Source organism: Mustela erminea, chromosome 19 (genome assembly GCF_009829155.1).
Source record: "Mustela erminea isolate mMusErm1 chromosome 19, mMusErm1.Pri, whole genome shotgun sequence".
In the NCBI taxonomy this organism is placed as follows: Eukaryota; Metazoa; Chordata; class Mammalia; order Carnivora; family Mustelidae; genus Mustela; species Mustela erminea.
The window spans coordinates 29,179,999-29,324,177 of record NC_045632.1 but is presented as its reverse complement, the minus strand read 5'-3'; the positions used below and the strand labels follow the sequence as shown (position 1 = coordinate 29,324,177).

Below are 144,179 nucleotides of genomic sequence, written 5' to 3'. Positions count from 1 at the left end.
GTGAAATGTGCCTGGTGTAGTACGTGGGGCTTAAGCAATATTTCTATAAACTGAACTCAATCCCTTGTCCCACAACACAGAGCCAGTGTCCGAGCCAAATGGGGATTCATAGAGTAAGCTCAAAATCATGCACTGAAACACCCTGTGACATGGAACATCCCCTAAGAGTATATTTTTTACAGGAGAATTATTAGATTATTCTTCTATTAACTACTGGACATTTGGTACTTTCTAACTTTTCCATTTGGTTCCCCACTCCCATTTTCTTCATAATAGTTACACAATTTTTTAATGCGATTCAAGCAAAACTCTACTTGCTATTTGTGTGACAAAGTTCAAAAACTTCGTATTGTGTCATCACTTTTAAAAAATGTATGAGCAAGAACACTTAGCAAATTCCAGAAACCTTTGAACCCCAGTTTGTTGAATATTGTAGTTTATGTTTTCTCTGATTTGTCCCGAACCATTTGTACCTTGGATTATTAATCTATAACCAAACACAACTCTGGCTGGGCAACTCCCCACCCCCCTTGCCCCCTAGTGATGATGCCAGGAACATGACCAAATATATTATCTTTTCTCTGAGTTCTGTCAATATATTTATTTCAAACCTTTATTCTGGCTTCTTTCTCCCTTTGTATTTCATGGAAAAATTCTCCAGATAAGATCAGAACTGCTTTGTCATTCATCAACAGTAATCAAGTGTGAGCAGAGTTCAAAAATATTTTTTTCCCACACTCAGATGCAAAAAAGCCAAAAAACTAAAATTATTGGGCACAGCTTCCTGACTTTATTTTTGAATACATAAAGATATTATGATGTCTAGCTGCCCCTTTAGTGGATTCACATTATAAAATAATGAATATTTATGGCCACTGTAATAGAGATAAGCTATGGACATACAACTTGGGGGAATCTGGAAGATTAGTTCCTAGAGGACAAAAGCTGAGTGTCTACAAACAGGACAGGACAGTGGGTAAGTACTCTCATGTCAGAAAACAGTGTGTCACCTCTTGGGAGCTCCGTGCACCTGCCTCTCCATTTCATCCTCTGTCCAACTTAGACAACAATGATATGGCCCTCATGAGCTTTCATTCTGTAATCAGTCAGTGAATATTTATTGAGTACCTACTGTATGCCAGGACCTTTCATAGACACTAGGATACTAGATCCATACCACCATGGAGCTAATGTTCTGTGGGAGACAGAGACAATAATCGAATGAATCAGTAAGATAATCCTGGATGGTAACTCTGTGGTAAAAATTAAACAAACCATGGGAAGATAAGTAAAGGGAGGATTCAGATAAATTTTATTTTATTTTATTTTAAGATTATATTTATTTGACAGAGAGAGGGATCACAAGTAGGCAGAGAGGCAGGCAGAGAGAGAGGGAAGCAGGCTTCCTGCTAAGCAGAGAGCCTGATGCGGGGCTTGATCCCAGGACCCTGAGATCATGACCTGAGCTGAAGGCAGAGGCTTTACCCACTGAGCCACCCCAGTGCCCCTCAGATAAATTTTAGATAGCTCTTCAGATAGGTTTGCTATCTGCAAAGTTGACATGCAAATTCAGCCATTGACGAGAAGAAAGAACTAGCCACGAAAAGATCTACGGAACAGAAGACCACATAGAAGAAACTGCCAGGTCCCATTTGTGAAATGAAAACGGCTGAAGCATTGAAGCAGAGACAGTGGGTAGGAGGGAGATGGTGGGAGGTGATGGAGAAAGGTACACAGGGCCAAAACCGTGGGACCTTGAAGATCATGTAAGGAATTTGGACTTTAGACGAAGTGCAATGAGAAATCACTAGCAGGCTTCAACCAGGGGGAAAAGCGATCTGATTAATGACAAGGGAAAGGCTGCCTCTCAATTCTCTGGGTCAGTGGAAATTTTCAACCTGTAGCTCATATGGCAGAGGAACCTCAAAGTAAGCAGACTGTGATCCAATATGGCTTCCAAGTTACTGGAGGTGTGTGTGGGGGGGTGTGTGTAGAGATGCCCATGATACCATGATGCCAAGACGACGCCCATGATACCCTTAGCTATAGTAACTGGCACATGTGAGGCTTCTGCCCAGAAAAGCTCCCTGAATGCACTGACTTAAACAAGACAGAGGTTTATGTCTCTGGATGGTCCAGAACTAATATGGCACCTCGGTGGTGCTGGGAGCTCAGACGCTTTTGTCTCTTTGCTGTCCTGTCGGCCCCCACACGCAGCTTCCTTCTCGATGACGGTGGTGCACCTGCCTTATGGCTTCTGCCACCAGGTCTGTAATTCAGCCTAAGAAAGAGTGGAAGGGGAAAGGAAAGAGAACACTCTTTCCTTTGAAGGTCACGATCTGGAAGTCACAAACATCATTTCCTTTCACTTCCCATTGACCAGAACCCATTTGTATAATCACACCTACCTTTAAGAGAAGCTGGGAAATGTCCTTTTTTGGTGGTGCAAACCTGTGCCAAGATAAAACTTTTCATATGGTGGGCGCCTGGGTGGCTCAGTGGGTTAAGCCGCTGCCTTCGGCTCAGGTCATGATCCCAGGGTCCTGGGATCGAGTCCCGCATCGGGCTCTCTGCTCAGCAAAGAGCCTGCTTCCTCCTCTCTCTCTCTGCCTGCCTCTATGCCTACTTGTGATTTCTGTTTGTCAAATGAATAAATAAAATCTTTAAAAAAAAAAAAAAACTTTTCATATGGTAAAAGGACGCAGTGGGGATAATTCTGGTTTCTGCCATAGCTTCCACCCGGCATGAAAGCAGCAGGAATCTCCGTCCACTTTTGGTAAACTAGCCCTTGTGAGAAGAAGTTCTATTCCCAGAGGACTCACAAGTAAAACGAAATAATAATCTTAAATAATTAAATAATAATTAACAGAAAATAGGGGCACCTGGCTGGTTCAGTCAGTAACACAGGCAACTCCTGATCTCAGAGTCATGAGTTTGAGCCTCTCCCTGGGGGTAGAGGCAACTTAAAAAAAAAAAAAAAATTAATGGGGTGCCTGGGCGGCTCGGTCAGTTAAGCAACTGACGCTTGATTTCAGCTCAGGTCATGATCTCAGGGTCATGAAACAGAGACCCACATCGGGCTCACGTGCTGGGCATGGAGCCTGCTTAAGATTCTCTCCCACTCCATCTGTCCCTCCCCATCCCTCTAACTTAAAAAAAAAAAAAAAAAAAAGACTAAGTAATTAAGACATCACCATATCTGCACAGTCCTGGCTCTGTGTCAAGGCAAGTAGCATGATTGTGGTTTTTTTAATTAATTAAAAAATTTAATTTTTGAAACAAGCAGATTATTTACCCTCCTTTCTCAAGGCCTGCTCTTTGAGCTGTTTTCCTAGAAATGAAGATAGATTTGAACTGTTTTATTTCTACTTCTTCATCTGCCATGTGATTCCAAGTCAGTTGTTTGGGATGCCGAGTGTCCTTATGCATATTAAACATAATAATTGGAAATCACTATTAATTTATAACTTTAAAAAATTAGCATTCATATAACTAGGTTAATGGAAATTTAACCTGTAACACTGTTTTTTAGTGTATGATATCAATATGTGTACCAATATCGTTTTCCTAATTTATTCAAAAATTTGGAACACTTACGGATGTGTACTTAGTGGATTGACTGACAGTTGTAAGTTATTCCCTGTCTATATTTGAATGAGTAAAACAAGGGTTTGACTCTAAGGTACCAAGAGAGTCAGGGTTTTAACAATCTGTAAGTTCAATTAATGGCAACAGATCCTAGAGGAATTCAGTTGTAGAACAGTGAAAGAACTTGGGTGGAGTCAAGATATCAGGATACTGGCTGTGCCAGTGCCTTTCTGTCCGATCTTAAATCACTCACATTCTCTAGGTTCTTCATCTGTGAAATGCGGGCTGGGTCCTCCTCTGTACTGGGCAACAACTGGTATCCACTAGTGACCCAGGCCGACATAACTAATCAATCACAGAGTTTCATTCTCTTCTACAGAGACACAGCCTCAAATCTCTTGTAACATAGTCCCCGAACTACGAGGTTGGACCAAAAGATGAAACCTTTATGTCATCCATGAGTTTGATAGCTTCTAAGACCACTTCCAACATGGTAGACTCTGATAAAGTAAAAAGCAAAGTGAAACAAAACAACACCTTCAGTTGAATTAATACATTAATCCAGTATTTGACAACTTGCGGTTTATAGCACTTGGCCTTAAACACTCAACAGTAAAGCTTTTTGGCCCTTGCTAATTAAAAAAGATGAATCATTTATTTTGGAAAAGATGATGTGCTAGTTCCTTACCTTAAAGCCAGAGGAAGTAGAGACCATAAATGCAAATTACATGCAAATATACTTTGGGGAACTTCCTATTCCTAAGAACTGAATTCGGCTTCTGGGGAAAGACAAAAGGTGACTCCAAATCTCTATTTCCTAGGAGTTAACTTTGAAAGTGTTCAAGAGACTCATGGGAATCACCACCTTCCCTAACAAGATATAACTTGGGTTTTCAAGTTAGTAGTGAAGGAAGAATCTCCCTACGGGGATGCTGGCTGACACCTGGCCACTGCGACTCAGCCCTGAGAACCTCCTCTCGCGTGTGACTGTCCCTGAGTGCTACTGTTACATCCACGCTGGCACAGAGCGAGGTGAGTGCAGCTGCTACCATTGGGCAGGGGAGCAGCAACAGTATATCTACCATTGCCGTCTTCCGGCTGCGGGCACGGACCCTTCTCTTAACCTAGAATGGCGTCAAGACAAGGAGTAAACACAAACCGTAAATAGAAGGTTGCATAGTCTGTTCAGTTTGGCAAGTTGTCTCCTCAGGCCACTCCTCTGACCAGCTTCCAGGTGTCAGGGACTGTCCCGCCTCCTTAGCCCTAGAAGCCCTAGAAGCCCCATCAAGTACCTTGTCAGAGCTCTCCAAAGAAGTCCACACCTAGCAGATAAAGGCATAGGTGGGCTTGTGCTCCAGCTCCTGTCTATCCCCCCGTTGTTGTCTGGGATTCCTCTTTCCTGTCCTGGGATCTCCAGGGGATGAGTGACACTGAGAAGGTCCACTTCTTGAAGAAGCCTACATTTGTCCACAGGGTCAGATACCACACTGACACGCATGTATTTAAGACAGATGGAGACTCTTAAACAATAGGATTTATTCTGGTTAGGATCTGCTGTTAGGTCAGTCTGGGAATTGCCTGAAGATCTCGCTAAAAGCCAGATTAGGACTGACGGGATCTGGGGTAGGTCCTGGGATGCCTAACGGAGAGGATTGTGATGTGCCACCCCAAATTATGCCACTTTGGGATCAAAATTATTCTGAGCGGAAGGCATTGGAGTTCCTGAAATTCCTTATCTGCCTGGAAGCTGAGCCTCTCCAAGGAACCCATTGTTATAAATCTTCTCCCCTGGGGAAATTCTAATCTCTGAGATAAAAAATCAGCAGCGCACCCAAACAGATACAGGGGAAAACTATCAGATCTCCCATCTGTTCCCTTAAGGGCACATTTATCTTTCCAAAATGGTATTTGCTTTTCCCTAAGAGCCCTCCCCACTGACTTTCCCCTTTCTAGTATAAAGTTAGGTACAAACACCACATGTTCTAACTATTCCTTTGAGTTACTCATCACTGACTTCTCCCATGTGCACACACCATACAGGTTAATAAGACTTACATGCTTTCTTTCTTTTTTTCTTTCTTTTTTCCTGAATCTGTGCTGTTAGGTTGATTTGCAGGTCTTCTTACACTAAACCTAGGAGCGTAGAGAAAAAAAGTTTTTTTGCTACGCTAAGCTAAGCTCCCAAGTGATGCTAACTATTTTCTCCCTCCCCCTTTTTTTTTTATGCCAATACTTCTTACCCAAGAACCACACTTGGGAGTAGCCATGTGCTAGGACCCGTGCCCTGATGTGGATCAGAGGAATTACAGTACAGGGTTATCCAGAGGAATTACAGTACAGGGTTATCCACAAAACAAGGAGTCAGATGTGCTTAGCCCCATCTGAGGCTGTCCAAACTACCCTTATTCCCCCCCATTTGGAACTCAGAAGGACCAGGAGCTGGGACCATGGAAAGAAAAGCACAGAGGAAAAAGTCTGAAGACCAGTTTCCAAGTACAAAGGACTAGGACAGGAGTCCAGAATTAAGGGACAAGTCACTAAAGCCACTTTCAAGAAGGAATTTGATACCACAGTGCATTACTGGAGAGAGTGACAGGCTCCTAAAGGATTTTGGAAACATATCAAATGCCAAAGTAAGGATGTTTGGCCTCAAAAGGAAAAGGACTACGTGTAGGGTTGCCAGAATTAGCAAATAAAAATATGGGGCATTCAACTGAATTTGAATTTCAGATCAACAACAACAATTAAAAAAAAAATTTTTTTTTTTTTTGGTATAAGTATATCCCACACAATGTTTGGGAAATACTTATACTAAAAAAAAAATCGTTCATTTTTTTCATCAGAATTCAAATTTAACTGGGTGCCCTGTATTTTGTTAAGAAACCCAACTTATGTGAGGTGGGGGATATCTTCAAGTCTTAAAAGGATTGGCATGCAGAAGTCCTCAACTGCATACGGGAATCAGCTGGGAAGCTTTAAAAACAATGCTGATCCCTGGGTTCTACTTCAGAAGATTCTTTTTTTTTTTTTTTTTTTTTAAAGATTTTATTTATTCATTTGACACAGAGAGATCACAAGTAGGCAGAGAGGCAGGCAGAGAGAGAGAGAGGAGGAAGCAGGCTCCCCGCGGAGCAGAGAACCCGATGCGGGACTCGATCCCAGGACCCTGAGATCATGACCTGAGCCGAAGGCAGCGGCTTAACTCACTGAGCCACCCAGGCACCCTACTTCAGAAGATTCTTATGTAATTGGTCTGGTGTTCAGCCTGCACTGAAATATCTAGAAACCCTACAGATGACTTGAAGATGCAACCGAGGTTGACAGCCACTGGGTTGGACCAAGGCAATCTAGAAACAGGTGGTGGAACTTGGGCCATCAAGGAGTCACGAGAGGCAGAAAAGTTTTGACTCGTGATGTGACCATTCAAACCAGAACGGTCAAGTTGTCTCCATGGGTACTGAGCGTCCTATCATGTGAAGTGTGCAGGGGATGTGGCTTGATGATCTCCTAAAGGTGATTTATTTTCAGAGGGAATTCAAGGATTGAAGGGAGTCAAGAGCTAATCCCTGGGAGGGTGGGGCAAATTTGGGGAGGGAGTAAGTGAAGGAAGGCATGTCTTGGCGTTTCTGGATCCGAAGTCTGGGGTTGGTTTCTTTATTAGATTAAAAAATAAAGGAGTCAAAGAATGATGCCCAGAGGCAAGCAAAAAAAAAAAAAAAATGAGTGATGTAAAAAAAAAAAGTGAAATCCGAATATGAGTTATGGGACAATCACACTGTGACCGTGAACTTCCTGGCTTTGATAACACACAGTAGATGTCACCATTAGGAGAACCTGGGTAATAGGCACGCAGGACCTCGAGGTAGCATTTTTGCAACTTCTTTCGAGTCTATAAGGATTTCCAAATAAAAAGCTTAAAGTAAGTGACCCAGTTGCATCCAACAATTGTTTCTCCGCAAGGCCCAAGCTACGGAAGGGAGCAGGGATGGTCTGACAGCTTGGGAAGGCTCCTGGCCAACCAGAGAGGTGTGGCGTCTCTCCGCGCCCCTTCGTCCGTCCCTCAGCCCTGAGTGGGGACATCCTCCCCGCGCGTGGGTTCTCCTGGCTTGAAGGCGGGGCGGAACCCCGGCCCTTCTCAAGTCTGTTTGCAAACAGAAACGGAGCCAGTTGGTCAGGCTGAAAATGAAGCTGGGGGACTGGAGCTTTCTTGAGGGCGCCCTGTCTGGGGGAGGGGGGGGACGGGGGGGGGGGGGAGCAGGACATCATTTTGCCGCTTTAATTAATGATGCAGTGAACTAATAATAAAAATGGAAGCCAACAGGAGTCCAGATGAGGTAACACAGCAGCGGCTTGCAGTGACTCGGATCGTGGGTGTTGAGTGTGTGTGTGTATTTTTAGGTAGCTACTGATTCTGCACGTGGTAATTAGGGCCCCAAGGGGGTTGCAATTTTTTTTTTTTTTTTTTCCAGGGTTGGCAAGTGGAAGGAGGAGGCAGCTGAAATTCCCACACATCTGGGGCAAACAGATACCGCACTCCAATTTCCTGTCGGCGGCACTGGTTTCTGGCGGAATTACTTGCTAAGTAAATGATTGTTCTAAGACTAGGAAGATTCGGTCAATCATATTAACCCCTTTTGTCCCTCGCCTCCCTCCCCCCCCCCCCAATGGTTCCCTTCATTTGCCTAAACTCGGTGGCTTTTGAAAATGTGTTCAAGCTTGAAGGTTCCAGCCTTCCTCACACTGGCCAAGTGTAACCTGAGCAGGAACCCGGAGGCCCCCAATTGTTTTGCTAATCAAGATTATTGCCCCATTGAGATGTGGAGGCACAGCCTGGCTGACAAAATTTGTCAGTTTCCCATGAAATAGTTCTGTCAGTTTAGCCCGGGTGCCGGCGACTATTAACATATAAATGAAGTTTCTCCCTCCTCCGCTCCCCCTTTCCCCCTACTCTTCAGCCACCCGTCCTAATGGATGCAGAGAAAATATAAACACACACACACACACCCCAACCCCCAGCTCCCAACCCCTCTGTGTGCTTAAAGCAAACGAGCTTCTTTTCTTCGGTCCCTGGAAATCCTGTGGGCCACGGGGGCTCAAAAGGAAAGGGGGAGGGGGCTGGGAGGAGCGGATTTGCACAAAACTACTTTTAAGGCCTGAAACTGCCAGGCCCTGTCCCCCGCTGACAGCAACAGGCGGCTGGCTGGGCCTGGGATGGTACAAATGGCCCGTCTGAATGCCCGGCAGACCTCCAAGGCAGCCTTCGGGGACAAAGTGGCAAAGTGGAACACAGGGTTTGAAAGAGTCATCTTTGCTCGGGGGTCAAACACCCGAGATCTCTTGCTAGCTTGGCTGCCTGACAGCGGGACAGGGGCTGGGCGGGGGGCATCACCGTCGGAGGCTCCCTGGCCGGCTCTTCTTACCACGCGTTCTGGGGCAAGTGCGGGCCTGGCCTGAGGCCTGGCTGAAGCCGGCCTCTTACTTCTTCACCTTCCTCTAGTCCTTTCTGCCTCACCCCACCCCCACCCCTCTGCGGGGCGTGGGTTCTTAGCTGAGCGGGAAGAAGGAAGGAAGTAGAGTCCCCGTGTTCCTGCTTCTCCAGGAACGAAGTTCAGGCTTCTCCGCAGAAGACCACCAAAACCAGAGTTTATTTGTAGGATCATACAACATTGTATCCTCTCAGATACTCTGGCAAAAATGAATACCAAATGTTTTCCAGTGCCGAAATGAACGGATTGTTTTCAAATGTGGGTGTCTGTAGGTCTATGCATGTGTACATTATCTCCACACTCCGGGAAGGATAAATTTACGACTTACATAGCTAAGACAACACCATATATATATATATATATATATATATATATATATATATATATATATATATATATATGTAGTATTTATCTATTTGTACCTGTTATCTATATGAATCTGCTAATCCACACTATTAGTTGCCTGGTACTAAATTCGTTCTGGAAGCCAAGTTCTGCCAGGAGACTTGTGTAGTTAGGGGGACAGCCCGGGGTGATCCTGATATGAGCTCCCTGGGCTTTACCAGGTGGACATGGACCCAGAGGCCCCCTTCAACCACGATCTGTGCCTGCTTTCTGGAAAACCAGCAGATTCGGCTGTGTGGCCAGAGGGGACAATGCCGGAAGGAGCCTCCCCACCCCCAACCTCAAGCTGTCCCTGGTTCCCCATCTCCTGCCTCCCACAGCCTGAGGGGAAGAGACACCTGAGGGGAGAAGGTCCCCCGGGAGGCCCACCAGGAAGAGCCCAGAGGCCTGGTGAAGGAGTCTGGCCTCCTCTCTCTGTCAGGCCTGGTAGATGCTTTTCTCACAAGCTGGCTGCCGCCCTCTGGGCAGTCTGTGGGGCTTCCCACTCAGAAAGGCCTGGGTGGAGACGTGTTCTTGAAGCCTGGGGAAGCTATGTCGCTCTTAGCCAAAGTTGAGACTAGTTTTTGGAATCAGAAGTCATTTTCGTTTATTTGCTGTGACTTTGAGACTCTCATCTTGAGATCAGGGAGTTTTCACCATTAAATCTGTGAAACTTAGCCTTTCAGCAAATGCAGTTTAATCATTAAAGGTTGTAGGATCAGACTGCCAACATTCCTAGCGGTGTGACCTTTGGCAATTTATTTAGCCTCTCTGGGCCTATATTTCTTCCTCTTCAAAATAAGAAAGATAAAGTTACCTATTCACTCCTAGGTCGTGAAGAATACACGAGATTATGTCCATTAAGTGCTGGTAGCAGCTGGCATACGGTGAACGCTGGGTGTCTGTCAAACCAATCAGGGTCCAGAAAACATTCAGTAACATCCCTTTGAATTTATTCATTGACTTACCTTATGATTTATTTCTAAACAGGCACTTGAAATTTCTTGGTAGTGATTGAAGATTTTCTTTCAAAACGTATTTATTGAAGTAATATATGGAGTCAGCCTCAAGAAAGGTACTTTAATTGAATTTAAATCAAATAAGATAGAATAAAATAAAATTTTTAAAAAGATACTAAATACAGTACAGGAAGAAGGCAGATGTGGTAAAAACATAAAGACGGTAAAGAAATTACTGAAGTTTGAAAAACACTATTATAAGTGATTTAATTTGGGGCACATTTTAATTTTATTTTGTTATTTTTTTGTAAGATTTTATTTATTTATTTGACAGACAAAGATCACAAATAGGCAGAGAGGCAGGCAGAGAGAGAGAAGGGGAAGTAGCTCCCCACTGAGCAGAAAGCCTGATGCAGGGCTTGATCCCAGGACCCTGGAATCATGTCCTGAGCTGAAGGCAGAGGCATTAACCCACTGAGTCACCCGGGCAGCCCTGGGGCACATTTTTAGGTGTCTATTCCAAAGACAATTAAAATGGACAATAGGGTGCTTGAGTCCTCCATTAGCACTGCACCCTCCCCAGATGTTGAAACCACAACCCCCAGCATGACTGCATTTGGAGACAGGGTCTTTAAGAAGGTAATTAAGGTTAATTAAGGTCAGTACAACTGGTGTCATTATAAGAAGAGGTAGAGACACCAGTGAAATGCACAAGGAAAGGCCAGGTGAGGACGCAGCGAGAAGGCGGTCCTCTACAGTTCCAAGGAAGAGGCCGCAGAAGAAACCAAGCCTGTGGCCCCTTGATCTTGGACTTCCAGCCTCCAGAGCTGTAAGCTAATAAATTTCTGTGGTCTTTTGTTATGGCAGCCTGAGCTGACTCATACAGGCTCCTGTGGGGGAAGGGAAGAGAAAGGGCCTCCTTTTTGTATTTAGGTAATAATAGGGGACTTTAAAAAGAAGTGGAGAAGAGCACCTGGGTGGCTAAGTTGGTTGGACGACTGCCTTCAGCTCAGGTCATGATCCTGGAGTCCCAGGATCGAGTCCCACATCGGGCTCCCAGCTCCATGGGGAGTCTGCTTCTCCCTCTGACCTTCTCCTCGCTCATGCTCTCTCTCACTGTCTCTCTCTCAAATAAATAAATAAAATCTTAAAAAAAAAAAAAAGTGGAGAGAAAGAAGTGTGCATCAAAGATAATGGCACAACCAAGAATAGCTAAAACGTACTGAGATCTAAGGGGGTTAGACACTGTCAAGGTCACCCACACCTTGTGAATGACATCACTCAATCCGCAGGACCAAATCCAGGAAGAAAATTCTAGAGCTATGAAAACTGCAGCTTAGGAAGGCTGAGGATCTGCCAAGGTCCCACAGGAAGCAGGTGCAGAAAATGTATTGAGTTCGGGTCTTTCTGCCGCTGGAATCTGTGTTCTCAACCTCCAGGGCATTCTGCTGGTAAAAGTTTCTGAACTCAAGAGGCTTTATGACGGCTGCTTAGAAGGATCGGGGGTGGGAAATGAGGGTGGTGAGGGAACCGTGGACCCTCGCCGCTGGGAGGACATTAGAAGCTGGTGGAGGGCTGATGGGTTCCAGGAGAGCCCCCTTAGCCCTCCTTCCGGGCCACACTTTCACAACCTGGATCATTTTCTAGAATAGTTTCATTTTACAAATGAACACAGGCTCCCCTGGAAGCAGCCCGACAGTTGGCAGAGATTAAATAATTAGCATTTCAAAGTGTTCATTTTCCTTTCCCTGTTTGCCAGGGTGAGAACGACTGCAGGACAAAAATGAGCTCCTCTTGCTGCGCGTTTCAGCCCGGGAGAGGTCTTCCCCGAGAAACCGCCGGCAGCCCATCCCTGCAGCTGGCTCCGCTCTTCCAAAGGCTGGTCCCATCCTGGCCAGGCCAGCCCACTGCCCAGTTGGTGAGGGATGGTTTATCAGCACCATGACTCAGCCCTTCCCAACATGCCCAGGTCAGTGCTGGGACGGTCCTTACAGGAATGAATGAGAGCACTGCGCTGGCAATTTCGGCATTTGCAGATTACATGTAAGTTTTTAAAAATCGCTTTTCTGGGGTTCAAGAATAGAATCAACACATGCATACAATAAAAGAAGGAGAAGCCTAGAGAGCTGTGCTCTTGGGTCCGGCAGCCACGGACCACCTGTGGCTGACGGACACTTGCAACGTGGCAGGCGCCTACTGTGATAAGCTCCAAGCGCAACAGACACACTGGATGTCAAAGACTGTGTATGAAAAAACAAGTTCAAATGTCTCATTGCTATTTTCTGTATTGATCACATGTTGAAATGATAGTCTTTGGATGGATTCGCTTAAATGCAGCCTATTATTGTTTTTATTATTATTTAAAGATTTTATTTATTTGAGAGAGAGCGCACACGTGGCAGAGCAGGGCAGAGGGAGAGGGAGGAGCAGACTCCCCAGTGAACAGGGAGCCCGATGCGGGACTCGATCCCGGGACGCTGGGATCACGACCTGAGCAGAAGGCAGACGTTTAACCAACTGAGCCCCCCAGGAGTCTCTGAAGCCTGTTATTATTACTCATCCCACCCCTGTATATCTTTTTGCTTACATGAATGTGGTTTCCCTCAAGGCTTTCCTGTTTGTCTCAATCTTGCTCTCTAATTCATCATCGTATGTTCCTCTCTCCTTGGCACTTGCCACCATCTGAAACTCTCTTATTTATGTATTTGTTGGCACCTAGGTTTCTGCTTTTCTACTGAAATGTAAGCTTCCTGAGGACAGGGGCTCTGCCTATCTAATCTGCTGCTTTATTTCTGGTCCCCAGGGCTGGGTACAAGATATTTCTAGATTGGGTGAAGGAGAGAACGGAGCCCAGGGAGGCATCCGCCGTTCTAAACCCCCAGGTGGAACTAACCGCTTTCTTGCTGGCACCCGAGGCCTCCCTCTACAGACTCTTCACAGACCCTATAACATTTTAAGGCACTTATATGCTTACCTGTCCATCTCCTTCTGCCGGGAGATGCCAGACTCCTCGATTACAGGCAACTTGTTGTAGTTACCTTTTTATTCCCAAGCCACACACATCGGAGGGGAGTGAACAAACTGACCATTGAGACTTTTATTTTCCATAGCATAGAAATCTATGCTGAGCTAACTTTTTCGAGCAAGGGGCATCCTGGCCTTGGGTAAATCATGGCCTCTCCCCTCTGTCGGATTGTTTTAACGGCACTCCTTTTCATGCCAAGGACACATCTGCATTTCACCAGCGTGATGGTTTTGGCGGACCAGCTGGATGGCAAAGTAACAAGACAGTACAAATTATGGTTCGGGTAGTACCTGATACTTTGCTAAGTCCTTTTATGCACACTGTTATTTCACGTGACCTTCAAGAGATATGAGGATCCCATTTGACAAAAGATGACACGAGTTCAGATAGGTTGCCTGCAGTGGCTCGTCCATAAGTGGCAGAGCTAGAATTGAAGTCCAGAGCGTTAGATTCCTGCCTTTAGGGCTTTTTCTGGGCTCTTCTGACTGGAATCCAACAAACCACTCTTCAATGTAAGAAAGCAAAGTGTCTTCCATGGATTACAAGTCTGTCCACAATCCTTCAAGGACGCCCTTGGTTATAGGAAAAAATCCAGACAGCTTATCCCAACATGGAAAGCTTTCTGCAATCATACCTTTCCCATTTTCTGTTTCAATAGTGACCCCTTCTTAAACATACACCCACACACGCCCGTATTTATGAAGCCCCAGGTCTCAGCTTTCCTTGGGCGTGCCTTGCCCTTTCCCACCAACTGTCATTCCCACCCCATTCACACTCAGGGTAATTCACACTCTTTCCGTTTAACTCATTTCCTGCCTTAGTCCTTCCCTAGCGCGTCCTTGCCATCCTGTCATCTTCTTTTTGCCAATGTCTGGAGATTTTCCCCCCATGGTTACTCAGCTTAACCCCAGTGTCCTCCATTAGTCCTTGCACTGTCCATTTCTAGATCACCTGTGTCTCGTTCATAGAACTTTCACTCATCCATAGCGAGCATCCGTGGTGTTATATCCCAGTGGCCGTGTATTTAGTCACATCCCTAAGGGGTGCTACAGTTTCCTGCAAGACTCCAGTCCCTGCCATGGCTGTAAAATTCAGGGACCAGTATTTCTCTTAAGTGTGTCCAGTCAAGATGTTTGAGTAGGAGAAGAGTCTCTGTCATGGCTTCTCTCAGGAAACATGATCGTGATAGCCTGAAGACAGTGAATGAGAAAGAAATCACATAAACGTAGACATACGTATGAAGGATGGAGATTCTGGGTTGGCTTGTTTCAAACCTCTGCCGAGCTGCCCTTCCCTAGACATGGGCTCTGCTAGTGTAACATACAAGTCTCAGAGCTTTGACCGGCTGCTGGCTTGCTTCCCCCATTAAATACTTGTTTTCCCTGGTCTGATCAGCGATGGTGGATCACGTGGTATGTATCTTAGTACATGTCTGTTTTCTAGGAATGGTATGTGTCATGGGTCTTAGCCTTCAAGGCTGAGGACTCTCTGTACTGTCGAGTAGACGGAAGGGCATTTCTTCTTAGAGAATGTACTTTGAAAATAACATCTCATAGCTCTGCGGAGGCAAGGTGAGCTGATGGTCTCTACCACAAGCCAGGCGGAGAGCTGTAAGAATTCAAAAGCAAAGGCAAAAGCATTTAGGAGCCCCCTGGCTCACAGAATAGGGTCTGTGCCCCCACAGCAGTGAGCAAGGCAGATCTTCCAGTTGAAATGTGGCACAAAGGACTCCAAGCATCAACTGGGGAGCCAGGCTGGATGAGACATCTTCTCGAAGATTGACTTATCAGTGGGTCCTCATTCTGGCACATCTCCTGCAGGGTGACTCTGCTGAAAAGGCACCGTACGTGGTCTTCCTACGTGCTTTGTGCATTCAACAGTCTTACTTCCGGATGGTGTCAATAGTCTTACTTCTGGCCAGGGAAGAGGTTATGTTTCTGCCGGGTCTATCCTCTGAACTAGCCATCTTTGTGGGTAGTAAGAAATAGATAACAGGGTAATTGGAGCAAACACAGGACGCAAGTCTGTGTCTGTGGCACTCGGAATAGAGCAGCTACAAAGAAAACCAAAGAAACTAACTCTTGGATGAAATACATAAGGAAGTGGGAAACATCAGAGCCTCATCTCCTAGCTTCTTAGCCATTTGTTGGGAATTTTTAAAGACCACCCTGCAGGCACGTTGTTTCACGGTGCATAGTACATGGACAGGACACAGAGATGTGGGCCCTGACCTCGAGGATTTTGGGATGGTGTCAAACTGCTTGTTTGTGGTCCTCAACACAACCCATCCAAATGCGAACTCATCACCTCCCCACTTCTTCAAACGGCTTCTCTGCCACCTCTCCCCTGAAGGCTCACCATCCTCTCACTCCCGCAGGCCAAGACTCTTGAGGCCATTTTTAATTTCTTCCGTTGATTCTACCTACCTTCTACAGGTCTCTCACATCTATTTCTTTCTGTTCAGGTCTAAGCTTCCATTAGCTCTTGCATCCTGTACTGTCCTCTTGACTTGTTTCTTTTCAGATATTTTGAGTCTTGCCCATCCAGGTTCTAAGCTACTACCAGAATGATCCTCAGCTACATTAAGGTATAAATGACATATGATCAATTACACATGTTCAGAGTACACAACCAGGTAAGTTACGATATGAGTTTACACTCCTGAAACCATGAATCAATATAATCAACAAAATGTCTTTTGATCCAGATGCCTGGGTGGCTCAATCGAGTTAGCATCTGACTCTTGGGTTTTAGCTCAGGTCATGATCTCAGAGTTGTGGGATCAAGCCCCTTGTTGGGCACCATATGAAGTCTGCATGAGTTTCTTTCTCTCCCTCTCCTTCTGTCCCTCCCCTACTTGTGTTCTCTCTCTAAATAAATAAAGTCTTAAAAAAAAATCTCTTCTGGGTTGCCTGGGTGGCTCAGTGAGTCAAGCATCCAACTCTTGGTTTCATCTCAGGTCATGATTGGGATTGAGCCCTACGTCAGGCTCTGCACCCAGCACAGAGTCTGCTTGTCTCTCTCCCTCTGCTCCTCCCCCAACCTCTCTAAAATAAATAAAGTCTTCAAAAAAGGGTTTCTTCTGATCCCTTGTAATCACATCCTCTTAGCCCTTGCCACTGCCCTGGGTCCCAAGCAGCCACATTTCTGCATTCTGCCACCATAAATAAATTTGCATTTCTTAGAACTTTATACAAATGGAATATGTACCCTTCTGAGTCTGGCTTCTATCACCCAGCATAGGTATTTCAAAATGCACCCATGTTCTCATGTATAGCAATGGTTTTCCTGTTGTTGTTTTTTAATGACCAAGCAATGCTCCTTTGTATAGATCTCCAACAAATGATTCATTAGTTCACCTATTGATAACATTTGAGTTGTTTCCAGATTTTTGCCTATCATAAATAAAGCCACTATGCAGATTTATGAGAAAGAGTTTGTATGACAGATATATCCAATATCCTGAAGCTTCCTGGATCATATGATGGGGGTACATTTCATTTTTTAAGAATACAAATGGTTTTCCAAAGTAGTTGTACTATTTCACATACCCAGTCACATCACAGGAAAGTTTTAGTTGTTCAATATTTTTTTTTAAAGATTTTATTTTTAAGTCATCTCTCTACCTAACACAATGCTTGAACTCAAAACCCTGAGATCAAGAGTTGCATGGTCCACTGACTGAGCCTGCCAGATGCCCCTTGTTCAACATTCTTACCAACACTTGGAGTCATTAATTTTTAAAGTTTTCGCCATTCTAGTGGTATAATATCACACCTATTGTGTGTGTCTATCTATCTATCTAAAGCTCAAATATCTGCTCAAATCTTTTACCCCTTTTTTTCCCTTTGGTTGTTTATTTTTCTATTCTAGAGTTTTGAGAGTTATTTATAAATTCTAGATGCAGGCATTCTATCTTTTCAACTGTCCAGAAGAGTTTATGTAGAGCTAGCATTATGTTTTCCTTGAATGTTTGGTAGAATTCACCAGTGAGAAAATTATTTAACTTGTTTTCTCTGTGGGAAGAATTTTAACTAAAGACTTACATTTTTAAACAAATATGGGACTTTCAGCTTATTTATTCCTCACTGACTGAGCATTATAGTTCGTATGTTTCAAGAACTTTGTCCATTTCAGCTAAGTTGTCAAATATATTGACATCAAGGTTTCCGTGGTATTTTCTTGTTATTGTTTTATCATCTGTTGAATCAGTAGTGATGCCACTGCTCTTATTCTTGATATTGGTAATTTGTGCCTTGGCTCTCTTTTTCCTGGGTAGTTAGGCTAAATATTTATCAATTTTATTGATCTTTCCAAAGAACTAGATTTAATTTGATTTTCTTTTCCTGGTGTCTTAGGGTAAAAACCAAAGTCATTGATCTGAGACCATTTCTCTTTTTTAATATAGACATTGATTCCCATACATTTCCTTCCACAGTTAAAGACAAAAGAAAGGATAAGGCTGATGCAAAGAAAAATAGACCTGAGAATAAGAGAGAGGAGAAGAGAAAGAAAGCCAGCCCCTGGATTCAACCATACCTGAAGCCACATAATGCTAGATTTTTCAACTGCATGAATTATGTTTTTTAAAGCTCTTTAACACTGGATGTCTCTCATTTAAAATATGAAGAGTTGTACCTCAAACAGAAAACCTGAGGTCAAGCCACAAGGAAACAAGTTTCATTTGATGGCTGCATGAACCAAGCATTATGAGAGGCACTGATATTTGCATTTTCATATAATCTTCACAATTAGCCTGTACAATTGGTGTTATTGATTATATTTTATAGACGAGGAGACCCAGAACCAGAGAGTGAACCAAATTACCAATGCTTCATGCTGAGTGAGGGAGCTTGAACCCAGATCTGCTCAACTATAAACTTCATTCCTCTGTCCTCATTATCTTGCATTTACTCCCATCCCACCAGTCTTGAAAGAGTCAACAAAGTCAACACAGTGTCATGAATGTAAGTATAAACTTGGGAAATCAAGAATGCTTTTTGTATTCCAAGTTTTTATTGATGAGAGAATAGCTGTCCATCAGCTCCTAGTTCTCTAAACCCACCCTGCCCCAACCACCCTTGTTCTTGTCCATCGACAGGAGACAGTGCCTAGCTTGTCAGTCCCTTTTCTGTAGAGATGAGCAGATACTCAACACAGCCCATTCCCAATCTGTTGAATGGTGACAGAACGCTGACATCCCCTTGGCTCTGTGTTGTCGGGAAAGTGCAGGAGACAGACTCCATCCTCTGGTACATCTCAGTTCTGAGGGACAGGGAGACATATATACAGAAGTAATTAATCCTGCCCACATGCATGACAGAGTGAAGCTACTACAAACAGAAGGAGGTTGGGAAGACAACCCTTTGGGGGGATGGTGTAGGATGGGTATGATTCCTGGAAATTACCTTCCTTTGCCTTTCAAGATGTCTCGTTTATCTAAAGAAATGTCCTCCATCTTTTCCTCTATGTTCCATGTCCTATTTTCAAGACCCATCCCGGACTCATCTTTTGTAGAATGGAATGGAATGGAATGGGACAAAATAATTAAAAACACACTTTCTGGCATCTGAGATTTGGGTCCAAAGCTCAATTCCATTGGGACTAGTTGTGTGACTCTGGGCAAGCTGCCTAACCCCTCTGTGTCTCAGATGTCTTCTCTCTTAAATGGGAATAATAATATGTACCACACAGGGTTACTGACAAGATAAGGACAATAAGGTACGGAACACGTTTTGAACAGCGCCTAAGTGCAATCAACTCTCAATAGACATCAGGGAGTAATTACTGCTCCCCCTCCCTCACCCATGGCTCCTTTATGCTGAGGTTGCTCAGGACAGGTAGTCCATCTTGTTTACTGTTGTCTTTTGAGCAGTGTCCTTAGTGAGAGTCATTCTCAGGATCCTTCTCTCTCTTTTTAAAACCCTTTTGCCTTCTGCAGGACTCTATGTACATATGGATCCTCACATGCATCCTTAATGAATCATTCCCATTGTCAAGAATATTTTGATGGCCAATGTCATAATACATAATTCAAATTTTCTCAGTCAATAAAGGTTATTTACTGGCTTTGTAACAGGAAAGTCAATATCTGAGGCCGGTTTCACATGCCATTTGATCCACCAGCTCCATCTTAAGTCCCAAAACAGTTTTTTGTCTTTAGGTTTTCTGCTCTCCCTTCTGTGATGTCAATTTGACCTTAAGGGTTGTGTTAAGAAAAAAACAACAAAAACAATTATTCTGACCCTTGTTAGAACACTAAGGAAGACTATTGCAATTGGGATATTACAATATGGGATAGAGATTGAGCTCAACTCCAAACACAGCAAATAGTGGGGATATAACCAAGAAGTGGGGTGAGGAGGCTGTGGATAGAAATTACTAAGAAGAGGCACCAAAATGATAGTGTGGGCAGAGGGTCTTCCATAAACTCATCTAACGGGATCCTTCTAAGGGTAAGTCAAAGGGAATAAGGAACTTGGTCAGATATCAAGGATGATCACATATCACACAGGGTGGGAGGGATGACTCAGCAGGATTCTTGCCAAAACTGAGCTGGGCAGACCAAAGACCAGATGGGGGGACCTAGATGAAAAGAGGGCTCAGAGGAGCCTTTTAAACTTTGGTCAAAGAGACAATATTTGTTAGTAGCTCTTCAGCTGGTCTAAGTTGATTGCTTAGTAGCTCCTTGGTCCATGGGCTTCTTGTCTGAATCCAACAGAAAAATCAAAAGTGCCTTTGCTCTGAAGTCCAAGAAGAAATCTAAAGAACCACTCTGATTAGACCAGCCTGGTCCTGTGCTGACCTCTTGGACCAAGAAGTTGGCAAGTTGGTGGTTGGTTAAGCGTAAGTCACATAGTCCAGTTCTGGATATCATTCGAACCCCAGAGATCCCAAACAAACTGGGGTTGGGCTCAGCCCTAAATTTGCAGGCCCCCAGGGCAAGAGTGTAAACGGAGCCCCACAAACCATATACATAAATATTAAAGTATTATAAATCGAGCTAACTGAATATAGTAATATAACACAATACAATATAATATAATATAATCAATTTATAAATTTAGCTAACTGCTAAATAAAACGTTTGCTCCTCCCAGGAGTCTCCAGCTTAAATAAAGAAGTCCTGAATTTTTATTTGCTAGATCGGGCAACCCCACATCTACCTTGACAAATGTCAAACAGCCCAGCCTTTTGGAGGGAACAAGGCTGGAGAGGTGGGAAAGCGTTTCTCTGGGGCCTGAATGGGTTAGTCACCAAAGCAGATGTTAGGGTTGCAAGTCAGGATCTGCCAGGGGTAAGCACCCAATCCCCATGACAGAGGCAACCATGTGTTCCTTAGTAAGGGTATCCTGCGCCTCTGTTTGTGATATGCGGAACTCTAAGGCCCAGGGCTCTGGGGAGGAGCCCTTTGTGCCTGGGTCTTAGGACATCCCCGGTCCTTTTCTTTCTGGACATACATACGGCTAGACCCCATTTCCCAGTTCTTTGGGCCCTATTACTGAATTATGGTCCATGAATGTAAGCTATTTAGAGACCTGGCCCATAAAAGCTTCCCGTGCGATCTTTTGTACTCCCTTCTCCCACTCACTGGTCCAACAGAGGGCATTCTAAAGCCCAAGAGAAAGAGGGGATCACGAAAGGACCAAGCTCAGTCCCTGAACGACTCCAGAGCAGAGCCTCTCTCCAACTTCCACCTCTAATCGGATTTTACCTGCGCGAGGAATGTACTGTATTCTGTTAAGCCTCCTGGATGTTGCTTTTTCGCTGACACAGCAAACAGGACAGACTGGACTTGCTCAAGGGCTGATGGGAAGGAGGACAGAGAACTTTGCCGGTGTAGCAGCCGACCAACACCTACCACACTCACCTCCACACATCTCCAAGGCAAACAGCTCCAGCAGCCGTGTGGCACTGCGACCCCACTTCCGGGCTGTGTCATCACAGATTCTGATGCCTTACAAAATACAGATCAATTCCACTTAGAACCTGTGTGGCTGCTGTAATGTGCCTAACACAGCACTTTGGCCACATGACTTGGGGCAGTGTCATGCAGAGACTTCGGGACCTGGGATTGATTTTCTTATGCCTGAATGTCATATTCTTATCGATATGATTTTAAGCTCTAAACTGAAAAACCAATAGTGTAATAAGTAGTTATAAAAATGTCAGTATTGGCGCACAGTTAAGAGCTGACGGGTAACACAGCCTGTTGCTCAAGACTCTATCGGGTCAGCAGCTCTTTTCTGGGCAAACATAGAGAAGCCTTCATCCATTTCCCCAGTCCCGACCACTGGGTGTGAAATATTTGTGGGAAGAGGAGCGTAAGGAAGTGAGGGTTTCCTCAAAAGTTGCTTAAGACGGTGTTTATAAATGGATAAAGTAAACTCCTAGTGGGTGGGGATGTGGGCTTGAGGGGGCTGTCTTTGGTCAGAGGACACTGTCAACAGACAACAAGATGCTGAACAGTGAAAAAAATAATCTTGGGAAATGTGTAATAATTTGGAGAGAAATGTGTAGGGTCAAGTGTTTCAAGTAAAAGTATCAAAAGTGTTGTGTATCGAAGTATCAGAAGTGTAGAATACATTTATAAATCCATTCTGTGTTCATTGGCCCTACATGTAGGCATTTTAATTTTCTATCTTCTTTAGATGCAATGAAATCCTTTTCGTGTGGATGTGCTCACTACTGTCCACTGACACATCATGGAGATTGAACTTTGTACAGCATCAGGTCCTAAAGTCAGGTCCTACCAGGTGAGCCTAAAGTCAACAGGAGGCAGGGTTGCCGTTTCTGTTTTACATCATGTCTGATCTTGATGTGTCTCTAGAACATTCTGGCAGCAAAGAGTTAAACAAGAAACTGTAAAAAATGATAGAAACAATATGAGATCTAACATATCGACAGTTGCCAAAACTAGCAAATAATCAAAATCTGACCACAAAACCTCTCCAGATACACCATGGCACCAATGACAGCTTAAGAACAAAGCTGCCCAATATATTTTTTAAATCTCTCTTGTCTCCTACTCATCTCCTGACCAAATGTTGGCAGTGAGCTGGCTCGCAGAATTTTGAGTTGTAAAAGCATTCGGAGATTAACCAGAGCAGTAATTCTCAAGTCGGGGGTGGGGTGGGGTGGGGGAGAGCTACAAATCAGAACCTAGAGAAGTGGGTTCTTAAAAGAATATTCATCATTGCACTGTCTACTGTGGGCAGGAGAGCAGTTTTGCTCTCCTAACACGAAACACACGGATGCTCGGAAAGCCCTCTTGGGGGAGGTTTCATCCTGGTGGAGAAGAGGAGACTCCTTTCTGCTGACCAGGACAGTTCTGGCGAAGGGTCACACCAGGATCATAAAAGGTGAAAGAGGCGATGTGCAGGAGATGAATGTCATCCAAAGAGAACACCGTTCAAAAGCTGATCAAGGGGTCGCCAGGGTGGCTCAGTCGGTTAAGTGACCAACTCTTGGTTTCAGCCTAGGTCGTGAGCTCGTGGGTCACGAGACCAAGTTCTGAACAAGAAGATCAAGCCCAGAATTGAGGTCCCTGCTCCTTGGGGAGCCAGCTTGAAGATTTTCTCCCACTGCCCCTCCCCCAACATGTGGACTCACATGTGTGTACACACACGTGCTCTCTCTCTCTTTCTCAAATAAATAAATCCTTTAAAAAGCTGATAAGGCTGGTACAGTCACTCTTCTTTTTACATATTTAATAATTAATTCCCCTGACAGTCAATTCAGCAAATTATGGTTGAATGCTATGTGCCCAGGAGAGTGGGAGGTATTGGAAAAACAGGGTATGTAAGGCACCATACAGCCTTCCACAGTCTGGTGTGAAAAATTTACAAGGAAACAAAAAATGGACACTGCCGTGTTACTTCTGTAAAGGTATGCAACTTATCCAAGAAGACATAAAACCCTGGAAAAGTGATCTTTCTCTATCACCATCATCACCATCACCAATGTCATTACTGTGCTTCTGACAAAACAAGGAATGTAAAAAAAAAAAAAAAAGAATTTAAATCCTCCCAGGTAGAACCAATTAATATATACGGCTTTATACATTGATTTTTCATTCAACAATTTTTGGTACTTCTCGAAGTATCTGACATTGCACATTTCTTTGCAAATTATTGCAACTTCCTCAATGTTTCTACCATTCAGCAACCAGTTGCCGGCTGATATTGTCCTCTGGACAAAGACCACCCTTCCATCCCCATGCTCTCCACCAGTCAGGAGTTTAGTCCGTACATTTTTTTTTTTAAAGATTTTCATTTATTTATTTGAGAGAGAGAGAACACACACGAAGAGGGGAGAGGCAGAGAGAGAGGGAGCATCAGACTTCCTGCTGAGCAGGGAGCCCAATGTGGGATTCGATCCCAAGACCCCAAGATCATGACCTGAGCCGAAGGCAGATCCATAACCGACGGAGCCCGCAGGTGCCCCTAATCTGTGCATTTCTAAACACCCTCTTTAGGAAAATTTTTGAGGTCTCCATCCTCAACATATTTCAAACCAGTTTTCTGGACTGTGGAAATGGATGAAGGCTTCGCTGTGTTTGCCCTAAAAAAAGGGGCTGCTGAAACTGACAGTCTTAAGCAATAGGAAGTTACCCGTCAGTTCTTAACTAGTTTCCAGTGATCCCTGATAGTGTGTACATCTTCCCATCGAATCTGGCTGCCACTGTCTCACTTTCTCTCTCCCTTCTTGTATAAATTTATGTGTGTGCATGAGTGTGCTTGTGTGTGTTCATCTGTAAATACAGATATATCTCCCTCACCCTGAAGAAAACAGCCACCATGTTCCAAAGTAGCTCAATGGAGAGACCCAAGCCCAGCGTCCAATCAACAGCCAGCGAGGACCCATGGCCTGCTCACATGGGACCTCCCCCAGGCCACCTTTGGGATGACAGCAGCCCCAGCTGATTACGTTAACAGCCTTGTGAGAGACCCTGAATCAGAGACGTCTGGCTAAGCTGCACCCAGAGTCTCGACCCTCTACAACTCCAGCAAAATTATGAGATTATAAATGTGCATCATTTGAAGCCACTAAATTGGGGGACATTTTGTTATGTGCCAGTAGATAACAAATATAGACTCTTAATCTGTGTTGCAACGAGGAAACTCACCAATAAGAATGTGCATGAATTTATCCTTTGGAATAAATTAGACAATCGGGATCCTAATAACATTCTACAAATGTCCATCTTCAAGAGGGAAGAGTTAGGGTCCATGTGCTCTCACTGCCCTGGGTCTCCATCCAGATACCCAGAGCAGCCTCTGTGCAGTGGCTGTAGCCTACCTTCTATTTGTGTATGTGTCTTTCTGTGTGTCTATGTTTGAGTGCATTGTGTACATGTGTGTTTGTGCATATACATATGTTTGTGTGTACATGCACATAGGTTTTCCTGTGTGTTTGTGTGTATGTGTTTATGTGTGTACACATATGTGTTCAGGTGTGTATGCATGTATGTGCCTCTATGTGTTTGCATGTAGGTGTGCTCATGTGTGTACATACATGTCTCTGTACATATGTGTGGGCATGTGTTTATGTGTATAGGTGTGGTTGCCTCTCGGTGTGTATGTGTGCTTATGTGTGTACACATGTGTTTGTACATACATGTGTATGTGTGTCGGTGTGTGCACATATGTGTCAGTGTCAGTGTATATGTATGTGCCATGTGCGTGCATATGTGTGTACATATGCGTCTGTGTACATGTGAGCTCATGTGTATATGCATGTAGGTGTCTGTGTGTGTGTGTGTACAAATGTGTGTTTGTATATGTATGTTGGTGTCACTCTGTGTTTGTGTGTGCATGTATGTGTACATATGTGTGTCTTATGTATTTGCATGTGTTTATGTTTGTGTGTGAACTTGTGTGTTTGTGCATGCATCTGTGTGTCTATGTATGTGTACATATGTGTATGCATGTATATTTGTGTGTGCCTGTGTCTATCTGTGTTTGTGTGCATGTGTGCTTATGTATCTGCATATATGTACCTTGTGCGTTTGTGTGTGTGACTGTATGTGAACATATGTGTATGTGTGTATGTGTGTGTTTGTGTGAGGTGTGGTCACGTGACAGAAATGAACAACGAAATAAACAAGGAAACAATCTCTAATATTGATCAGCACTAGGAAAGAAACAAGCAGGGTAATGACAGACAGTAGGAAGAATCTGAGTGCTAGGAGCTGGGTGCTGTTCCCGGTACTTGTGTGAGAGTCACTTCTCCGGTAATCATGACAAAATTTCAGAATCATGTGATTTTACTAAAGCTGTAGATAATAAAAAATCTACTCATTTACACTACTTACATTACAAACTCTTTTCTGAGACCAGATTTAAAATTAACATTCAGCCAGTCCAGTGACTGCCAATTATTTTTAGTGAAGCTTTTTACCATTTGACTCCAGCTCCGGGCAAGCCAGAGCCCCCAGTGGGAAATCGTGGACAAGGAGAGCCCTCGAGAATCCCAAGGAGCCCTGGCATCACTTTGTCTCTGGAGTGGGCCTCTCAGGAGAGTAAAACATTCTCTAAAGTAAATGGGATGGGGGGGTCCTGGGTGGCTCAATGGGTTCTAGCCTCTGCCTTCGGCTCAGGTCATGATCCCAGGGTCCTGGGCTTTCTGCTCTGCAGGGAGCCTGCTTCCCCCACTCTCTCTCTGCCTGCCTCTCTGCCTACTTGTGGGCTCTCTCTGTCAAACAAATAAATAAAATCTTTAAAAAATAAGTAAATAAAGGAAACGGGATGATAAAGGATGATAAACTCTGGGGGAGAAAGCTTAGGGGTGAGGGTGACTTTAAACACATGGTTGGGGACACTTCTAAATCCTTTCGTGCAATCAAGAAAATGCTTCCAGCAACGAAAGGAGAAATGTAACAGAAAAGCTCAGAGGGAGCACAGGCCCACCGCATTGCGAGTATACAAACAAATATGTTTATTGAATGATTGAATTGCTGTCTCACAGACAGCCAACTGAGTCAAGCGTGTTTTTACTTAATGCAAAGAATTTAAAGGCCAGGTCCTCAAACAAAAACTTAAAAATGCTCCCCACCCCCACCCCCTCCCTCAACCCTTTTCTTCTTTAAGAACACAATACCTATGATCCTCTCTGGGTTCATCTTCTTGTGGAACCTCCATGTCCCCTACCATGGGAGGATGCCCAGGCCGTCTGGAGCTCCAAACTCAGCCTAGGGCTGGAGGAGGGTTTAATGGGGCGGGGGGAAGGGGATGGGAGGGAAGCCTGGTCCGTTCTCTGTGCCTCTGAATGGGCCCTAGAGCATGGGCTTTCTCAGAGACCTCCTAGCTCCTGACATGAGACCCCATGCCAGCTAAATAAATGAGATCTGACAAGACTTTAATCTGAAGTGGCATTTCCCCTCCACGGCTCCCCTCAATCTTATGCACAGCCACAGATAACAGGAGGAAAATAGAAGGGAATATTGTGAAACCAGGGCGGCTGCCCTTGTTAACCGCTCAGAGGGAAAAAAAAAATAATTTGGGGGCACTCATCTGAAATTACCTAAGACTGCCGACTTCAGCTCAATTGGCTGTAAGAATTGTATTCAAATCTGGGATAACTCCATTCCTTTTCTTCTGGTTCAGTTTTTCTCCTTCTGGTTTTTATTTTTAGCAGCGCTTCAATTATTTTAAGATGATAATCATCATCAGACTTTTTTGATTCCGAATTTATGGAGAACGAGGCCAACAGTTCTCTTTTTTCAAAGTCTCCGAGAACCCAAACTTTCACAGTCCCACATTCTGCTCCCAAGACATTAACTCTAATTAAGCTAATCAAACCCATGCCTGGCCATAAGAATAAAAAAGTCCCGAAGAGCAAGCCAACTCTATACAAAACAGATATTATACAATGAAAATAAAATGAATTCTCCAGACTTCTTTAACTACTGTTCCATTAAATACACTGATTTTTGAATGAGCTTTGATCTTGCCTTCATTTCATAGACCAAGATGTTGTCATTAGAGGAATGAATTACTTCCTTTAGGGTCACCTCATTCATATTCCACAGCAAGAGCCAATCCTATTACGGCTGCAATTGAGCATAATCCAATTACAATTTTTATTTCAAAATATAACCTGATCCCCTGCCCTTGAGATCCAAAAGCACTCCACAGTTGGCACAAAGAGGCAGAGGTTCCCACTGGTGTGCATTCCCATTGGCTGGCTTCAAGGAACCGAGTTTGGAGAGTTAGAAAAATGGAAACACCAAACCCGTAGCATTCTTTCACCAACAGCTTCCACCTCAAGGTCAGATGCCCCCTGGGCTGAGCAAGAGGAGTCCTGGTCTTGGACCGCCCTCAAATGTCCTTCATGGATACACTTGCCCTTCATAAACCACTTCCTGTCCTTTATAAACCCACCTCTCTTACCTGCACTTTTATGTTTTCACATTCCTAGAAGCTCTGTGGCTTTTTCACTGACGTCTTCTTTTTGCTCCCCCAGCCCTGGTGGTGTCTCTTCAGCTTCCTTCCAGACGGAAAGCCCTCCACGTCCATGGCTACCTTCCTCCCCATTGGGAAGTAGTCTGGGAAGAGATTGGCTTTCAGCTTGGCTCACTGGCTCGTGAGAGAACAAGTCGTTTTGTTTTCTTGGTCTACCATCCCCGAGGGCTTTGGGGGGAAAATAAAATGTTTGGTACAATGAAATCTGCAAAGGACCTTATGCAAGACTGACAGCTACTGCAGCCTGTTATTTCAGAGGGACTCCGAGGAGAGGCAGTCACAAGGGATCTGAGTGTGCAAGACCCCTAGGAGAATTGTGCGTATGATGTCACGCAGTAGTAGACCTGGTATGAGAAAAAAGTGTTGTCTTCATGGGCATACTCGAAAGAATTGAGGCATAAGGGCTGAAGGAAGAATCAGGACAGAACAGGAGAAAAGTAAAGAAAGAAAGACCAGGAAATGACAAAAAAAGGGGCTGGTGATGTGGAGTGATGTTCGTGAATATGCACGTGTATGTCCCAAGCAAAAGATTTAGAAGGCTATCCACCAACTCTTAATACAGGCCACATCTGCACTGTGCAATGGGTAGCATTTTAATCCTTTAACCACAGTTTTGGTTGTTTTCAATAATCACCAATAAAAGCAGCAAGGAGGAAGAAAGGAGCGTGCTATGTCCTGGCTGGGGCTTGGGGGACTGATGGAGAGAAGGCACACGGAACGCAGGCACGCCACGCCCCGAAGCCCATCGCAGGGTCTCATCCACATACATTCAAGAGGCAAGGGTTAGTGATGGGGGCAGAGACCAAGGGAAATAGATAAAGTCAAGCTTGCAGAAGACTTCCCACAAATCCTGCCGAGTTAACCACTTCTTGCCTTTCCTGGTTTTGAAGTTGCGAGATGAGGCACTGGCAGAAGCCAGGTGTGAGTAGCCTCTCTTTAGGGAGGCTAGGGGAAGAGGGGAGTCACGTGAAAATTGTCCATGAGGGATGAAAGGTATCGTTAGAACCCAGTGGTGGCCATCAACAGAACTGAGAAAGACTTGCTATCATCACAGAGGACTATTTGAGTTACCAGTGGGAGAAATGAACCTCAAATTGATTTAAAAAAGAAAACAAAAAACAAAAAACAAACCCAAATCTATTTGCTCCAATAGTCAAAACATCTAAAAGTCTCCTACTTCACTTTTGCCAGCATATCCTGCCAGCACGACATCTGGACACCATTTATTCCTCTGCCTATACCCACACCCCCCAAACTTTTTAAATATATCTATACATTTGATGTAACGGGCTTTTTTACTATTACAGTTTCATGCTTCTCACTGAGATCCTAGGAGCAGGAAAGCTGGAGTCCAATTTGATGGCTCTACCAAATCTTGGAATTTCTCACTTTTCAGAAGCCATAGGTTTCTGCTGATGATCCTAGGAAACATGGGTGTAATTCGTTCCAGAACTTTTATTAACACCAATGCCTTTGAATATGCAGAAGTTGGGACTTTTTCAAAGGGCTTTCTCCCCAGTCATGTTGCTCTGCCCTTGGGAAACCCCTGAAAAACAAGACGGGTGATATGATTCCCATTTGAGAGATTTCAGGATTGAGATCCTCCCCAGGCTTGTTGCTAGTGAGAAGCATGATTGAAAGAAGAACCCAGGATTTTTATCTAGGCAGCACATTAATGACTAGGAGCACAGGCATATACTTACACAGATACATACCTACACAGAAATGTACCTATGTGAATTTTTTTCCAGGCTAAACATCCAGTCTCATGCACATGGTGCCCCCATTCTTGTCTTGTTTGCCGCTATACCCCCATTGCCTGGCGTAATGCCTGGCCCATAGAGGTGCTCAGTAAATCCTTATTAAGTAAGAGCAGCAGCCCCTCTTCTTATATGACTTCTGCATTTGCCACCCTAGTGCCCCCCATTCCTCTAATAAAGTATCAACAAATCCCAGGACCAGGAAAGATCCTGAAGACTCCATTTTCCTGCCTGTAGACCACACTCTGCCTAAGCCATTTCTGATGGAGAGGAGCCTCCCCCCGCCCCTTTAAATGCTCATTGATACATACACTGAGTGATAGGAGACCCACCAGACACTAGGCAGAAATTTTCATTCTGGACTTACACAGTATAAACCAGGATAAAGTCTTATTCTCTGGCCAGTATAACACGGTATAAACCAGGATAAAGTCTTATTCTCTGGCCAGTATAACACATGGGTTTCAAGTTCAGATTACTGGTGTCTTCCAGAAGTGCCACACTGTGGGACACCTGGGTGGCTCAGTCAGTTAAGCGTCTGCCTTCAGTTCAGGTCATGATCCCGGGGTCTTGGGATCGAGCCCCTCATCAGGCTCTCTGCTCAGTGGGGAGCCTGCTTGTTCCTCTGCCTGCTGCTCCCCATGCTTCTATTCTCTCTTTGTCTCTGGCAAATGAATAAATATAATCTTGTTTAAAAGTGTCATGTTGAAGAATTTCAGGTTGTTATGAGCTCTTTTAAAAAATTTTTTTAATTTCAGTATAGTTGCTACAGTGTTACCTTAGTTTCAGGTGCACGATCCGTGATTCAACAATTCTATACATTACTCAGTGCTCATCATGACAAGTGCCCTCCTTAACCTCATCACGTATTTTGCCCATCCTCCCACCGGCCTCCCCCTCTGCTAACTATCAGTTTGCTCTCTTTACTTAAAAGACTCTTTCTTGGGGCGCCTGGGTGGCTCAGTGGGTTGAGGCCTCTGCCTTCGGCTCGGGTCGTGATCCCAGGGTCGGGGGGTCGAGCCCTGCATCGGGCTTTCTGCTCGGCAGGGAGCCTGCTTCCTCCTCTCTCTCTGCCTATTTGTGATCTCTATCTGTCAAATAAATAAATAAAATCTTTTGGAAAAAAAAAAAAGACTCTTTCTTGGTATGGCTCTCTCTCCTTTTTTCCCCTTTGTTCATCAGTTTTGTTTCTTAAATTCCACATATGAGTGAAAGCATATGGTATTTGTCTTTTTCTGACGGACTTATTTTGCTTTGCATAGTACACTCTAGTTCCACCAACATCATTGCAAATGGCAAGATTTCATTATTTTTGATGGCTGAGTAATACTCCTGTGTGTGTGTGTGTGTCTGTGTATACCACATTTTCTTTATCATTCATCTATCAATGAACACTTGGGCTGCTTCCATAATTTATTGTTGTAATGAGCAAATAAAAAAATAAAATAAAATAAGCAAACCTGAGGTTGATTAGTGAGGTCTGCATAGGCAGAGGACACAGAAAAGGTAGTGTTACAGAGTTTCAGTTCCTAAAAGCACAAAGTTCCCTTTGGACCCCCATTGACACCATCCTGCCTGCTTTGGTGATGTCACTAAATGATCATGAATGAAAGAGCTGGGTCACTGCTCTCTCTAGACCTCACAGTGAAATGCTCTAATTACCTTTTATTTTTTTCTAATAATAAATAAAAGCACCAGAACCTATAACCTCTCAAACTGGGAAGTTTCAAGCACAATCTATCATTAAATATCATCATATAGGCGAGGGAAGAAAAACTGCATAAGACAAGAGACAGTCAAATCCCCAGACATGAGCTGGATACTCTCACTTGAAAGAACAGACTGTGGGTCTCCGAAGATATTTCTAAAGACTCAAGGCTTCCTCTGTAGGTTTGTATGTCACTTCTGGGACTCCTATTTCCAAACCCCTCCTATACATGTCAACCAGGAAGCTGCTGAACACTTCAAACTCAACATGTCCCCAACAAAACTCCGTCTTGAGATCTGATCTCACAATCCTCAAAAGCTGCTTTGCTTCCTGTCTCCCCTATGCATTCAATAGGTTTTAGTGCCTTTCTCTCTGTCACCTAGGCATTGAGTCGCAGAAGTGGACAAGGCAGAGGAGTCCCTGCTCTTGTGAATGATGACTAGATGATACAGCTGCAAAGGGCACCAGTTCTGTTGTCTTCTTTGTGAGCGGTGCCGTTAGAGTTATGCAACATCCTGGAACCTGGAATTGTGCCCTTTCTTGTGGGGCTTCACTTCTGGAGGGTAAGATAGGCAATGAGTGTATGTATGCACCCTACAGAGAAAAACCTTTTTTTCAGACAGGGAACAGTCATATGTAGAAAATACAGTGATCTGAATAAATGAATATATACAGAAAATAGGATGAGGTCGTGGAGTGTGGGTGCACTGGGATACACTGGGCGGGGCACGAGGAAGACATCTTTGCGGAAGTGATATGCATGGAGATCCGGATTGCGACAAGTGGGAAGCCATGCAACCTGGGCCGGGGGTGGGGGTGGGGGGGTAGTGGGCAGGGGTTCTTACACGCAGAGACCAACAAGTGCAATCTCTAGAAGGTGACAAGCCCGGGCATTCGAGAAATCGAATGGAGAGGCCTGTGGTTGGAAATAATGAATAAGGAGCCAGTGGCAGGAGACGAGATCTGAAAGCAGGGCCACATCAGGCTGGAACTTGCAGGCCACAGCGAGGGATGTGGCTTTGGTTGCAGGCCTGTGGGAAGCCACTGGAGGTTTCAGGCAGGATCACTGTCTTAGCTGGCATTTCCCCAGTCCCCCAGCCTAGAAATCTAGGTTTTTCTCTCTTCATCTGGGTGGTCATGGAGCCTTGTTTACTTTCTCCCTTAAATATCTCTCAAAATGTCTCCTTTCATTTTATCCCCAAAGTGCTAGTCCTTTTGGATCTAAACTTTCCCAGGAGGCCCCCTGAGGGGCCTCCCTGCCCCAGCATCTCTCAGACGTCTCCGCCTTTGACTTCTGCCTGGAAATCTTGGCTTGGTTTCCACTGCCCAAATCTGAGGATCACCCCTCACTTCCAGACACCTTCCCATCTCAAACACACTTCGCACTTTTAGGCTTACGGAACCCCTCACTTTATATGAGCACCTGTCTGTGCCCGTATTGATGTGTACACTCCCACCTCCCTGGAATACCACTCTCCATTTGACCAATGTGTACCCATCCTTTAAGACCCTCAGAGTTCTATGTTGATTCCACATTGTAGGTACACATCTCCTGGCACACTTGCCAAGTTGGGCTCTGAGTTTTCGGGGCACAGGGCCAATGCCTTCATTCTCACAAGCTCCAGAGGGCAGAGACCATAACTTCTGTCACCAAGAAAGCCAGTGCCGAGCAGTAGCCCAAGAAATACTGAACCTAAGAAAGGCATTCTGTGACACACACCCCTCAACAAATACACATACAGGGAGTGGGGGGAGAAAAAGGACGTGTACCATTTTCTATGGCATCGTGAACCATCCTGGGTACAGCAGCCAGCCGCCGTCGCTCTGGGGAGGCTGGCATCAGAGCTGTTCAATGTCTGTTTGGGATCTAGGCAAGGAGGAGATGCCATCCCTCTTTCCTGGCATCTCCGGAACCCATCAAGTTAAATCAGCCTGCAACAATAACACGAGAAGGACTAGATAATTTGCAACTAGTCATCAGGCCATTTGTCAAGTCAAGCTAATGATGAGGTTACTTGAATGGCACACACCAGGTGGACAGACCCAGGCATCCACAGACGGACTTGGTTGTCTGCTCGCATGGTTGGGAAAACAAAGGGTAAGCAAGTCTATGGCCACGCATATGAGCAAACGGAGGAAAGTCTCCAAATATTTGAGGAGAGTCTAAACAAGGTAGGTGGTGGGACTAAGAATATTAATCTACACTTTCAAACTTCTGCCTTTTTTTAATAGTCTGCATAAAAGGCCATGTAGAACAGAGTGTGTGCTTATAGGCAAATGCTGATTACTTAGATTATGACAATAGTCAATCAGTACCTACTCGGTAAGAGATTTACTCCACCCAGAGTCAGGAAGAGTCTGCTGGGGGCAGAAAGCTCGTGAACAGGGCTTTGTGGGGTGGATAGGATGCTGAAAATTTGGAGGAAGGCTACTCTGGGGCAGGCCGGGTGAATCAGAGGGAGATGATTGGCCCAGCTCAGCTTTGGACAGCTGTAGGTTCCTCCCACTCTACAGACTAGAAGACCGAGTCTCAGAATGGCTACATGCCTAATGCAGCACAACAGAGCACCTATCCAAGGGTCAACAACACAGATGGGAGGTGAAGACAGACAGGGAAGTGCAGGTGCGGGGGAACCAGAGCTCCAGCCCCAGGAAGGGCATAGATCAGCCTCAGGAAAGGGTCCCTGGAACATGAACCACAGCCACACTGACCAAGGCTGTCAGGATGCCCTGGCGACTGCAGCCTCCTATGGGGGTGCTGTCCCCAAGTGGTTCAAACTTCATTTCTACCTGTTCTCCAGACATAAGACAGAATTGCTTGGCCTGCCGGTGAGCCTGGGAGTGTACCACCCACCCGGAGTGGGGTGTCAGCATTGCTCACTGAGGACTCAGCAAATGAGCTTGATTATGTCATGAGTCCCCTGCTCCCCTTCCTGCCGCCCCAGAATACCACCCCCCCGCCCCACCCTGGCCCCCGTGGTAACTGTTGCATGTGCGGGCGCTGTGACACAGCCTTGGCTTCCTCGCCCTCTCTCTCCTGGGGTTTATTGTTCTTACAAAGGCCCACCCCAATGACTTGAAGCATCCCATTGGCAGTCACAAAGGCAAAGGAACTCCAGGTTACGGCCACAATTCAGGCTCCCCTCTCCCGCATTGTGCCCAGCCACAGCAGTGGTCTCAGAGCCGTCGGGGGTCTTATATATCTCATATGTGCAGCAAAGTGGGGGAACAATGTGACAAATTATGAACAAGCTCAGAGCGGAGCCTGCGGAATTCTTCCCTTTTGTGAGCCTCCATCACGTGTCAGCTGGGCTGCGGGGCCGGGCGGGGGGGATGCAGGGGTAGGGGACAGGCCAGCAGCAGGAGGCTAGCCCAGCTCTGGGACACTGTGCACACTTGGGAACTCTGCCTCTGCTTGCTTGCATAATGGCATTCCACCTTCTCTTCTCTCCCCTCTCTCTCTCTCTCTCTCTCTCTCATTGCAAGGGAAAAGAAAATTGTTCTGACCTTACCTTTTTCTTTTAGATTTGAATATTCGATGGCTATTATCCTAGCTAAAGGAAACAAAAGAACCGAGCAAATTTCCACAGTCCGTTCTGCCAAGAGCCAAAGGCGAGAAAGCTCCAGGGATGCGGGTCATCGTTCTAGCTCCTAATCCTTTAGAGTCTCAGTTTGCCTGCTCTTAACTTCCTGCTGCCTCTGTTTCCTCATCTGTAAGGACGGATGACAGTAAGCTGACTCCACCATAGTAAATGTCTCTAAAGGTCTCAGAGCAGTGTCTGCTACATAAGAAATCCTCAAGGTGTATGTGGTTATTTTAAGGATTATTTACGGTAGCAGGAGCAGAAATAGACACCCTCTGACCATTTCGATCATTCTCTTCCAGTCCCCTGTCCTCTTTACTTCTCTGTAGGTTCGCTCTAAGAAGACCCAGCCCTGGGGCTTCCTTTGGGTCTCAGAGTCCCTAGCAAGAGGCAGGGCACAGAGATTCTCAGGGACAGTTTGATTTTGAACTTCCGCTAGATGACCTGCAAAAGAAGACTCTTCTATCACTGATGTGGGACTCGACTTCCTCGACAGGAAGCTGTATTAATGGAAAGGCTTCTCTCACGTTAGTTTTCCAAGTTGTGTTAGGAGACTCAGACCCTGTTTTCTTGGGATAACAAGAAAAAAATGTCCTTCATGCAACCAATTTGGGAAACACACCATTAATAATTTTAGGGTTCTAGGTGGAAACTCCTAAGGGTGGCCGCTTTTCTGGACACTGAGCCCTGAGCTTTTTTCTCTCTCTCTTTTTGGTCAATGGCTGTTTTTGTAAGATTTTTTAAATCAGATTCCTGACTCTAGAGATTTCTATTCTTCTCTCCTTTGGTTAAGAGGCATGAAGTGGGGGCACCTGGATGGCTGGGTAGGTTAAGCGTCTGACTTCAGCTCAGGTCATGATCCTGACCTGGGTCAGGGTCTTGGGATGGAGCCCCAGGTCAGGTACCCTGCTCAGCAGGAAGCCTGATTATCCCTCTCCCTCTTCCTGACCCTCCTCCTTCTTGTGCCCTCTCTCTGTCAATTCAATAAAAATAAAATTTTTAAAAAGATTCTTTAAAAAAAGAGAGAGACATGAAGTACTGTCATACCTTTTGCTGATTTTTACTTGATAATGAACAATTCAGAGACCACAACTATGACCAACATAGAACTCGCCACCAATTTGCCAAACCTTCACAAACCTTAGGGAAATGAAAGAGGGAAAAAGAGTCAAGGCTTGGCAATACCTCTTGTATTAGAAGTTAGAAAGTTAGAGAGCTGGAGAAGACTCCCTTTTTACATCCTTTTTACTTTTTACTAGTAGAATAAATAGAGGAAAGCTTATTCTTCAAATTAGCTCTAGACACAGTAACGCAATAGCATACTGTCTTCTCCAAGTATTGGGATACGTACTGGTGGGTTTGGGCAATTAATACACCTCCTTTCTGGGTGAGATCTTGAGCATTTACCTCGAATGTTGTGTCTTGGGCATTTTAAACATAGCCAGGAGAGGATATCCCAGAAAGCTGTGCACCTTGAAAGACAGAACTGAGAATGCACTGCAGGGACTGATAGAGGAAATACAGCCCATTTAAAAAAAAAAAAAGAAAGAAAGAAAGAAAAAGATTTATTTATTTATTTGAGAGAGAGAATGAGTGAGCATGTGTGTGAGTGGGGAGAGGGGCAGAGGGAGAGAGAGAATCACAAGCAGACGTCCCCCTGAGTGCAGACCCCAACACAGGGTTTGATCTCACAACCCTGAGCTGAAATCCAGAGTCTGATGCTTAAACCCCCTGAGCCACCCAGGTGCCCTACCCACAGGTCATTTTACATGGAGCGACGGAATTATGTGAACTCTGTAACTCACATCCTTTTTACCGAGTGGCATCAACGTGTCCTGTGTCAGGATCTTTCATGAGGGAAAATAGTGTAGGTCCGGTTCTAGAGAGAGGCTCATCTCACTGGGAAACCAAGCCAGGCACCTGGAGAAAAGGTCAATAGTCATTTGAGACAATGATCTGATTCCCAGTAAAGATTGGGACCGCATAGGTGCTCAGCGATGAAAGAGGAGGGTGGTCACTGGTATTGAAGACTCCAGGGAAGAAGAGGAACTCTGCTTGGACCCAGGAGGACAGTAGCATTTGGAGAATGGAAGGGAAAAGATGGGAGCCCCAGGAAGCTCAGATATTGTGACAACTCTGCACAGTTTTGCTTTTCCTATCCCTGACAATGGCAGCCATCGTTAATCAACTAAGCCAATCTTCCCTCCACCCTCCAGTCTAGGCTACAGAATCCTTCTAGGTCGTCAGACCTATTCCTATATTGGGCTCTGTGCTCAGACAGGAGTCGGCTTAAGATTCTCTCTCCCCCTCTCCCTCTGCCCCTCCCCCTGCTCCCTCTTTCTCTCTCTTAAATCAATCAATCAACCAATCAATCAATGAAATCTAAATTCCTCAGTGTAATGGCATCCTTTTCAGAGTTTTACTGAGATGAGGTCACACCTTTTGGTGTAAGAATGTTCCATCACAACCCAATCGCCTTGTAGTATCCTCCAAGACAGGCCATCAAGAGGCATGCACAGGCAAGAAAGGACGTGTGTTAATTGCTCAGACCCATAAGCATTTATTCTGATACTTAGGGGAGAGGACAGTGTGGTGCCATCTAACTGTCTTACTGTGTCCATAGACCTTCCTTTGGAATATATTTTGGCAACTTTGTGTCAGCCCCTCATTCATCTATCCCACTTCCCGATCTACAAAAACAGGAGGAGGAGTGTTCCATGACAGAGTCCGGTTCTGTCTGGATTCTGTAGCTGCTCTGTGCTCTGGGGGTTCTCCACCACCCAGTACCGCCCTGGGCACAGGGTGAGGCTTGGAATCCAATGCAGAATCTCAACTGGCTTGACCACATTAAAGAAGAAAACTTCCGCTTCTCTTTCTTCCTTTCCTCTCTCCATCAGCACCTCCTGGTCCCCAGGCTTAATAAAACAGGACATTGTCAAGGTCCCTGAGATGCCCCCCACCCATGGATGCTGACCGAAGGCACCGACCTAGCTTGCAGCAAATAGAATTCTGTCAAGTCTAAAATGATCGTACGTGAGTGCAGATGGCTATTTCCCCATCCAAAGCTTCCCTCGCTAATGTATGATTTTCCTTGATTTCTTGCAGTCTACCTACCCACAGATTCACCTAAGACACAAAACCCAGAGAGAAAGAATCTATACACCCAGGGGCATATATATCCTGGAGACCCCAAACTAGTCATGCGACTTCCCTCCCGCCCTCCACATTCCAAAGGAGATTATTAATTGTCCCCGGAAGAGGAGGGCAGCTGAAAAGGAAGATCCCAGTTGATATGCAAATCTCACAAAAGAAGCAATTGCTCCTTCTCTGGTTTGCCAGACCCAGGGGAGCAGAACCTCTGAGCTGCAACTCAGAAGTCAGCACTTACAGAAAATAGCCAGCCACTGCCTCACAACCTCTGGATAAAGATTTTGTTTTATTTTAGGAAGGCAAAGATGGCTTTTTTGTTTAGGTTGAAATTACGAGGTGCGTAACCTTTTCCTTCCCCTTGGCTCCCAGATGGAGGCTTTCACACTAAATTTTGTTTCCCAAGGAGAGATGGAGCAATCGCTGGTCCCCTCATGGCACTGCACCCCCCGCCCCCACCGCCCCAGCTTTTGTGTTTGCTGGAGATCTTGGACAGTCCCCTGGCAAACACGGCTCAGCAAGGTTATCGGGCTGGTCACAGCCTTCAAGAAATAAATATCTAACACCTTGTTCCCCTTCGCAGTTCAAAAGCCACTGTCACAGGGGCACACTGGTGATTTAAAAAAAGGCTATAATTCATATGTAAACTAGAGGAGGATTTTCGTGATTTCATAATAAAATGTTGAAACGCTTTGATCGCAAGTTGTAAGGAGGTGTGAAACAGTGCCTCTGAAACAGACAGATATTTGTGTAAGCACCCTTTATGTATTGCCTGTGAGGAATAATAACATATGAAAGCCCCAACTTACCTCATCTGCCTGGTACAGCCAAGGCATAAATAAAGGGGAACAATGGAATTACTATTACTCACTCTCCGAGAGCCAGCGACATCACTGTATCCTTTATAATTGCTGGCAAGAAGATTAATGTTTTGTTAAATATCAGAGCAAGGTCACAAGGGGGCTTGCGGGCCTGTCTAAACATCTAGTCTTTAAACTCCTTCTCTCTCACTTGCTCTTTTTTGAGGAAATGAACTTGTAGCGTTTCCTCTAATTATGGTGATTTTTGCTTTTGAAAGCTGGCCGACATCATCACCTCGCTCCAAACACACACACACACACACACACACACACACATACATCTTCCCCAAATGATATTTGGGGACAGGCTTGATTTAGCTGCAGCATATGGGCAATGTTGTTATGAGGCGACCTTGCCCTTTTAACCGACGCGGATAATTCATTGCCTGCCACTGTGGCCTGAAGCAAGGGGCTTGTGCTTAAGAGATCGACTTTATTGGGGTCCTCAGGGGGCTCCCTACCAAAGACAGCTATCATCGTCTGCTGCGCTTCTGTTATGCTTAGCCCGTACGCCCGTCCGTACAGATGTTTCTAACAGCAAACAGTTCGTGACCCAGAAAGAACAAAATATTTTGGCTTTCCCCAGCTTTCAACACCTGTTCAAACCAAAAGAGCCTTCAGAGCTCTGGGCGTGCATCAGAAGGCCCAGCCGGGAACTGAAGAGAGGCCACTTCATGGCCAGAGCCAACCTGTGACTCAGTGGCAAACCCAAGCATCTTCCCATGAAGACCCCTAACTCTCAGATCCTGATGACCTTCCATTTTCAGGCAGAATGATCTATCGTATGTATCCATCAGTTAGCCTCTCCTATATCAAAAATGAACCTGGAAAGCCCACGTGCATCCCCCTGTCCTTTTATTCCACATTTTTCATGGCAAGGCCATGGTCTTGGTACAACACTGGGCTTCTATTATTTGTCGTTTGTACAATTTCTGCAGGCTTGTGGTTGACTGTGGAAGTACTTCCGAATTGAATGACCAAGGACAGCCTCCTGGGAGTGGTGGAGGTTCTTTATAGTTTCCCAAAGAGGACCAGTGACAACACCTAGATGGCTTGCGATACCAGAAGGTCTTACAAATATGGCCAAGAACACAGTAAGCAGAAAGCATGAAGGGGAAAGTTTCGGAAAGCAAGAGATGCTATGGAGGTTGCAAAGGCAGTGCAAGGCCATAGCTCCAGGGTGTCTAGACCTCACCTGTCCATACCCTGTTCCCCGGGCAAAGGGTCTTTAAGTTGCATCCTCAATTTTAAGATTTGCTCATGTGTTTGTTTTTCTTCCTTGCAGCTGAAGGAGGAATCAAGAAGTAGAAGAGACAGCTTGGAATAAAGGTGGGCGTAGGAGGCAATTAGATGTGAGAGAGAGGATGTCCTGACTTTGGGGACTTGCGTCAGCTTCACTGATCTCAATGACAGTCAGAGCTGTAGGAACAGACACAATTATTTCTTGCCTCAGCATAAAACAAAAGCGATGATGCCCACCTCTGTGGATATCTGTGCTTCGTTTACACTGTAGACCCTCAATGAGCATGCATTGAATCAGTATGTGGCTAGCTAGCTGGCTAAGTGGATGAATGGAAGGAAGGAAGGAAGGAAGGAAGGAAGGAAGGTTAGGTGGATGGATGGATGGACAGACAGATGGACGGATGGATGGAAGGTTGGATGGGTGGATGGATGGACGGACAGATGGCAGTGAGCATGCATTGAATCAGTATGTGGTTAGCTAGCTGGCTAAGTGGATGAATGGAAGGAAGGAAGGTTAGGTGGATGGATGGATGGATGGACGGACAGATGGATGGATGGATGGAAGGTTGTATGGGTGGATGGGGTGGGTGGATGGATGGACGGATGGATAGACGGACAGTGAGCATGCATTGAATCAGTATGTGGCTAGCTAGCTGGCTAAGTGGATGGATAGAAGGAAGGAAGGAAGGAAGGAAGGAAAGAAGGAAGGAAGGTCAGAGAAATGGATAAATGGATGGATGGATGGATGGATAAATGGATGGATGGAAGCATAGATGGGAGGGTAGATGGATGGGTGGACAGACAGATGGGTGGATGGATGGATGGATGGAAGGATGGATGCACAGTTGGATGATTGTAGAGATTCAATGCAAGGTAGACTAGGCAAGCGATAGCTCAGCTACAGCAGGGGTTAGCAAATCATGACCTGCAGTTCCAGTTCAACCGGATACCTGTTTTTGTAACTAAAGTTTTTTTGAGATGTTGCTGTGACCCCTTCATTTGTGCCCTGTCTGCTCTCATGATACAAGGCAGAACTGAAGAAGCAATATAACCTCCAGTCTAAGTGATTTACTATCTGGGCCTTTATAGAATAAGTTCACCAACTACTGAGCTACACTGTTACTAGACTGTCAGAGTTTTCATAGGGTTTGTCTTCTTTCTTTTCTTTGTTGTTTTTATCTTATTTATTTAAAAAAATGAAAACAAAAATGTAAATTGTAAAACCATATCGTATACCCATTTTACTTAGATAAGGTCTAGTAAACATGCTAGGCATAAACTAAGATTGTTTGCTTGGTAGAACAAGCCCAGTCAACAAAGCCAGCCTCTTCATCTGGGGTTTGATCAGAAGAAACAATGATCTTTTCCAATGCAGAATATAGAAAACTCAATGTGATAGAATTTTTGAGAGCCTGTGCACAAAACAATGTGTCCTGTGCTTTCTATGAGATATAAAGGGATTTACTCAGGGGCTAATTTTGACTATATGACTAATTCTTCACCTTATTACATTCAGTTTAAAATATAAGAAGCTATCCTCGTGATACCTAAGAATCCTACATGCACAGCTCATATACACCTCATTGTGCGCATTGAGTCTTTTCTTCCTATTGGGAGGAACGATATAGCACCTGCCTAGATAAGAGGAATTGAAGTTTAGGCTCCTTACACACATCAGTAACAAACATGGCACAGGTTGCTATGTTCCCATGATCTGTTCAAGTCCATCAATACCAGCAGCCAGCAGAAGGGACACAAGAAGAATACATAAGGTTGACCAAGAAAAAAGAGCTAACAGAAACTTGCATATGCAAAGTCTAGCTTGAGATGTCGTTGCCTTAGAAAATAATGTTACATGGACTTGGCAAAAATGATCCTACAAACAGAAAGGTAATAGAGGCAAGCGGTGGGAAGGCAGAAATGCAGATGCATTAGGAAGACAGATATCATGGTTATTTTGCATTTGTGATGGTCGCACCCTATTTAATAACAATGTTGTCACTGCTTCCTGCATGTCCAGTATAAAGCACTGCTAGCCATGATTCCATTGGGAAGTCAATGGGGTGGGCAGCTTCAAATGGTCTCCCATAATCCCCACCTCCTGTTCGTTCATCCCCTTGTATAATCCCCTCCCCGTGAGTGTGGCCTGGACCTAGTGACTTGCTTACAATCCATAGAATATGGTAAAAATGACAAAGTGTCCCTTCTGAGGCCTGGTTACAAAGGATTATGATTTCCATTTGGTCACCTTCTCTTGGTGTCTCATTTGCTTGCTCTGTTAAAGCCAGCTGTCATGCTGTGAACTGCCCTGTAGAGAGGTCCACATGGCTAGGAGCCTAGAGGAATCTCCGACCAATAGCCAGTGAGGAACTGAATCCTGCCAACAGCCACATGAGTGTGCTGGGAAATAGATCCTTCCCCAATTGAGGCTTGAGATGACTGTAGCCCCCAGCTGACACCTTAATGACAGTTTCTCAGAGACCCTGAACCTGAGGGCCAGCTAAGTGCACCCACGTTCCCGACCTCCAGAAACTGTAAGATAATAAAAATTTGTTTCATTTTGACCAGTAAATTATAAGGTAATTTGTTATGCCATGGTAGACAACTAGTACAGTTAGAATTTGCCTCCTGGGTTGGCTTTCCCCTTAATACCTTAGTCCAACTCCCTCTGTAACAATCATTATTCGTCATACTTTATTTGGTTTGGTTTTTGAAGTTTTGAAGACTGAAAAGCAACTCTGAGCTAGGGATAGGTGACTGCTTTGTTAACTCTGTTACTTCCCTGCTGGAGAAATTAACTACCTGATACTTAACCCTTCGAGACTTAACACAACACCAGCTTGTTATATCTTATGGATTCTTTAAGTCAGATGTTTAGGCAGTGTGTGGCTAAGGCATTTGTTTGGGCATCAACTGATGTCACACAGAGGTACTCAGGAGATGACCAATCTGGTCTGCGGGGATTAAGGCAACCCCAGCACATGTCTGGTACTTTGGCAGGAGTGACCATCAGCTTCTCAGTCATGGGGTGGGGGGTGTTGTTTGGAGCACAGGTGGCCTGTCCAGCATGTGGGTCTCAGGGTAATCGACTTCTTACATGGCAGCAAACTTTTCCAAGAACAAGAGCCCCAAGAAGTTTCATTTCACAGTTACCATCTAAAGAAGCATTCTTCTGATTGGTCTTCTGATTGGATGGAATGCCAGACTTGAGAAATGTATTTAAAGATTTTATTTATTTTTTTGACAGAGAGAGATCACAAGTAGGTAGAGAGGCAGGCAGAAAGAGAGAGGAGAAAGCAGGCTCCATGTTGAGCAGAGAGCCTGATGCAGGACTCGATCCCAGGACCCTGAGATCATGACCTGAGCCGAAGGCAGAGGCTTAACCCACTGAGCCACCCAGGCACCCCGAGAAATGTATTTTTAAAAAAATTTTTTTAAAGGATGATATGGCCAAAATAAGTCAGAAAAACCTTACCTTCTCCAACTCCTTCTTTGTCAGTCAAAATACATATTAGCATATTTATACCTTAAAAATTAAGAACCTAATTTAACTCGTTTTATCAAGAGTTTCCCAAATATATTGACTACAGAGCCCTAACCATACTTTGGTATGTTAGAAAAAATCTCTGGCATTTGGAAATAAGGCAAAAAGTTTGAGAGTATGTCCTTCAACATTAGCAATATTATCAAAGGTCACTCAAAGATTAGCCAGGGAAGTGTTGTCCAATGGAAGTTTCTGCAGTGATGGAAATGTTCTGTACTGTCCATTATGGTAGCTGCCAGAAACATGAGGCTGTTGAGCACTTGAAATGTAACTGGTTGTCACTGGAAGCTGAAATTTTCATTTATTTAATTTTAATCAATTCAAATTTAAATAGCCATACGTGTCTAGTGGCCGCCATATTGGACACAGCAGATCTAGGAAAATTCACTTAGTTCAGCTCAGTGTTTACCATCAACTAAAGGTCCCATACTTGGTGATATCACTAGGCCCAGGTGCCTTCTCATCTAATCAGCTACTGACCCATTTCCCTTTGACCTGTAGGTCAACCTACACTTCTAGGACTCTACCTCAAAGCTAAGGTTGGTTTGACGAGTGGTAACAGCTATTTTTATCTGTCATCTTGACTGGAGCACAGGATGCCAAATGGTTGGTTGTGCTTTATTTCTGGGTGTATCTGCGTGGCTGTTTCTAGAAGAGATTAGCCCCTGAATTGGTGAACTAGGTAAGGAAAATGGGCCTCCCCAGGGTGGGCAGGCATTATCCAGTCCATTGAGAGTCTGAATGGAGCAAAAAGGTAGAGGAATGTTGAATTAGTTCTGCTTGACTGCTAGCCTATGATATTGATTTTCTCTGCCCTTGGTACTCCTGGTTCTCTGGCCTTCAGTGAACCTCACTAGAACTTCACCATTGGCTTTCCTGCTAGTACCTTTGAACGATACCATTGGTTTTCCTGGGTCTCTCAGATGGTAGATCATGGGACTTCTCAGCCTCTATAATTGTATGGGCCAATATCTTATAATGAAATTTTCATATATAAACACACACATTGTTATTTACATATACACATGTAAAAATGTATACATATCCATATACGTGTGCAGCCTGGTCCTTGGAATCCCCTGGAAGCCCCTGATGCTGCTTCTGGGATAGTTGTCATAGTTATAGCTCCCTGCTAGACTGTAATCCTGCAGTGCTGGGTGTTGATATCTCAAGAGTGGGTCATAGATCTTCAGGACATGGGAATAGCGGATACAGTTGGGGACACCGAAGCCAAATGTCCACGTTAAAATCTGGGCCCCACCAAATTCACTCAACGTGTACATTTGGAAAAGTGATTTGACTTTTTCTGGATCTCAGCTCCTTTTACGATACAAGAGAGATAATCCTAAGGAAGTGTCAAGAGGTTGCAGTGAGTGAACCCACCCCTAACATTTGTGGGCTAAAGAAATAGCACACAAAGGGCCCTCAGGTAGGCAGTCTACCTGTCTCTGCTCCATGTGACCCTTCATCTCAAGGTCACCTCCATACCAAGTTGGCTCCCATTAACAGTCACCTGTTGACCTGGGGGACACTCACTGATTGCACCATCTTCCTTTGAGAGGTCAGACCCAGGACAGAGGCATGTGCAATCCATAGGCAGAAAACTAGGAGGTTCTGGGCATGCTGAGTGTGGTCTAGAAGAAGAGACAATAGTTCCAGGTGGGCATATCCCCTTAGCCCCAGTCTCCTCACCATGGGGAGAGGCACGGTCAACAAAGGGCCAGCGCAAAGCTCACAGAACAGGCACGTACTCACACACCCACACAGGGCACAAGGCAGGGGCTTGTCTTCCTGGATCCAAGGTAGGTTCTTGGGTGAGGAGTCAGTGACAGCTTAGGATAGGGGCTGACACCTGGTTATAGTCCAGTAAGTCACTGGCATATTTCAATTCAGTTTCACTGTGGTATCTAGCTGTGATCCAACTGTCCTCTGAGCCTGAGCCCTACTAGTTGATGACTAGGAATAAACTTTGAGTTGGAGTGAAAATAAAGCCAGTTTATCTCTTCAAAGAGTGCAGGGCATGACGGGATAAGAAGAGGCAGGCTCAGAGATGCAAAGGACCTGAAGTTCCCAGCGGCCATCGTATTCTGGATTCATAAGGTCAAACTTTATAGCCTTCTTACTGCCACTCTTGAGGATCCCTATCAAAGATATGCTGTTTCATCTCTACATTAAATGGGGTGGGGTGGGGGGAGGAAGGCTTCCATTTTTTTCTTATAATGACACCACAAAAGAGCATTATGGGACAAAGGAATTAAAAAGGAGAAAGTATTTTTAAACAGATAGCACATAGTGTTGTCTACGGAAATGTGAGTTAGAGAAGTGCAAGGTACTCAGATGGTCAGGAAAAGAGCACCAAGAAAGGCAGGTGAAGGTACTTTCCCCAGAGAGACATCTTGGGGCTGAGACCCTGAGTGAGGCTCGAACAGATGGCCAGAGTGCACACTTAAGGACACACTTGCTCTCAGGGTTGTGTGAGTGCAGGGTGGGCCCCAGGTGAGCTCTGGGCTCCTTGTCTCACCCCTGATTCTGGCTCTGAGGCATCCCGGGAGTGAACAGAGGCTTTCCAAAAGCGTTTTTGTAGGCTTTGAAATCACAGTCAATTCTTGGACCAGTTAATGCAGATACAATCTTCCGACCACTCGCACACGCCAGAGCTCGCTGGCAGCTTTCCTTTCTCTGTGGGAAAAAAGGAGGCTGGGAATAGCTAGGGCTTTTCCACATTAGGAGCCACCCTCCCCAGATGTGCAGAAAGCACTCACATCTGGATGCTCCTCCTGCTTTCAACTCAGCTGGGAGGCTCACTGAGACTACATGCCAGGCTAAGCCAGTGTCTGAGATGGACGTAGGGAAGGGGCAGACCAGCTCCAGGGTGAGTCCCAGACCTGGTCCCCACCCAGCAGGCTCCATGGGAAGGAAAGCCAGAAGCAGGCATTCTCTCCTTCCACGGGGGATATTTGTCTTTGTTTCCATAGGTATTTATTTGTGTTTTCCTCTGACTGTTTTGCAAGTCATTGAGAGTTAAAGAAGACATATTGTATGTCTTAAAGAGAAGCAGTAAAAATAATTTAGCTTATTTCTTTCATGTCGGAGTGTATTAATTCTTGCTTACATAAGGAAACACAAAAAAAACCCCAAACAAACAAACTGTAAATAAGGAATCATTTGGAATCAGATTATGCATGAATAATGACATATATTCTCATCTAAGATGTGTGTGTGTTGGGGGGGGTGAAGCTAGTTTTACTGCTTGTAGAGTTAAAAAAAAGGTTTTTCTTTTTCAAAGGAAATTACTCAGAATGTAATAAAAACATGTTTTCTGCTCTAAAAGGATTAATTTACCCTTTGTGTCATGAGAAAATAAATGCAATCAATACCTCCACTCTCCTCCTCTATGGAGAAAGATAATTTCCAAGTACGAATCTTAAGGAATGGTCATTTAGCTTTGATTTCCTAAGACTACTCAGATTCCATTTCTCTTGTGATGTCTCTGTTACTCAGGCTCTTCCCAGGGCCTCAGGTGACTTCAGGGAGGGTCTCTGCTTCCCTTTCCAGTTCAGGCCCCTCTTTCTTTTCATTCATTTCCCTTTTTTCCTGTGACCCTCTTCTCCCTCATTAGCATCCAGACACGAAGAAGTTCAAGATGGTCTGCAACGTGGGGAAAGAGGCAGGTTAATCATGGAGACTGCCCCACCTGGGACTCCAGTGTGTGTGTGATCTGGGACTTGTTACCTAAACTTACCATCTCTGCCTCTCCTCATCTGTAAAAGAGAAATGAAAAACATTACCTATTTGATATGCAATTCTAAGAAATGAATGCGTGAAAAGTGCTCAGCACAGTGTCTAATGGACCTCGTTTTACTGAAGCCCTATTTCTTGCCTTTTTCATGCCTAGATATAGACATTCTGTTTAAGAAAAAACAAAACAAAACAAACAAACAAAAAACGCTTTTTTCTTATTTCTGTCCTTACCACAGGCAGAGTTCAATCACCAGTTGTCCCAAGGATATTTGAAAGGATCAATCTTATTAATTCTTTTATTTGTTTGTCCTTTATTGAGTCTCAGACTCAAGGGTTGGAAAGATCTTTAAGATCTATTTATCCATCCATCCACCCATCCATGCAACCACCCATCCACCCATCCATCCATCCGTCCATCCATCCATCCAACCATCCATCCATCTATCCATCCGTCCATCCAACCATCCATCCCTCCATCCACCCGTCCATCCATGCCACCATCCATCCATCCATCCATCCATCCATCTAACAAATATTTACTAAGCATCCACTACATGTCAATAATAGAGATGCCAACAAAACCCACAGACTTTGTGGTCTCATGGTGCTCAATCTCATGAGCAGGTATTGAACAATAGCAGGCATTGAACAATACAATACAAGTAGGGCAATTAACTTGTCTCAGTTTGGCCAGGACTTATCTAATTGGGGCGCTGAGGTCCTGCATCCCGAGACTGTATCTTCTATCCTGGCAAACAGGGATGGTTGGTCACCCTACTTTATGTGACGAAAGGATAAGGTACCATCAATGCTTCCAACTAGAGACCTGACCCTGTCTCAGGTGTCAGAGGTGGCTCACCAAGGGAAGCGCCATTCAGTGAAGACCAGACAGGTTAGCAGATACGCAAAGGATGTGGCGAGGAGGGGAAGGCAGGTCAAGTGTACAAGCAGGGATGCTGCTTATACAAAGGCCTGAAGGCTGGAGGAACTGGAGGAAGCAGGGAAAACCAAGTGAGATGATATTGCAGGAGTGAGGAAGGAGAACTTTACAAACTCCGTGGAGGAAGGTGTGCTATATCAGAGGGGTGCTGGGAAGCTTTGGAGAGGTAGAAGCGAGGACATTGCAACAAAGGAGTTACTTATGAAGACAGTACTCTGGCTGGGCTGTGAGGCGAACTGATTGCAAGTGGGGTGCCCAGAGCAGGTAGAGAAGTCCTCTAAGGGAAAGTTGGTGGTGGCTTGGGCATGGAGCAAGGGCTCCTCTGGAGTCGAGTGGACGGCACTGGCCGGGAGTGACTGGAGCAGTGAGAAGAGGCAAGGGAAGAGGCAGGGCTGACCCCCAGGTTCCTGGTGGAAGCACTGGATAGCACCCGTTAGTGAGAAGGAAATGCTTATAGCAATTGATCAAGTTCTCACAAGTATCCGTGCTTCGGACCCTGTGCTGCAGGTGGGGTGTGCTCTGACGACCTGCTCTTGCCCAGCAGACATTCACAGGTTATGGAGGAGCACGGATTTACAACACATGTCACAACACAATTAGGGGGCATATGAGACTAGAAACAAGCCCAGAATACTGAGCAGGGACAGGAGGAGGGGACCAGTCGTGTGCACGAAGTTAAGGAAGACTTCGTAGAATAAGAAATGTTTCTCTCTGGGCTTACAAAATAAGTAGAAGTTCAGCAGGTGCCGAGGGAGGACATTCCAGGCAGGCAGCAGAGTATATGGAAAGGTAGGAATCCCAAGACCAGTTCAGGGGATGCCCAGGAGCCCGGTTCTTTAGGAGCAGGGCTGGCAGAGCTACAAGCTGGAGGAGGGTAGGCAGCTGTGGCCAGCTCCTGGGAATCCCATCTGCCTGCCACGCGAGGAAGTTCAGACTCTAGCTTGGAGTCCGTAAGGAACTACCAAGAGTTTTTTGTTTTTTGTTTTTTGGTTTTTTTGGTTTGTTTGTTTGTTTTATAATCATTTTAGGGTCAAATAAAAGTTGCAGAAATAACACAGAGAATCCTTTGACTTCCTTACCAGTAAAACTAGGGCATCAGCTTTCACCTGCCTTACAAAGTGTAGCTTTTTAAGATAGATTGAGTAATTATGATACCTATAATTACTATACCAGCAACCTTACTATACCAGTACTTATATAGTACTTGCCGTGTTCCAGGCATGGTTCTAAGGATTTCACATATGTCAACTCATTTAGTCCTCACATACTTCTGATATCCCATTTTACAGATAGGAAAACTGAGGCATTCCTAAGATGCATGCTTAGTGAAGTGTAGCCTACACTTGCAACTTCCCTGTTCTGGAGTCTAAATACACTTAAAAAAACATTGCACCACATATATCTCTACAATGGAGATAAGACAGGCGCGACTACCTCATTGCAAAGGTGATGGTAAATCAAAGTTTTTGAAAAGATTGAATGGCTTATCCAAATCAAAACTACAACTCCATCCTTTTCAGGGTATTTACCTGTCCTCCACCTGTTTGTCCTACCTGGGCTCTCAGTGACTGGATGATCCCCCCCTCCTTGGGGAGAGTCATCTGCTTTAATCTGCTGGCCAATTTAAATGTCAATCTCTTCCTGAAACACCCTCCCAGACACCCCCAGAAATCATGAGCTATCTGGGCATCCCTTAGCCCCATCATGTGGACATAAAATTAGTCATCATACCTAACCTGTCACCTGAGGCACTGCCCATTTATTTCACTGAACATGGATTATAGAGCCACTGTTAAGCATTGGGTCGTGGGGATGTGTCGACAAAGACAGATAGACAAGACAAACCGTTTGTTGCTTCTCTCGTTAAAGCATTTCATCGAGGACAGACGTTTTCAACATGGGATTCCTAGAAGCTACAACTTACAGTACTTTCCTCGAAGGCCTTCATGACCCCAAAGAACTCGTGAATGCAGTGGAGTCTGTCTGAGTACAAATCCCAGTTGTCCCACCTCGCAGAGACATGACTTTGGGCAACTGGTCAACCCTCCTGTGCTTCCATGTCCTCATGGGAATGATGACAATAGTGACATCACAGGAATGTTCTCAGGATTCAGTGGGCAGGGAACATTGGAAATTATGTGTGTCCATGTGGTAAGCACTACACACGCATTCATGTAATTCTTTTTTTTTTTAATTTTTTTTTTATTTAACAGACAGAGATCACAAGTAGGCGGAGAGGCAGGCAGAGAGAGAGAGAGGAGGAAGCAGGCCCCCTGCTGAGCAGAGAGCCTGATGCGGGGCTCGATCCCAGGACCCTGGGACCATGACCTGAGCGAAGGCAGAGGCTTAACCCACTGAGCCATCCAGGCGCCCCCACGTAATTCTTAAACGAACTTTGTGAAAGTATAATTTACATGCACGAAATTGCATGCATTGAAGCAGCGTGGTTGGATGGGATTTGACAGTTGCATTCGCGGAAGAGGGTCCTGTGACAACAAGACCGAAATCTTGCTTTATCTTTAGTGTGATTCTATTAACTTCATGGCCTTGTGGTGGGGATGCGTGGCCTTCAGAGCAGTGCCGGGCATGTTATCACTACTCAATAAATGTGAGCTATTTTTTATCACCACCATTGGCTGCAAGAAGTCACCCACTGGGGAGAGTTACCTAGAAACTCCAAGCAAAAAGAGAAGCTCCCATCTGGAGAAGCAAAGCAGCTAAAGACGCCTTTGAGGAAGGACTAGCGTGGTCCAGCCAGGCAGGAGAAGGTCGGTGCCTCTCACGGTCCCATCTGCCCTCTGTTTGGAACCCCAAAGCTCTCTGAACTTGACCCTTTCCTGGCAGCAAACTGTACCCTTGAAGGATGATCACCAGGCTTGGCAGCAGTGTCCTGTTCCTTGGGCAGTGAAGGGTCTCCACGTGAGGAAAGCGGCCGCCTGGGATAGGGCCAGAGAGGTCACTAGAGAAAGACAGACCCGGTCCTCCAGCTGCTTTGATGGCGTTGCCAGACCTCTGCTCCCATCTGTAATCCCAAGTTTCATGTTTTAAAAAAGTCTTGCCAAAGAAGCCATAGCGTAGGCTCCCAGGAAAACAAACACTAGGATTATTTTTGTCAAGGCAGAAGCCCCACCGTGGTGAGCTGCTCTTATGCATATCTGCTCACCTTTCATAAATGTCAGACTTGAAATTAAAAAGACAGGATAATGAGGTCTCATTTCCACAGAAGCAAGCAGGGACCTACTCATTAACCCACAGACCACTAACAAACAAGCTGTTTAGATGCTTTGGCGGCCTTTGGCAGATGTGCACATAGCTCGGGCTCCGGCGATCTGATTCTCTTACCCTCCTCTGCTATTTTAAAAATTTTTAAATGGCCCCAATGATTCAACATCTGTTCATTCACTCCACACACATCTGCATAATGCCCACTGTGTGCACGGTCCTCGATCAGGGTGACAGGGGACCCTGTGAGGCCATGCTTTGTGAGGCACAGAGGCTCTGTGGTTCCCCAGAAGTTGGGATTTGAATTTTGACCTCATGATTCAGCATGCAGAGGCAAATGTCGCACACGGGGTTGACTTATGCATCACAGAGAAGGGCGATAAGGCCGCTGTGTGTCCTAGGTGTTGGACTTAAATAACAGAAGCTCAATGCCTAACAGGAGCTGGTCAAAGAGAAGGAGGAGGGGAGATTTGGAAGACAGAGGGAGAAGGAGGCAGGAGAGAAAGAGAAGAAGAACAGATGAGGGGGGGATGGTTATGAAGTTGGGGAAAAGGAGGATGGGGACAGGAGAAGGAACAGAGGAGATTTCCATGTCACTGGGCTCTGGATATGGTGTGCAAGACTGTGTCACCGGGCTCTGGATATGGTGTGCAAGACTGACATACATGCCAATTACGAGGGAATTGACAGTGGCTAGAGAGGGATGGAAAAGTCTGAGGCACTTTAAAGAAAGCAATTATTTCTCATGGTAGAGTTGAGAGGCCGTGGTCAGGGGTGAGGAGATTATGTTTGGAGTCCTTGTGTGCGGACACACTGGAGGGGAAAGAGCTGGGTAGGAAACGGTGCTCTAGATGGGGGCAGCGGCCTGAGCAAAAGCCTGGGGGCTGGACTGCACAGGCATGGAGAGGAGTCACAGCTGGGTCTGCCGCTGGGGTGCCGTGGGAGACAAGGTTGCAAAGATATGGATCTCCTGGACCGTGGAGACCTCACATGCTCTGTCCTGAAGGTGGTTGCAAGTTCTCAAAGAGAAGATTCCCGAGGTGAAACTCCAAAGCCAGAGAACGATTTCCAAATTATTTCCCATGGGATACTAAAAGTAAGGAAGAGCATGCTAGACAGGCAAGTCCATTTCTTTACTATGGAAACAATGGTGGTCCCTTACCTCTACAATGCATTTTATTTTCTCTGAAGACAATACTTCATGACCTTTCGTGTTGAATTCTAGACCTGTGATGGGTTGAATGGTGCCCGCCCTCCCCCCTGCAAATGATAGGTCTATATCCTAATTCCAAGAATCCATAATGTGAACTTATAGGGTCTTTGCAGATATAATTAAATTAAGGGCCATGCAATAGATCATCATGGATTACACAGGCACGTACTAAACCCCATAAGAAGTAGCTTCAGTTTTTTGTTTTTGTTTTGTTTGCAAGATTTTATGTATTTATTTGGGAATTTGAGAGAGAAGGGGGGGAGGAGGAGAGGGAGAAGAAAAAGCAGATGGCTTTTAGGGAGGCTTGATAGGGAGCTCCATCCATCCCAGGACCCCAGGATCACCACCCCAGCCAAAGGCAGACGCTTCATCAGCTGAGCCACCCAGGTGCCCCAGAAGTGTCTCTGTAAGGGACACGGAGGAGAGACAAAGAGGAAGAAGAGAAGACACGTAAAGGGGGAGGGATGCAACCACAAAGCCAAGGAACTCTAGAACCAGCAGACGCTGGAAGAGACAAGGAAGGAGTCTCCTCGAGAGCCTTCCAAGGCCGTGGGGACTTGCCCACACCTAGATGTCAGACCTCCCACCTCCGAAACAATGAGATAATACATTTCTGTTGTTATTAAAGCCACCAAGTTTGTGATAGTTGATTATGGAAGCTCTAACAAATGTTAAATTATAAGGCAAGTGCTTTGAGAAGAGCAGAGAAAGGGCTCTAATTCCTCTGGGACCAATGAGAAAAGAAAGTTGCTGCTTTCAAATAAGTTCTCTGTCAAGCATGGGCTACTTGAACCCAGCGATCTTTCGGTACTAGCGCGAGCCAAGTACTAGACGAGTATGCCAGGTAGCTGGGACCCAGCAAATAGAAGGGGGTTGACCAGGAAAAACAAAAACAAAAACAAAAACAAACCTTATTTCCTAGCCTTTGGCCTTACCAAAGTGGGTTCTGTGAATTAGCAGTTAGCAGGATGCATTCATTCTGCATTAAGTGAATTGTCTGTTGCGAGCCTTTCGAGGGACCATTAGAACACCTGTTGAGGAACAGAGCTAAGTTGATCAGACCTACTCCAGCAACAGACAACACCACCTTGACAGATCCTCCCTCCGGGGAGATTCGGGAAGGTGTTTCGAGGGCTTTTACCCAACCAGACAGACTTGTTTTCAAAACCAATTGGATTGGTGAGTAGAATGAGGTCTTAAAGGCAATTTCGATGGGCAAGCTGTGAGTCTCAAAAAGTCATATTTTATTTATTTTTTAAAAGGTTTTATGTAGGGGCACCTGGGTGGCTCAGTGGGTTAAAGCCTCTGCCTTTGGCTTAGGTCATGATCCGGGGGTCCTGGGATGGAGCCCCGCATCGGGCTCTCTGCCCAGCAGGGAGCCTGCTTCCTCCTCTTCCTCTGCCTGCCTCTCTGCCTACTTGTAATTTCTGTCTATCAAATAAATAAATAAAATCTTAAAAAAATAAGTTTTATGTATTTATTTGAGAGAAAGAGAGCAACTAGTGGTGAGGAGCATAGGGAGAGGGAGAAGCAGACTCCCCACTGAGCAGAAAGCTTGACATGGGGCTCGATCCCAGGACCCTGGGAGCACAACCTGAGCCAAAGGCAGATGCTTAACCGACAGAGCCACCTAGGCATCCCTCAAAGAAGTAGTATTTTAGTTGAGTTACAGGAGCAGGGTTTTCCTGGAGCTAGAAGCTAAGTTCTTTTCATCTGGATCCAGCAATGCTTAGCACAGGCAGGGGGACGCCTGTTGGCTTACGTTCTCCCAACAAATATTTATTGAGTGCGATCCACCCCATTACAGGTGCTGTTCTCAGCCCCTGTGTGTCTGGGCGTGTGTGCACAAGCAAGTGTGTGTCTCTCCCTGTGGATGTGTCTACACGTGTGCATAGGTCCCTCCCTTCATAGAGCTTGAGTTCAAATGGGGGAAGACAGACAATAGAACAGTCCATCAATACACACATGCATGCAGAAAACTGGGTTTTAGAAAGTGCTCAGTTCTGAGAAAACTAAAGCAGGAATAGAAGATAGATTGGAGTGGGGAGAGAGGAAGGCACAGCGATATTCATATGTATGGTGGGAAACTGACCTCTGGCCTCATGGGCTTGGGAGAGGCTGGGTAACTCAAAACTAGAAAGACCCCATCATGCCCAGAACACATAGACGTTTCCTGTTTGCCAGTGTTTATGAAGAGCTTCCAAGAAGGGAATGGAAACATGCAGTATTTCCTACATGTATTTGGCTTCCAAGCCTTCTTCCCATAGAACCTCTCCAAGGAGCGTGTTGTCCTTGGGAATGTGTTTAAGGAAGACCCCTGTAGGCAAAGGACGTCCACCACCTCTAGGGCAATCGGCTTCAAGAAACCGAAAGCAGGGAAGGGAGGCATTGACGTGATGACCCAAGGCTTGCGCTGGTGAGCAACACAGGTGTTCAGAAGCCACACGGCTGTCAGAGAGGGAGAGACACTCTGCCACACTATGGGACCATCTTACCCTGGGGGTGAGGGCACTTTTCTTGTTTTGTTTTTTTTTTTTCTGTTCTTTCTTTCTGTCCCAGACTTGGGTTTAATGTTTGTTGAATGAATGAAGAGAGCTAATGGATTAGAGAAGGAAATTTACATGTCCCTGAGCCTTCACCAGGGGAGGGCATGGTTCAGGGTAACTTTTCTCCCCAGAGGCTTGTCTGGCCATATGCAAGCTAGGTGGGCGGGAGGGGGTGCTGGTGGTGGCGGTGGTGGTGAGGAGGTGGTGGGTACAAAGAGAAGAGGAAAACGGTCCAGTTCTGTGCATGGTTGTAAATGTCCGTGTGGAGAAGTTCAGGGCCTAGGTCCATCCATCAGCTGCAGTGAGGCCTCTAGGCCTGTCAGAGCCCCTGTGGACAAGTCATTCCCAGCACACCTTAGATGTTTGCTTGCCTCAAACCGGGTAATGAAACTACTCTTCCTCAGGCCTCTGGGGGACTGTGTTCCGGCTTCCAGGCTAGCCAACCTGGTGACTGTCTCTCCATATCCCTGTTCTCCTGGTGCCCAGGCTCCTGCTAGGAAGGGCTCCTTCCACAGGCTCCTTGAATCACCCTCCTCAGAAACATTTTGTTCAGAGATTTTTCTTTCTTTCTTTTTTTTTTTTTAAGCTTGCCATAAAAACATGGAATTATTTTTTTTTATTTGAAATTCATTTTCAGTCTTCTTTTATAGATCTGTCATTTATACAATGGCTGGAAAACTTTCTAAAATCAGATATAATTTATGAACCCCTTCTTTTCGGCATAATGTCATTTTGTACATTAAAATGATAATGACTGGGGGGGTATCAGGTGTGTCTCTTCCGCGGGGGGGGGGGGGCGGTGAGGGTAGCGAGGGGGAGACAGTGGGTGGAAGGCTGTCCTGGATCTTCTGAAATAAGTCCCCGTGTGCCTGGGCTCAGCCCCCACCAGAGGCTTTCAAGAAAGGAAGGCAAGAGAAAAAATGTTTTTTTCCCCATCTGTGAAGCGAGAAGAATAGGGAAAAACAACTTATGCCCCTTACAAGAGAAAAAGATCTTGAAAAATAGTTAATGATACCATTAATACATAAAGATTTCAAACTATAGTCTCAAAAAAAAAAAAAAAAAAATCCCCGGAAATGGTCGAGGACAACAACACAGTTTAGTGGTTCTCAGTCCTAGCCACGTACTAAAGAGACTTGGTGGTGGGCTTTCTAAACAATAGAGATTTTCAGGCCCTTGTCCTCATTCCTATTTAACTGATGTGGCATGAGGTCCAGACATAGTATTTTTTTTATTTTTTTAAGATTTTTATTTATTTATTTGACAGACAGAGATCAGTAGTCAGAGAGGCAGGCAGAGAGAGAGAGGGAGAAGCAGGCTCTCCACGGAGCAGAGAGCCCGATGCCGGGCTCGATTCCAGGACCCTGAGATCATGACCCGAGCTGAAGGCAGAGGCTTTAATCCACTGAGACACCCAGGTGCCCCCAGACAGGGTATTTTTTTTTTTTAAGTGTTTCAGAAGAATCTAATAGGCAGTCCTGGCTACACCCAGGAGAATAGTGGTCCCCAGAAGGTAGGGTTCTAATTTCAGTCAATATAGTTGGCTTGAGCTTGGGTCAATGACAAAAGCTAATGCTTACTTACCCCGTACACTAGGCCAGGTGCTATTCCAAGCTCTTTCCCCATATCGACTCTTCTTCGTCTATGAGGTAGGTCCTGTTGTTATCCTGTTTGTCAGATGAAGCAGCCGAGGCTCAGAGAGATAAAATAGCTCACCAAGAATTGACTGAAATGGGATTTGATCCCAGGCGGTCTGACATGGGGGCTCTGCCTGCTTTGCTTACTGACTTCTAAAGGATCTAAATATCTGTTTCCAAGTCATCTAAATATGAACTAACCTAGAAAATGAGGAAAACTGAGGTAGGTGATTTTCATAGTTCCATGGGTCTCCCTTCCAAAGATGGTAGAAATGAGACCAAGAGAAATTAGGTATCTTCCTGCCATCACCCAGCTACGAAGTCCGGCAGAGCCTGTTCTCCAACCCAGGTCTCCTAAAGCACAGGGCACATTTCTTCCTGACTTCAGCAGAACAAGCTCAAAGAAGAGTTCACCTCTACAACATCCCATGGGAAATTAAACCACTTCATGAGAAGAACTCAAGTCCCAGGCTTAAAATTATGACACGAATCTTAAACCCATGTGCTTCCCTTGATCTTCTAAGAGACAGGCTAAAAGTGATATTCAATAAAATCAAATTTTAATTCGGCACCTCTTGTTTACGGAACTCTGATTTATGGACTGAGAGGGATAGAAGTGAAGAAACAAGTAAGGATGGTCTTGTCTTTACTGGAAAGCATCACTCTAGAATGTTAAACCCGAGGGAGATGAGCGCTCTCCCTACAGCCTTTACCATAATCACGGGCATCCTCCAGCCCCTCTACCTCTACCTTCCCTTCCTAATTTCTCTCCAATGGAAGGAAGAGAAGTTGCTTTGTAAACCAATCGGAGGATGACATCTATTGGAAAGCATGGTCACCATGTTAAAAAAAAAAGCATTGACTCTTGTCCAGCAGCCTTGGCTTCCGCTCCTTGCAGTGGACAGGGGGCAGTCACCCCCTCTGTCCCTCACATGCATTCTGGGGGGCTGTGCTCATTTTGCAGGTCCCCATGCCAAGTAGTGGTCCAAGAGTCAATGAGATGTGCTGATCCTGATACAGAGCTCAGGGCTATGATATCAGTAGGAGATCCTTTAAGACATCAATAGTTGGAAAGCGTGGACTCTAGCCCCAAATTCCAGAAGCTCTATGTTAAAGAGCATCCTTCCAGCCACCTGCTCTACCCTCACCCTTGTGTGAGTCACCAAGATGACTAATATTACACTGTGTTAAATGGCATTATCCTAAGTGTACCCTGTGATGGCGTTAACAGAGTGAACATTGAAATAGAATTTCCATTAGAGATTTCGTTCCGGGAGAAGTCAAAATGTATTCAAATCAATGGGTGCTAACGTCTGAGCAAACTCAGACATTTGGTCTTTGATATTTAGGTACATAAAAAGCAGGAATAAGTCATTTCTTTCCCTAAGAAAGGAGACTCCCAAGGGGGAGGAAGAGGAAGGAGAAGAAGAATAAAGAAAAAAAGTGGTTCTTGGCCAACGACCACCTCTTTAGAAATAGCATTTTTATGAGCTAAATGCAAAATGACTAAAAGTGAATAAAAAACATGTGGATTAAATTCCCCTGAAAACACTTGGCTTAAAATTTTAAGAAGAAAACAGACCCAGGGCCAAATGCATTGTGGTTTTGGCCAAGCCCAGAGGGAAGGACTTGGACCTGCATGCATCACACGACTGAGTCCCTGTGTCCCTGCTCAGCCACCACACTGCCCACCTGCTCTTTGCCCATTGCTCTTCTAGGAAATCTGCACCCAGCTTAGGTGGTGTGATTGGTCCTGGGAGCCATGGGATCTCACAGAGGCTCCTGCACCTTTTGCTGCCAACCAATCAGAACTCATGAGTTTTCATAACATGGTCAGAGTGCAGAAAGGGATGGATCTGGCCAGGACAGACTCTTCGTTCTCCAGTGTAGATAAAAATTGAAAGTAATAGCTTGGTCACTTTCCAGAGCTTACCAAAGATGGGTTCTGAGCCAGAAAAACATCAAACTTGGGCTCAGCTATAGATTTGCTACCTGGAGACACGTAGGATGAGGCTGGGGCTCTAGACCACTGGTCTGTCCGTCTGATGGATTTTGAAGAGCCTCCTGTCATGCACACAAGCTCATGGATGTCTTGACATTTTATAACCGTCCTTTGCCAAGTACCATCTCAGTACCTACTATGAAGAAGGGCTTGACCCTGACCCACATCAGCTACCTCAAAGCGGTTATCACTGACTTCCCCCAACAGACACACACAGGTCGTGTGTCTGATTTCTGATGGGAGAAGAGTCAAGGGAGTGGAAGCCAATTTGTCACATTATAATGACCCAGTCCTAGTATCTTTAACCACTTCATTAGAGTATTATTTAAAATGTAAATTTTAAATGTGTGCAACAGCCCTCAGTAACTCCAAATGGTTCATTTACAGAAAATAATCACGGGGGGATGGCACCCCATCTCTCTTAGAGAGCACTTCTAATTCATCTCTTCTCCGGTTTGTGTATTTGGACAATGGGCTATCATTCCAGTACTAATTTGAGAAAAGCATAATTAGACATGTAAATGTGTTGCAGGAAAAAAAATAGAAATAATGTCATTATTTCGCCATCCCTCTCTCAAAGCAGTGTAGATAATCGAAACATTGCTCTTTCTCCTGTGTTAGCTCTCTTCCTTTTTCATGTCAATAGCATTGGTTCTTGTCACTTTGTTGTAATTAATCTCTTAATGATCTGTCTCTTTCACTTGACTCTGAAAGCAGAGGACCTATCTGATGCATCCCGTGCCCCTGGTTTAGGTTAGGCACCTTTGCAACCCGTTGCCCAAGGATGACAAATGTGTGGCATGCATTCCATTGCTCCACCTTCCCCTACCATGAAAGACATTATGAATCAATCACTGTCTCTCGCTGGTCATGGAATTCTTCAAGGCTAACCTGAGGATAGCCACTTGCAACTGATCAGAGAGGACATGAAAAATGAAACCATTTCCACACCTCTGTTCTAAGGGCTAAATATGCAATCTTCCTCATGTGGGAAGGGCTCAGCCAACACAAGAACATGAGAGAATATGAGGTAACGATAGACACTCCCTAACCACCATCTCCCCTCTACAGAAGGCTGGTCCAGAGGAGATACTTAGGGAAGTGACCCAGGTTAGGTGACCACACCTGAGATTTTTTTCCATCTGAAGCTAAGGGTGGAAATCCAAGTTTTCTTCTGGAATGAAGCCCTGAGTTGTGAGATTAAAGGGGTCAAAGACTATAGGGAAACTATTCTGATGAAATTAAATCATTATGAGGAGGGACTTGAAAGTATCCCGGCCTATGTGATTTCTGGCATCCAGTCTTCTCTGAGGGTACAATGGGCTTCTCATCTTTACCTTGCTGTGGGTACATGTGCCAACAAGGTCCCCTTTTTGGTGAAACTAGTTTGAGCTCAAACTAATTTGCATTGTAATTAAAGCCATAGAAAATTGATAAAAATGATTTTACTTGGTGTCTCTGGCATTTATGTCACTCTAAATTTGTACTTGTCTGACTAACAAAAACGTGATATGGCAAAGCTCTGGGCTGCCTCCATAGCACAATGTCTGATGGAGGGTTAGAAGAAAATATGGTTTGATGACTTTGGGGTTCCTGGGGCAGTTGCTCTCCACCCCAATATTTAATAATGTTTCAACCAAGAGGGATTCATTCTTTCTCTAGATTCTTAATTAAATCAGAGATTCATCTTTCTCAGATCTAAAGAAAAAACTCATTTTTAGTAAGAAGTATCTTGTGGGGTTCTAGCCTTGGCCTTGCATGGATGTGTATGTGGCTTTAGAGGTGTCCCTTTCCTTCTCTGTGTTTCAGTCAAAGAAGGGAGTCGAGACAGTGGCTTTTAAAGGCCCTTAGAACACTGAAGTTTCTTGACTGGCTTTGCTGGACACAGCTGAGGTTCCTGGTTGACCTCTTCCCTCTGGTATGGCACTTCTCCAGGCTGAGGGAGCTGGTCCTTCTCTAATAGCAGGAGGAGTTTGCAAACCATAGAATGCTTCCCTGCTCAACCTTCCACGGGCCTCAGCCTCCCCACAGAAACCTGCAGCTCTTTTGTCTCATGAAGAGGAAATTCATTTCTCTGTTCTGAGTTCTATGGTTCCCACACTGTCTTCACTCACCTCTATCTATCATTAGGCCTAAACCCCTTCTAGAATAGCCCAGCTAGAGCATCAGCCCTCATCTCTTAGGGATGCTCATGTGACTTTTCCCTTCATACAACCTTCACTAAATCACAGGGTGAATAAAGTCAGGGCAAAGCCCAGGGCCTAGTTAACAAAGTTCTTCCAGAGTCAAGAAGGAAAAAGCCAGGCTTCCACCAAAACTCAGGAGCTGAGAGAATAGGGGGGTCTTTTCTAGACCCCGTGTACTGTGGATTGGACTTTTGCTTCAATAAAAATGAGCAGACTGAAGGTCAGGCCAACGGAGGAACTACACCCTGTGGGGGTTGTGCACCTGCGTGTTTCCTTTAAAAGAATGCCTTCCCCAGAAAAAGCTTTCTTGTGTGGGTGGACACTCTTCTCAGAGCCACGAATCAGCCTCTGTCTGCTCTAATGGATGTCTCGTCTGAGACTTCTCAAGTGATTGGCACTTGGTACCCGATGGGTAATCAGGTGGAAAATCTTTTTAATTTGGTAGAGTTAGGGATGTCAGATCTGCTCTCATGATGAGATGAACCAAAACGCTCATCATTACAGATGTGTATGGAGGAAAGGGAAAGAGGAGAAAGAGAAGGGACACCACCCCTCATTCCTTGCACAAAATTCTTCCAAAAGACCTAGTAACCAATTCATGGTTTAGGAAGCCCAGAGGAGTGGACTTTAGATCCGAGGCCTCCTGACTCTTTATCCAGGGCTTTTTAGTCTTGACCCCATACTTCCTTTATTGCAGACGGCCCTCAGCTGTCTTTTCTGTACTCCAAGTACTCAGACACTTCATGGCCATCATCTGGACCTCTCCAAGCCTTCTTTAGAGGACACACGTGTGCTACTTAGAGGCACATCAAAATGACTAACTCCATGAACAGGTCATGTTTGCTTTCCAAAAGGATTCTTCACTTTACTTTGCCGAGGACTTCTTTGAAGAACACATTCTTCTGTGTTTAAACAGAACTTTGTTTCCAGAAAGTGGGATTGAAGGTCAATCTTATGAGCAGAGGCTGTACCCTGAAAAGCCATGTGCGAGACAAAGTGACAAGGATGTGAAGACTGAGTAAGCAGGAGGCACGGAGCAGAGCAAGGATACACGTGTGGAGGAGTGAGCAGGGATAGTGGGGAGGGGCCAGAAAAAGCACAGACCCAGTGGGCAGCACAGCTGAAGATCTGAGGAGAGATCCATCAGATCCTTCTACTGAGATGCAGAAAGCCACCTTGGACCTGGTTCCTGCTTCCCACAGCCTCCCCTGGTTGCCATCTCCCCTGACGACAATAGTCCCCATTCCCAAGTCAGTCAAGGGAGACACTGTTCCTTTATCCCCAAGTGCCTAGTTGCATTATTTGTTTGTTTCAGGAATGCAACCATTGTGTAAAATTCAGCCCATCCAAACCTCCAGCAGCTCATGGCAAGGGACAAGTCCTCAAGTTTGGCTGACGATCAGAGAAAGCCACAAGTGGATCAGCGGGGACGCTCTCTTTGGGGCTGACCCAGTGTGACTCCTCCCTGGAGCAGAAGGCTGGGTAAAGAATGAGAATGGATGGAGACACATCCCACTAGGACATGAGGAAGAACAGCTAAGTGACAGGAAACCGTGGGCTCACAGACTGAGATCAGCTGCTTTGACAAATAAGTAAAGGCTTTCTTGGTTATTCCTGCTGTTGGATTTGACTCTTTGTTCTGTCCTAATTCCAGTGAACTATTCTCTCACAATACTAAGGGCTGGGTTCTTACAAAGTCTTGGAGTGCTGCACCAGGGGAAAAACATTTCACGCAGACACTTTGACGATAGTGCAATATTTTTGTAAATAGATCAGACAAGCTGAAACCGCTTTCTATTCTCCAAAAGTGGAGTTCACAGGAGTACCAAGCAGGTGACCTAACAAAGAAAAAAAGAAGCCGATCTATCTTTTTCTCTTCCACTCACACGGAACTCTATCCCGAGATAACAGGATAATTAATCTCCTTTCGATAACTAATAGAAGTTAGTGGGAACAACTCTGATCAGAGAAGGTAGAAAATCGCATTTAACACCATGTGCTGCCCAAGCTGCTTATTTGGCCTTGAGCAAGTCCTCAGCCTTTCAGGACTTTGGTTTCTCCACCGGTGAAGTGAGATGTGGGACTTGGCCAGTCCTTTTCTGACTGTGTTTCCTGCAGCCCTAGGACAGTGTGAGGGAAAAGTACCAGCCAAGCGCTCTCCCTTTGCATCAAACAGGACAGCCCTGGGCTTACCTGTCTTCCATATTGAGCTTCTGCCTATGCTTTCCATTAAAGGGTTTCATTGCTTAAAATAGGTTTAAAAGTAAAATAAAGTTGAAAACCACTGAACTTAGTGACTTCCAGAGCGATTTCTATGGAAAAAAAAAAAATCATTATCAGAAAGGGAAAAATAATGTTTCTGAGATTTGTGCGCACACACTACACAAATAAACATGTTATCAGTGAAGAAATCAGTGTTAATTCTGAAGTCAGATCAGTCAGTCATTGACTAGCCTTCAACACCAGGCTGGCGGGGGCATATTTACACCTTATTCATCCTCGTCCCCAACTCTTTGGCCAATGTGTAGTTGCTTAACATAATCACCTGTATAATAATATCCATTGTTTAATATCCATTAATCAGCATTCTATATTTGAGAAAAAAACCCTGAAATTCTGTTTTATGAGTAACATGAGAACCTGGAATATGCTGAACTTTACATGTTCTTAGCCTACAGATGGCCCTTGGAGAAACACCGGTTGCGTTAGGTTAGGATCCTGGCATGAAGTTTGTGTATAAGTATTTGATGAAGTGATTTCTCCCGTTAGAAATGGTCAAGAAAGTGGGGGGAACAGGATAAGAAAGGGGGAAAACCAAATACTAGGGTAGAACTTCAGATGAAGTCCCAAATTTAGTCTGATCTTACAAAGGGATGCCTGGGAGTGTGTTCTTAGAAGAGTCAGAGGGTCTAGGCTGCCACACACTTGTCCCAGACTGCTAAGGGCTGACCCACAAGGGATGCAAATACCCAGGTACCTCCAGCTCTCTGCATTGTGGTGAAAAACAGCTCCACAACCTGAGGGTGGTTCTTATGAGAGTGAATCTGGGTGAAGAAGGGCAGGTAGAAGAAGGAAGACAGCTGATGTGCATTGTGAACTACAGGCTATCGAGTAGGTCAGGCTTACAGGGTCACAGTTTAATGACACGTTTGGCCCAAGATGCTCCATTGCTGGAAAATCATTGCCAACAAATGAAAAAAAAAAAAAATCTGAAAGCCCAAGAAAACATTTATGGCAAATTTGGATGAATGACTAAGAAAGGAATACCCAAAATGAAAATGGTACTGTACTCGTGCGTTAGTAACTCTTTGTAAAGTCGAAGGTCCGTTCAATATGGCAGTGTAATTCCAAAAGAATATTCTCTATTCTGTTGGCATTAAATTTCTTGTTGACATCTTGGAGGGCAGCTTCATAGGATAACTGCCCATTTCACTGCCATTTTCCACCTCAAGTGCTCAGCTGTTACGCCAGCCAGCCCACTCCATCAATCTCAATCCTTTCCCTTCAAGGCACTTTTATATTTCTACATTTCTGATGATTATGCATAACCTTCTTGTCTCTGATACTGAATCATAAACACCCTGAGGGTAAAGACCACGTTAATTATCAATGTATTCCAGTGCCTACAGTAAAGATTTTCATTAACTCTGAGCCCGTAGTAAAGGTTTGCAAGTTGACTTAAACTATCTATAGTCCAAAGCTTTACTTTGATAGTTCCGTGCAAGCAAAAGTGTTCCTAGGCCTCCATTCTATTGGATTCTTTAGGTTAATCAACCAAGGATTCCCTTAGGTGATTAATCCTAACTCCTTAGGTAATTAATCAACCAAGTATTTATTGAGCATCTAGTCTGTACCCATCTTGACATTAGGAAGATTACAAAGTGGCATAAAACACAGTTGAAGCACTCTGGGAACTTAAACTGTTTGGGAGAAGTCTTTTACCCACATGAATCAAGAAAAAAGAATAATACAACAATATAACCAAGGGCTGCATTATCAAATGCTATAAAAATTCAAATGGTAGTAAATATATCAAAAGTTAATTGTAAAGTACAGACCATAAAAGCCAAAGAAGCTGGAACAGGTTTTATCACCATGATCAGTTGGTAGTGGTTGCCTAGAGAATCAACTCAAGAACTCTTAGCCCAATTCTGAGCTGTGTCAGTGTCCAAATTGATAAATAATGCCTGCCAGGGCAAGAAATGATGAGTGGCCACATAGTGCAGCAAATTTTCCATCCCTGCCAACAGTGTTACTTACTTCATGGTCAAGAATAACTTAGTAGAAGAGAACTTTGGAAACCAGCTACCAAAGGTAAATCCAATGCCAATTTTGTTTTAAAAATTATATTTCCTAGGAACAAGCTGGCTCGTCTCAGAATACAACATTCACTTAACTCATGGAGACCAGTCCCAGTGCCTGCTTCTTTCCCTTTCCAAACAAATTTGCCAGATCAGATCATATCCTTGAGGGGAAGACAGATATATACAGATCGATCAATATATCTTGAACAGAGAACTTGCAGGAAAACAAGAAAATAGAGGGAAGCTGGTCTGAGTTCAAGGTCAGTGGAGAAACACCGGCAGAACAATACTCCATCATTCACTAGTGATACCTCCGTGCTATTTGTAGATCACTTGGTAAAGAATGTGGTAGGAAATTAATCATGTTATTTCCAGGCTTGATTTTCTCCAACTTGAGTGGACCCTTAGAAGATCAGATAAGAAGAGTATAGCCTAGGAAAAAGAACATTAAATTTGCTGACTCAGAAGAACTGAGGTCTAGTCCCAGATATAACACTTCCTTGTATAAAACCTTGAACACCAGCTCTATCTCATTTTTCTCATCTGAAAAATGAAAACCAGTATTTTTGGCTTCATTTTCAAAAATGAAAAATGAAACCAGTATTTTTGGCTTCTACAGAGAATAATTATTGTTTGAGGCTAACATCTTCTGTCCCCCCTTTTTTGGTAAATGTACCCTGAATATATTTTGAGTTGCCATCTTATTTTTAGACATATAAGTTGAGGGAAACTGACCCCCCATTTTAGAACCTAAGACCAATAAATAGGTTAAATCCATCTTTCTAGTGACTGATTAAAAGCTGGGTACAAAAAAAGGGTGTGTTGGTAATGTATAACAACTGGCTCTGTGAGTAATTAAGGTGTTGATTTGTAGCTATTGTCAATTTCTGTGGTGTAAATTCCCACCGTGGCTGACTTTGAGCTACCAGCATGATGGCCCTGAATTTGGAGCTGGGAAGAGATTTATACCATGTGTGCTGGCCCCAGCACAACAATGGCACAATCCAATAGAAGTAAAGCTCAGGCTGGGGTAAGCAAGCTCCTAAGTGGGTCTTCTCCACTTGTCATGGTTCCATGAGGGCCTAAAGTTTGGGGCTAGGAGAACTATTTACAACAAAGAGAGGAACTTAGAGATCTGGAGCCTCACCAGAGGCTCACCAGAGGAAGTATAATGAATCTGGGTCACGTCACCTGACTCTTTGATCATTTCATGTATAAAGCCATTTCTATCTACAAATTCACATTTTTGTCTAAGCTATGTTGAGTCATATTTTATGTTAATTACAGCCAAATGAAAACCAAACATATCCTACATTTATTATAGAATTGTTATAAGAAGAAAGACTTGTTCCAAAAAAATTAATAGAAGTCTTTGGAGAAACTGAATGAACAAGTGAGAATTTCAACACAGAGACAGAAAATATTTTAAAAATACCAAACAGAAATTACAGAGATTAAGGGGCATCTGGGTGGCTCAGTGGGTTAAGCCTCTGCCTTCAGCTCAGGTCAAGATCCCTGGGATCGAGCTCCACGTCGGGCTCTTGCTCAGCAGAGAACCTGCTTCCTCCTCTCTCTCTCTCTCTCTCTCTCTCTGCCTGCTTCTCTGCCTACTTGTGATCTCTGTCTGTCAAATAAATAAATAAATAAAATATTTTAAATATATAAATAAATAAAATCTTTTTAAAAAAAAGAAATTACAGAGATTAAGAATACAATAGCGGAACTGAAAATCTCAATAGCAGAATTTAACAACAAACTACATCAAGAAGAAGAAAGGATGAGCTTTCAAATATTTCACTCCCCCAAAATTGACTTTTTTATGATATTTTATTTTTTCAAAAGTTCATTTATTTAAGTACTCTCTACACCCAACATGGGGCTTGAACTCAGTCCCCTAAGATCAAGAGTCACATGTTCCACCCACTGAGTCAGCTGGGTACCCCTATGATAGTTTAACACAAGTAAATTGTTAGGCTAAAGATATTATTGAAAAAAATTATGGCAAAAATTCCATCCCTTAATTCATTCCATGTTCATTCTAAGAGTTAACAAATCATTGTATTTAACTTTTTCTAAACGTAAGACAAGATGTATTATTTTTTCCATTTTTTAAGATAAAGGCCCAGCAAACTCAAAGACAAGGCAGTGGAGCAAAAGGGAAAAAAATCAGAGGAGCAAAGAGGGGAAAAAAAAAAAAAGGAATGAAAATAAGTAAAGACCAGATGGCTTCTACCAAACATTTAAAGAGGAACTAATACCAATCCATCTCAAACTCTTCCAAAAAAAGAGGAGGAGGAAAGACTTCTAGATGAATTTTATGAGGCTTGCATTATCCTGGCAGCAGAACCAGACAAGGACACTACACAAAAAAGAAAATTATAGGCCAATACTCTTGATGAATATAGACGTAAAAATCCTCAACAAAATATTAGCCAACCAAATTCAATAATACATTAAAACGTATTGTTTAAAAAAAAGTAGGATTCATTCCAGAGGTACAAGGATAGTTCAACATCTGCAGATCAATCAATATGATACATCATATTAACAAAATGAAGACTAAAAATCATATCATCATCTTGGGTACAGGAAAAGCACTTGACAAAATTCAACATTCTTTAATGCTAAAACATAAAAAACTCGGTGTTGAGGGAATGAAACTCAACATAATAAAGGCTATATGATGTAGTTTGTTGTTAAAGGCTATATATGACAAGTCCACAATTAACATCATAGTCAGAGAAGAACAAGAAAATATAAGGCATTCAAATCAGAAAGGAAGAAGCAAAATAGTTTCTATTTGCAGGTGACATAATATTATATATAGAAAACCTTGAAGACCTCACCAAAAAAACCTGTTAGAACTAATAAAGAATCTCAGTAAAGTCACAGGATACAAAATCAATACACAAAAATCAGTAGCATTTCTATCTACCATCAATGAACTATCAGAAATAGAAATTAATAAAATAATTCCATTTATAATTGTATCAGAAATAGTTAAAGTACTTAGGAATATATTTTACCATGGAGATGAAAGATCTATACACTGAAAATTATAAGGCATTACTGAAAGAAATTGAAGAAGACACAAATAAATGAAAAGATGTTCCATGTTCATGCATTGGACAAACTTATGTTGTTAAAATGTCTCAAAGTGATCTATAGATTCAATGCAATACTTGCCAAGATGCAAATCACATTTTTTTTCACACAAATAGAAAAAAAAAAAAACTTAAAACCTGTATGAAACCATGAAAGATCCTGAATAGCCAAACCAATCTTGAGGAAAAGCTCGATTACATAGTTTCTGATTTCAAAATATATTAAAAGCTATAGTAATAAAAATTGTATGGTATTGGCTTACAGAAAGAAACATAGAAAAGTGGAACAGAATAGAAAATCCAGAAATAAACTAACACATATGTTGTCAATTAATTTACAATAAAAAAGCAAAGAATATACAATGGAAAATAATAGTTTCTTCAATCAAGCAAAGAAATGAAACTGGACGTCTGTCTTACAACACACACAAAAATCAACTCTGAATGTATTAGACAGAAAGGTAAGACTTGAAACCTGAAACTCTCAGAAGAAAAACACAGGGGACAGACAGTTCTTTGACATTGATCTTGGCGATGATTTTTTTTTTTAATTTGACACCCAAAGCAAATGCAAAACAAAAGCAAAAATCAACAAATAGAACTACATCAAACTAAAAAGCTTCTGTACAGCAGAGTAAACCATTAACCAAATGAGTAGACAACCTCTGGAATGGTAGAAAATATATGTAAACCACATATCTGATGAGGGATTAGTATCTCAACCAAACAAGGAACTTCTACAAATCAATAACAAAACAATCAAGAAATGGGCAAAGGGACTGCATAGACATTTCTCCAAACAAGACATAGAAATGGCCACAGATATCATGGAAAGGGATTCAAGATCACTAATCCTCGGGAAAATGTAAATCAAAAGCACAATAAGTCATCACCTTATACCTGTTAAAATGTCTATTATCAAAAAGATAAGAGATAACAAATGTTGGCAAGGATGCAGAGAAGAGAGAACCCTTAGTACATTGTTGGGGTTGTAAACTGGTACAGCCTTTATGGAAAACACTACAGAAGTTCCTCAAGAAACTAAAAATAAAACTACTATATGACTCAGGAATCCCAATTCTGGGTGTACAGCCAAAGGAAACAAAATCACTTTCTTGAAGAAATATCTATACTCTCATGTTTATTGTAGTATTGTTTGCACAGCCAAGGTAGAGATACAACTTAAGTGTCCATAAATAAATGAATGTATCAAGGGACTGTGAGATATATGTATTTCATATATAATGAAATGTTATTCAGCATTAAAAAAAAAAAAAGGAAATCCTGCCATTTATGACAACATGGATGAATCTGGAAGGCATTATGCTAAGTGAAATAAACCAGACAGACAAAGACAAATGCAGCATGGTATCACTTAGAAATGGAATCTAAAAAAGAAAAAAAAAAAAAAAAAGAAGAAGCACTTATAGAAATAGTAGAAAAGTAGTTGCAAGGAGCTGGGGTGGGGGAGAATAGGGAGAGGTTGGTAAAAGGGTACAATCTTTCATTTATAAAATAAGTAAGATCTGAAGATCTAAGGTATAATATGGTGACTCCAGTTGATACCGCTGTAGTGGATAATTGAAATTTATTAAGAGTAGAGCTTAAATGTTCTCACCAATACATGAAAGGTAGGTGCATATGTGAGCTGATGGATGTGTTAGCTCAATCAAATCATCACATGGTATATTTTACACTTGAAATATTTTACATTTTGTCAAGAGTACCTTAAAACTTGAAAAAAAGTGAAAAAATATAAAGAAATGGTAAAATGAGCACCTGGATGTTGAGAATTTAAGAAACTTATCTTGAAGAATAGTAGGGAGTTAGATGAACATGAGAAAATCCTACTCCCTTTCCAAGGCTACTTTTGGGTGACATTGAAGCATTCTTCACTGACTCCTGTACACATGTTACTCTGTACAATCACATATCACTAGTCCAAAAACACTTTAACTTTTCTATCAGTTGAAGTTAGGGTCTTTTGCAAACAACACAATCTTCACCAATACATGAAGGCTTAGACATTTGGGTCTCCAAGTCCCATTTTTCCACAAGAGATTCCTATCTTCCATAGTTTGGGGGCCATATCAATTATCTACCATCACAACAATGTTGTGTAATTAAAATCCATGAAATTTCTGTAGCATAATCAGTATGCCTTTACTGAGCAACAAGTCAGTGGGGTTGAATTGATCTGGACTGGGCTCAGCTGATCTTGGGTAGACTCGCTCACAGGTCTGGTAGTGACTACCTGTGACCCATCTAAGAAAGGTCTCAGCTGAGATGAGTGAACTGACTGCTCTATCCCAAGTGTCTGTCATCACCCATCATGAACGCGTATGTTCATGTGGCCACAGTGGAAGGCAAGAGGTAACAAGTCAATCACATACAGTGGGATTCAAGCTTCAGGGTGTATCATGTTTGCTAACATCCCATTGGCCAATGCATGTCACATGGCAGATTCCAGACCCAGAGCAAGAGAGCATGGCAGAGTTACATGGCAAATGGGATGGAAAACTGGGCCCCTTAATGCAACCCATCTACCATGAGGGTTATAACAATGTGTAATTAACAAGGCAGGGAAAGGACCAATAGGTACAGTCCTGTGATCCATTAGACTCCCTTTCCTTAAGCTTTTTACAAGCCTTGAACACCGATAGGAGGAGGGGTTATATTATTTTTTCAAGGGAGCTAGCTAAGCAGCCAGCATTTTCCCAAGGCTGCCCTGCTCTATTCAGAAGAAAGACGCGGGCAATAGGCCATGCTTGGATGCCTCAGACCATCTGCCAACAAAAACAGAAAAAAAATTAATTATGAATGGTGTCTTCCCATGCTAATCATTTATTGTAAAGGATTTCTCCAGCTTGTTTATAATAGCTGTTGCCTAAGGGTGCATGCTGTATAAATTGTCTGATTACAGGATACAGAGTGCTTCTTAATAGGCCTCAGCTGATTAGGAGAAGGGAAAGAAATTAAAGAGGCCATTTCCCTTTAGGTATGCAAATACCTCCCAGAACAAAAGACAAAGATATGATAGACCATGATGAAACACACCCTCTTTTCTTTTTTACCTTAAATTATGTACCAGGCAAGGAGCAAGCTTCATTGCATGTGTCAGCGGAGATGTGAATGGTCTGGTAATTGAAACAATACCAAAGCCAGAAATGCATGTTAGATGTCGAGCTAAACTAGCTCCCTGGGCAGCCTTGCAGCCAAGGGCAGTGTGCTGCTTGGATCTTTGGGTAAGACTGTCACTCCTTACTTTGGGGTGATTTGACTCTGCCTTACACAGCTAAATTTGTTTATACCACATTGGTCTTCTCACTTCTGAAGCCAGAATTTACATACAAACATGTGGCAGGGAGGGTGGTTGGAAAGACAGACTAAATGTGTTCGAAGGACAGTGAAAAATATAGAAGTGCACAGACCCACCATTTCTTCTTCTCACACACACACAGTTTCACAGACATGGACTCTCACACACACACACACAGAGGACTTTCTGTTTCTACAAACATTTTCCTCTTACCATGTTTCTTAGTGCTCTGGAAGGATAGATCCAACATGGTATTTCCTTGTGATTTTACTTTCTTGTGGGATACAGAGATTCACAGGTCTCTCTTCTCAACCAACCTATAAGCACTCAAATGCAGAGGTATAGATGTTGAGAATGGCTCTCAAGAGAGAATTCTAGGTGTTTGGAAGTCAATGCCCCCAGCCCCAGATTTCAGGCTCTTGCAAGCACCAATTATAGTCCTTGATGGATGAAGAAAGACCCCTTGTACTGCCTGCCCGGCTGTAGCATGTCTTGCCTGCTTCATAGTTCAGTAAATACACGTGCATCTTGTTAATGCTTCATTAGAGCTGAATTAGTTTTCTGTTGCTGTATAACAAATTACTCCAAAATGTAGTGTCTTAAGACAGCACCACTTATTATCTCCCAGTGAATTAGGAACCTGGGTCCAGTGTAGCTGAGTCCTTGGTCTTGGGGGTTTCAGAAGGCTGCAATCAAGGTGTCAGGCAGGGCTGAGGTCTCATCCGAAAGCTTGACAAGAGAAGTCTCCACTTCAAGCTCACTCATGTGGTTGTCAGGAGGATTCAGTCCCTGTAGGCTGTTGCCCAAAGTCTTCCCTCATTTCCTTGCCAGATGGCCTGCTCCATCCAGGCAAGCTGACAGAAAGAGCCGGAGGGAATGCCAGGAAGATGGAAGTGACAATTTTTTATAACCTAATCTCAGAAGTGGTATCACATTACATTTGCTGTGTTCTCTGCATTACAAACAAGTCTTCAGATCCAGACCACACCAAGGCAGAGGGAGTTACACAAGATGTGTGGTCATAGGAGGCTACCTACCACAAGACCTGTTTGGCATCATTTATCATAGATAATCCTATCAGGAAACTCCCACCATGTTCTCTCTTGCTGCTGGAATCAACCCCCCATTTTGGCTCAGTCCATCTGCCTTTGTAATTGTGGTTCCATCCACACCATCTCTAAGTGATTCATTTATTTCCTTATCATTTGAATATAATAAAGATGTCACCCTCTCAAAATTTTTTTCAACCCCTATCTAAGCTAGTTACTCATTTCCAATCATTTACCTGTTATCCCATTAAACTGCTTTGCTTTTTCCATAGTCTTCATGAAAAAATAGCTAATTATTCACTCCTTTATAATTGTTACTTCCTGCTTCAGACTCGAAGCACTGAAGGAAAAGAAAGACCTAGTCTGTCTCATTCAGCATTGTATTAGTACCTAGAATGGAGCACATATAGGTGCATTATAAACATTTGATGACTTAATGAATAAATGAATGAGTCCAATGTCATGTGACTCAAGAAAACTCAGCTCCCAAGTTCTCCTGTATTTATCACTACTGCTGTACAATACTGTACAAATATTCTATGAGTTTAAATAGACTTAAAAAAAATCACTACAGGGCGCCTGGGTGGCTCAGTGGGTTAAGCCCCTGCCTTCGGCTCAGGTCATGATCTCAGGGTCCTGGGATCGAGTCCTGCATCGGGCTCTCTGCTCAGCAGGGAGCCTGCTTCCCTCTCTCTCTCTGCCTGCCTCTCCATCTACTTGTGATTTCTCTCTGTCAAATAAATAAATAAAAATCTTAAAAAAAAATCACTACAAAACTGACCATTTAGAAATGTGTTGATCGTGTCTCGTCACAATTGAGAGGAAAATGTTTGTTTTTTAAAAATTACATGAATTTTTAAAATTAGTTCTGATGTTATTTGAAAAGCAAATTATATTTGTTTTGTTTTTTCAAAGAAGTGAATCATGTTATTTATTTATTTATCTATTCATCTATTTATCTAACATTTTTTAGTTAACATACAGTGCAATATTGGTTTCTGGAGTAGAATTCAGTGATTCTTCACTTACCTACAAGAGCCAGTGCTCATCCCAGCAAGTGGCCTCTTTAATACCCATCACCCATTAGCCCAACTCCCACCCCCTTCCCTCCATTAACCCTCAGTTTGTTCTCTGTCATTAAGAATCACTTACAGCTTGTTTCTCTCTCTCCCTTTTTTACTTTCCCCCTTCACAAATGTCCATCTGATTTCTTTCTTAAATTGAATATATGAGTGAAGTCATATAATATTAGTCTTTCTCTTACTGACATATTTCACTTATCATAACGTACTCTAGCTTTATCCACGTCATTGCAAATTGTAAGATTTCATTTTTGATGGCTGAATAATATTCCATCTTAACATATATACCACATCTTCTTTATCCATTCATTAGTCAATATACATTTGGGCTCTCTCCATAGTTTGGTTATTGTAGATACTGCTGCTATAGCATCACAGTGCATGTATCGCCTTGAATCTGTATTTTTGTATCATTTGAGTAAATACCTAGTAGTGCATTTGCTGGATCATAGGGTAGTTCTATTTTCAACTTTTTGAGGAACCCAAACCATTTTCCAGAGTGGCTGTTTACAGTTTGCACTCCCACCAACAGTGCAAGAGGGTTCCCCTTTTTCCACAGCCTCGTCAACACTATTGTTTCCTGTGTTGTTAATTTTAGCCATTCTGACTGGTACAAGGTGGTATCTCATCATGGTTTTTATTTGTATTCCTCTGATGAAGAGTGATGTTGGGCATCTTTCCATGTGTTCATTAGCCATATGGACGTCTTCTTTCGAAAAGTGTCTATTCATGTCTTCTGCCCATGTCTTAGCTGGATTATTTGTTTTTTTCAGTGTTGACTTTGGTGACTTCTTTACAGATTCTGGATACTAACCCTTTTTCAGATCTGTTGTTTGAAAACATCTTCTCCCATTCTGTGGGCTGCCTTTTAGTTTTGTTGATTATTTCCTTCACTATGCAGAAGCTTTTTATATTGATGAAGATCCAGCTGTTCATTTAAAAGCAAATGATATTTGTATATCAGTGTTCACAGTGATATGATTTGTAATAGCCAAAAAAGTGGCAACAATCAAAATGACCATCAACTGATATAGGGATAAATAAAATGTGGTATATCCATAGGACAGAATATCTGCTGGCAACAAAAAGGAATAAAGTACTAAGATATGCCACAATATGATTGAATATGCTAAGTCAGAAAAGCCAGTCACAAAGAACCATATACTACATGATTCCACTTACAAGAAACGTCCAGAATAGGCAAATCTACAGAGTCAGAAAGTACATTAGTGGCTGCCTTGGGCTGGATGGGATGAAGTTTTGGGTAAGGAATGACAACTAAAGCTTTCTTTATAGGGTGATGAAAATGTTTTCAAATTGATTGTGTTGAAGGTTGTACAACTCTGTGAACATACTCAAAGCCATTGAATTGTACATTTTAAATGAGTGATTTGCATGGTATGTGAATTACATCTCAATAAAGCTGTTAAAAACCAACCAACCAAACAAAAATATGACCCTGAACTGACTCAGAGAGTTTGCCAAGCGAGGAATGAAGTAGAGCTATAGATTTTTTCTAAGTCCCATTATTTAACTTTGAGTTTTAAAAAACTAATTAGTCATATACTCTTCCTATGGCAAAAGTCAGTTTTTTATTTCTTATTTATTTATTTATTTCTGCTTCCAGTTGCTTTGGAAGTCATGAAATTATAGCGGAAGATATATTTCATTATCTTTAAAAGCTGCATAAAACTAGTCTTTGTTCTTGGATGATGAACCCTTCCTGCCAATGTGGAAAGGACTAATATCAACACTTGTAGGTGCCCAAAACATATGTGAGCGTCAAGCGTACTTCCAGCTTAAACTAGAACTTGTATCTGTTCCCTCTCTGTATTAATTTAATACACCCACCGCAGACCTGAAGAATCCCTCCAAGGCCTCTTTCTCGATCCCTTGCTGCTAAAACTGACCTTCTTTTCTTGTGTTAGAGTCCTAAGAAGTGCAAGTGGGGAGACAAAGAGGGAAGCCTGGTTGTATCTTTCAAGATGAAGGGATCCCCATGGCAGGCACTGGTGACGCCCCACCTGAGTTTCTGGTCCCACACCATTTCCTGGCACACCTGTCCAATTTTCAAGCACGAGTGCCTTCCTTGTCTCCTGAGAGCTTTCTCTAGCTGCCAGGGCTATTTTCCTGCTTGTGCCACAGGCTATGAGGGGCAGGGGCCACCCAATGTGGGGGCAACCCTCAGCCAATGTCTCCATGAGAGGTAGCCCTGGGGTACAACCAGCACCTTCTCAGTTCCCCAGAGGGTGAAGCTCCAGTTGCCCTCCCAGGTGATCTCCTTCATACCACAACTTCCACTGATGGCTTTTCTTTTCCCTGTCTTACTTCCTGTGATGGTTAACTTTACGTGACAAATTGGCTGGGCCACAGATATTCGGCCATTCATCGTTCTGGAGGTTTCCATGAGAAGTGTGTTTGGATGAGATTTACATTTAAGTCGATGGGCTTTGAGTAAAGCAAATTGCCCTCCATGATGTGGGCAGGTCGCACCCAATGAGAGGAAGGCCTGAATAGAACAGAAGGCCGGCCTCCTCTGAGCAAGAAGGAATCGCCAGCAGACTGCCCTCGGACTGCAGCAGCAACAGCAGCCCTTCTCCCCAGCAGAAGGCCTTCGCATCTTCTGGAGTCTCCCCAAATCTTTCCTGAGTCTAGCCTACGGCGTCCCCCCTCAGACTGTGCACTGGGCAAACTTCCACAACTGTGGGATCTAACTCCTTAAGATAAATCTCTTCCTCTGAATATATGCATATCCTATTGGTTCTGTTTCCCTGGAAGCCTGACTAGTAGACTTCCCCACTGACATTGCTTAGGACAACCTCTAGAACAAAGTACTTGCACTTGAATCCTGGTCTCGGGATTCTATCTCTGGGGTAACCTACCTAAGACCCATCCTGAGCACCTCGCTGAGAAGAGACGTGTGACCGTGGGTAGAAGGCATCTTTTGTGCTAAACGGAGCAGGTTAAGAATTGGACATTTGCTATGTATTGTCACACACGGCTCTGTCCTGTGGACAGTGTATCAACCCATCCTCTTTATAACTACGTGCAGTGGGCACTCCTGCCATTCCCATTTCACATGTGAGAAAAGCAATCCGAAGGTTAATATGGGATTAAACCCCCAAATGGCTGACGCGAGAGTTTGCCTCCTAAGTTGTTCTTCTCTAGTGCCTGACATTTATGTATCAGGTCAAGAAAAAAAAAAAAAAAAATGACTTCCACACGGCAGCCCCACACATTCCTCCTGGAGCCAGTGCTCCAATAGGACAGCAAGGTGTAACCGTCCAGAAGCCTGACTCCACACCCGCATAGGCTCTCCCTACAGTAGGTCCACAGATCTGTGGCTGGGGGCAAAAAATTCCCGTTTCTAAGAAAAGTGTGCCTTTGAAGAAACAAAAAGAGAGGAAGGGAGAGAAAAGAGGTGGTGCGGGGAGGGGGGTGTGGGGTAGGCTGAAAGTACCAGAAAAAAGGACTTCAGGAGTCTTGGAAAGCAAAAGGCTTTTGCAAAGCAACATTTTGATGAGTTAAGTGCAAATGAATTAGGAATAATGAGAAACACATGGGCTAAATTTTCCTTAAAATATACGAGTTTTAAAAATGAAGAGGAAAAAGTGCTTGGGGAAAAATGTGTTTTAAGTTCTAGCCAAACTGAAAGCATTCACAAAATGGATCAAGATATGTGTTGAGCCCGCGGAATGACTCGGTTGGTCCATCCTGGGCGGATGGAGTGATAGAGAGAGAGATGACGAGTGGAGGGACACATGTGGGGCTGGCCTGGGACAGGGCTTTGCAGTGGAGCTCATCTGGGCTCCCTGAGAGCTTCTAATTGGGAATTTAGAGCAATATTGCTTTGCTTTCATTTAGTTCTCTAGAAATGCTTTCATTTCATTTCAACACAAAGTGCTGCCCTCTGAGTATAATCCTAATGCATGAATCGTATAGTTGTTTGAAAAGCGGTTGGCTGAGAATACAAAATATATCTGATGTGTTATGTTTTGGGGTTTATTATTATTATTGTTGTTGTTGTTGTTATTATTTTGGTCCTTCAAAATCTGCATGAGTAAGAAACAAAGAAGATACACAGGGATTCCAGAGGCTGGTGGAACACACAAGCCAGAGGGACTCACTCAACTCAGCGGTTGCCAGCTTCTGGGTGGTAAGAATGACATGTGTCAACAAGGAACGACCACAGAGGCCAAAACTCCCTGTTGCCAGAAGAGCAACAATCCAGCCAGAGGGTTCCCTGGCAGGCAGAGCAGAACGTTCTGTGAAGAACTCACCACGGGCACAAGTTCTCTTCATAAGCCCCAGGGTTCATGGTATGGTATCTTTCTATCTTCTTATCAATTAGAGGCAATGATGCTTTCCATTGGGTTTTATTCGCACTCTCAGAAAAAAGCAGAGTTCCATTTTTGTTTTTGACTAAAATCATTTTCAGGGAAGAGCAAAAAATGGAAATGTCGGGAAATATTTACCCATAGGAAAAAAAAAAAAAAGACTGACAAACTTCCTGTGGTGAATAGGACTTTATGAGGTTCAAAGAATATGGTTTGGGGGCTTTGAGGTCCAACTTCTCTCAGTCCCCTTTAACGTCTAGAATTTTCTTAGAAAATAAAACCCATGATTGTAGCTGAAAAGACAGAGAAGAAAAATGGCTTTGTCCCCACATTCTTTCGGTGTTCAAGATAGTCAAAGAAAATCAATGCAAACATAAGGACGGGGGTGGGGGGTAGGAAATGGGAGAAGGAATTGTTCTGTGAAAAGGAAAAAAAAAGTGGTCTTGTTTGAGGCTTCTTTTGAAAGAAAAGAGCCTCCATTTAGAGGCAACAAACTCATGCTGCTTAACTTTTCTAAGCCTCAATTTTCTCTCCTATAAAATGGGGGCAGGTCTGCAGGGCACTGTAAAGATTAGAAGTGATACAGGTACACAAGTGATACACCTGCACACAGTAGATAATCAGTATCTGCAAGCCACTTGCTATGCTGAGGACTAGATGGGGAACATGAAATTGACATGTAACTGCACAGAAATGTTTCCCTTCTCATCTGCCTGCAAAGCAGGATCAGTGGAGGGAAACCTCAGTCTCATCAGAGCCGTGTGGGCTTCCTGCACAGCGACAGTTCTGTGGAGGTGGAGTGACATTTCTGAAAAGCTTTGATTGACACCTTCAGCCATAAAAATAAAATAAAACAAAGTAACCTCTGTCTTACTAAGAAATACAGAGAGCCCTCCTCTAGATCACCCACCTGCAACACAAAAAAGATCAGGCTTTGCCAGAAATGAAAATCTGTCTCGAGATGCATTTCAGAAGAGCCCCTTGGTCCTTCCTTACAAGAATGGTGTTGCTACAGCTGACCAAGAAGGCACACGCGCCTATGCGGTGCTTCCCCCAGAAAAGCAATGGGGAAAGTCAAGGCCACACATGTCTGGAAATTTGACCGGCCAAGGATGAACTATTTCAGGGAAATTACCGTGTGGATCTTCCATAGCTACATTTTTTTAAGATTGGTTCCTTAGGTCTTTGGAGATGTTAATAATTAATAAAAAGAAGTTCTGTGGGCAAGTGAGAGAAACACTCTGTTAAACATTATGAAACTAGTTTATTTAGTAGTGATCATTCTACGATGTTTTATATACTCTACAAAACCTGGGAATCTTGCAGAGAGGAATGCAGCTCGGAGCTTTTCCCGTATTTACTTGATCTCAGATCTCGTTTGTGGAGGAACGTATCCGCATGCTCCCAGAAATCCACCTTGGAGAAGGTGGAGAGAAGCAACTCATCAGCCAATTGCTTCCCCTTCCAGGTTCAGGAGAGGGAATTTTTTATTTAATTATCTTTTGTTGTTGCTTTGGTTTTACATCTCTGTTTCTCCAACCAGCATTGAGTTATCTAGGCATCTTTCTTTCTTTTAAAGATTTATTTATTTATTTGACAGTCAGAGATTGTAACTAGGAAGAGAGGCAGGTGGCGGGACGGTGGGGGTGTGGGGGAGAAGCAGGTTCCCTGCTGAGCAGAGAACCCCATGTGGGGCTTGATCCCAGGATCCTGGGATCATGACCTGAGCAGAAGGCAGAGGGTTTAACCCACTGAACCACCCAGGTGCCGCTCTAGGCATCTTTCAAAGAAAAAACTATTTTGTTTTTGAAGCCCCATCCAGATGCCCAAAGAAAGCAACTCATGAGTCTGTACTTCTAAAATTTTCCATTGGAGAGTTTGGGGGTGACCAATCTGGCACAGCTGACCAAAGCCTGACACTCAGGGGCCACACCTCAACCTTGTGTTCATGACACCACCTTCCAGCTCCTGTCATCACAGAGTTCCCAGCTGTTGGCATGAGTCTTATCTAAAAGTGGAGCTGGCATAGGATGGCAGCAACCCAAAGGGAATTTTGAAGGCTGCAGAGAAAAGGATATTTTCTTTCCCCTCTCCAGACTCAAGTAAGACCAATCATTGACTTTCCCTAAAACCCATTAATTCTATATTTAGGCAACTAAAAGGAAAGGGGGGGTTGGAAACCAACCACAACCTCACACACGATGGAAAAGATTGTAGATTCCCAGTGGCTATGTTGGCAAAAGGCAGAATGAGTGGCGTTCTGTGGGGTGTTACCATTCTCATATTGGATTTTTCTTTTCTAAAGTAGGTGAGTTAATTTATCTTGGACCCACACTCCTACAGACAGAGTAGAGATCTGGTATCTTCATCACCACTAGAGGTAATACAATCTGGACATGCCAAGTCTCATGGATGCCTGCGAGCACTTTTAAAAGGTTTTGGTTAGCTCCAATTTTATTAGAATGAAAGCTTTTCACAAGTAAGAGGTTTTATGGGAGTTATTTTTAAAGTAATGTGTTTTTATTGGTTTCTAGTAAGATCAGTGAAATCACATGGCATTTTTAAAGAATGTTAAACCAAAAAAAGATGTTCAAACAACTTGCCTGAAACACAAAAGCCACGAAAGTCCAAATAAGATTATTTGAATGCGAGGGCGTTAATGCCAAGATAAAAACACTTCTGGGGAAGCAGAAGAGAGGGGTAAAGGAGGATTCCAAGCCAGGACAAAGATAAACAGAGCTCAGCATCCAAATAGTCATCTCCTGTTGAGATATGAGTAGTTCCTTCTCTCTCTGATTCAGTTGCTCCAATGGATAAAAGGGATCACCATTTGTGGAGTATAAAAATCAAGCTTATTAGAAAAGACAATATGTTCCTAATTCCTTGGGCCTCAAAAGAATAATTCAGATGACGCACAAAAAATCCAGCCAAGCGATGGGAATATCAGCAGACACACAAATCACAGAACATCAGACATACAAATCACGGAAAACCCACGTTGTAATTCTACATTCTCCTTCCCCACTTCTTCTTCTTTGTCTTCCTTCATCTTTATTGCCTGTTTTTATGGGGAATAAAACAATGCATGCTCAGTGCGAACCATTTGGAGAGGTCTATTGCAACCTGTAAAAGATAGACTTTTCCTTCAGGTGAGAAAACAGATTGGGAGAGAGAGAGACAGAGACATGTATTTACTACATACACCTATGCATGGGTTTGCTACTAATTTCTGTCCTATCTCCCTGAAACAAACACATGAGAACACACCCTTGTATTCCCCACATGCACACTATGAGAGTAAGCTTTGTGAAAGAGTGACAAGGTCCGGGTCTTTCTAATACAACACTGTAGACTCAATGTCTAGCACTTACTAGGTGCTCAGTAAATGCACTAATGCTGAAATGAATTCATCTCTCTGTACAGTGCTCTTTTGGTCAAATCATGGATAAGTGAGCAACTAGATAAATCTATCAACATGGTCTAAAACCTGCAAAAGAAAGTCCTCAGAACTTTTCCCTCTAATTATAGAAAACAATTTAGGAACAAATATTTTCCTGTCCCTTGAGCAGAATGACATTAAGGTAACTAACCGAGTCTTCTACAAATAGAATAAGAGTGAGCTTCTAGAGACCTGGGTATACGTTCGATTTGTGCAATTACAATTGTGTGACTATGAACTCCTACCCTTCCCAGACAATGGTACTAATTGTATGTACTCTTATCCCTGAGTTGGTATAATAAGGGTTAAGAGGAACAATAATTTGGGAAAGGAAAAGTTAGAAATGTTAGGATTTCTTTTCTTTCTTTCTTTCTTTCTTTTTTTTTTTTTTTTTTTTTTTTTTTTTGTAAGAGAGAGAGAAGGAGAGCACAAGCAGGGGAAGGGGCAGGCAGAGGGAGAAAAGCAGACTCCCCAGTGAGTGGAGAGTCTGATGTAAAACTGGATCTCAGGACCCCAGGACCATGACCTGAGCCCAATGCAGACGCTTGACTGAGCCACCCAGGCGCCCCAGGATTTCTATCAAACAGAAGAAGCCTTCTTGAGAATGTTATGCTGTCTATTTAGGTCCTAAGAAGTGACATATATAGAAGACGTAAAAGTGCTTTCATAAAGTGTGGGTCCATCTTACCGTGCATTCTGGTTGCTTCCAGAGAGTATTATTATTATTACTTATTTATGTGAAGTGAAAGTTTATTAAGTGAAGGTGAGAATAAGAAGAAAATAACTCTAGAGTGAGAGGGGTCCTGAATACGTTGCCCTTTCTTTATTCAAAGGATCTTAACACCCACTTTTTTGAAGTGAAATCTTCAAAGGGATCATCTCCCCTTATGAGCTCTGAAGAAGGACTCCACCCCTTTTCCTCCAGAAGAGTATTACCTTCAACCTTGAAATATAACTGGTTTTAGTGAGACTCAATTTATCTCTAAGACACAACATTGCTCAGTACTAGGTCACACAACTTGGACACAAACTAAGAAAGGAAAAAAAAAATTGAGTCTCTGGTTAGAAATTCTCAAGTGGATAAAAGATTAAACTGTGTTCAATATATTGACCATATACTATAGAGAGCACACTGCCTGTAGCTTCTCCCATTTCTTTTGGGTAATGGAACCATCCGCCATTTCCCCCCCTCTTACTGGGTTGACTTATAAGTAGTCATTAATGGGGCTCAGTAAATGTGTCTTCTTCTTCACCTCTTCTGTACGTCTTAGGACTGTGCTTCTTGGCCTCCTGGGGTTGAGTGAAGCCTCATGATTAGTTCCCACCAGTAAGCTGTGAGGACAAATGATGTGTGTCTCTTCCAATCTAGAGAAATGATCTGCAAATAAAAGTATCTTCAGAGATCTGTTTTCTCTGCTATGACACCCAGCAATACTTGACGTATCAGCCTACATCCCAGAATATGGAGAAAGGGAACAAAGCTCTGGCTGACCCCAAAGGGACAAGTACAAGACATTAAATTTTATATTGTAAGCCGCTAAAACTATAGAACTGTTTGTGACTGCAGTATAACCTAGCTTGTCAAGACTGAGGCAGATTAGAAAGATAGAAATGTCTGCATCAATTTACCTATTGCCTATTCCCCTGAAAACTTGTGGCTTAAAACAACCATTTAAAAAAAAGATTTATTTCTTTATTGGGGGAGGGGCAGAGAGAGAGAGAGAGAATCCTCAAGCAGACTCCCTGCTGAGCACAAAGCCCCACACCAGGCTTAATCTCATGACCCTGAGATCATCAAGAGCCGAAATCAAGAGCCAGCTGCTTAACCGACCAAGCCACTCAGACACTCTTTGAAACAGCCACTTTTGCCTATGAGTTTGTGGGCCAGCAACCTGGATTGGGTTCTGATTAGTGGTTCTTCTGCTATATTTCACTGGAGTGATTCCTCTTGCTGTACCATCCATGGGTCAGTTGGGTGGGAGCTGATCTGTCTAGGAATCCTCAGCTGGAATGGCCCATCTCTGTTCCCTTTATTCTCACTCTTCAGTAGGTTGGCTGAAGTTCCTTCTTCTAAGCCTCAGGAAGAAAGCAAGAGCAGGAGCTGTGATGCCTCTTGAGTCTAATGAGAATTCCCCTACTCTACTCATCAGAGAGAGTCACTAATTCAGACTCAAGGGGGTAGAAAAATAGATTCTACCTCTTCATTATAGAGTGGAAAAAATCCCATTCAAAGGGGTATGAATACAGGCAAAGGAAGAACTAGGGTTTTTTGTTTGGTTTGGTTGTTTTTTGTTTGTTTGCTTTTTTGTGTGGTTGGTTTTTTTTTACAACCTACCACATCATCTCATGATCAGGGTAGGGGCTCAGAAGCTGTAAGTACTGAAACATTATACTATCAACTTTTTTTTTTCCTCAAGATTTTACTGCAGAAACGTGAACTCAAAGAGTGGGTGATTTCATCATCAGCCCACAGAGCAGTGTCATCACCCAGTCTCCATGATGCTCCTGGATTTCATGTCTCCTCCTTCAACCAGTAGCCACTCCTTGTCCCCAGGTACTTGGGTCATCTCCTCTGATACAATGTGTACAGTGTTTGAGGAAACCCCAGCAGTCTCAGGAATATGACCTGGAAAAATAAAATAAGAGCCAAGGAACCCCTAATTTTACTTCAGTAGATGGTAAATTCCTGCAATGGCTCCCAAAACAGGGTGACAACTGAGATCTAAAGACAATAAAGGCCAGAGGGGTCATTTGGATATGATGCTAGACAACTTGATGAAAGTTCTGATGCATAATCATAGCATTAGCTTCTGAACACTTAATATTACTACTGCTTATAGCAGGTAAATGCCAAAAGAAGAAAGTGTTTTCCTAAAAATGACATTAGATCTTGACCAAAATGTGAGAAGTTTGAATTAACGGAGGAGGGAAGGTTGGAAGTCTATGTTGGCTTGTTGCTGGTACAATTTTAGCAGATTTGAAATAAAATCTACTGTAAAGGATAATTACCAGAAAGAAAAAATATGAAGTGTTAAGGAATCAGTGGGGCTCTCCTGTCCCCCATCTGAGATTCACCTACTCTTCTACTTTTACCATTTCTCCTCATCTTCCCTGGATCCTTGGACCTGCAGCATCTTCTTCTGTGCATGGCTCTCAGACCTGATGTCCCAGAGCCTGCCTTCTGCTGCTGCCATAGACAAGGCAATGGATAAGGGGGCACATGAGGACAGGAAGTTCTCCCTCAGCCACATCACTCCTGAAGAGACTGAAAGGCTGTTACTCTCAGATGGAATGTGAGGGAATTTCCCCAGGGCAATTGGATGGCTCCAGCTCCGTGAGTTTCCAGAATTTGAAAGGGCAGACAGCTTCTGGGCTCGTTGTGAAGGTGGTAGGAAAATTGTTACTACAATTTTCGGCCCTAGAGTAACTCTCAACAGGTCTGCTCTCTGCTGCTTGCCAAGTTCTTTTTGCTCTACACTGACATACTGTTTTCTGGTAACTGGGGTGACTCTTGAGGGAAAGAAATGAGTCCACCTCTACCAGGAAGCCATCCTGAGCTAGCCAAGGAGGCTACAGGGGGTCACCCACCTGAATTCATGCCCTAAAGCTGATCTCACACTTAGCCTGCCCTAGTGTTAGCCACTCCATTTTCTTTTAGATACAGTTAGACCAGAGGGGTTGAGCTGAGACTGGATTCCTGAAATCTTGACAGTTGAGAACAAAGCATATAATGCTATTTTTAAGCTGCCAGTAGATTTCTAGTTTGAAGAGGTCAGGGGTGGGGAATTGCCTGGTGGCTCAGTTGGTTAAGCCTCCAACTCTTGATTTTGGCTCAGGGCATGATCTCAGGGGCATGAGATCAAGCCCCATCAGTCTCCATGCTCAGTGCAGAATCTGCTTAAGATTCTCTCCCTCTCCCTCTGCCCCTCTATCCCCATCCCCCGACCCTCCCCCAACATGCTCTTTCTCTCAAAAACAAACAAAAAACAACCTACAAAACAAAAAACCCCCACAAAAACCCAAAGTAGTAGAAGGATCACATACTTTTCTCTTCCTTTTCTCACTGAATAATAATAAAATAATGCTAATAAACTCAAAGAGGGCTGAGAACAGAAGGAAATCCATCAGTAGAACAAAGGATCCGAGGAGTTTCTGGAATAGGAAAAGTGAATGGGAAACTAACAGCATAAATCATGGCAGTGAAGCTGCAGTCTAGAACACCCATGGAGGGCATCTACAAAGATGGTGGGCATTCCTATTCACAGAGCTCTAGAAGCACTGGAGGTGATATGCCTGTGGGTAGGCAGAGCAGAAATGTTACAAGGGGGTAGAAATCAAGGTGATTTTTTAAAAAAGATTTTATGTATTTATTTGACAGACAGAGATCACAAGTAGCCAGAGAGGCAGGCAGAGAGAGAGGAGGAAGCAGGCTCCCTGTTGAGCAGAGAGCCCGATGCAGGGCTCAATCCCAGGACCCCAGGATCAAGACCTGAGCCGAAGGCAGAAAGCTTTATCCCACTGAGCCACCCAGGCGCCCCCAAGGTGATGATTTGAAGTCCTTCCAGGCTTCCCTTTCCCATTCTCTATTCTTCTCATACTAAGTAAATGATGGTTTACACCCAAGGCCTGGATTAGGGCTCCTGATATGACTGTTAGTGCCTATTTCAACAAGAGGAAGGGCACAGCCTACTAGCTGGTCTGTCCTCCTAGTCTCCCATCCCATGTGTCAAGGGTCAAGTCACCTTGCTGTACCACTCAAGGAACATGGTGCTGGGGAAGCACTCTACAACTGAAATGGAAACCCATTGCCACCTGCTGTATACATCACCCAAGTCCATGATTTACTACTCATATGAATGATCAGGAACAACTAATGATCAGGAAAAGGTGGAGAACCCATTGAGGGTTATTTCCAACCCCAAATAAACACATAAACAAAAAATCATCCTGGAGAAAACAGAAACATGGGAATATAGGAAGGATATCAAAATAAAATTGAGAAAGACTTAAGGTAGTAAGACATCTATTAAAAAAGAACAGGCCACTCAGAAAATAAAGCAATCAGGGCATAAGAAAAAGTGCTTTGAAAAGAAACATTTGATAATCTTATAGGTCTTTTGCTTCCCTACTCAGCACCCATCTCTCCCTTACCTCCCTTACCCCTTCCCGAAAGAACGCCCATTTTGTTGAGGCGTCCACTCATCCCAGGGAGCCCATGTGACTCATTTTGTTGTTGTTGTTGTTGTTGTTAGAAGAAAAGGTGTAGGGCAAAGAGTATGGATGTATGGTCTGAGGATGATTCCCCAAAGATGCCAACTTCCTTATCCTTGGAGCCTGTGAATCTTACATGGTAAAGGGGCTTTGTAGATGGGATTAAGTTAAGGATCTTGAGATGGAGAGATCATCTTGAATTATTTGGATTAGCCTAAAATAATCACAAGTCCTTACAGGAGGCAGGCAGGAGGGTCAGGATAGCAGGAAGAGATGTGACAATGGAAGGAAGATGTTGGGAGTTATAAGCAGAGGGGACTATAAGCCAAGGAATACAGGTGGTTTCTGGGAGCTGAGAAAGGCAAGAAAACGGAGTCTTCCCTGAAACTTGAAAGAGAAATACAGCCCTGCTAATATCTTGAGTTTAAGAGTTCCAGTCTCCAGAACTATAAGAAAATAAATTTGTGTTGTTTTAAGTCATTAAGTTTGTGGTTATTTGTTATAGCAGCAGTAGAAAATTAATATAGGGGGGTTTATGGACATTTAATGGGCAGATACCATGGATGATAAATGTTCTGAAATGCATGAATAGTCGCTTACAATGAAGAATTATGTTGACTAGATGACAACTGTGCCCTAAGTGAGAAACACTGGAAGCTACTCAGATCTATCTCTTCCCCTTTGTTGGGTCAGAAATGGACATGGGACAAAATTCAGTCCAGAGAAATGTAAAGAGAGTTTGTCTAGATTTTTAGAGATCTTTAGAGGTCTCCTTCTCTGGAAAGACATTAACAAAAAGGCACACATATCTGGTTCCTCTACATGGAAGCCATATAGTGAACCTGCTTTAGGATAAAGCTAGTACTGGTGATAACAGAACAAAGATGAAAGGAACTTAGATCCTTCAGGATCTAAGGAACATGAACATGCACTTCATGATGTGCACGTTGGAATAAGCACATCAACCAATCCTTCATCCTGTCCCACCTCTTAGAGTTCTTCAAATAAAAATAATACAAAATATTTGCTGATTGCTTAAGCTATTTGAATTTGATTTTCTGTTGCAGAAAATATAATCTAAGTAGCAAAATTGCAAAGATGTCAACGGAAGCATTGAAAATTGAGGCTACAGACAACTCCCCAAAAGAAAAAGATACAAAATGAGTGAAAACTTTATACATTTAAGTTAGCAACACAGAAGTTCCAAGGCATGTGAAAACAGACATGAATGGATCTTGGAAGCATTATGCTAATTGAAAGAGGCACAAAAGATCCATATTTGATTCTATTTCTATGAAATGTCCAGAGTAGGCAAATTTATAGAGCTATAAATTAGTCTAGTGATTGCCTAGGGTTAGAGGTGTGGGTAGGGTAATAAGAGAGGATGGGGAGTGACAGCTAGTGGGTACATGTTTTGTTTTGTTGAGATGATGAGAATCTTCTAAAATTGTGGTGAGGTTTGTGCAACTCTGTGAATATATTTTTTAAAAAGAGCCATTGAATTGTATTATTTGAATTATATCTCAATTAAGCTGTTAAAAATAATTTTTAAATTACAGAAGAAAATGTTTTACACCTGAAAGTTCATTTTGAACAGAAACCAAATACGAAGCAGAAACCAAAAACAAAATTCAGGGGCGTCTGGGTGGCTCAGTGGGTTAAAGCCTCTGCATTCAGCTCAGGTCCTGATCTTAGGGTACTGGGATCGAGCCCTGCAACAGGCTGTCTTCTCAGCGGAGAGCCTGCTTCCCCCTCTCAATCCCTGACTGCCTCTTTGCCTACTTGTGATCTCTGTCTGTAAATAAATAAATAAGATCTTAAAAAAAAAAAATCTACAGAGAGCAAGAACAAATCATCGATAAAGTATGAGACTCAGAACCACATTTAACTTGTGACAAACAATACAGGATCCTGGAAGAAAATAGACAAATGATCTAAACATAATAAAAAGAAATTACTTTGAGCCTAGAATTTTATATTCAACTAAACTATAAAAATTATGACTGTGTGTGGGAAGGGTTGGGGATAAAGACATTTTTTTCAGACATGAAAGGATTCAAAGATTTTCTCCCACATAACTTTTCCCAAAAGGTACTTGACCATATAATATAGGAAATAGAAACAGAAGAAAGAAAATACACAGATTCAATCACCCGGGGGTCTGAAGGAAGACTGAAAAGAGGAAAAACTCCTGGATACGTTTTGTGAAGCAGATTTAAGAAACCATATATCCAAATATGAATTAGAAGTCAAGGTTGTAAGCTTTCAAGATGAAAGTAGGCTCATTCTTAAGATAGTGTGATGAAGTAGCTGGATGGTCTTAATCAGGGCATAAAAATATTATTTTAGTCAATGAGAAAAAAAAAACAGAAAGAAAATATAAGAAAAAGTCTTGGTGAAAATAAAAGCAAACTAAAAGGTGGCATAAAGCAGAGTATCATGAGAGGTGTGTTATGTTCCTATGCTGCTCTAACAAATGACAAGACTTACTGGCTTAAGATAATAAAACTTACCCTCCTACAGTTCTGGAGATCAGAAGTCCAAACCACTCTTAATGTGCTAGTCAGAGAATCATCAGAGTTGGTTTCTAATAGAAAATCTAGGGGAGACTCCCTTTCCCTGCCTTTCCAGCTCCTGGAGGTTCCTGCATTCCTTGGTTCATGGCCCCTTCCAGTATCTTCAAAACCATCAGTGTAGCATGTGCAAATCTCTCCCTGACTTTCTGACCTCTGCTTTGGAAGAGAACCCAGATTTGACATCCCCAAATATGCCACTTTGGCATAAAAATTATTTCATGCTGAAGGCACTGAATTCCTGAAGTCCCTTATCTGCCTAAAAGAAGAGCCTCCCCAAAGAACTCAAGGGTCATAAATCCCCTCCCCCTCCCCAGGAGCAATTCTACTCTTCTCCTCTTGGAGAGAAGTTGGCACCCACACCCAGATAGACATCTCACCAACTCTCCCTTCACCCATCTCTTCTCCTAAGGGACTGCTTATCCTTCCAAAAAGCCTTCTGCCTTTCCTAAGTGGCCTTTCTCCCCTCCTTTCCCCCTACTCGGTTTGGTATTTAAAGTTTTTTGTTTTGTTTTGTTTTTAAATTTATTTGACACAGAGAAAGAGCACAAGTAGGCAGAGAGGCAGGCAGAGAGAGAGGGGGGGAAGCAGGCTCTCTGCTGAGCAGACCCCAGGACCCTGAGATCATGACCTGAGCCAAAGGCAGAGGCTTAACCCACTGAGCCACCCAGGCGCCCCTTGGTTTGGTATTTAGACCCCCAAATTCTAATCAGAATTAGAGGTTAGAGTTACTTATTTCCAGGTGTTCTCAAGCGTGAGCACGATGCACATGAGAATAAACGTCTGCTCGTTTTTCTCCTGTTAATTTGTCTTTCGTTAGTTCAACATACAGATCCCCAGTTGGAGCATTGAGGAGGATAGAGGGAACCAGAATCCTTTCCTCCCCAGATTTCCATAATCACACTTCCTTTTCTGATGCTGACACTTCTCTCTCCATCTTAAAAGGACCCTTGTGATTACATTGGGTCCACCCAGATAACTGATAACCCTGACTGCCTCTTTGCCTACTTGTGATCTCTGTCTGATTTGTTCTTGCTCTCTGTCAGAATAATCTCCTCATCTCAAAATGGGCTCTTTTCCCCTTATATAGTGACATATTCACAGATTAGGGCCAAAGGATGTGGACACCTCTAGGGGGTCTCTACCATAATAGGGTGAGACATGAAGAAGTCTCATGGGTGGGGATAGAGACATGCTCCTAAGACCTGCACCACCACAGTTAATTAGGTTTCAACCTGAGAGAAAAAAAATATTGATTATTGATTATAGTTATAGCACATGAGTGTTATAAACCTTGACAATGTAAAAATAATGGTATGATAGAAGGGAAAGAAAGTGGAAGGGGTATGTAAGAAGTGTTCATTTCCTTCCAATTACATGGGAAGAGATGAGATACAATATGATGTTATCAGATTAAGAAAGCCAACTATGTTATGTAGCAGTTATAAAACCTCCTAGCAGAAAAAATTTAAATAATATAACAACACTGAGGGGAGAACATGAGAAGAATGAGTCCAGACCCTCATCTTTCTTATCAGGAAGTTGATAGACATTGACAGACTGAGGAATATAATTGTGAGTATCTTGTGTGGGCATTTCAAATCCACTCAGAAAACTAAAAGCAAGCAAGTTATGTTTACCTCTGTGGGGTGGGGATAGGAATTAGGAGAACAGGGGAAAGGGATGCTTTGCTTTCCATTTCAGACCCAAGTATATGGGAAATACCCTTGGAAATGAAGGAGATGGCTTCCACAGCTGTTGAGAGTGCTGGCTACAGAGTCCCCAGCTATCAGCCCTCTTCGGAACATGCCTCCCCCTTGCCTGAGTTCCACCCTCCTACAGAAGCAGCCTTCATAAAATGGTTGGTCATTTGCAGCAAGAGAATGTCCTGGCTTCTTCAGTCCCACGCAGGACAATGCTTAATGACCATCCCATATTTAGGACTTCCTGTGGGATCATGGGACCATCGACACAGCACAGCCACCACCTCCCTGCCCCAATTCCTTTCCTTCACAAGTATTGATCCCAAGAATCTTCCATCATGAACTTCCTACCTGCAGATTTCCATCTCTGAGTCTGCTTCCTGGGGCACCCAACCTGGGATGTAATGCTTTCTACTAATTTTTTTGGCCTATGTCTAAATTACTTTTTATAAATGTCAGCACAGAGCTCTCAGCATACTCTTGTTTTTTTTCTCTTAGAAATGAAGGTCCATTTAACATTGGACAGAAGATGGAATTTTTATTATGAGAAAAATGCTTTGAGATCATTTGCCTATGTGGAATTACACCAACTCCCCACATCTATAATGGAGAGATTTAAAACAATGAAGAGCTAAAATTTTTTTGCTTTGTAATAAAAAATATTTTATTTAAAATATTTAATTAAAAAAAAATTATTTAAAAAGAAAAAAGGTGGTCTTTCAACTTCTCAGCATACTTGGCTATAGTATCTTTCAACTGTAGGGCTTGTAAATAGGCTGGGAACTCAACTGGGAACATGAAAGTCAACATTTTTTTCTTAAAGAAACAATAGCTGTGTTGCTATTCTCTTGCCAAATACATGAACATATAGAAATTATTCTCAGAAGTACCTAATGCTGTGGGAAACTCTGTGGTCTTGGTAATCACATCCAGTGGTTTCTCCTAACACTAAAATCAAATCTAAAATTCAAATCAAGATTTACCAGGCTCTACAAGAGCCTCCACTTCCACCTCAATTCATGTCACTCTCACTCTATTCATTCCTCTGGAGCCATGTTACCTGTTTGCCAACCTTAAAACTTATTAACCCTGTATCTGCCTCAGGACCTTTGCACAAGCAGTTTCCTCTGCTTAAAATGTCTGAGTCACTCCTCCTTTGGCTCTTTGTTCTATCTTGTCATTCAAGTTGGCTCAAACACCATCTCAACATAGAGACTTGCCCTCTCCATCCAGTATAAAGCAATGCCCTCTTTCTTCTCTATTATAATCAGTCTTATTTCTCCAGAGCACTCACCAACAAAAGGAGCTGTCATATATATTCATTTATTTGCTTATTATCTACTCTCCTTGTACCCCTAGAAGGTAACCTTCTCAGAACAGGACCTTTCCTCATCTTGGCCTTGATGTCTTGGCTGTATGTAGGATAATTCTTGGCCCTAGTAGGGTCAGGCTTAATAGATAATTATTGAATAAGCAAACTGTATAATATTACCCAAATTTAGTATGTTACAAATGTCACCCCAAATTAGTGGGAAAGTACATTTTTAAAGAAATCAGGAAAGAGATTCACAATTCCCAAACAACTCTAAGTGTTGACAACTTAACTCGGTGAACTTATGTTGAGACACAGAATTCACTGGCAACCCTGGGCATTAAAAATTATGATTCTTTCTCCCAGCGAAAATGAAAACAAAACCAACCAACCAAACAAACAACAAAACCCCAAGCTTGTGTATACACAATTTTAAAAATTCTTCTCCTCTCCCCCTCAAAGTTGAGAAGTCCTATTTCAAAGACCATGTGGAAAAACATTTGTAAATGCACATGGTTAGCAGGTAAGCGAGTGTTGGTGGTTTAACTGAATGCCATTTCCCCCCTTTGGCGGTCTATTTATTGAAGGCCTGGCTAATTGGGTGTTCGCTCATGGAGCAGGGAGAGCAGGGCTGGGCTGGCAGGGGACTGAAGGGGTCGTCCCCCCTAACCCCGGTCAGGCATGATGCTCTTCTCAACAAGCAGGCTCAACGATCTTATCAACTGGCCCACAGCCTCAGTTAACCTGTCTGAAGAGATAGTAGCTCCTTCTCAAGTAATTTGTCTTCAAGCTCATTAGTCTCTTGTATTTAACTATAAATTCATTAAGGCAGGTTCACCTAAGAATCTCGAGGACAGAGTTAGTGTGACACTTTAGTGTTTATAAAGCAGGTACCGAAGAACAGGCATTGGGCTCAGAACTTCACATTCATAAACTACTGTAATTGTCTAACACTTCGTATTTGCCACAATCCTGAGACAGGTGTCCTACCATTAATTTATTCTTTTACCTTCTTCACTAGAAACTAGATTCCATGAGACCATCAGTTACAAGTGAATGCAGTAAATCTAGTTGAGTAAGTGAATGAATGAATGAACGCCTATGTCATACCAGGAGCAATTCTACAAATGGCAAAACAGAAGATAACAAGATAAGAAAGGCCTTGCTCTCTTAAGATAGACAAATGGGGAACAAAGAAAGACCATAATTATTTTATTTCAGATCATGATAAGTGCTCTAAAGAAAAAAAAAACAGTATAGCTGATTAGTGAACTCAAGAGTGACTTGTGGAAGAAGGATGCTATTTTTAAATGGGTAGTCAGAAAAAAATAAATAAATAAAATAGTAGAGAAGGGGAGCCCTCTCTGAGGAGGTGACATTTAAGCAGCATTGAAGGGCAACATGAATTCAGAAATGGTAAGCTTCTGGGCAAGAGGACTCCAGAAGGAGAGAACAGCAAGTGCAAAGGCCCTGAGGTTGGAGTTTGGCTTGGTCAAGGAGCAGAACAAAGGCCATTGTTTCTAGGGCTAATGGGTGCCAGCAAGAGTTCAGATGAGAAGTTTGGGGACACGGGCTGGGGCCAGGCCATCTGGTATCTGACTATCACTTCAGGTGTTTTTGGAAGTCACAGAATGGTTTTTGATAGGGGACTGGACTAACATCTTTAAAAGATTACCCTGGCTTTAGTCTGGAAAATAGACTCTAGGGAACAGAGAGGCAGCAGGGAATGGACAAATGGCCCAGGACTGGATGCGCGGCTAACGGAGCAGAATCCTGTCTGTGAGAGCTGGGAGACCTAAGGTCTAATCCCAGCCTCACTCCAAGCACTTGGCAGGATGGATAAGTCTCCCTCCACCTGGGTCTCTGTTTCCTCAAGAGGATCCATGGGGTTCCCCTTCAGGAACCGTCCGACTATGACATTCTGTCAACATCTGCCTCTTAGCCTTGTTCTTGTCAGTTGGGCCCAGAGACGGATCTAAGGAGAGCAGATGGTCCCTTCGGGTCTGAGCAGCCCTGACACAGCCCACCTCACATGCACATGACAGAGCTCAGACCACGACACCCCAGATAGAGGGCCCGCTGCCGGAACCCACTCTTACCCTTCCCACTGGACGCTCGCTGCTCCTTAGTCAAAAGCCAGACGGCACCCAGCTCTTAAAACAGCAACGCATCGGGGAGCCTTTGATTGGGTTCAATGTCTTCTTTTGCTCCTCGCTCCCCTCGAGGACCCCAGGGACGCCCCTCAGGGTCCACACCAGTGTTTCCTCTGGGAGGGGAGCCCCGCTCCTCTGAGACCAGCCTTCCGAGCGCCCCCGCTCCGTGGTCTCACCAAAGGGAAGAGGGGTTTGACCTGGTTGGATATTGAATCTGGCCTCCTCCCTCCCTCCTTCCCTTTCATCTCCCAAAGTGGTCCTCCCCTGGCGGATGGGAGAGGGCCTGCTCTGTGCTGGGGGTCACACCTTCCCCCCCCTTCCCACTTCCTCCGCTCCCCCGCTCCCGGGCCACTTGCTTGTGCAGCTGCTTGATATAAATTCCTCACATACATCCCTGGCCAGCCAGTTTATTTTTATAAACAATAAATAGGACGACATTCCTATGGTGTCCCTCTCAGGCCAGCCTCGTTTACAGAGCCCGGGGACAGTGATGGAAGATCCATGGGGTTTATACAGATGGTCGCCCGCGTGTCATAAATCTCATACACACGAAGCCAGGGGCTTTTTTTTTTTTTTTTCTTTTCTTTTTAAGAAACACCACCAGCAACAGAGCACCCCTCCCCACCCCGTTTTCTCTCTCTCCCCAAGATCACAAGGCATTATCGAGCCCTACAAATCACGACCAGATGATATTAAGTTGCTTTGCTAACACTCGGGATCCCTTCCGGTGTGTTATTTTTCTTCATTAGAAACGATAGCCCAAGTGCACCAAATCCTCTTTCCCTCTCCTCAAAATTTATAGATCACAGCCCCTAAACTAATTGTTAGTTGCACACCAGGCCGCGAGCTGTTTGTCCACAGAGCAATTACCTTCGAGGCCTTGATTAAAGGCGCGGGGAAAGCAGGAGGGAAAATGAAAGCCCGGCGGGGTGGGCACGCGGTCCTGACATCCGTCTGCGGATAAAAGCGAGTTGAGGGGCCCCCTTATCCATCACGGCCCCTCGTTCAAAGCCCGGCGTGTGACAGGCAGCGGGGAGCGGGCTACCCACGTCTTTTATGACATCATGAACCAAAGCAGCTTCCGGGCCACCCTGAGCCGCGTCGCTTTGGGGATGGGGGTGGGGGGGTAAGGGGAGAATTTCTTCCCAGTCTCTGTGTCACCCACCCAGGGTATGGTCCTTCCTGCCGCCCACCAATTCATTTCCTTCCCGGTGGATAAATCACTTGGATTCCGCGCGCCTGCCACCTCCAGCAGGTTCTCAGGATCTGGGGGCGAAGTGGGGCGCGCTCCCACCGACTGGCGTCGAGGTGCGGTCCTGGGAATGGCATCGTCGTCCTACCCCATCCTCCTTTCCCCTCCCCTCTGCAGAGCGAAATCGGCCTCCCTGGAGGCCAGATCAAAGACGCTGCCTCCCTGCGGCTATTTATAGGCAGAGAAAGCGAGGCTCAGAGACTCACGGCAACTTGCCCGGCATCACGCAGCAAAGGGGTACCGGTGGCAAGCCTCCAGCTCCGCCTTGATAGGCTACTCTTTAGAAACGTGGATGCCCTGGGAAATCTCGCCATCGCGAGACGGAATTTCAGTTCAAATGTCAGAGAAGGAATGGTTCCAATCGATGTCCCTAACCATGGCCACTGCTAGTCCTTAGCTAGAAACACTAGGAAAGAGATTGTGTCTTTGAACGGATTCTCGGGGGCCTGATGGCTCAGTCAGTGAAGCGCTCTACTCTCGGTTTGGCCTCAGGTCGTGATCTAGTGGGTCGTGGGATGGAGGTTCGCATGGGCTCAGCGCTCAGTGGTTGAGTCTGCTTAAAGATTCTCTCCCTCTGCCCTTCCCAAATAAAATAAAAGGATTCTCAAGAGGGTAGTCCTTTTCCAAGAGCCTCAGGAGGAGAAATGTTATCATTTTAGCATACAGTCTTGGGCAATCAGGCTTCTGGGATGGAAATCCTGGATGGAAGGACGCTGGTGTTGCCCCACCCAGAGCCCCTCAGCACCGCTGTTCCTGCCCACATACACGGCTGCCCCCAGCAGCACCTGGGACTGCGCCCAAGGACACTTGCAGACAGAGGAGGCTGTTTGACCCTTGTGTGAAGCCAAACAGAAATGCCAGCCCATGAAATCACAGGTTGCGGCTCTTGGGCAAGGAAGGACAGGGGGAAAGTTTTTATAATGATAGTTCTAAAAGGGGAGGGGGTGTCACTCTAAGATTGGGGCAAGTCTGTCTTTTTATGCCCTCTTCAATTTCAGGTTTTTATAATGATGCTTCTCAACTTTTGTAGCACAAGAGACCCTCCCTCATCTCAGGTGAGACTTTCCGCCCATCAATATCAGCTCCGTGCCCTTGATTCAGGATCGACAGAAATCCAGACCAGTGAATTTCCTTTTGACTTCAGTTCATGGTGGATTCCATATAGCCAACTTGAACGGTTTTGATTCTGCGCTTGAGAAGTTGAACCTCCAAAAGTAATCCCTGTCCTTCCCCTACCTCATGCCCCACCACTATGAACTCTCATGGATTGTTTTCTCTTTGGGCGGCTTCCCAATTTTCATTCATTTCCTCTGCCCTCATATCAAAGGACTGTGGGGTGTCATTGTTAGCCCAGTTATATAACCAAGTATGATCAGAAAACACGTTCAAGTATGTATTTAAACAAATGTGTGTGATCTAATTAAATAATTAGGTATGATAGATATCCAAGCTCTGTCTACTTGAAAAGTAGGTGTTCCCCTGAAAAATGAAACACTCACTTCTCATCCAGGGAACTGAACCTTTGCCAAGGTCCTTTTGAGACAACTGTGAAAGAACCGATATCTTGAATAAGAAGGAAGAAGTCCATTCCTTTGTCCAGGTAACATGTCTGCATATCTCTGAATTGGCGCGTATTGGAAAATCGTGGTTTCCAATCGCGCTGATTTTCCCCTGCTGACAAAGGATGGACTGTTGGATGTGCATGGATCTGAGATGAATTCTTGAGTCACAGTTGCTCCCCAACTTACTCCCCTCCTGCCGAGCATCCTTGTTCCTCTTCTGGGTTTGGCCTCATGACCTAACGTAGTGACAGGGTACAGCAACCGTAAATGAATGTGCCTTTCAAAAATCACACCTTTCCCAAATAAGCTTTGCAGCAGATGGTTTGAGTTGAGAAAGGCACCCCCACAGAATCGCAGAAACATCAATGGCCTCCTAGCATGAGATCAAGAGCAATTTGACTACCTCCAGCCAGTAAGAAGTGATCCGGTAAAACACAGGGTCAGAGGGTGGAGGCACTCTCTGGATATTTTCCAGGTGAAGTCTGCAAATAGAAGGAGGTCAAAATGCTACCGCAGGGGGTCCCAGGCTGGGGTATGAACCATAGGTGTGACCCAGAGATTCAAGAGGCTGCTGGTGCTTGGGTAAGGAGACACATACTCCGTAGCCCCACGGGGGTTGAGTGGAGGGATCAGCAGGTCCTAAGGAGAAAACTCAGAAAGTCAGAAACAGAACCAAGAGTAGGGCTCAGGGCTCAGGGATGGATCTTCCTCTCAGGAGCAAAACAGAAGTTCATGTCAGCATGCCAGAAATTTCCTGCCTCCCCGCTGCTTTAACCCCTCAATGGATCTCCCTGTTGCTCTCATGAAAGAGTTCAAACCTCTAAATAGAACTTTGCAAGGCCTCACAGAACTTTGACTACTCCTTGGTGTCTGTCCTAATACTGTCCACTGTCTGACCACTGGGCCAGGCTGTCTGCGAACTGCGGGATCAGAGATGAACCATTCATGGTACCTGTCCTCAAGGAGCTCACAGTACAGAAAGGGAGATGGGCAGGCATCAAATAATTTGCACGGTCTCCTCGTGAGGGTTGTGGGAGCTGTCAGGTGACAAGTCGAGAGTGATCGGTGACTGGGCCGGGAGATAAGACTTCATGCTGAAGTCTCCCCATTGGGCCTGAAGGACTGAGAAACTGTTTACATAGTGGAGGAGTTGGGGAAGGAGGACCAACCCAGCAGAGACTCAAGCTTGAATAGAGACACAGCAGTTCAGACCACCAGAGACACAAGTTCTGTGAGGCAGGTGGTGAAGGAAGTTCCTAGGCAACTCAGTTTTCCAATCTGAGGAATGGGAGGGTATCTGGGCTCAGAGCTATGTGAGGTCACCTGTACTTAGGGACTTCCGAAGTCAGCACCGTGTAGATTATACGCCCAAGAGCAATGGATTAGCTCATGTTCCTGTGAATTCCATAGGGCACCATGGCTTCAACTCTTCCACCAGGACCCTTCCTCCATCTCTTGGCTCTTCTTTGTTCCTTGCTGGCTTTGGTTTTCAGTGAGATTTTCCCCACATGATAACCCAGATCCCATCCATATCTTCATGCCAGACTTCTGACTCCAGAACAGTTAAATAATGAATTTGAATGGTTTACATTTAGTTTGTGGTAATTTATTATAGCAGCAATAGGAAACTGATGCATACTTGGGAAAAATCACTGAAGGCTTTGAGCAGAGGAATGGTATTATCAGATTTTTTTTTTTTCAAAGAAGCTGCAAATTTTAATCTGGGTCACACTCTATTTAACCCTGATTGGGGGGGTCAAAAATCAGCCACATTTTTCTGAGCTGATAACAAAGTTCTCAGGCAGGGTTGGTGAAAGCTATTTCCCTATGTCATTGAACAAAGTGTCCCCATCTCTGTCACATACGTCTATGACTTAAGCAAGTTTCTGGAAAGACAGTGCATCTTTCCAATTAGTTTCTGTGAAACTCCAAGGGAAGGAGCCTCATTGGCCCCAACTATGACACATGTCCACTACCGGACCAAATGTTGGTGGTCAGGAAGAGGCAGAATTTCCATTGACCCATCTTGGGTTGTGGGCTAATTTCTGAGCTAGGGGTGGAGTCAGTTCTCCCCAGCAATGACTGTGAGTAGTAGAGAGTTGGCACTCCATGAAAAATCGGGGTGTTATTTCCAAAATGAGCAATGAATGAAGGATAAGCGAAAGCAAGCACTCTTTCCTATACAAATCCCAACCATGCGCTGGATCCCACACCACAGATGTGTGATTTGTGCAGAGGACAACACTCCCATTGCCAAGAGGATGACTGCCTTGACTTTGATGTTCCTCAGTTTCCACAAGGAAGTTAGCTCTTCTGCCAGAGCGGCGTACTTCTTTGTTTTGTCTGGACAGATTTTTGTAATGCTACTGCCAAGGGCCATACCAACATCAATAAGGTCCAATGTTGTGTTAGTTTTATCAAGTAGCATAACTTCTGCTCTGGTGAGCTGTTTTGTGACCCAGAGTAGCTGGGCTTCAACATATTCTTTTCTCTGTGCTAATTTTTTTTTTTTTTAAATCCAAGCCCACTTTCAAACAAAAATTGGTGGGTTCTCAACATTCTTATGCCTGTTAGAATTTGTTAATGTCAGCCAAGGTGGCTTTACATCTACTTTTCTCAGCAATAAGATTTTGCTTATCAGGCAAATGAGTTCAGGAGCAATGTGACTGGCCCAAGTTTATTAAATCAGATCTTAAGGAGTTCACAAAATAACCTGTGTTAAGTTACTTCTGCCATTGCTGTGGCTACTTTACCATTGTATTGACTAAGGAAATGTCAGAAAATCTACTCTAGAGAGCAGAGATCTCTCTATCATCCTTTTCTTTTTTCTCCTTTCTTCCTTCCCCTCTTTTTTTCTTTCCCCCTTCCCTCCTTTCCCCGCTTCCTGAGGGGTGGGTGGGGAAAGGCAAGGTGGAGGGTCTGTGAGTGTGAGCCTGCCCCAAGGACCTGAGTAAAGCCTGGGGGGTGGCTCTGTGTCTGAGAGCACATGATGTAGAGATAATACAACTAAGTTAGGAACAGGTAAGGTCACATTTCTAGGGGTTTTATTTGTGGCAGATAAAAAATGGCTCCCAAAACCCATGCCCTAATCTCCAGAACCTGTAAATGTTACCTTGTCAGGCAACAAAGAACTTTGCTGTGGGATTAATGGCATAGAGCTTGATATGGGGAGATTATCCTAGATTATTCAGGTGAGCCCAATCCAATCATTCCAGTCCTTAAAAGAAGACTTCCCAGCTGTGGGCACAGAGAAACATGTCAGAAGAATAAGGGTCAGAGAGATGTGACCTTGCTGGCTTGGATGATGAAGGCAAGGGCCATGAGCCAACGGATTCGAGCGGCCTCTAAAAGCCAGAAAAGGCAAGGAGGCAGGGAAGGCAGGAAGAATAGCCCTGCCAACACCTTGATGTTAGCTCAGTGGCACCACGTTGGATATCTGACTCCAGAATTGTAAAATCATGAATTTGTATGGTTTAAAGTTACTTGGTGGTAATTTGTTACAGCAGCAATAGGAAACTGATGCCACGGATAACTTTGAGCAGAGGAATGGTACTCTCAGAATTTTTAAAAATAGCTTCATATTCTTAAAAAAAATTTTTAAATTAAAAAAAATTTTTTTAATTTATTTTTTAAAATTTAAAATTTTAAAATTTTAAAAATATTTTTTTAAAAAGCTTTTTTTAAAAATAGCTTTCATATTTTTATCTGGGTCTCACACTATTTCATCATGATTGGGGTCAAACACCAGCCACATTTTCCTGAGCTGTTAATAAAGTATTCAGTCAGGGTTGGAGGACCCTAACTACTACCCTAACCATAGGACCCGGCATCTCTATTTCTGTCACAAAGCATTTGTAGCAATTTGACACGTTGTCACTAGCCACTGACACCAAAGTCTTGCTTGCATCAGCAGCAGACATTTCTATCGGCTTTGATGCTAGTTGGATCTGTGTTCAGATCCTGGCCTAATGTGGGTGATCTTACACAAGTTGCAAACCTCTCTGAACCTCAGCTTCTCTCTATAGAACAGGGATTTTGCCAATACCCGGTGCATTGTGTCATTATTAGGATTAACAACAAACCTTCACACAGTCTCTGACATAGAGTAGGGCTCCAAAAAGGTGAACTTCTCCTTCTGGGTAGCTCCCTCCTTGATTTAGTTTCTTCCAGGTTGTACAATGCAGTCAGTGTCTAGACAAGTATAGCAGTGGACATGGAGACTTTAAAAACCTAAGTGGCAGGTGAGAGTCCATTATCAATGCTGTGATGACCAAAGCACTCTCCATAAAAATTTCCCCTTAGTGATATTCCTAAAGGATAATGATGCTCGGCATCCTCCATGGTTATTTGGTGGACCAATGTGTACAAGGTACTGTTGGCAGTGAGGTTGCTCATAAGCACAGGACAGTTGGCCACACAGCTCTGTGCAAAGGGAGACAGTGGTCCAGTTTTAGACCAAAGGCACACATAGTCCAGTAACCAGGGAGGCCATGGAAGGAGGTAATCAGGTCATTACCACCCAGATGCACACACACATACGCAAAGGCTTTCCAGAAATAATGTAGCCATTCCCTGTCCACCAATCTTTTATCATTTAAAAAAATGTTTCTGAGAAAAACACATAAACCTAAAGAAGAAACATCCAGCATGGGTCTTAGCCAATTTCATTACATAGATAGATGGATTGCCAGTTGAAACTGAAACATAGATATTGTTAAGGTCCCTCTGCTTCTTATAATCTAGGTAAGACTGAGTCAGGCTATGGATGTTCTACGTCCTTCTTCAAAAGTCTTCTGATTTTCAGGGTCACCTCCGGTTCTAGGCCCCTACTTCTGCTGATTTGGAAGCTTTTAGAAATTGTCTGATGTCCTGCCAGTTTCTGTTTGGCCAAACCAACCCGGAAGCCTGAAGGCAAGGGTGCCCATTGATGTCATTTGCACAGCTCAACTGCCAAGCACAGATAACAGAGTGGGTCTGAAGATACTGGTTCAACGGGGAAGTGTGTTTGTGGGTGGGTGTGTGTGCAAGATATCACATGGGTTTGGGAGGTGGAGTCCTATGTGTGTGTAAGAGTCTGAGTGCAGATGGAAGTGGTGTATTCGTGGCTTTTGAAGAGAGGATGGGGGAGAAGCATAGGTTCTCTTTTCCATGTCTCTAATTCCTTTCTTTAAAGGGGGTCTTAGACTGGGATAAGACAGGCAATGGAGGAAAGCACCTAAATGATTGATGTTTTTCTGGCTTCTGTACTGATTTTAAATCCTCTGGACTCCATTCAGATGTAAGTATCACCTCTGTGGAACAGCAACCAAAACTCAGAGAGAATGGTGAGTTTTGATGGGGATGGGGACATGAAGAGAGCCAATCTCAGGTCTTCCCGGAAAACCAGACAAGAAGAGATCTTCTGGTACCCAGGATTCACCTGAGAGTTGGGGACATCCCAATGTGCAAGGTGTGAGGATATGGAATATCATCACTTCCTTCATTTGCTTCTGAATGAACCTTAGGGCCACATCTATACCCACTCCAAGGGCTACCTCAGGTTGGTCTTCTCCCTCTTCTGTACTCTTTTGGTTTTTCATCACACTTTTAAGCCCTTTTGGTTAATGACTTTTAACTACCCAATTCCAACCTCACATTCCCTCAAAATATTCTCATTGCCTCCATGAAGTGTCTCACCTTATTAGGTAGAGGCATTACTCTGGCTATATTAGTCCCTGAAAGCCAAATCAAGAACAGGGTACCATATATTGGAAAAGATGCTGTTCAACTTCTTACTACACACAACTTACTCTTCCAACTCATTTGCTCTGCTTGTAGCCTTAGGAAAGATACCCCTGCTTACCTGTGTGACATCATATTCCCTGGCCACAGCCAGTTACATTGGCAGTATTCACTTGATACTAGAGGAGCAAAACTATGGGTAGCCAGTGTTCACTTAGACTTTTGATTGCCCAGCTACTTACAGTCAAGGGAGTTGTGAACTGAATCAGCTGGTGTAAGACCTAGAGAGATGTTCTAGGATCTCTTGCCAGTGAGATCGCCATAGTTGTCCTATTTCCATACTACATCCCATTTGTTTAGGACAACTTAAAGCAGAATGCATATCAGACTTTAGATTGCCCAAAGAGACAGTTTTCTTTGTCAGATATCCCATGTTCAGAGTTTGGTGGAGTTTAATGGTTCCATGGAGGCTTTTAAAAACCAAAGTCAAGATAGCCAAGGTCATGGGATTCATTTTGCAGCCAGCTTCTGGCTAGGACCACTCTGCTCAGGCAAGCTTTTAGACATATATAGAACCCAGTTATAAGGTTTTGTCTATATTATAAAATAATAAACATTTTCAGCTGATAGCTGGGAGAAGAACCTTGCAGTCGGTGGGGACAAAGACGAGAAGGCAGAAGGGATGTGGATGTGATTTGGAGCAATAGCTTGGTGTGGCCAAAGAACTTGGGCTCTGAAGTCAAATTAAACCAAATGCAAAGCTCAACACTTGCCCACTGTGAAATAGGGGAACATGCTTAAATTCACTTATTTATTATTTGTTTGTTCAGCAAATATTTATTGAGCACTTTCTATGTACCTGACTTAACACTAGGTCCTGGGGTCACCACAGAGACAAGACAGAGAAGCTCTGCTTCTGTGAAGTTTCACCATCAAGGGGAACGGTGTTCTGTCTGTGATGTTATGACAATGACCATTATGTGAACTACTATGACGTCAGAGCAGAGCCTCCATTGACATGACACCCGTTCCCTTTGGTCTAAAACAGCTTTTTTTTTTTTTTTTTTTTTTTAAGATTTATTTATTTATTTGAAAGAGAGAGAGAAATGGAGTGTGTGTGCAAGTGGGAGGAGAGGCAGAAGGAGAGAATCTTCCAACAGACTCTCCCACTGAATGCAGAGTCCGACACATGGCTCGACCTCACAAACCATAAGATCATGACCAAAGCCAAAACCAACAAAGGCTTAACCTACTGAGCTACCCCGGAGCCCCTGGGTAAAAGAGTTTGTGAGTCCCTTGATGCTTCCTAGATCTTGAACTCCTATGTCTGCGTATCTTCTTCAATACCCCAAAATTTCTTATTGAGCGTCAGCTATCAGTCTGGCACTGATCCAAGAATTCAGAACACATCCGTAAAGAGGACAGCGATCCCTGGACTCTTGGAGTTACCAGATGGAGCCAAAGAGTGAATCACTGACATAAGAAAGAAACAAATTAGAGAGTCATTTGTGTGCCCCCATAAGTAAGCCCTGAGAAAAGGTCTTGGTGGAGGAGGTTGACCTGAGACATGGTCCCAAGAAGCACAGATGAAGTGTAGAGGAGAAGGCAAGGCAGGGAACAGAAAAAAGATGATTAAAGGTACATCAGTGAGCAGATTACCACCATGGTAACTGGGAGGCATTCCACAGGGGATGTTCTGAGAGACCACATAGCGCCACCTCAGAAGCAACCCCCTGGGGAACAGGAGGCCAGGCACTTATCTGCAGACAACTATTTCCCATGGATTGGAAATTTTCCCAAGTTCATAACTCCCCCATATGTCTGGTTGCCCCTGCTCATGGGGCTAAGCAAGTTCTCCGCCAAAGAAAGCCCTTGGACGGTAAAGAAAAAAAACCCACATGGTTGCATGTACATGGCAGGGGACACAGGTGGGCCATGAGGATCGGGGTACAGGCATCAAGAACGTCTGTTCCCTGTGAGTGTGGGAAAGCGACAGTGTCTACACTAGCCCAAAGTCCAAGCAAGACCATACTGAGGCGGGGCTGGGACCACCAAGGTCAGGAACCTGGCCTCAGCCCCACTGGGGGCCACCTGCTGAGGAAAGGCACTCCCAGCCTGGGCAGTAGGATGACTTTGCAGGGACCACAACCTGCTCTTTGGGTTTCACAGCATCTGCAGTGAAGACAGTGGAGAACCTGAGAGCTGTCCCACAGGGTGCCCTTCAGGGTTGTGTTTTCCAGAAGGAAACCAAACCGAACGAAACAAAAGCTTTCCAGAAGGTCTCAGAATGTGGGGACAAATCTGGGACTTCCAAGTGGACCCTGGGCATTATCAAGACCCAGGACACCACGGAGAGGAGCCAATCATTCTCCTGGATGGCTCAGGTACACAGTCACACTGCTCTAATCTCCTCAGGGATGAGCACCTAGCATCACCTGGGTTCCTCAGACAGGTAAGAGGAAAATCATGTGGCAGGACACCCCACCCCTGGGCTTGAAAGAATAAGAGCCCAAGTGGTATGACTCCCAGTGGTAAACCTGTGACCTGCTGCCCCTGGAGGGAACTGACAAACTTTCAACTTTTTAACCAAAACTCACAGTAAAAAAAAAAAAAAAAAAATTACATATCAACATGTCAGTTCAGTACATACCAATGGAATGTAGGTAATTTTTTTAAAAGCCATTTTATCTCATTTGTGGAATTTAAGGAACGAAACAAATGAACAGAGAAAAAAGAGCCAACCAAAAAGACAGACTTCCTTTATTTTCAAAAGATTGATTGATCAATTGATTGATTTGACAGAGAGAGAGAGAGAGGGCACCAGCAGGGGAGAGGGGCTGAGGGAGAAGGAGAAGCAGGCTCCCTGTTGAGCAGAGAGCCTGATGTGGGGCTCCATCCCAGGACCCTGGGACCATGACCAGAGCCGAAGGCAGACGCTTAACTGCCTGAGCCACACAGGTGCCCCCCAAAACAGTCTTTTAACTGGAGGGCAAACCTGGTTACCAGAGGGGCAGTGAGTGGGGGAAATCAGAGATAAGGATGAAGGAGGGCACTGCCGTCCTGAGCACTGGATGTTACCTGGAAGTGATGCCTACTATGTTATACACCTGAATCTAATATTGCATGTATGTTAAGACTACCAGAATTAAAAAATATATATATTTCATGTCATCACATTATCCTTACCCTTACTGCCTGTTTCACAGTCTGATACTGAGGTTATTTTATGTAATATGATAGTACATTTTGTCTTTTAAAACACTGGTCAAGACTCCCTAGTTACTTCTAGAACCCACTTTCCACTCACCAATTGGTGGGCCTCTTCCATTTAATGCTGACCTAGCAGGTAAGGGATTGGCTACTGAAGTAGGAGCTCTGAAGGAAAACAACAAAGCCTGTCCCAGTCCTACCCCACTGCATCCCTGGTGAGCAGGGCAGGAATATAAGGTTCAAGGACATCTGAAGGTCACAACCTTTTTTTCTTTTTTCCTTTCAGGTAAGCTTTTTATTTAAGTACAACATATACGGAAGGGGGGCAGAGCACAGGGGGAATGCCCCAGTGAAGCCAGCGCCCAGAAGCCCCTTTGCACCTCCTCCCACCAGCCCAGGGCAAAATGATCTTGACTTCTAACTCTAGATGTTAGTTTTCGCCTGTTTTTGAACTTCGTAAGCCTCAAATCAGGCAAGATGTACTTTTTTCCTATCTGACTTCTGCTCTGTGAATCTAATGCGTGTGACACTCTTCCGCGTCCTTGGGTGCCGCTGGATCTGTCCCTTCTCACTGCTGTGTATTCAACGCAACTGTGTGATCAGACTATCACTGCTCCTGGGAACCCTGGGCCTTTGCATTGCCTCCAGTTTGGGGCCGTAAGTCCTGCTCTGAACGTTCGTCTGGGATGGACACATGTGCTTATTTTCTATTCGTTATTTACCCAGGAGTGAAATTGTCAGATCATAGAATATGTATATGCTCCGCTTTCGAAAATACTAACCAGATGTGTTGCGGGCCACTCCTGAAAAAAAAAAAGTTGAAAACCGTTAGAGGTTCCACTTTTTTCGTCCTCATCATGAAAATAGGTTGTAAAGAGTCCCTTGGTGGTGGCGGGGGGGGGGGGGGTGGTGATGAAAAATAAATATTCTTAGAGCTGAAGTTACTTACTCTATGGAGGAGAAGAACATCAAGGAGAAAACTGGCCCTCTTGTCCGCCAATGGGCAGGCATTTGGGGAAGCCTGAGGAAGTGTCTTCCCAGTTTGTCATTTTAAAATTAAAACCTGCCACGTGGCTCCATCCAGAGGACTGCAAGTGTCTCAGCCGTCTCCAATCTACCCCCACCCCCGCCCCCCAAAGGCATCTCTCAGCTCAGGTTTCCAGAAATCCAGACTGCATCCCCACCATTTTCAGGCTAGATGCTAGGTATACTCTGGAAGATGCTGACTTTCCAGGAGCTGCCTAGAAGCCTCAAGAGCCAGAGAAGCCGTTGTTCAGGACATAAATCCTCGAGGTGCACACAGATTTGGAAGCTAGAGTTCTAATGGGTGATGTTATTTCCCCCTTTGGGTCCTGGTTCCTCCATCCGCAAGATGGGTATAAGAATGAGAGTCCATAGGCTGCTGGGCTAGTGAACAGGAGAGCCTGGAATGCATGAACCCCAGTTAGCGCATTGCTCGGGGCTTGATCCTCAGTAAAATATTAATGCAATCAGCAGCCTCTCCTTGATTCTTCGTGCTTGCTTGCTGTCAGAGTGGGGGTGTTCTGAGCCGGGTGGTAGGTAAGCTGCACACTGAAGATGGGCTCCCCCCCTCCTCTAACAACTCCCCCCCCCGGCCCCGCCTCCATTCACGCGCCATCAGAACCTCCACTCCCCCTCCATCCCCCCCCAGCGCTCAACAGTAGCAGGAGTGTCCGCTACAACTGCCAGCACCCCATCACACTGAGCCTGCTAATCCTCCTTGCTCTCAGATGTGGTTAGCTGGGGATGGGGACAGCAAGCGGGTGGGGGCGGGGGGGGGGAGCAAGCCCCAGGCAGGCGGTGACCATGTTGCAAGCACAGGGCAGCAAAGCTGAGCTGCCTGAAGTTTGCAGCCAGGAGCAAACGGGAAACAAATTAGTTCCATCCCAGAATGTAAACCAGCACTGACAGAGATGCATGGAAGAGCCATGCAGGGAGAACGCGCTGCAATTTCTCATCCAGTTGGGGGTGGAATCGATGCCTCGGGACACAAGCCACATAGAAGATGCTGCAGCAGGCCCCGGGGACCTGGGATTGCCTTTGACACCCAGATGCAGCAGGTGCCGTCACGTGGATCTGGTGCACGTGTTTCGGTGCCAAGAGTCCCACATTAATGCTCAATTCAGGAACTCAGAATTTTAGGACTCGGAGATCATTTCATCCAGAGATTTCTACACGAGGATTCTGTGAATATGTGTGCGAGGGAGGGGTGTTGTAGGGATGGAAAAACACTGAAAGGCTGGGGACCCAGCTTCAAAGCTCTCATCTCTTTCCCATGAGGTTGAATTGTATAAACTTGTGATTTTGGCCTCTCAGAAGCAGGACCATGAGAATTTCATGTGGCTCCATATTTTATATTGGTGTTTCATGTAAGGTGCCGTTTAAACAAAGCATTCTGGGGTTAAATGGATCTGATGTATCCAACCTCCTGGTTCAGACTGGGGAGGGGTGTGGTGCAGGTTGGACACGGTCCTGCTCCAGCCACCTGCTCCAGGAGGAAGGCAGGCCATGGGGTACCTCCACTTCATCTGTGACCCTAACCCAAGGCCTGGCATACACTGAGAGCTGGACTAGTGCTCAAATAAAGCGGGTGTAAATTCCATCATGGATTCTTTCCTCATTCATTTATTTATACATGGACTAGCATTCATTGTACCTAGTGTGTATTAGGTACTTGACTAAGTGCTGGGTTAAAGCAATTAAGCAGACACACACCCTCCCCAAAGCCATTTATAGTCTAGTGGGTGAAAAAGACATTAAACAGACAATGCCTGAGTATTTCTTACAGTTGTAATGAATAGGCAGGGAGGAAAGAGTGCAAGGAATCCCTGAGCACTGGCTTGGTCCGAAGCACGGGGCCGCCCCATATCGAGGGTGGGGCAGACAGTGCACTGGTCAAAAGGATTTGCCATCTCTACCTTGGAAAGGCTGTTGAGCTGCTGAGCTCAGGTATGGTCATGTGGCTTGCTTTAGCCAATGAAACACAAGCACGGGACCGGTCACTTCCAGGTAGAAGACTCCAGAGTCAGTGTGTCATGCTTTTTCTTCTGCCACATTGCTGCATCCTTAGCCAGAGTCCTAGACAACTCACCATGGGTATGAAATTTGATCAAGAAATGAGCACGCATGATTAAAACGCCCCAAATTTTTGGACTGCTTCTGATTATTTCAGCATAAGCTTGACTCACACGGTGATACAAACGCTTATGCTTGAATCTGATATGAAATCACGTTACGATTTTCTATAGTCTTCCATCCCTCAAGCGCTCAGCAAGTGGAGTATGGTAATTGCAATGGAGGAAGGACAAGTGTGCTTCCCTGTAAGGTCGGGGAAGGGATCGCCCGCTTGCATGTCAAGAGTGAGGGCATCTTAAGCAGGGGCCGACTGACCCTAAACGTCCAATAAGTGAAAATTACTGTACTATCTTGTGATCCTAGTCCAACTCACATTTGAGGAACAGCCAGCAGACAGGTTGGACTTGAGACCCTCATACTGCCCAAGATCTATCTTTGAATCCCAGAAACCACACACTCCAGGGGCCAGGGCCTCACTGTTCCTAGAGCTTCAAGGCTGCAGAAAGGAACGCATCTTTCCCTGCTTTAATGTTTAAAATCCCAGAGACGTCTTCCTATTGGCCCAGTTGGGGGTCACATGGCTGCCCGTGAACCAATCACGGCCGTCTCCCTGTGAGATGCTGCTGAATGGGTGTGCAGAGACTTGGTCTTCTCCTTCTGTTCAGTCTGCTATGGGAAGAACAGACATCAAAATAATGGTGACAGGCAGGGTCTCTACTTTTACGTCTTTATGCAGTCATGCACAGAAGGCTGTATTTGGCATGGAGTTGGGATATAGAAAACATACATACAGGGATCCTAGGGTCTGGGGAATCAGGAACGAGAACAAGAAATTGTCTAGACCTTGTCTAGCCCCGCTGCACGGACACTTCCTGTGAGACCCTGCCCCTGAAATATGGCCTCCCTCCCAGAGAGTTCTGGTTCCCCGAAGCGGCTGACTGTCCCCTCCTCCACCCCCAAGGAGTTGGAAGGCGGTGAAGGCTGGCTCCTGCAGCGCTAGGCAGTGCACCTGCCGGCGGGCGAGGTGATGGGGGGGCCGGGACAAGGCTGGCTGGTCTCATTTATCAGGAGACCAAACCTTTTCTGGAAGGAGCCCAAAGGCTTAGGTCTCACTGACCAGATCAAAGTCGGTGGCCACTTCTAACTCAAGAGAGGCTGGCAGAACAGGCTTATTGTTTCTCGGGTCTTCATAGTGGAAGGCAGCACAGGGCTGGGAACGCCTGTAGGTCGGTTAGTTAGCCTGTCTGCTCTGGAGAGTTCCCTCTGTAAGTGCCATGTATGAGTTTGCTCGGGTTGCTATAATAAAATACCACAAAATACCACCGATGTGCTGAGACATATCTCATGGTTTGGAGACTAGAAAGCCCAGAGCATGGTGTGGACAGGGCTGGTTCCTTCTGAGGCTGAGGGAGAACCTGGCCCAGGCCTCTCCACTGACTGCTGGTGGCTTGCTGGCCAGCTTTGGCATTCCCTGGTATCATTTCAATTCCTCCCTCTCTCTTCAAGTGATGTGCATTTTTCCTGTGTGTGTGTGTGTGTCCAAATGTCCCAGAACACCAGTCCTGTTGCGTTGGGACCCACCCTAATGACTTCTATAAATACCCTCTCTCGAAATGGGGTCACCCTCCGGGCTACCAGGGGCTAGGGCTTTGACATAAGAATTTGAAGGGAACACAATTCAGCCCATAACACGCAGTTTCCTGCTGTCTAAAAGGAGCATAGCCAGAGTTCCTACCTTTACTGTGGTGTGAGGCGTGAATGGGGTAATCCCCTGTGGGAGCTACCATAATTCCTGGCCCCAAGTGGGCAGAGAGTAGTACCCAACTGTGATGGGGGTTGGCTTCCAGAGCTGCACACTCCTATTGCTGAGGCCAAAGCCTTGTAAAAGGAAGATGGAGTCAAAGAGGAGAGGGACCCGTTAATATCCAGCCACCTTGACTCTGCCAGCATCCCCAAAATGATAGCCAAGATTTTCAGCCAATAGCCTCGGGGCCACACGTGACTTCAGAGCTCACCAGCGGACATTCCTATCCCAGGATTGCCCTGCCCACGGGCAGTTTGGGACAACTGGTCGCCCGAGTCAGTGGAACTTCTGTGTATTATTCAGGGAGGCCCCCCTGTGCTTGGCGGCCCTACTGGGCACACATTTTCCGGGAAACAACTTTAAGCAGTTCTAAGTGAAAGGCAGAATTTTTTGGGGGGGAAATGCGGGGGGTGGGGGTGTTCCTGATCCCTTGTCTGGTAATCCCTTCTCTTCTGTGCAGTGAAGGAGCCCACCTCTCCTGGGGGTCCATTCTTATCCCAGTAAGAGCAGGACACGCTGAGATCTTGCAGGTTCCATGGGGCTCTTCTATCTTTGCACCATAGTGTTTTGAGTAAATTACAAGGCTCCTCTCAGTGGTGGGGGCTTTATTGTTCTGCTAGGACATCTCCCTTTGTCAAAAAAACAATAACTTGTTGTAAGTAGTACTTTTTTAGGTTTACCATGCAGACAGACTAATTGTATCTTTTAATCTGGGTCAAACTGCTCTTGCTTATTACAAATTGGCTCTGAATCCTAAAAAGAGGTGGGAGGGGGCGTGGGATGTGAGGAACATTTGCAAATAATTTAGAGGCAGACTTACCTTCCGACAAACATTATGTCATGTGGGGTTGAAAGGCTTACCCGGTCCCCAGACCAGTTGGGCTCTGGTTGACCCCAAGGGAGGCTAGGGAACGGAGAAGGCCTTCTCCATTATGGATTCTGGCTGCTAACATGGGTCGAGAACCAAGGCAACCCTCCCTCATGCAACAGGATACAGAATCACGTATGCCAGGCCAGATGATGGTCTCCAAAGGCACTAGGCCCTACTTCCTGGAAACTAAGACTGTGACCTTATTTGGAAAAGGGGTCTCATAGATGTAATGAAGTTGAGAATCTTCTCCTGGATCATGCAAATGAAATCGGAGAGGCAGAGGGAGAGCCGACACAGACAGAAGGGAAGGCAGAAGCCGATAGAGGCAAGGAATGGGCTCTCCCCTAGAGCCTCTGGAAGGACCACTGCCCCACTGACATCTTGATTTTGGTCCAGTAAAAACCAGTTTGTGACTCTGGCCTCCGGAAATGGGAGAGACTACATTTCTGTTATTTTAAGCCACCAGGTTTGTGGAAATTTGTTATAGTTGCACTAGGAAATGAATACACCAGGGGACTCCAGTTGATGGCTCCTCTCTGTCCAGAGAGAACCTGCTGGAAGTACCCTGGGGCACCATATGCCATACTTGTAATTCCTATGAACCCAATAATCTGTCAGGTACTGTCACTTGCTCCAGTGTATAGGTTCAGATCACTCAAGACTGATTTCTCCTGAGCTCAAAACAGTTTACGGAAAGGGTTGATGACAATGAAAAAAATGGAACCCAAACCAGGCAGGTAACCCCTATCACAAGGAGGGCAAGAGAGATATATTTCACCTAATTGACTGAAAGAAAGAAAGAAAGTTCCTTTTTTTTTTTTTCCCAAGAATTTATTTGTTTGAAAGAGAGACAGAGATAAAAAGAGAGAGCATGAGTGGAGAGGAGAGGGAGAAGCAGACTCCCACCAAGCAGGACTCCACCAAGGACCCTGAGATCATGCCCTGAATCCAAGGCAGATGCTTAGCCAATTGTGACACCCAAAAATCCCAGGAAAGAAAGTTCTTTGGATGAAAGTGAAAGAAAAAAAGTATTAGCTTTATCTAAGTATCTCTGATAATTCTTAGAGGATTAAGGTGAGGCTAACATTTACCATATCTAAGGTGTGTTTTCAGGGGTACTTCTGGATGGTACACTCCTAAATGCCTTCCCAGACAATAAATTCCACCATTAGAGATTTACTCCTTTGGTGAGTTCAAGCATTTGCCTACTGCGAGCCAAATATCATCAAAAAAGTCTATCCCAACCCTTAAAGTCTTAGTGCAATTTGGAATTTATAGTCTTTTAGTGGCTTCCTAAAGCTGCAAGAAAAACCGGAATGCCTTTTCTATGGCCTCCAACACTAGCATGATCTGAATTTCTCCTCCTTGCTCTTATGTGTTTTTTCCAATTGTCCCAGTGTTAAAGGTCCCTCCTGTTTGGGGCCTTTGAGAAAGCTGCTCTATCTAGTTAATTCATCCTTTCTCCCAGTAACCCCTAAACTCCTGAGGACAGAGACAAGGGCTCTGCTGCTCATTTCTTAGTTTTCAGAATCAAAGTCAGTGCCTGATATATACGTTATTTATTAAATACATATTTGACGGATGAATAAATGAATGAAACCAGTTCTAAAAGGAAGGCACTGAGCACAGTGGAGTTTTCTTTTCTTTTTTTTTTTTTTAAAGATTTTATTTATTTATTTGACAGAGAGAAATCACAAGTAGTCGGAGAGGCAGGCAGAGAGAGAGAGAAGGAAGCAGGCTCCCTCCTGAGCAGAGAGCCCGATGCGGGACTCGATCCCAGGACCCTGAGATCATGACCTGAGCCGAAGGCAGTGGCTTAACCCACTGAGCCACCCAGGCGCCCTGGAGTTTTATTTTCTTCATGTAATGAAGAATATAGAATAAACAACAAGGTTAGAAAAAAGAGGATGCCGACAGGCTGTTTAGTAAAGATTGTGTTTGGCTGCACATAAAAGGACAACTGCTTCAGACAGATAGGAAGTCCTGAAGCGAATGTCCCAAACCACACAGTTATCAGAAACCAATCTCCTGGATTTGTGTTCCATCACTTTATGACTGGCTCGAATAGTCAAGCTTGCCTCAGGGTCCAAAAAGGTTGTCAAGGCCCCAGCTATCACGTCCAGATTCCAGACAAAAAAAAAAAAAAAAAAGGAAGCAAAGGGGGTAAGTTGTATATCAGTCAGATGAGTAAGACATTTTTAAGGTGCTGTTCCCAAAACCCCACCCAACAACTTGTGTTTGCTTCTCACAGGCCATGCACAGGAAAATGTAATGCTTTAGTTAGACAAATTGCCAGCCAAATAAAATTGTAGTTCTGTAGGCAAGGAAGAAGGGGAGAAAGCATATTGAAGAGGCAGCCAGCAGTCTTAGTTAGCCACAGGGGCTAAGGCTTTGGTGGAAGGATCCAAGGCAGGATACTTTATTGATTCATTCCACTCATTCACAGAGATACATTGACTTCCTGGGGGTAGATACAGACAGGGAAGGGAGGAAATACGAAGATAGTGGAGCATGGTCCTTACACCCAGGATGCTTACATTCAGGTAGCAGGCACAGGCTGAGAAGTTCAAGCCAGAGCCCGAGTTGGCGAAGAGCCAAAAGGAGGGACTGCTAAATGCTACAGGTGTGGGAGAGATTCTCCTTTTGCGGAGGCGGGGGGGGGGGGGGGGGGGGGGGTACGGGTAAACTGGAGGGTGGTGTTGGAGTCTGAGAGGAAGCAGGAGTTTTGACAGGCGGATACAATATTACCAAGTAGGGAGCTTGTTGTAGAGAATACATTTCAGGGGGAAGGGGCAGCTCAGGCAAGGCCCCAGATTGGGAGCATCTAGAGATGAACAACAGCAGCAGAAGAGCTGAGCGAGGGAGGCTGACCTCAACACTCAGCGCTGGGGTCCCATGATCGGTCCTGTTCACAGCCCAGTCTCTTTTCCTACTCTGGCCTTTACCACAGAGTCAAATAAAACAGTAAAATGTTTTACTGAAAGTGCACTTTTTTGGGGGAAAAAAAAAACTTTCGTGAAACCTTTACGTACTGCTTCTATCACTTAGACTTTAAAAACTTAAAAATTTTTCAAAGCGCCCAGGACATGGAGGTACAAGGATATAATTTATTATGGGGATTGGACAGGTTGCTTTTAGTGTGAGCATTTGAAAGAATTTAGTCTTGAATGTTTTCTGATTTAAAAAGTTTTAGGGACACCTGGGTGGCTCAGTGGGTTAAGCCTCTGCCTTCGGCTCAGGTCATGATCTCAGCATCCTGGGATTGAGCCCCACATGGGGCCCTCTGCTCAGTGGGGAGCCTGCTTCCCTCTCTCTCTGCCTGCCTCTCTGCCTACTTTTGATCTCTCTGTCAAATAAATAAATAAAATCTTAAAAAAAAAAGTTTTAAAGCTTGTTTAAGAAAACTTCTATGTTTCAAGATACTCTTTCCCTTCATTGTAGACCTTGTTCATAAAGATTCATTCCTTGAAATATTTTGATCCTTTCTAATATTAACCACAGCCATTGAACTATATTGCTTTTTAATATATTGAAAACATTTTTTTTAAAGTTCATTCATCCGGGTAATACACTATTTCCCTCTTGCTCCCTTTTTTTTTTTTTTATTTTAAAGATTTATTTATTTATTTGACAGAGAGAGATTACAAGTAGGCAGAGAGGCAGGCAGAGAGAGAGAGAAGGAAGCAGGCTCCCTGCTGACCAGAGAGCCCGATGCGGGACTCGATCCCAGGACCCTGAGATCATGACCTGAGCCGAAGGCAGCGGCTTAACCCACTGAGCCACCCAGGCGCCCTTGCTCCCTTTTCTTATCTGGAATCTAGATGTAATAGCTGGAACCTCAGCAACCTTTTTGGAAAATATTGGATAGAAGTCACATGACCTTTTGTATCCCTAATGAGTCTATCACTCCTCACATCAGGGCCTTGGCTCATTCCTTCCTTTGGTCCGGAGGGTCCTCTCCACTCTTACCTCTTTGAACTCTTCTTATCCTTCCCATTTCAGACCAGACATCACTCCCCATGGAGGCATTCCCCACTGTCTTCTCCAAAACACGTCCACTGTGTTATTCTCACTCAGTGTACTTTTCTCTGTACCTCATGACATTTATTACAGTTTGAGATATTTTTACTTGTGAGATTATCTAATTAGTGTTTATTTCACCCATTAGATCATGACCTCTGAGTGGCTGGGACTGGCTCTTTTTGTCTGCCCCTTGGTGAAGCTTAGGACAGAATGGGCATCCAATGGACACTCATTGGTTTAATTGGGGTGTGTGTATGTGTATGTCTGTGCTTGTGTGTGTGTTACAGCTAAAGACTGATGGGGATTAATGTCCAGTGAAGATAAAAAGTAGAAAATTAATTAATTTCTAATTAATTTCTAATTAATTTGTTAATTTTCATTAATAAATTAATGAAATCCTCCTGCCTCAGGGAGAAACATTAGCACAGGGAGAGACTGGATAAGCGTGGTTTCCCACCTTAAAATGGAAGGTGTGGAATTCAAGCACATTTATGAAATGCAAACATCATTTAGCAATGGTCTGGAACCAGGTATAACTTCTTTTTTAGATGATTAGCTTTGGGCATAGCCCAGGATGGAGTTCTGGAAGGATCCTCTCCTGAGGGCTGTCCGCTGTCATTGGTTCACCATGAGCCCGAGCGGGGGAGGGGAGAGGGGAAGAACCTAGCTTGGAGGATTTTGCTCATTCAGAATTCATGATTAACTCAGCCAGGCTGCCACTGTACTCTAGGTCCCCTCAAAGGAAAGTTTTCCGAACAAATGAGCCCAAATCGTGAAATTTCAAGGAAGCCGTTCAATTATCTGGAAAACAAAGGCTCCCTGTAGCAACACAGAGGAATCTATTTGCATACAATTAATATGTTAATTACAAATCATTAGCTATTATTCCTTGAAGCTGGGGACTCCTAAGGGCATCCGTGTTAAGCAAGGCTGGCCACCTTACTAGAATTTCCGTCTGCCTTTCAAGGTAAGGCAACTACCTTTCTGGGAGATTAGTGCAAAAGGAGGGAAGGGAGAGAAGGAGAGGGATTTGCAGCTGACATGTGCCCCGGCATTACTGGGCCAGTCATCGGGTTCAATGCTCCACATACCGCCGCCCCCTTCACTCTCTAGCCACTCTGAGAGAGATAGCATTATGTTTACCATTTTACAGATGAACAAAATTGAAAGGTAAAGGTAAAGTCACCTAACCAAAGTTGCAAGACCTAATTATATGCAGGGTGTCAAATCCAGATCATGTCTTCCCCGAAAGCCCATCCTCCCCCAGCACCATCAGACACAGCATCTCCAAATTCTACAGCTCTGAGCCTCCTGCATGCTGAAGGACCTTCCACTGATGACCACAAACGCAAAAGGTTTAAATGCTTGTGTGTGTGTGTGTGTGTGTGTGTGTGTGTGTGTGTGTGTGTGAGAGAGAGAGAGAGAGAGAGTGAGTTATGTAAACTATAATGAGGTACCTCATTTCTAATGAGAGCAGTTGGAAAATATTTTAAAAGTCTGGCAAATCACTTGCGACGACATGGATGGAACTAGAGGGTATTATGCTTAGCGAAATAAGTCAATCAGAGAAAGACAACTATCATAGGCTCTCCCTGATATGAGGAAGTGGAGAGGTAATGTGGGGGACTTGGGGGGTAGGAAAAGAATAAATGAAACAAGATGGGATCCGGAGGGAGACAAACCATAAGAGACTCTTAATGTCACAAAGCAAACTGAGGGGGCCTAGGGGGAGGGGGGTAGGGAGAGGGTGGTGGGGTTATGGACATTGGGGAGGGTATGTGCTTTGGTGAGTGCTATGAAGGGTGTAAACCTGGTGATTCACAGACCTGTACCCCTAGGGCTAATAATACATTATATGTTTATTAAAAATTAAAAAAAAAAAAAGTTCTGGCAAATCCATGCTTGTGAGGTAGTGGAATTCTGGGAACTTTCTTACCTCTCTGGTGCAATCATAAATTAGTAAAAATCATCCAGAGATGCAATTCGCTGATGTCTAGGAAAACCGAAGATTCTGATGCCCCATGACCCAGCATTTCCTCACCCATGTGTAGATGCTAGAGAAATTTTTGCACATTTTCATAAGGAGACATGGACAGGAATACCCACTGCCACAGGGCTCGAAACACAAGAGAAAAAAAAAAAAAATCAAATCAAACTAAGTATCCATTAACAGGGCAAGAGAGAAGTGAAAGCGTGGCCCTTACTGCATGAAAGTTTGGGGGGTCTCGAAGCTGAACCGGAAGTCCCAAACCCCAGGGCACACCATGGAGAGCTATCAAAACAACGTTTGGGACCAGTGTCTCCAGCTGCGGCAGACTACCAACAGAGTTATAATATTTTTTTAAGTTTGAGAGCAGATGGACACATACAAATGAAGTGATATTATCCAAACACGTATGGGAAAATTTAAAACAGTGGTGAGCACTGGGAGAAAGGAGGGAAATAGCACCGGGAAGAGACTTTGACTGTATTTGCACTGTTTCCTGTCTTAAACCCAGGGCTGGGTACCCCAGTGTTTATGAAAATATTCTCTGTGGCTTTTTTTTTTTTTTTTTTTTTGGCATGCCTGAGATATCACAGCAGAATATCATTTTAAAAGAAGGAGAGGGAGAAGAATTGATTTTCTGTAAGAAATACCAGCGGGTAAGAGGTGGCCAGGATGGCTCTAGATGAACCCAGGATGGGCTCGTCTCCCATCCCTTGGCCAGATGTGCCCTGCCATTGGTGGGCGGTCCTGCCAGCAGCTCAGCCACACGTGGCGATGCCTGCAAGCCGTAAGTGCAGCAAACCTCCCAGGATGCCCCCCGCAGCCTACTGCAATGCGGCATGCGTTCCCTGGCAAGTCATGTTTCCCCCAGGTGAGGGATAGGATCGCTCCATCTCTGTCACCTGCACAGAGAAGGAAGTGCTGTAGAGAGACAGATTAGATCATCTGTTATCAAGCAGACAAAAGATAGACTGAGGGGGCACCTGCAGCTCGCCAGATGTTCTATCCATCATCAGAGTCGTGGGGAAGGTGGGCCTTCCATCCTCCTCCCTGTTCTCCCAGTCCAGCCCCTCCAGGGAAGACTTAGACATGAGACTGGATCGCAGAGCAAGGCCCTCAAAACTGGCCTGATATCGGGGTGGGGTGGGTGCATGGCAGAGAGGCACAGGGGACCTTGTTCCTGGGCTAGGAAAATTACCAAGAAGAAAGGGTAATCTTGAAGGTTTGTGTACAGAGGCCAGTGGCAAGAAATGATGAATATATCCCTTAGAACTTAAAGAAAAGAAAAAAAAAAAAGCCCTATCAATACTATAGCCATGGTCATCACTACCACCATCATCATCATCACGGTCATCAGTGTCATCAAAATCAAAAGCTTGCTCTAAGACAGGAATGCTGCTAAGAGTTTCATCCTCATTTTGTCACTTATCCCGGCAACGTCTTTACAGCAAAAGCATCCTTAGTGTCCCCATGTGACAGCAGAGGAAACCAAGGCAGGGGGAGATAAGCAACCAACCCAAGATCTCCCAAAGTGGGCTCCCACTAAGGGATCCTCTCCTTTCTAGCACCACTGACCTGTCCACCGTAGCCCCACTCAGGTATCACTCCACTGGTGAGGGGTTGGGGGTTCTGCTGTTTCCTTGTGTTCTGGGAACAGTTCCGGCAGGGTTGGGATAGCTGTCTCCGATCAGACAAGACCCGAAAACAGGAACCTTGGGGAGGGACACAACTTTCTCCAGAACACAAAAGGAGCTTCACGACCTGATGAACCCTTGCAGATAAGGCTGTTATAAGAAAGAAGAAGCCTAGCGAGACCTAACCTGTTCCCACAGAAAGAATCCCTAGACTTGCAGCTTTGAGGACCCCCTCCTGCTCCAGTCACTCCTACTTGCTGGCATCTGGGGAATGAGCAGCAAAGAATGATGTACCCCAGGGCCACCATGCAATCTAAGCCTGATACCTTATAACATGAGCAAAATATACCATTCCAAAACATGCGTCCTTGGCCTATTGATTATTTTAAGTTGGTCATTTTTTTTAAAAGACTTATTTATTTATTTTTGAGAGCAAGAGAGAGAAAGAGAGAGAATGCAGGGGGCAGAGAGCAGAAGGAAAGGGAGAAAGAATCTCACGCAGATTCCATGCAGAGCATGGAGCCTGACTCCAGGCTCGATCTTCAGACCACAAGATCGTGACCCGAGCTGAAACCAAGAGTCAGACATTGACTGACCACCCCATCAGACGATCCTAAGTTGGTCATTCTTTGAAAAACAAAAACAAAAACAAACAAACAAACAAAAAAAACAGATTCAGAAGCTCTGAAAACTGATCAGAAGTTGCCCTTTTGTAAGAGATATTTCCATTCATAACAGATGTAAATCTCCTTTGCTGCACCAGGAACAAGGGGATAATTCAATCTCTAGAAACTCTTATCTATCAGTAGAGAAGGCTAGAACTTAAATGTGCATCAGAACCTTCCTCTAGGGACTGCACTTTTCCTGTCAACCTCCTGTGACTGCCACCACTTCCAACATCTTCGGTTATCATTAGTTTTTTTGTTTGTTTGTTTGTTTTGTTTTGTTTTAAATTTTATTTATTTATCAGAGAGAGAGAGGGGGAGAGAGCAAGCACAGGCAGACAGAATGGCAGGCAGAGGCAGAGGGAGAAGCAGGCTCCCTGCTGAGCAAGGAGCCCGATGTGGGACTCGATCCCAGGACGCTGGGATCATGACCTGAGCCGAAGGCAGCTGCTTAACCAACTGAGCCACCCAGGCATCCCCGGTTATCATTAGTTAAAGGCAGTATTTAAGGTGAGATAACTTGGGCTATTCTGGGGAGTTACTCAGTTTTTCTGGGTCTCTCCATGTATACAGAAGATATATATACATGCTTTTAAATGGGGGGTGTTTTATTTTCTCCTGTTAATCTGACTTATATCAACTTAATTATTAGATTATTATTAGACCAGCCTAAGAACCTAGAAGAGAGGAAGGACATCTTTTCCACCCCTATACCTTCCACATCCATGGCACTTCAACATCTGATCTGGAAACTTCTTTTTACCCCTGCAGATGTTCTGTTTCAATGAGTCTGGGGGAGCACCCGGATATAAACATTTATAAAGTACCCATAGGCCACTTCATGCCCCTACAGATTTGGCACACACAGCCTTAGGCTATGGATGTTTTTGTTAAAAAAACAGACTTTAGGCCCCAAATGGAGTCACTTGGGCTAAACAGTATGTTAAGTAAAAGATAGTTCCTAATTGCTCACTTCTTAATTTTCACTGGAAATTAAGGGTTTCTGGATGTTAAAAATTCTAATATATGTAATTAAAACTACTAGATAAGGGAAAGAAACTTTATGTGTGGTCGGACTGGCTAAGATGAAAATGAATTTAATGAAGTAAATGAGTTTTAATATGAAAAGTAAGCTGGTACAAAATTAGAATTTGGTTTTCTTTTTGTTGAAAGGACAAATTTTTCTTAGATTATGGGTCTGCTCTTACTAAGAAATTTTGATAAAGTTTTCTTTTCTTTACCTTTTAAGTAATTTGCCTAGAAAGGAAAGGTTTTGTGTGTTGTCAAAATAATTTCCTGTTGTTGTTTTTATCAAGTCTTTGATTACTTAATCAAGTAATCAATCATTAACAGTTGTTTTACTTATTTAACTTTCTGTATTTGCCTGCAAAATCTTTAATTGTCACCATTTAAGTGAATAACTATTGTTTCACAGTAAACCATGATCTTATATGACAAGTGTTTTAAACCATTTTCAAATTTTCTACCAAAATTCCCAAAAATTGAATTCTAAGTGAAGTCTTTTTTTACCTCAAATTAACTTTGAGAATTTCCAGATAGTCCCTGGAACATCTCGAAAGACTTGTTCTCTCCTTAAAAAAGGGAAATTTTAAACTAATTAGGCTTATTTGATATGTTAAATTACATGAGAAGTATTGTTAAATAAGAATACTGAGCTTTCTTTATCTTTTGTATTTGTATTTGTATATGAAGTTCTAAAATTTATATGAAATACCCAAAGTCTGGTATGTCCTGATATAATGTTTTCAGCCATAAATCCAGTTATTACCTTAAAATGCTGTATATTACAGAAATAACCAAATTTACTTATCAATTCCATTGCAATAAAATCTCATCAGATCTCTAGCAATAGGCTTTTTTTCCTTTCCTTTTCTTTTTTTTTTTTTTTTTTTTTATTTTGACAGCACAAGCAGGCACAGTGGCAGGCAGAGGAAGAGGAAGAAATAGGCTCTCCGATGAGCAGGGAACCCAATGCAGGGCTTGATCCCAGGACCCTGGGATCATGACTTGAGCTAAAGGCAGCTGCTGAATGAACTGAGCCACCCCGGTGCCCCACAATGGCCATTTTAAAAATCTTTTGTCATTTGAAGACAATTACTGTTTTACTCTAATATTTTACAAAAGTCTTCTTGCAAAAGTACTTCATCTTCAAGGAGATTCAAGGAAAGGATTTCAGACAAGGACAAGTTTTCTGATAACTTTAAGATCATAAAACTAAACTGGGTAATAATTTCCAAAACTAATGAAAAACTAGGTTCAAGCAGAACAAGAATTAATAGCATGGGGCTAAATAAACTTAGCAAGATGATTATAAAATTTTTATGACTTCTTGTTTGAAACATTACTGGTTTTCTCATGTTTTGCTTTTCCAGATTTAAGGAAAATTTTTCCCTTACGCTGTCTGTGACTTAGAACTGTTTGGTAAAGTATACCTTTGTAAGCAAAGATGCTACCTTTACTTCTCCCCTTTACCTGATCCTTCCAGGCTCCAGAAACTCAGCTGAGTTTTGTTTTCTCTTGTTTTGTTTTTTTGTGTGTTTGTTTGTTTTTTATGGCAATACAGTTAGTTATTTGCATAAGTTCAGCAAAAATCTGTCCTCTTTGTAAAAGGACACAACTGAAAATATTGGCCATGTTGTCAAGGCTTTGGCTGGAATGTCATATTTGAGAGAGATGTGTCTAGACTCAGATATGACCAGGCATATGACCATAAATAACTAGGTTGACTTTACAGAACCAATAAAGGCCCTTAAAAAATTCAGCTTGGTACTTTGCTTCCAAGGTTCCAGCAAAGCTGTCTTAAAAAGAGCTTATATGGCCAATCATTATCCTTGGCCCACTTATGTAAATAATCAGTCAGCTCTAATGCAAACAAATTTGTTTTACCATGATTATCCTTGGGGTAAAAAATGGAGATGATTGTAGAGAGAAAAATTATGTTTGCAATTTTGTCTATAATCCATTCCAATCCTGTTGTCTCTGAGATTTTCTTACATACTTAGAACCTGAACCTTATCCTGAATCCTTCAGATTTCCTCAAGCATCTGGTTATGACTCTCCAAACTAGTGCTTGATGTTTTCTCCCACCCTCTGATTGGGAACCAATGAGAACAGAGACTGCCCTTGAATGTCCTCGAAAGGGACTCCATCAGGTTCTCCTCACTCCACAAACGGTGGCCAAATATCAGGGACTGAACCCTGGATTTATATCTCAGAGCTGAAAAAGGCTCCATCTGACATCTGGCCCCATGCAAATAGTGGAGGCGTCCAAGTCAAACTGACTAGGAAGAGAAGTTGCCAACATCAAGGTAGACAGCTTCCTCCCAAGATGGCAGGTCAAAACTTTGTACTTTAACTAAACATGAAACTCTTTCTTCTTCTTTCTATTTCCTTTGCTCTGGTGCTGGCCTTCAAGGATAACACCATCAGTTGTATGTTCTAGGTCACTGAGAAGGAATTTAGAGCAATATTTTATTTTAGGCTCAGAGAAAACCTAACGAAGCCCCGGCTTGAACAGGCAAATCCCTATGAATGAGCCCATTAAATGCCACCTTAGCAGGAAGTAGTCTATGCTCTGATGGCACCTGTCCTTGCTGGGATTATCCTCACTTTCCTTAGACCTTCTGACAAACTTCTAGATAGTTCAGCAATTTCTCTTAGGTTATCCAACTGTGCCCCAACTTTCCACAGATGAACTAAGACACCTCACTGGTTGACTCTCCTGGATTTACATCATCAAGAAATTACCAGGAGGCATTCATGACTGAGGATGTGCTTCCTTTGGCAGGGCCCTAATTCCCTGGTTAGGAATAAATGTAAATGAGAGTATGGTCAGAATCCTCTCCTTAACTCAGATACTAAGGAATGCATTGCTGAGGTGAAAGCTGCCCCCAGAGTCCTTAGATTTTTTTTTTTTAATATTTTATTTATTTATTTGACAGAGAGAGATCACAAGTAGGTAGAGAGGCAGGCAGAGAGAGAGGAGGAAGCAGGCTCCCCACTGAGCACAGAGCCCGATGCGGGGCTCGATCCCAGGACCCTGAGATCATGACCTGAGCCAAAGGCAGAGGCTTAACCCACTAAGCCACCCAGGGGCCCCGAGTCCTTAGATTTTTGAGGCCAAAGTTGTTCTCAGTAATAGGATAGTCCTTGATCATCTTCTGGCTGAGTAAGGAGGTATCTGTGCTGTGACCAACATCACCTGTTGGATCTGGATTAACAACCCTTTTGGGGAAGTTGATCCTCAGTTATTACATGAAGTCACTGAGTAAGCCACTGGGCCTAACACAGTGTCTTTCTTTGCCTTATTAGATTTTGATTGATTTGGGTCTTGAGGACCATGGCTCCAAAGTGTACCGCAAACATTGGGAATCATCCTGCTATGTGGTCATGATCATCTCCCTGGTGTGTCCTGTTTTCTCAAAAGCTTCAAATGCATATTCACAGCTAGTAACCACCAGGCAAATGATTTCCTCAGGTCTGTGACATCAAAAAGGGAACAAAGAAAACAGTCAACTTAAAATTTATGAAGCTGAGGTCTTGGCCTGTCAATATCATAAAGATTAAACAAAAAAATGTCATGACCTGTGAATGCCAGTAAGATCAACAAAAAGGTCAGAGCAGTAGCCTAGAGTGGTACTAATGCCTTAAATTTTGATCAGGTGTCTCAGTTAAGCTGAGAGTTAAGTAGGAACCTGGGATCTGGGGTAAGTGTTCTCCCATCCATCCCTGCATTTGCCTTGCTGTTTGTTGGCTCTCAGCTAAGCTGAGAGTCCTGATCAAATGCAGGAATTGTTAAAAAGGAGACAGTAGAGGCGCCTGGGTGGCTCAGTGGGTTAAAGCTTCTGCCTTTGGCTCGGGTCGTGATCCCAGGGTCCTGGGATCGAGCCCCACATTGGGCTATCTGTTCAGCAGGGAGCCTGCCTCCCCCTTTCTCTCTGCCTGCCTCTCTGCCTACTTGTGATCTCTGTCTGTCAAATAAATAAATAAAATCTTTAAAAAAAAAAAAAATGGAGACAGTAGGTCCAAAATGGAGTCACTTGTGCTAAACTCCACATCAGCTTACTAAGATTTAATGTCTAGGCTAATTGCAATTTCAACCCCTCAGGAATGTGACCTTTAACCAGTCAACACAGAATTACCTGGTCAGCACTAGTGAGATAACCCACCCAGTAGGCCCTTCCAATACTCTCAGAAGGACAATCTTGCCTCAAATGATGTATCTTTCCCTAGTAATTTCCTTTTTCTGCCCCCTTTCTGCCTTAAAAACTTTCCCTTTTCTATGCCTTGATGGGCTTTCTGACTCTCCACTTGCTGGAAGAGATGCTGTCCAATCCACAAATTGTTCAATAAAGCCAATTAGCTCTTTACATTTATTCAGTTGACTTTTTTGAACAGTTCTAGTGGTGGAATTGGAAGCATCCAACTCACAGGAGAAGAAAGAGGTGGAGGAAAGGGAAATCGTAGCTTTCCTGGTAGAAAAAAGAACTGTGCCATAGAAATACAATCCACTCATCCATCCCTTTTTCCTCCCTTGGAAACATTAGCAAGCAATTGGGTCACATAAGGAGGAATTACCCTCCAGAACTTCACAAGCTAAGGACTGACCTCAGTTTCACCCTACACTGGCCCAGATCCCCTTCCTCACTCTCTCAAAATCCTTCCATCCCAACCCAGGTTCACTCTCAAAGTCACCTTCCGTTGTCTAACTACTGGATGCTCAGGCAATTCATACCTGCCCAGTGCAAGGAAAGTGCATTAGTCTACTCAGCCAGCCATGTCCAATACCACAGACTGGGTGGCTTAATCCACAGAAATTTATTTCTCATGGTTCTGGAGGCCAGAAGTCAAAGAAGAAGGTGTCAGCAGGTTGGGTTTCTTGTGAGGTCTCTCTCCTATCTTTTGGTTGGCATCTTCTCCCTGTGTCTTCACATGGCTTTCCCTCTGTGTGTGTCCTAATTACCCCTTCTTATAAGGACTCCGATCAGATCGGGTTGGGTCACTCTAATGACCTAATTTTAATTTAATTACATCTTTAAAGGGCTTGTCTCCAAACAGGGTCACATTTTGAGGCACTGAGGGTTAGGACTCAAACATATGAATTTTAGGAAGACATGGTTCAGCCCATAATAGGGAGAAAACAGCTTGCAGAGAAATGAAGTGAGTTTATAGGTTATCTGATCATCCTTTGGTCCCCTGGGGTCATTCACCTGGGTTAACATTCCCTCTCATTCTTCTCCCTGTTACCTCACACAATCTAAATATTGACATATTAGAGGCTTTCACACTCACTCACCATATTATATTTTTGCTTTAAAGCCAGAGTTAGAGTAAATTGAAAGCATTTCTCTAAGTGCAGGAGATGAGCCCTGAAAAACATTGCTACCCAGGATCGGTACATGTTCTCTTCTGAATTGGGCTCAATTGTACTAATTAATTAACTTGTGAACAGTAGCCATTAGTCCCTGGTGGGCTCTTCTCAGAAGCTCTTTATTTCATTTTTTCGGAATAATCACCCAAGTCAGGGTTGACAGGGATGCACAAAATATTCTGGACTTCTAAATGGCTAGAGGAGGCCTGGCCCAGTATTGCCTCCTAGCAAACTGGACAACCTGGAATTTATAAAAACCTGGGATTAGGGGTGGAGGGGACATGGAAACATGAGGACAGAACAGAGATGAGCGAACCCTGCTGATCACAACTGGACAGAGCAGAGCAGCCTACCCCCCACATCTCACCCCTCACTGAGCCTCAGGTCCTTGCTCAGCTCCCAGGAAATGCTGTCTGGAGGTGGTCTTCTCCATAACCCTGGGGGAAGAATGAGCCCAGAACACCCCTGACTGCACAGTGATTTCGGCAAAAGATATGGCATTAGGAAGTAGAATCAGGGAATTGTTCACATGACTGGAGTCATTTTAAAAAGCATTTGCTAAATTCCTGTGGACAATGCCCAAGATATATTTTTACTCGTGCCCTCCTAACTTGGGTCAAAGCTTCTACATGTGCTGTGGACAGAGCCTACTAACCTGTAGTTGCCTTTGGGTGCATTAGAAAGGCCCCACTCTGGGAATACAATGGTCTCACCACAACCCCATGATCACTTGACCAGCGGTCAACACTTCCATGCAGAGAAAATGGCGCCCCATCTATTTGCTGGAGGACACCGCCCCAGGCAAGTTTCCCTAGAACAGTCTGATGCCTAGAAAGCACTGTACATGACCTATTACTGTTATTCTCTATAAGCTCCATGAGAGTGGGGTTGTAGCTCCCCAGTTCACTATTGCCTAATGCAGAGACTGACACCGCCCCAGAGCAGTGAAGGAAATAGTGGGTCCCAGGCAGATGAAATGGTGGTATTAGCAGCAAGGAGGGACCAGGATTTTTGCTTTCTAAGGTATAGAATAAAAGAGCTACTTCTCTCTTGGGCCCTCATTTTACACTTTATGACCTTAGTACAAGGGGATTGGGCTATGTGTAAAAAGCCAGTCTCAAAAGGTTACATACTATATTATTCCATTTACATAGTGTTCTAGAAATGACAAAATTACAGAGATGATTTCACATACTTTTATACGCAGAACTGTCATGTTTGTCACAATTACCTTCTCACTGTGCAAATGGCACTGCAGTGTCTAATTCATCTCTCCCCATGCCACGGCTTATTCCAGGGCCAGGTAGGTGCCAATATCAGCTTGTTAGAGGAATGAATGAATAAATGAATGAATAAGCAGATAGAGTCTTGGGTGGGAAAATAGGTGGACCTCTAGGAACTGTAGGGACTGGAGTAGAAATTTAAAGAGAAGCCCAGGGGTGTCTGGGTGGCTCAGTAGGTTAAAGCCTCTGACTTCGGCTCAGGTCATGGTCCCAGGTTCCTGGGATCGAACCCCACGTCGGGCTCTCTGCTCCTCAGGGAGCCTGCTTCCTCCTCTCTCTCTCTCTCTGTCTGACTCTCTGCCTACTTGTGATCTCTGTCAAATAAATAAATAAATAATCTTTGAAAAAAATAAATAAATAAAGAGAAGCCCAACAATTTATAAGGTGAAGTCAAAAGAGAGGTCTGCCAACACCCCCACATAGACTTCTGGCCAGGAATGGTGTGGTTTTAGAGGCCCAGGTATTTCTGGGTGCCGTTAAAACAGGTGAGTGGCTGCACCTGGCCAGAAGGCTAGAGGTAAACCTTCAGCTTGGGATGCAGAAATAGGCACATTTGCCCAGCGGCCCCTGTTCTTTGCAAAATGGGCCCTCCAGGTGGGGGAGTTTATTGGTAGTCTGGGCTCCCTCCAGGCGTCAGTCTGGAACCAACTGGGTCCCCAGCCTTCTCCATTCTTCCAAGCCCTTCCACCCACCATCGGTGCCTTTTGCCTTAGGAGTCTGTCTAAAATGTTAAGACTGTGTGGTTCACGTGATACACACTGCAGCTTCTAGGAGCTGGAGATGTGTGGGTTCTTTGGAGGCAGTTTGGAAATGGCTGAGCTGAGACAGCCTGCCCACCTCACACAGGAGTGAGCAGGAGGTCTCATTAAGCTGATCCCCACCTTGCTTCCTGGAGCCTGTTCAGGGGCCAGCAGTCGATAACTTGGCAGGGAGAATGAAATCTATGTTTTGAAGGGAACGGAGCTGAAAGCATTTGACCTCAAATCATAAACAGAAGCAATAAATTAGAGAGAGGCCAGGGAACAGGAAATTGTAAGGGAGGAGGCCCATTCCCAGCAAAGAGTAGATGACAGTGGACAGCCCCTCTTGAAGATGTTGCTAACTGGGGCCAGGCTGGCCTGGCTGCTTGAGTGGCTGGGGGAGGAGTCTGGCCCAGTGGGGATGTTCCAAGGCTGTCCTTCCCAGACTTCTCCATCCAGTTATCCCAAAGCCCCATCTAGGGAAGATACCTTTTAGGACAGAGAAAGGGATAAAGATCTCAGTGGGAAATGAGCATCCTTTTGTAATCCAACAAGGGGTGCATAATGTAGGCTCTTGGGATTTTCAAAGAAAGGATATATTTTGAGCTCTTCTCCAGCTGCTAACTTGATTTGCAATCTTGGGCCATTTGTATAAACTCCTTGGCAATGCAAGTCTACAGCTGCTCTGAGGGCTTACGCTGGGCCAGCGAGGCAGAGATGAATGAGATATGGCTCTAGACTTCCAGAGCTGCCCAATGTCATGGGAGAGAAAGAAACATCACTCAGCCTAATATCAGGGAAGGCAGTTGGTGAAAAGGGGGCCCACATCAGTCGGATGGAAAAATAAGTCAGAACTGGGTTGCAAACTCAGCTTTATCGCCTCCTACTTGATGGACCTAAGGCAAGTTATTTCCCCTCCCAGTTTCTTAGATCTAAGAAGATAAGGGACCTCATCTCTGGGAAGATCTGTTCATCAGGGACATGGGGAAGAGTGTGAATCACATGGAAAGAAAGGTTCAGGACATTGTCCTGGTGCTACTTGTGTGTGAACTGAGATTTTAGGGTGGACATCTAGAAACCCTGGTGAGGTTTGTATCATTCATGAACTAAAGGAAATCTGAAGAAGTGTGAAGCTGTTCCTACATTGGGCGCAGGATCAGCACCCGACAAATGTCTACTGAACGAATGGGAGAGAAAGCTGGAGAGTAAGTGGAGTCAATAGGAACATTAATTCGGGACTGAGTGCCTTGCCTCTGAGCAAGACCCTAGCTGAACCCCTGACAATAAAGGTGGTTTTATTTATTTGTTTGCTTAACAAACATATGGCATTTAATATGTGTCAGGCATTGTTCTCAGTGCCTTCCCTAAATAAGCTCATTTAATATTCACTATAACCCGGGGAGGTGGTGTTATTATTATCCCCATCCTACAGATTAACAAAGCTAAGCACAGATAAGTTAAGAACCTTGTCTGTGGTCACATAACTGAGAAAGTAGCAGAGCCAGGCTTGGACCTCAGGCATTCAGGCTCTGGGAAGCCATGTTGCTACTCTATGCAATTCCTTCCACCTGTAGCAATCAGCTCAGAGGGTGTCCAGAGTCCAACCCCTGCCCTCCTTCTCTGTTTTGAGTCGAGGGGCTCTGTTTAGCAGCCTCACCATCAAGTCCCCCCAATACTACTACTATAAATCCTCTGTGGGTGTGGGCCCAAATTGTCAAGTATCTTCAAGTCTATGTCAACTTTTCTCTCCAGGTCCTCCCAGAAAACTCCCTAGTCAGCTCTTCTCCAGGGCCTCAAGCACGAATGGCAAATAGATCTGTCCTTGTGCCAAGAGTGGCTGATCAGTAGTGGCTACCTACAATACTCAGTGGGAAAGTACTTGGGTCACATCTGGATTCACCAGGAGAGATAGCTTGGTCCCAGATGTTCCCATGGGGGTAGGACATGGATCTTCTGTCACTGATCTAGCATCTCACTCAACCCCATGGCTAAGGCCCCTAGTCTTTTGCATTCTTGACCAACTGGACTGAGCACCTTCCTCTAGTCACCTGCAGGTTGGATGTCAGGCAGGACTCTTCTAGTTGCAAGTAACAGAAACCCAGCTCTATATGAACAAACACAAAAGAAGAAAGAACTGGTTCAAAGCACCGAACCATTCCAAGGAAGGTTTCTCACCCTCTCTCTGTTTTCTTCTGTAGTAACTCATCCTCATGTAGGTTCTCCTGCTCAAGATAGAGAGAAAGAAAAAAAAAAAAAATAGTGATCAATGTCCCCACATTTGTTCAGCAAAAGTTCCAGAACTGAGTCTCATTGTCTTGAGTTGGGTCACATGGCTACCCTTAAGCCAATCACTGTCCAGGAAATGGTCCAGCAGGCCATGCCTGGGTCACATGACTTCCCCTGAAATGGGATGGGGTTGGGATTGGAGGTCAATTCTGTTAACATTCTATGAATCTCAAGTGGAAGAGCATTGGTTCCCCAAAAGAAATGTGGGGTGATTTCTCCCAAAGAAGTAGGAATGGATTCTAGGCTAGCAGACATCAGTTATCCACCATGACTCCCAAGTATTTGCTCTCATTCAATGGATATCTTTAGTTCTTAGATCTCCTTCCTATTTTGGCCTAGTCTCTGGTGTGTCCTGTCTCTGGTAGAACTGTTTTAAAGGCCAACGTAATCCTGTATGGGAAGGAAAAAGTTGCCTGTGTTTCCAAAGGGGACAAGATCCTGGTCATCTGTGTGCCTTTCCTCCCTTCTTCTGTGGGGACATCAAGTAGCTATTCTAGAGCTGCCTTCTTCCCAGCACTCCCCAAGGGAAGAAAGGCCAAAGATCAGAGTCCATGCCACTGGAATCAAATGCCCTACATGAGGGGAAAGAAGATGGGGGAAGGGAAGTCCCAGAACTGGTCTTGTGGCCACCACACCTATGTCCACTTCTTTACCATCACTGCCCCCTGACTCTCCTGCCACACTCCACTGGGGCAAGAAGGTGAAGGAATGAGATAGTAGAAGAAGGCCCTGTTATGGCAGGTCTTGAACACCTGGAGAAGGAATTTAGGCTGGTGCAGAAGAGTCAAGAAGCCTTTTGGGGCTCCCGAGGATGGATGCGATGAAATAGTACTTAAGCAGGTCTTTCTGGGAGCAGTGTTTACGGGATGGATTAGAGCAGGGAGTCCCACAGTCTCTGCAAATGAGTCAATCCTGGCTTCTGTTCTCTGAATTTTTTTCCCCATAGACCTCTGCTGAGAAGATGGGTTCTCTGTTGGCTTTGTAGGTCACTCACATCAGAAAGGAGTTCCGTTCCTTATGATTTTTTTTTTAATTATGGAAAAATTTCAGATACAATCAGAAGTACAGAGACTAGTCTGATCACCGCCCCCCTACTGTGCCCATTCCTGGGTTTCAGCAATTATTAACTCTGGGCTACTTTTGTTTCATGTGTAGCCCCACCCATCCCCCCTCCACCCCGGATTACTTTGAAGCCAATCCAAACATCATATATCTTTAAGATGCTCAGATTGCAAGTGCCCCAGAAGATCTGGAGATTCCATTCTTCTGGAGAAGCAAGGAATCTGGTCTGTTATTACTACGTCATTTAGCAAAGAGGGCTTTGCCCTCCCTCCTCCGAGAAAGTGGCCCAACTCTTTTCTCTTGATACTATGCATCTTTATGGGAGGGAAATTGCACTCCAGTTATGCTTGTTGTCCTCTGGACATACTTCGCTGGGGAGATTGCTGTGTAGTGTCCCTGGGCCACCCCCACTGATTGCCCTCATCCCGCCGTCTTGCCCACTCCCAGCTCTGCCCACTTTCTGGCTCAAGAGCCGTGTTTTCTGGCATGCTCTCCGCTCCTTCCTTCCTTGGGATTCCAAGATGCACAGATGGTCCGGGGAACCACGATAGCCTGAGAAACCTATTTCCTATTTCATAGTCCCAACACAGAGCCATCTTGTTCCCATGCTCTGTACCAGCCTACAAGCTGCCTCAGATGCTAGAATCAAAGAGAGATTGGCCTTCAAACATGAACATGGGCTGACCTTGGGCATTCAAATTCTACGATATCCCTGCCCCAGCCATACTCCTGGCATAACTAATACATGCAAAAGAAATTTGGGAGGGGGAGGGAAAAAAAAACCCACAAAATTATTATTATTACTTAAAGAGCTGGAGAAAGATAGCAAGGTCCTTCTGAAGTTACAACACCATCTTTAGCAGCTGCAGGGTACATTAAAGCGAGGGGCCGGGGGAGGGAAGATAGGGCATATTTCAAAGGACTGCTGCAGTTACAAAAAGCAAGGGGGGTGTTGTACAGAATACGCCAAGTGTTTGAAGTGGACAAGATTTCTAGCATGTTGCCTTGATTCCTGCACATACTTAATAACAGATGTTTGGTCTCTCTAGGCAGATAATTGTCCTGCTGTAAGGTTGACTTGACCTGCCTGAGCCGTCCAGTTCTGAGCGCCGCAGCAGTAACAAACGATCCCAGCTTCTCTCTGTTTTACTAGGGGAATGCTCAGCCACGCTTCCTTTTAAGCACATAATTACTCGGTGGCCACCGAAGCCCATACATCCCGCTCTCCTAATGGCCACGGAGCCATTCGGCCGTAATTTATGGGGACAGGGTTCAAAGTTTTAATAATATTTGGATAATATCATGGCCCACACGTCGGTGGCGTCATGATGAATAGAAGGAGAGCGGGCTTATTTCGATTCCACGCATGACAGTGCGAGCGTTAACGACTGGGTGCCCGCCGTGGCCTTTATGGAAACTGCCATGAGGCCATCAGCTCATGAATTATAGATCTGAGCATGAAGGATTATAAACAGCAGTGGGGATCACACAGGGATGCTTGTTCATGAGGAACTGTCCTGTTTGTGCCCCTTCCTTATGCAGATAAATGAATTGCAGGGAATACCAAAACGGCGTAAATAAACCCTTAGTGGCTAACATATTAGCACATCAACATAAAAAACCTAGTGCCGGGGCCTGCTCAGGGATATTTATGTTTATACTCTCTGCTCAAGTGGCTTCCTGGTTTTTTGGCTTCTTCCTGCTCACCTCATAATTCCCACATCCTAACGGCACCTCTGGGCTCATTTCTTGGACGCTCTGCTGAGCCTGGGGGCGTCTGCACACCAGTTGGCTCAGAGAATCCCTTTTGGGCAGGCTGATGGGTAAAGGATGCCGATCCAAGATCAGACAGACTGAGGATCACCTTGGTGAACTCATGAAGTACCCTCGAAACAGGAGCCACATTTAGGCAAATGCTAATGGATTAAGAGCAGGCATCTCTGTCCCAAAGAGCAGAGAGAAGAGACACGGTCTCGTCCATAAGGCAGGGAGGGAGGAGCCTTAAAGATGAGCGAGTTCAGCTCACTCCGTTGCCAAAGAGCAGGTGGCCAAAGCGAGTCTCAGAGAGAAGGAACTCCCCTCTAAACGGTACAACTTTGTTGCCAAGCCAAGATTCCTGACTCCCAAGGGTTGCCCCAGTCTGCCTTATCTGGCCCCGTGCGTTTTCTCTCCCCAAAATGTAAACATGCAACACCAGTCCCAAATGATAGTGTTAAGACTGAAACAACGTTTGCCAACTTCCTCCTGCTAATCTAGACTGACTCACCCTGAACTCTTGACAAGAATCGCATGCCCTGAGCAATCGTTGAATTTACACACTCGATATCCATTTAATCTGAAGGATTTATTTGGAAAGAATAGCAATTATAGCTGCACCTCAGAATAACTGGGAAACAGCACATTTAAATCTCTTTAAATAGCTTACTGGAGTTCTAAAGAGCTCCCCTGCACCCAGGTTCTGAGCTCTTGCGGACCAGGGGCAGTCCGGGGTAGGGTTCAAGCATCACAGTTTCCTTCTCCTCCATGAGGAGCTGTGCACAATGCTTTCTGCTGGCTGGCCACCTGAAGACGAGTCATCTTCTTGTTTATTTTTCCAGGGAAGAGGAGGTAGCTGAAAGACAGCAACACTGATCGAACCTCAACATTTTCTGAAACGAACGCACAAAAATTCACGTTCGGGTGGTTCCAATTTTATGATTTGGTGAACACGGATCTAGAGCCCTTACAGCCACCCCTACAAGCAAGACACAGAGAAGCTCATCACCCCCCAATCTCCCTTCGACTAGTCTTTTAAAAAGTCAAACCCTCTCTACCCTAACCCCTCACCCCCCGCCAACCACTGATCTGGTCTTCATCATTATACTTCTTTTAGGAATGTCATTTAAATGGAATGATACAGTAAGTAACCTTTGGAAACTGGCTTCTTTCACATTATTCCTTTGAGATCCATCCAAGTAGTTGCCTGAATGTACAGTTGCTTTTTTTTTTTTTTTCTTTCCTGAGTCGTATTTGATTGCAAAGCCTCTACTTAGAGTCAGGCGTGTACCAGGAACGTTATGGGATGAGAATAACAGCTAATGGCTAGGAAGCTCTAGCATCATGTTCGTTTTGCAGATGGGGAGACATGCAATGGAGAGGTTACCTACCTTGCCCAAAGTCACACAACAAGTAAGTTCAAGAAGCACCTGCAAGATGAGAGCGGGGTCCAGCCTTGTGTTTCATAATGAGAAAAAGTCATCATAAATGTCTCTGGCAAGGAGATGAGAAATTTTTTTAAATTTTTTTTATAAAGAGATGAGAAATTTTAATTCCCCAGGAATTGTAAATGGCAAATAACATTCCCTTCCAGAAGCAGGTGGTGCTGGGGATTGGGGACAATCGACAGGACCAGTATAAAACAAGGAAAGGGGACTAGGAGTCCCCTAAAATGATACATCTCTAAGGACCATATAGAGTATATACACACTCACATACACACCCTAGGAGAAAATGGCGCTTTACTCAAATGCAGTAGTTAATAACTAGGAAACATCCTAGCCTCTTGCCATCCTGCCTAGTCTCAGGGATTGGGAAGGGGACCAGGTCTGAGAATTTGGGATTAATTACCACGAATCTTGGGGCTGCTGACCTCAGGCTTCCAGAAGGGTAGTCACCCACCATCTTGTCCAGCAGCCTTCAAAGACTGAGATGCTGCTTCTTTATTTGGAAACATAACAGCTTATAAGCATACATAGATGTGGATTCCAGGGCTCATCTCACCCCGGTAATGTACAGTATGGGGAAACTGAGGCCCAGATACAGAATGGAATTGCCAAAAGGCTCACAACATGTCAGTAGCCTATCCAGGACCGTGGGCTTCTCCCTGCAGCAACTCATTCACTCACCCACCCATTCAACAGCTACCAGACTGACCATGTGCCAAGCACTTCTCTAGATACTGGAGACAAATGATGAATAACATACAGTACGTGCCCTCATGGGGTTATAGTTTGGCAGGAAAAAAGGACATGAAACAAATGATCACATACAAATAGATCACCTAAAGCAGTAATAAAGACTATAACGTTGTCTTCAGACTTGCAGGCAGCATGTTTCACCGTAAACTCGCTGTTTCCATCTCCTAAAGGCATGAGGGTGAAGTTTCTTATAGCAGCAGAAGCCTCCATGGGCCCTCTAAATAAGGTCATGCAAAAATACAGTTACAGAGTCCTGTAGCTTTTTATTATGGATGTTGAATGCTGCCTTCCAAGGATCAGTCACAACCTGTCGTGGGGCACAGCTGAGTCTATGGGTGTCTGCAGTGGAAAGCACCAACCACCTCGACAGAGCTCTAATATCATCTGGAAGAGGGCCAGGCAGGGTGAGATTTAAGGATAAGTTTCCAAAATGGTGGCAAGGGGGAGTTAGTTAGGATTTGGTAACCACCATGTTGTAATAGTTTAGGGCTGATGGAAACAGCAGGGGGATTTTTAGGGGAGGGTTTCAAAGAGTCTTAGGGTATAAAACGTTGTTGGATGCTTTCTCTCGAAACATTTATGGGATAATCCCATAATGAACAATAAAGTTAATTGACTGGGCAAAAGTAGTCATAGAATAGTAACATTATGCTAATGAAGACAGCAGACGAGGAAAGCCATATTAACTGTCAATACAAAACTATGTGAGATAGATGACTCTGGTTCACGTACCTGTTCATTTTAAGCCAGCCCAAAGAGGTAATAGTAATATTATTAATATTAATATTAATATCCCCCCTCCATGCCAATCAGTGAGTGTTAGGAAAATGTAAGGAGACTTATTTTATAGATATTGAAGTCTGAAGTGGAGCGGGGCAAAGAAACTCATCTTGAAGCCTCTAGTTCAAAGCAGGAGAACCAGGGATTCAAATATAGGTCTGACTCTGTGTTCCACTGCCCCCAGCTAAAGAAATAGAAGATGAAAATTACCCATCATCCCATCACCAACAACCAAGTGGGACCTTTTGGTGATTACCATTTGAGTCTTCTTTCCTGTGTATAGGTGAAGGTACATAATTTTTTTTAAAGGTTTTATCTATTTATTTGACACAGAGCGATCACAAGCAGGCAGTGAGGCAGGCAGAGAGAGAGAGAGGAGGAAACAGGCTCCCTGCTGAGCAGAGAGCCCGATGCAGGGCTTGATCCCAGGACCCTGAGACCAAGACTTGAGCCGAAGGCAGAGACTTTAACCTACTGAGCCACCCAGGTGCCCTGAAGGTACATAATTTTAGTAACATTTCAATTATTTCTACTCAATTTTCTCTAGCTCTTTGTTCAAGTCATGTTTTTCTTTCTTGCTGGTCCAAATCCACTACTACTTTTTCTGGGAGGACACTGCCAAGTTTTGGAAACCACCTTGCCTCTTCCACGGTTAGCCATGCCATTCAAATGGGGTTCACCACCTTGCCCTACTCTCCGCCTGTTTCAGAGTGTCCCTGTTACCCAGAACTGGTCAGTTGACTTAAACTTGAGTCAAAGTGATTAATTCTGGGAGTCATGTTATGCAAGCCAGGCCCATGAGAAAAGTTTTCTGAGACCACTGGGGGAGAAAATGCCCACTTTTCTCCAACATTTCTAGGTATAAAGATTCAATAAGCTTAAAGTTCCAAGTGACCATCTTTGGCATCAACTGGGGAAAGTCTGTTTGAAAATGAAGCCCACAAAGAAGAAAGTAGGACCAACATACTGTATTCTGATAAGGTGCCTGAGCCCCTAGATCCAGCTATGCCTGAAATTTTTTGAACTCCTTTGAACTAAGCAGGTATAGAAGCCAATAAATTCCTTATATGGTATAAGTTAGTGTAAGTCAGATGCTAGTTAACAAACCTAAAATCCATAGGCTTTTTCCAATGGTTTTAAGTCCTTGGATCTCATACCTAAGTCTGGAATTTAAGAGAAAGCCCTGGAATCCTTAGTAACTCACAGTTCTTTCATGACCACCCCTCACCTCCTTTGGCAGCAGTTTATTCTGTTCAAACCTTTGAATTTTGTGTAAGCTGCTCATTCTGCCCTGAATGTTCTTTCACCCAAATTCAACTGGAGAACTTTACCTCAGACTGAAAAGCTCAGATGAAGGGTGTTGTCTGTAAAGGCTACTTGCTGCCCAGCCCCACCATCTGAACCATCATCATCACTAGCAGCAGTAGCAGCAGCAGCATCATTGCCATCACCACTACCTACAACACCTTTATCATCACCTCCACTACCACCATCACCACCATCATGTCCACCATCACTTCTACCACCTCCATCACCACCATCACCACCACCATCACCATCACTACCTCTGTGCCTACCATCATCATCACCTCCAGCACCACCTCCACTACCACCACTACCTCCACATCACTTCTACCACCTCCATCACCACTATCACCACCACCATCACCACCACCACCACTACCTCCATGCCTACCATCATCATCACCTCCACCACCACCACCACTACTTCTACCATTACCTTTACCACCTCCATCACCACCATTACCACCACCACCTTCATGCCTACCATCATCACCACCTCCACCACCACCACTACTTCAACCCTCACCTCTACCACTTCCATCATCACCATCACCACCACCACCACTACCTCCATGCCTACCATCAGCATCACCTCCACCACCACCTCCACCACCACTCCTTCCTCCATCACCTCTATTACCTCCATCACAATCATCACCACCACCATCACCACCTCCACCACTACCTCCATGCCTACCATCATCATGACCACCACCATTTCCACTATCACCATCACCTCCATCACCTCCACCATCACCTCTACCACCACCACTACCTCCATGACTACTATCATCATCACCACCACTACTTCCATCACCACCATCACCTCCCTGTCACTACCTCCATGCTCTACCTCCATCACTACCATCATCATCACCACCACCATCTCCACTATCACCATCACTTCCATCACCATTGTTACCTCCACCACCACCACTACTTCTATGCCTACCATCATCATCACCTCTACCACCATCTCTACCACCACCTCCATCACCACCATTACATCTACCACCACTACCTCCATGTCTACCATCATCATCACCTCCACCATCACCTCCACTACCACTACCACCTCCATCACCTCCATCCTCACCTCTACCACCACCACCACCATCAACATCACTATCTCTACCACCACCACCTATACTGTGCTAATCATGCAACCTTTGTGCCTTTTCAGAAAGATTATCATGGCACTTGCCAGGGGCTCTGCAAGTTGTTTGTGCAAGTTATTTGTATACTCACTAGACAGGGAGCCTCTTGAGGGCAAGGATCCTTTGTTTCAGAGTCTCCAGCAGCTTGCACATGGCCTTGCACATGACCTTGCCCAGAGCAGCCAGGATACTTTTACTTAGTGATGGAACACAAGATTCTGGTGAAACCAAAATTCCTGTGCAAGAAGCTGAGACAAAGTTCCTGGCTCATTCCCAAGTACTATGAGGAGGAGAAGAAGGAGCAGAAGGAGAGGAAAACTTGTCACTTCATGCCAGTCATTGTGCAGGGGTCTGAGAATTGAAGAGGAAGTCTGGGAAGGGTTCCAACCCAGGGAGTTCCCACTCAGTAGACTGGGGACTCCTTGGAGGCTAGTACCAAGCCCTGATTTAATCAGTGCCCCAATCCCTGAGTGCTACCCAACAGGAACCAGAAGTCAGCCAATATCTGTTGAATGAAAGGCTTATTTCCATTTATTTCCTTTTACACTTTGGACTTAAATCCCCTAGTAGAGTAGTTTTCAAATTGCAGGGGAACATCAGGAATACTCTGGATGGCTTGAGAACAGATTGCTGGCCCTCAACTACAATTTCAGATTCAGCAGGTTGGTGTGGACCTGCTTAGCTAATTTCTAGCCAATTCCCAGGTGGTACCGATGTTGCTGCTCCATGGACCCCAGTAAGAGCCACCGCCCCAATGGAAACCAACAAGAAGGCACCAGGACTGCAGTTCAAGAAGCCCAGGAAGGACCACACTTCCCTACTCCCATCTTTGCCCACCCTCTTCCCCACCTTGAAGGGCCTTCCCCCGGGCCACCAGGACAAAGGTCCGAGGCTTCATCAAAGAGTCCATCCTAGAAGCTGGGACTGGGGCCCCGGGTGGACCCTACCTGGGGAAGGGGCAGATCCCTGGGTCTGAGGGGCCTCCTGTTTAGCCAACAAACAGAAGGAGCCAAATCACCAACTGGACCTGCTTTTTCAGTAAACACAGCGCAGGGCCGCCTGTGTAAACATGCATTGTCTACTGGCGGATTAAGAAGAGCAAGGGCTGGGCTTTTTTTTTTTTTTTCTTTCCTTCTTTTTTCTTTTTTTTTTTTTTCCTTTTTTTTTAAGCACTGAGAAAAGCCATTAAGGGATTAACACCCCGATTTATGAAAATGGAGGATGATAAAGGAACAATGGGGTGACAGCATTGTGTAAACGACATTGATTCATTTCAGAGACAGGACTGTTAACTGGGAGAAATGGAGAAATAAATGGGACAATGAGGAGATGCTTTTACCAGCTTGTCATTAATTAGCCGAGAGTACAATTGTTTTATTGTCCTTTTTGAAAAATACAAAATTGGTAGGAAAATACAAGCAGTGAGCAAAGTGATTATTCTGTGTCACTGGCTGACATCTGCTTTTCCTTTTCTCCTGAGGCTCGCCTCCGGAAGTGGTTTTAAGAAGGTAGGAAAAGAAACTTTCCACCAGAAGAAGGTGCTTGTGGGGTTTGGGAATGCGGTGACCACCACCGCCCGCCAAGTAGGCCCCAAAACTTCTTGCCTGTGGAGGATGGACTCCATCCTGGTCCTCTCTGGCCTCCTTCTGGGAGGGAGTAGGGGCTGGGAGGTGGGAGGTGGCCCCCTGGGAGGTGGCCCCCAGGGAGGTGGCCCCCTCAGAGGTACCTGGCAGCAGGTGGGAAGGGACAGAAGCCTAAGGGAAGGGAGGTGAGCTTCTGGGGGCTGGTATGATGGACCCCCGAACCCCCATTCCCCAATGTGGGCTTGGTGGCTGGGCCAGTGTGCTTCTGCAAGCTCCCATGAGGTTCCTTCTGTCACGACTGTCATCTACAGTTGGGAGCCAAGTGTTCAAAACATGCCCATGTGGGGAGGCATATAATACCCAGGCTTCTCCAGGTCAGGAAAGTGGACTCCAGTCCCGACAGCAATGGCTTTTCCCCAGAGCCGCAGACAGCCTCAGCCCTGCTTTGGGAAAGGGCACATTTCTGGTTCCATGGGATTTTTTTAAAAAGACCCCGCTGGGTCCAGGAGGGCTCGCTTCCTTTAGTAGGAGCTGAAGGAGCAATGCATGACACAAGCTTCGGGTCCTGCACACTCCCACAGCTGACAACACAGTCTGTGGGGACTCTGGATGGAATAAGTCGGGTGTGTGCTGCCTGGACGGTCCTTACCCGGCCAGCCCCTGGGCACGTGCGGTGGGGTGAGGCTGCCTGGAATGGAGTCCTGGTCACCCCTCCACTGGGAAAAACAATTTGGAAACCTGAATGCCCCATGTTTAGAGTCTAACGTGTCAGATACAGAAAAGTTGGCCAACTCTGGCTATCTCTCAAAAGACTCAAGCAATCATGGAAGGGTTAACAGCACGTAGAAAGAAGACGGGGCTCAAAGAGACCAACAGTGTGCCTAGCAAGGAAACTGTAAACAGCTTTCCTATTGTTCTTGCCTTCTGTGACTGTTGGTCATTGTTTGGCCTTTAATCTGGAAACACTATGGATATAAATATAGCTATCTTTATAGCATTGTATCTTTGCAAAGATAAAACAATGCATCTTTGAATCTCTAAGCTTTATATTTATATAAAGATATCTTTATTCAGGAAGCTTATGTATGTGCGTCTCCCATAGAAATGTTGAGCTATCATAGACTTTTATCCATTCATACCACACACTCAGCGTCCCCTATGTGCCAGGCACTGCTCCAGTACTGGGCACACAGCAGGGAACAAACAAGAATCCCCCACCCACCCCCAGCCTCCACCCCCTATAGAATTTACATTGCTGGGTATGAAAACAGGCAATGAATACGTCAGTTGAAATAGGACACAGAATAGTACTGGGGAGAAAAATGAAGCAGGTCTGCGGGTAGGGAGTGGGGAGGAAGTGTTATTTTATAAGAGTCAGGTCCAGCAAGGCCTCCCTCCTAAGGTAACAGTTGAGCAGAATCCAAAGCTGGTGGCCAGGCTGGGGCAAGGGAGATCCAGGCAGAAGACAGAGCAAGTGCAAAGGCCCGAAGGAAGGCGTGTCTTCGGTGGGTCTGAGGCGCGGAAAGAGCCAATGAGGATGGAGGACAAATGGGGACAAAGTTCAAAGACAATGTGTTTTTCAGGTCATTGGTGTTTACTGTGAGGGCACTGGGGGCCACAGAAGGGCTGTGGGCACAGGAGCGACATGATCTGAGGTTACAATCTGAGGTCTGAGGTTAACAGGACCACTCTGGCCGCGTGCAGAGAACGCACCAAAGACCGTGTGTGTGGTTAATAGCCTCAGCAAGGCCATGCATTCTAAGGGACTCACAGGGGCCGGGCTTGTGCTGAAGGGAGTGAATGATGGAAAATGGCAGGAAGTGTGATACACAGGAGCCCGCCTGCTGGTTTAAAAGGACCACCACTCCCGCCGCTTGGTAACCCCGAGAGAGGGGAGCACAGAATGGTCATAGCTTGTCATCTTAAAGCAAAGCTGGCTTTTTTACATGAACTCCCTGATTTTAAACCATTTACAATGAAGAAAGGCATACCTGAGGCCAGACAAGCCATCAGTTTATATTTTCCCTGAAACTCTCATCAGGCAAGGAGAAATCCTATAATACATCCTCTTACCCTTTGCTACCCAGCTTCCAGGAAACTCAGGAGAAAGTTTAATATCAAAGCATCATCACTGTTCTGAAACTCATTGGCCCAAATCATCCCCTTTTTTCTTCCAGTCCTCATAGCTTAATGTCTGGTTACAGAATGTGTGCTTTTTATTTTAAGCGACCTCAAGTTCTGTTCGGTGAGGAACAGATTCTAGCAAAATTACACTGCGGGAGAATAGCTACACTCTTTCGTAATCCATGTATCGTAGGTGTTCGGGGCAAGAAAAATACAGTGAAAACCATACCTTATGAAATGTTTGCTGTTGTTTCTGAGGTTCATGTTCTCGTGACTGCGGGCGTCTGAGGAACAGAGCTAGTTGACCTTTCTCTCCGTTCCCCTCCCCCAACCTGTTACAGATTCTGTTCCCGCCATCCCCCCTTTTCCTAATTCCTCCTGTTTTGCCCAATGATTTGACCTGCAATGGGCCCTGTCTTCAACTTCCCTGCTCCCCATGCCAGCTCAGCCTGCCTGCGGCCTTGGTTCCCTAGAAAGTCACCTCGGGTTCATACCAGTGGGAACCCACAGGAGGGGAAATCATTCGCATCTCATGTGCCAATTCCGGTCAGTTGGAAGTAGCTATCGAAAGCACATGTGTTAAGAAGGAATCTGAGGTCATGCTTAGGTTAAGTAGGAAAATGCAGGCTGGTAGATTAGGGACGTCGGCTGTCATTAGCAATTAGGCCCTTTCCCGTGGTGGGAGGAGGGGGAGGGAAGAAGTCAGTCCCTCCCCTTCCAACAGACTTGCAGGCGGGGGCTCAGGTGAGACTAGAAGCCAGCAAATGTAGACTGCACCTGTTTTGTTCTGCCAACAGTTATCAGCCTTCCACGATAAGAGCCTTGGATTCAAATTCTCTCTTTTACAGGTTGCATGGCCTCC

At 44.4% G+C, this 144,179-nt stretch overlaps 3 long non-coding RNA genes across 5 annotated transcripts; 2 read left to right on the top strand and 1 right to left on the bottom strand.

Annotated features, from left to right (window-relative positions):
• Nucleotides 1-11,772: 11,772 nt before the first annotated feature.
• On the top strand, nucleotides 11,773-22,192 carry LOC116580207. 2 transcript variants are annotated; one of them, XR_004281550.1, is made up of 4 exons: nucleotides 11,773-11,868; nucleotides 12,177-12,460; nucleotides 18,233-18,409; nucleotides 22,094-22,192. It is a non-coding gene; the product is annotated as an uncharacterized LOC116580207 (long non-coding RNA). The 2 variants fall into 2 exon arrangements; XR_004281551.1 differs by lacking the exon at nucleotides 22,094-22,192 and adding an exon at nucleotides 18,934-18,971.
• Nucleotides 22,193-46,044: 23,852 nt separating this feature from the next.
• LOC116579965 lies at nucleotides 46,045-95,820 on the bottom strand. The gene is made up of 4 exons (XR_004281483.1): nucleotides 95,696-95,820; nucleotides 56,999-57,081; nucleotides 47,130-47,400; nucleotides 46,045-46,431 (listed from the first exon to the last, which is right to left on the bottom strand). It is a non-coding gene; the product is annotated as an uncharacterized LOC116579965 (long non-coding RNA).
• Nucleotides 95,821-95,916: 96 nt separating this feature from the next.
• LOC116579796 lies at nucleotides 95,917-108,054 on the top strand. Of its 2 annotated transcripts, XR_004281428.1 has the most exons (3): nucleotides 95,917-96,133; nucleotides 97,108-97,227; nucleotides 106,857-108,054. It is a non-coding gene; the product is annotated as an uncharacterized LOC116579796 (long non-coding RNA). The 2 variants fall into 2 exon arrangements; XR_004281427.1 differs by lacking the exon at nucleotides 106,857-108,054 and having other exon boundaries at nucleotides 97,108-97,517.
• The last annotated feature ends 36,125 nt before the right edge of the window (nucleotides 108,055-144,179 follow it).